The following is a 144,179-nucleotide window of genomic DNA, read 5'->3' as shown; positions in this document are numbered from 1 at the left end:
CCACGACATCGTTTCGACGGGGTTTCGAAACGTTAAACCGCGAACTAGAAGGTTCATTATGCAACACGTTCCAATCTTCCCTGAACACTGTTTATTCCACGCAAGCGTGGAACCTCTTTTGAAGCACCTAAACACATCACTCGCCCACCACAAAGTGGAACATAAAAAGTATGCTCATGCTGGGATGGGCTAATCCAAAGAGATCGTAAGCGAGCGTTCTGCAAGGGCATGGTCCGTACAAGCGTACATGACGAAACGTCGGTAAAATGTCTCGCTGTCATTTATCTGTCTTTGAAAAAAAATATGTACATCTCGCGGAAATCTGAATGAAGCGCACAGTGCCACTATTGCTAAAATAAAGGAGGGAAATAGGGAAAAGAGTCAGAGTCAGAGCCTCTGAGCAGCGTTCATTATCTAAAGCACGCTGTTGGTAGAGTGCTGTCAAGCGCAGCAATACAGCTGCAGCTCGAGTCACGACGTCAAGGAGGAAGGGGCGGAGGATCCGTGGTAAGGACGGCAACCTGAGTGGCGCTCCGACGAAAAGATACGGCGTGCGGGCTCAGTGAAGCCAAATTAATGTTCTTGTTAGGCGGTGCTGCTCCAGGCGGAAGCTTCCATCGACGTTTGGCCCTCCTTCCTTCCTCTCTGGACTGAAGGATCCCGAGAGCATGAAGCGGGGCCTGGTTTCTTCGCCGCGTAATGTTCTGCCAAAACAAGAAGTTTGCCTTCAAAAAGAAGCAGCGTAAAAAGTACAGGGAGAGGGGGGAAGGTACAAAAAGCGAAGACACCGTCCCTGTTCAGGCTTGAAAACATGTTTGTTTGAAGGCCTCAAGGGGTGTGACTTCCTCCTTCGGCAGTTTTATTTTTGTCTGTATTGAAGAGTTTCCCTTCTGCAGGGTTCTTTTACCATGCCTAGGACCGACCTTGCGGTTAGCTGGTCTTGAGATTTACCTGAAACTTAAGACAGAAGCAACCAAGACCCATGTTTAATGCGCATGTTATTGTAAGCCAGGCTCCAGATTTATTTAATTACATTATGGCGTTATTTTTGTTTGTTTGTTTGTTTATTTCAGACCGTGTCCCTCAGCAACGCTGCTAAGTTCATCAACTTGCCCAAGCTTCCATGCTAGTCGCGGATCTCTCACTGTTTCTACATGGAGACTTCTATTGTTTCCACAGTCCCGATGGTGCACGCCAGTCTGGCTGCACTGAGCCAATCGGACTGCAGATGTTGTTAAGCGGATTTCTATGGCGTCATTAGCACGCACGAAAACAGAGATAGGCATGCGCGCGAAAACTAAACCCATGAAAATTGAAGAGATCGTCAATTCGTGTGTTAGTAGGGTCGGTTGCGCTAACAGACAAACGGAAGCTCTTCGTGTCCACCGCTTCATCACAACTACGTGTGTAGGAGTTGTATGAACGAACGAGGCGAGGGGTGGGATATAAACTTCAGTCGGTAGTGTCACCCTTGTGTGTCGACCCCGCTCTTTCTGTCCCCTGTGTTGAAGTTGTAAGCTGAAGCGTAAAAAGTTAATTATGCACCAACTAGCTCATATTCTTCCTATTCAACGAAATGTTCATTGCGAGAGAAGGGTAAGGGGGGGGGGGAGTAGGGGGGGGGTAGGACATTAGCCTAATGTAAAGTGCTTGTGATTGTGCAGTTGTTCACTTTAAAAGACCGTTCATAGCGCAAAACGTAAACGAGGGACGACGAGAGGGCACAGGGACACGCGCAGGGACATGCCCTCTCGTCGTCCCTCGTTTACGTTTTGCGCTTTGAACGGTCTTGCAATGGAATACCAACTTGCCCAGAAATCCGCCTTGACTTTAAAACAATGAGCGAATGACTTTGAGATTTTGTACTGACGATATAGCAATACCAAATAAGCTTTACTTATCAAAAGAGATCAAGAAGTTTGCGGGGATAAATTGGTCACAGTTGGCACAGGACCGAGGCAATTGGAGAATAATGGGAGAGGCCTTTGCCCTGCAGTGGGCGTAGATAGGCTGGTGATGATGATGATGATGATCATTCAAAATAAAAAAACTGATGCGCCGTCCCTACCATGCTAGAGTAAGTGCCCAGCGAAGCAGATGCAAAACCGCTAGACCGGCTCATAAGGGTATGCCACCCTTTATTGCTCTAGAGTCTAGAGTAATGGTTGGGGACAGTCGCTTTGTGGCCGAGAGACCGAATCGAAACATGGTCTGTACCACGTGGGTGGTTGATTGGGCTCTTGAAAAATGCGAGTCCAAAGTTCTATGGCAACAGCCAGAGAACATTCGTTGCTGTCGTTCTTCGCAACGTCTACATTAAAGTCACCCATGATGACCATTGGCGTGTCTTGTCCTTGTATCAGCCATGTAAAGTGGCTATACATTAACGCGTCGATATCTGTTTGGGATATCTCAGGGGCGGTGTAGGCTGTGCAGATTAGCATTCCCTCACTGGCTGTTAAACGGACATCCACACAGTCGGTGTGATTAGTCTCTGGCTTCAGCATCGGCGAGAGTACATGCGCTAAGTGCTGTGTTGGCCGCAATCCCAGGCAAAGTGTTGGGCAATATACTTCTGCTAGAGTGTTCTCATCTGCTGGGGTTATGCACGAAGTTAGGGGAAAATACTGGCGTAAGAGCTGGCCAATGGCCCTCTGTGTTTGTGCTATGGCCCTTGTAAGGCTTAACGTTAGGTAGCCCCAACCTTGAGTTTGACAATGTGCCAAGACCTCTGAGCGGAGCTGTAACGTCAGGAGAATTCCGGGTGAGGGCGCTTGCCAGTGCACCTGAACCGGTATGGACTCCGACCATAGTTAGCTTAATGTTAAGTAGCCCTAATTCAAATCGTACCGGCGTACCAATCTAAAACTCATTCTCCGCCAAACTGCGGGGACCTGCTAACGTCGTTAGACCCCAAAGAGTAACGTTCGGCGTAACGTCATGAAGATTTTGGGGGAAAACGTCGGCCAATAACCGTCTGCAGGCATGTGTTGTTCTGTGGGTATGTGGCACTGCAGTTTTTGCGCCGACACGGGCAAAAAACAACGACAACAACAACAGCAAAAAACCTCACCCGACTAAAGGCCCACATCTTCGCTGTAAAGTCTATCAAAATATATTTTTTTTACTTTCCACCTTTAAGTAGTGCCACCAACGCCGCACACGAAAACAAAGAGTCCAATACGAGAAACCTTTGATTCTGAAGGATTGTTCTGGTCGACTACGACGACTCATCATTTCTGGGAAACCACCGCTCGTAGTTATGATCGGGGTCCCGGGCCGCGCCGCCAGTTCTGCGTAGTCGCGCATATCACGCTGCACCCACCCAGTGAAAATGTGGTTAAGTGGTGGCGACCGGGCGGCTGACATCGGCATTTGAGGCGGCAATGCGGTCGATATGCGCGGCTGTGCCTGGCGGCGCCCCTGCTGGGACGTCTCATTAAGTTCCCTTTCATGCAGCCTTTCCCCCGCACACAACGACGTCTGGCAGCTAAGATGCCTGGCACCCTCTTTTTGTATTGTGGTTTCCCCTGTAGATCGGTAGCTGCCGCTTCCATCCTCAGAGTAAGAGCGTACGTGAGGATGGTTCGACCGACATGAAACCTGAATTCAGATAAGGCAGTGGAACGGACTTTGAACACGAGTAGGTACGACACGGTTTTGCAGTCATTTTGGTGGGCTAAAAGTTCGAAAAGTTTCATGGGGAGTCTGAAAAACAATGAAATATGTAATGTGGTCGACGCCGCAAACGAAAATGGCGCGTGGTTTAAGTTGTTTTATTTAGAGGGATGGTGTTGTCTGTTATATATAAAGAGTCCATGGGCGCACTCTATTACGCCACAAAATTACCAATGCCAATCTATAAGAATGGTGCTATACCAAAGATGCGCTGTGAGGAATTGTCCACATATATGAGTCCTGTGTCAATATGACGACGGGCGAAAAGCGAAAACGCCCGTGTGTGCGAGATTTCGGCGCACGTTAAAGATCCCCATGTGGTCAAAATTAATCCGGAGCCCACCACTACGGTGCGCCTCATCGCCTGCATTGCGTCGGCGCGTTAAACCCTACAACCATCACCATCGCCATCATCAATATGACGACTGCATTGACCTTTTCCCGGAGTGTAGGTTCATTTGTCTTTATTTTACGTGCTACCATAAGTGTTCCAATCGCTAAATCGAATCGGTGTGAGCATGTCTGAAGCCTCCCGTATTTTCCAGTTTATAACTCGCTTGTGCACAGGTTGGTACGCAGTAGAGGGAGGGGCGACGCAGCTGTGCAACGGGTGGAAGTTAGGCCTAACGTCACGCTTCGGGGTCAATTTTAGTGAACGTTATTTCACTAAGTCATCACAGTCAACACAGTGATTAAGGGTGATAATTTTCGCACACATTGTGGATAAATAAGTGAAGGCTGTCACGTTAAAGTATGCAGAGCATTTAGACGTTCGAATTCAGAATGTTCGTATCACTTGCATTATCTTTCTGACAACGAATAACAAGAATTTTTTGACTGCCACAATCAACGAACGGTATTCTCAAGTTTGTTGCCACTGCCTTCGTGCTCTGCCCTGCAATCAGCTGAAAAACGTAATGTTCCGATCCGTTAAAACAAAGAAAGCAGGTCTAGACAATTAGCGGAACACAGTGACACGAATGCATCACTCGTACGGTGGCATCGAAAGAAAGTGGCATGTTGGGTGGTTTTCATTTCGCCTCTACCCTAATGGGGATCTAAACAGGATTCTAAAGGTTGCGAGTTTACGTGCGCGATCGCCGGACTTTTATCCAAGGAATGTCCTGCCGCAAAAAATGGCTTGAAAGCGTTGACTATTAGCCGAGTTATCATTCGTTAAAAAGGGCCAGCAATAAAGCCTGGAGCTTTTACCCTTTCATCGCTCCTCCAAAGCACTGTGGAAGCTGTGACGCCACCGGCCAGGTGCAAGACCACCTATAGAGAAACAGAGCAAGGCCCTTGCTGGTTCGAAATGCGCGCAGCCATTGGCTCCGCTCGACGGTACGTTATGCTTTTTTTTAGCAGTCGACGGCCATGCTCCGCCAACTTCTGGTGCTACTGCTGAGCGGGGCCGGTCAGCGGTCGGCCCGCATCGAACTTCCGTGCGGCCATGCTCCTGGCGTCGGCCGTGCGCGCGTCGCGGAAACGAACGCTTGAAGGCAAGGTATGGTGGTCCCATGCTCGCTCACGACAGTAATTGAAGATTTCCACCGTCGACCAGCGGACCGTTATAGCGCTTCTGCATGCGCGCCGTCGCGGCGCACAGGTCTTTACGAGGTCGGCATAAAAGGCTCAGCATCGTTATTCAGCCACCGCTTTACGAAGCCGCGCCGACGACGATCGCCAGCGAAATCTTTTACTGCACTATCACCCCCTCTGACGCATTGATAAATTGATAAACTGAAAACAGGGCGGTGGCAAGTTCTAGCTGCTATGGTGTATGACGTATCGTGCATACACCCCAGAGTGGGCTCCTTGACGGCCACATGGAGGCAGGTTCTTGCCACGATCGCGCGTGTGGCGGCATTTCCGTCTGCAGAGACTCTCCCTGTTTTTCAGCGTTAATCATACCTTGTACATGACGCGCTATGTCAACAAACTCAGCTAAGCTCGTGTGATGGATGGTGACGATCGACATCCGTCCCTACTAAAATATGCCGAGCTCCCGGTGCCGGAGCGCCGCTCGCCGGAACCGTACTCGCGTTTCCCCCAAAGCCGGCAACGCTGACTGGCTACAGCATTTAAAGGGAACCACCGATAGCGGCACCGTACTGTTCAGTACTTCGTGCGTCATACAGGCTGCGTCAGAGCATTCTGCCAAACGTCAAAGCGCGGCAATATGGCGACGACTATCGGCAGGTAAACACGGGAAGAGAAGAAGATCTTTTTTTGTGTGTGATTGGGCGGCCCCTGATTTATGCGGAGGTGTAATATTTGGTATTGAATGTCGTGAAGGGGTACTCTAGTGATTGCGCGATTAAAATGGCGGCCTTCGGAAGCCTATTTAGGGGCCCTTTACGAGTGGTATAATAAGGCTGTAGCAACCTCCGAGGTCTAAACCCTGCTTTCGCTGGCTCCCAGGTCTCCAGTTCTTTTCCTTTTCCTCCCTCCAAATTTCTCATTTCTCTAACTGTCTCTCACAGAATAACAGCACAAAAACAATCCTTTCGTGTTATTCACCGCAATACGCTTGATGAGAACACTTGAAAAAGATGACGCGCTTCGCGGAAACAACGAGGAAGAAGTGAACCGGGCAAAAAAAAAAAAAAAAAGAACTGCATGGTGTGATACGTTATATTGATGCAAGATGTTTGGTCCAGTCGGCGAGTACAGGCTTACTCGAAATGCGGGCGCGCCTGCTGTTGACCGCTTTGCGGGGCTCGCCGTTCAGTTTTCATCCATGTCCGCTTCAAACTTGAAGTGGACATTAGGGAGGCACTCGGCATGAAGACCAGACAAGACATGACAGTTGCAATGACACGGAGAGAATCAAGTCACGTGAGCCCGCCTTTCACGCAACCTGGCGTTCCCATCAGGACACGAGACAACGATGACTGCGGAAGGGCAAGGACCAATAGTACTCTTCGCACGCTTGTCTGGTCGCCTTCCTAGAAGGGCGAAGAGTCGGAGCCAGTTGATGCGGGGAAAGGGGGGGGGGGGGAAGAAAGGCACCAGTTTTTCTCGAGTGGCTCCTCTTCAGCGCAGGTCGTGCTGTCCGAATCTGAAAAGCTATTTCCGAGACTATCTCCACTCGAAGACGTTTTGCGTTGCTCCATAAGCTTTTCCGGTGTGGCTAACATGGTGACGTACTCTCGAACCTTTTTGTCGTACTCTCGTGACCAGCTTGAACTCGGGAGTGCTGCATTGGAATTCAGTGGGCCGATGGGGACAGGATGGCAAGCAGCTGGGACAACAGCCGATCGAAGAGGTCGCGCAGGTCGGAAGAAACCTTCCACGCTTGCTTGACGGCGCTTTCGCAGACAGCTCCAGGCTCCAGGCCGATGTTCGGGTGGTAAATCTTGTTTATAAAACATACTGTGGGGGCTCGCAGGTGTACTGTTCGAATAACTCGACGCTGACGTCTGAGACACCCTTCCTGTATGGCGTTCCGTTCGAGCCGTAGAACGTGACGCGGAGCTCATTTAATTGTTCGAGTATGGTGACGTCGTGGTCGCTCACCATGGGATTCCTGACGTCATCATGTATGGGCCACTTCCATTTGCTCGGAGAAAGCATCATTTGTCTCGGCTTACGCCAAAACCCACGTTAAAGAACTGCGGTACCAAAAACGATGATGATTGTTGTTGATGATGCCCTCGATGAGTTTTGCGCAATGATGGCTTATCCTGCGACAACCATGTGTCTTCTTTTTCGTTTTCTGGCATTTTCTGAAATTTTATGACATACTTCTTCGTTTTATGGCATCACTAACTATATTGTGTAAAGACATGAGCAAACATTTATGCATAGCGCGGGGGGGGGGGGGGGGGGGTGTAAAAGATCTCTTTGCTGTAGCAGCCCACAAACCACCTAGTGTAGGTTAATAGTTGTTTAACTACTAAATTATCCTACCAACACCCGCATTATCTTTCCGGCTGCCACGTGACAGAAACGTTATCCTAAAATTGCTCTTTTTTTGCCCCTAAACTTTTGCTTGAGTCATTACTGCCCCTTCCCGGTGGTTAGGGTTCGCTTAACGGCCGACTGCACTCAAAATTTCAACGTCCCGAAGAGGCTATTTACGTATAGTCTGCCTAAAAATACGGCGAGATACAAAATGTGACAGCTGAAATACGCGTATTCGCGGCGTAAACGTCCATACAAAAATTGGTTCCAATCCACGCTGTGAAGGTGGTTGGAAAGCAAAGCTGTGAACGACACCCACAACAATTCCACATGCGACGTCACTTGAATTCACACACGTGGCCCTAGAAAGAGTGAAACCATAGATTCTGCCAGCCGTTACCTGGGATTCGCGGGGGCGCCGTCCCGAACGCAGCAGCGTCGGCCACGGCCGGGCTCGAGCGGCGGACGCCGCTGATGTGGCCCGGCCGTGTGTCGGAAGAAAACGGAGAAGAGCGTGTTTTAAAGGGTGAGACAGCGGAACCTAGCCATCCTGATGTGCTAGCTCGGGGCTACACCACCGCGCTACACAAGAGCAAACACCGAAACAATCCGGCATGTGAGCTTAGGGATTCCCATTTATACAGATTTAAAGGGACCCTGCAACACTTTCTTCAGCTTTTTTTTTTTGAAATCTTAAATGCTTGCGGAACGTAGTCACCCAACACAGCCAGTACTTCGATTAGGGGATCGCAAAGTACCTCAGCCAAAAATTACTGCTCTATGTTCATCAGATAACTTGGAAACTCGCTCAAGAGATTTTTCTCTTTCACGGTCTTGACGTTCTTCGACAGCCCGAATTACGTCACTGAGGCCGTGTAGCGGCTGTTGGCCGGTTTTCCTTTAGTCCGATTTCGCACGTCGATCAGCGCTATGCTTCTAAATAATAGCAGATAATGCGCAAAGTTCGAATTCCCAGGTTACCTTCTACAGCCCAGGTTAACTATCACGTAGCGGAGAAGGCATGCAATGTCGCGCACTGTCGGACACTGGGAGGAACCACATGAATTCATTGACGCACAGCTTGTCGCTAGAAATGCCGCGCGGTTCTGTAATTGACTTGTCGAGGAAGGAAATAAGGTTCACTAATGAAGCACGCTTCGGTTCTACAGGTAGCGTCGTGCCTTCTACCCGCGTCGCGTGGACTTCTGTGGTTGCCATTATGTTTCGATGATGATGATGATGGTTTAGGTTTAATGGTGCAAGGCCGACATGGGCAAAGAGTGCCATGCCATTATGTTTCGGGCGTTCCATTATAAGTGTATGTGCGGTGTATCTCGCCCGATCAGGTTGGAACGGTACATTACACTTGCCCTTGCTTAAAACTGCAAAGAAAGGCGGATTTAATTATCATAAATCCCTGAAACCTTTCGGCTCTAATTATTCATGAATTAGGCATACGGTGGACATTCGCAGATCGAAGTTTTGCGTGCGCGACCGAAGTTAGTCGGTCGAAGTTAAAACTTCAAGGAGTGGCGTAGCCGTCTTGCGGCCGCTGCCACGATTTGGCTGAGTTATACTCAGGGCGAGCCCTTTCATGCCCACGCAGTGCGACCGCATTGAAAAAGCGCTTTATGGCACCTTTCGTCGGTCTCGGCTACTCCTTACACGTCTCAGTTAACGCCTTGTTTCGAGGATAAGCAGCACTTTTCCATCTAGAAGGCTGGTGACAGGGATAACAAAAAATTGAGAGACACTTCAGATTACTTACGTGTATAAATGCGAAAGCACTGCGCTATACAGGGTGATCAAGGTTAAGTCGACAGGCTTTTTGAAATTAGGCGCTTAGATGTACGTGAAGACCTACCCGACAATGAAGTTACACGCCCAGGAGAACACAGAATGAGGTAGTAACTGTTGATGTCGGTGGCTTAATTAACTGATATTGAATAATTTACTTTTTGATGGCTGCTGTGAGCAGGCATATTTGTATTGAAAAGTTCGACGCCATCGTGTTTACACGTAGTTTCATTTGGCAGAATTCTCCTAGCGAATCCGCACTCCGTGATATCGAACTGCGGAGTCTAATTGCCGTTCGCATTATTACGCGTGCAAGGCAGCGAGAACCGGCGCGAAGCTCCTCCCTTTTGTGACGTGCCTGTTTAGTTTCAAACGGGGTGGAGGCATAGGCGGAAGTGATGAGTGGCACCCTTTCAGTCTTGGCTGTCGTTATCGCGTACTGCAGTACTCGGGACCGCGATCGAAACACAGAACGAAAGGGAGGAACTTTGCGCCGGTTCTCGCTGGCTTGCATGCGTAATCGTGCGAACGGTAAATAAACTTCGCAGTTCGATATCTCGGAGTGAAGATGCGCTAGGAGAATTCTGCCAAACGGAACTGCGTAGAAACACGAGTGCGTCTAACTTTTCAATAAAAACATGCCTGCTAATGCAGACACAAAAAAGGTAATTATGCAATTTTAGTTAATTAGGCCACCGACATCAATATTTACTACCTTATTCTGTGTCCTCCTGAGCACACAACTTCACTGTAGACGCGGTCTTCACGTATATCAAAGCTCCTAATTAAAAAAATCCTGTCGACTTAATTTTGGTCACCAAGATCAAGATTTGCAATCCTCCATGTTTAGTATATTTGTCGCGATTACGTTATCTTCAGTTGCGATGATGTATTTGTCATCAGATATTCATATGTCTGGAGTTTGATCTTCGCGTCATAACGTGGTGGTGGTATCGGCAGGCAGTAGTCTTAGCATCAGCGAGCAGTATCTTTGTGTTTTGTTGCATCTCCTTCAGAGGCTTACTTCCGTGGACCGCTAGATTTCCCAACTGCCGCCGAGGTATACATAGACGCCCCAGAGTCCGGTGCAGTAACGACACCGCCAACAGCATAAACGCGTCCAATGGCTCGATTTTTTCCTCTCATTACGATTGTCCTAATCATTTTCCCATTTCGTCGTTTTTGTTATTCGCTTTGGTACTATGACTAAGCAATCCTTCTTGTTAATCCGACATATACGCTATTAGCGCAAACGTGATTTGGTACCGTTTTAATTAACGCGCTGAAATTACTCCTTTAGCCTCCGTGCACGTCTTTACGTCGAAGGACGCAACACATTCATTAGGTTCAACTTTAGTCTGCTAAGGTCCAGGACGGGCCGTGGTGCAAGGAATGCGTAGTGGACCCTCATTTCCCACGCCCCGTTGTCGAATCTCACACACACATTGACCTTTTTTTGTCTGTGCTGTTATTCCCTTCCCGCCGTCGGGAATTTTTGTGACCGACGGTTGGTCCCGCCGAGGCCGGATGCCAGATTTTGGCTTGTTGCGGCATTTAATGCTTTGCTTTGCCTCGCTGAGTTTCGAAGGTGATGGGAGACCTTTTGTACACAGCACATTTCTTGTAGGAAATACAGTGCCTGAAAATAGAGCGACGGTGTACATACTCGCAAAAAAATAGCAATAAATTAGCAAGTAAATTATAACTTTAAATTCTCAAAATCCTCTTTCCTATAAAAAACCGTCCCCCAGCTAAATTTTAAAGACAATAGTCTTTCTTGGGCTACTTTTTTTTTATTGCGGAAGTTTGCTATTCAGCATAAGGGGAAATTAAATGTATAGATACACCCCGGATTCCCGAAGGAATCGGAGCAGGGGGCCATGATGTGGTCCTTGTATCCACGCCATGAAGTCTGGCGGACGTCCGGGGCGCGGGACGCAGGTGGTGATGTGGACAGCGCGGAGGCTTCGCAGAGCAGGGCAACTCCCCACCAGGTGCTCTGCTGTAGCCTGGTCAACTGGAGCGGGGCAAAAGAGGCAGGTGGAGTTGAACGGGGCATGGTATTGAGGAGGCCAGGCTACTTGAACGCAGAAATTTTGGTCTGTCTGTATGCCTGTCTGTCTGTATGTCTGTGACTCGATTCAGCCACCCGGCCAAAGTGAAACAGAAGCTGCGCAATAGTCTTATATACCCACAGCCAAATCTAAACGTCTAAGGTCGGTGTGAATGTCCACACTTGTCAACATTGTTCAAGAAGAACATGGCATTACGCAAATATGAGGCAGAAAATCAATACATAAGTTATATTTGCAGTGCACCTTTATTAAAAAAATTATGGATACTTGGTTTTTGCGATAGGAAATAAATGCTACGTCAACTGTAGAAAACTGTCGCCTGCTGTTGTCCGCGCTACTATAGCTCCTGGCGGCATTTAAGAAATCAAACGGCAAAAGCAACGAAAGGTTCCACTAAATAGGTTCCACGTTCCGCTTGAAACTTTGATGGAGTAGGGCAACGTGGTTCTATAAACGTTGTAGTAGGGTGCCTCGATTCACGCGCATCTCCGCCATACGGCAGAGCTGGCATCGAGGCACGCGGCGTGGAGCAGTGGAACGCGGTAAATTTAAATTGACTTGAGCAGACCTCTAACGTGTTATCTTGAGAGGAGCGAGACGGGAGAGGAACAGCATGAGAGGTGAGCGGGAAAGAGAAGGGAGGCATTTACTTGGCAGGGGCGCCACCCGACTATCGTCTTTTGTCGACATTTGCAACGAAAGGAGCAGATACGCGGTCATTTTTCCCCTATGCATGCATTGAAGTGCGCGTGGGTGTGGGTGTAAAAAAAGAAGCGACAGGAGCAGAAAAAAATTCCCCGCATTTCCCCGAGGGGAAGAATGTGAAAGTGCGAATGCAGGAGTTGAATTTGCGCGGTTCGGTAATGTTCGCGAAAGAGAGATCACACACACACACACAACTACAAAGAAAGAAAGATGCATTTATTCACAGACACCTATTTGTGTTGTCGTTGTACTTGATTGCTAGAGCGGATCTCAGCTTTGAAATTTCGTGTCAGTACTCCTTTAAGCGGGTGCATTAGCCCTTCTCACGCCCGATTCCTGGCCAATCCCCCACGTGGGTATGTGCCATGCACAGACACCTATTTGTGTTGTCGTTGTACTTGATTGCTAGAGCGGATCTCAGCATTGAAATTTCGTGTCAGTACTCCTTTAAGCGGGTGCATTAGCCCTTCTCACGCCCGATTCCTGGCCAATCCCCCACGTGGGTATGTGCTATGTCAGCGGCCAGGCAGCGCGCGCCCATCTCCCCCCGTTGCCAAGGAAGACGAGGAGATTCCTGGCCAATCCCCCACGTGGGTATGTGCCATGTCAGCGGCCAGGCAGCGCGCGCCCATCTCCCCCCGTTGCCAAGGAAGACGAGGAGCGCGCGCACCCGCAGCTGTTGCTATGTGGACGGACGGCGGTCACCGGAATTCAGGGTCACTTATAAAGTGCATTCGCACTTAAAAAAAGAGCAGCATGTATTAATGGCAGGACGTGCTAAACAGACATATAGACCCGCCGCGGTGGCTCAGGGGCTAAGGCGTTGCGCTGCTGAGCACGAGGTCGCGGGTTCGATTCCCCGCCGCGGCGGCCGCTTTTCTGATGGAGGCGAAAAGCAAAAACGCCCGTGTGTACGAGATTTCGGCGCACGTAAAGATACCCAGGTGGTCAAAATTAATCCGGAGCCCTCCACTACGGCGCGCCTCATCGCCTGTGTTGCGTCGGCGCGTTAAACCCCACAATCAATGAAATCAATTGAACAGACATATACAATGAATGTGAATGTGTAGGTAATGTTTACTAGGAAAGACGTTGTGCCTACTCTACTTTAAGCTATAGCCATGCCACTGGAGGCCTTGTTTTCGGCGAAGCTGCCGCTTAGAATGCTGATAGGCGATGCCTGTCTCCGGAAAAACGGGGCAGCCACCCTAAACTTGCCTGATAAATGCGGATTAAGGGTCTAAACTAACGCCGCCTACGATTACCACTGGTTCGTTCCTTGCTGACGACCGCTGGAGCTTTGTTCAGAAAGTTGTTTCCGTGGGGCGTAGCACGAGCGAAAAATATGTGACAGGCGTCTTGAGAGGCAAGAGCTCGAAGAAAACGCTGCGCAGGCTCCGACGAATGCTGTTGGCAAAGCTCACCCAGGAGACGCATACGGCCCTAACAAGACTTTTAATATCTCTTGCGGCGAGCACTTGGCGTATACCAGCGGCGTAATGGCCCGAAAGGGAGTCCACGGGTTGTATAATACGAGGGGGGAAGAAAACGTGTTTTCGTGGGACGCCAGTCCTTATATTGCACCAGCCGTCCAAGGACGGCTTGAAACCCAAGGACGACGCAAGCGTCCTTTTGAAAAGCCCGCGGCTAAAGCTTCAGCCGCCACGGGAGATGTAATTTTGCGGCTTGCCCTTAAACGTCGTTTCTTTTTCTTCTTTTTCTCCCTCTTTGATAGTCTACAATAGTGGAGAATACATTCACACCACCTTGAATGCTAGTTTCGACTTGGGTTGGGATATGTTACGAAGCCGCGAGTGCAGCCATGGACAAGTGAAATGCGAACACGAAAATATGAACCATAAAACAAAACATTGAAAAATACTGTTCGTTGAGGTCCGATTGGTACATTTATTGGTACATTTATTTATTGGCTATTGGTACATTTACATTGGTACATTGGCACATTGGATCACGTGCATAAATACATGCATGTATATATATAAATAAGGGTAGGCAGTCATGAAAGCCAAGGAAAATAAAGGGGGAATGTGGTAGGTCATTTATTATCGTTAAAACAGGTACAGATTTTTTGAACGAAAGAAAGAGAGTTGAGAAAAACATGCCCGCCTGATGGGATATTTTTCTCCACTTTCTGTCTTTCAAAAATCTGTAGTTGTTGCGACGATATTAAATGACCTACCACATTCTCCCTTTGCTTTCCTCGGCTTTCATGACTGCCTACCCTTATTTCCATATATACATACATGTATTTATGCACGTGAACGCATATATACGTAGTATATGTACCTCTTGCTGGTATAAACTGCTTGCTGGGGCAATACCCGTGAGTTAGAATAGCCTCCAGGAAAGTAACGCAAAAAAGCTACACTAAAAATGACTAGCACGGATTCGCCAAGGCATACTTTTCCTATATATCTGTGTATCAAAAAAAGGAGCTGGCCGAGGGTTGAACGGAGAAATTCCGGCCTATTTTCGTCAACTTACAAGGACACTTGTCCGTCGTTGTCAAACAAATGTCGCAGCGCTCAGGTGTCACGTCCATGTGTTTATTCAAAATCTCATTCAGCCTCTAAAGTGCATGCAAAACCTACGCTCAAAGTGCGGTGAGATTACAAGGCCGCTGTCAAGATGTCAAGACGGCGTGTAAGCCCACGACACTTCCTATCAATAGCGGCTGACACGGCCAGAGCCGCGGCACAGCGTTCTCCCGTAATTCCAGGTCCTTCAGAGCGGAATTCGGTGTGGTCGCCGTGCGAACGCCGGGATTAGGTGCCGCGCGTTTCCCGGGCGGCGCATATGAGATTCCACGTGTCGTGTATACCTGAATTGGGGGGACCCGAGGTGAGCGCCAAATGCCAAAGTTCTTTCACGGAGCCTACTTGAAACGCCATCTGCGGGCTAAAGGTAGAAATGAGCTGGCGAAATACAACTGAAAGGATCTTGTCGGTCTATCGGCACATTTTTTTTTTTCGGGCGCACAGACGTGTAGGATTTAGGAGCATTCATTTTGTCCATCTTCTGTTCCACTCCAGCGGCAGCTTTCCCTCCTTTAGTCAATACATCTTTGAGACGTATGAAAGAGACTGCGTGCCTGTGTATACTTAATTTCGGTGCCTTTGTTCTCCTCCTCTCGCGGCACTCCGTGCATTGTGCCGAGAGCGGAATCTGAATTTCTATCTCGTGGAATCACTTTCCAATTGAATATTCGGAGAAGAGTAGCTCCACTTGGTAACTCAATACGTCAAAAAAACTGTGGTTGATTCCTCTGTCATATGAATCGGTAAAACACGAAAGTGAAATGTGCAGCGAAATCTGCGGGTCGGCAGCTGTCTTGTGGGTGTGCTTGGCGAGCGACACCCTGCTGGCTGGTCGCTTCGGCAAAGGTGTACTGGTGTCATTTCCGTGACGGATATGACATCAGTGAAATCTTGGGGTATCACGGCATAAAACACTGTCTTAAAATATAAAACCTGAAAACGAACAACCCGAAGTATAACATACTTTATAGTACTAAAGGTTGCTTCTCCGCAAGAATACCCTGTGTGGAGGGGTGCACCCTTTACAGGCCACTTGCTTCGTTATACTGGCGTCACTTCCGTGACGGATATGACGTCACTCAAATGTTTGTGTATCCGGGAATAAAACACTTTCGTGTTAAAATATATGGGCCGAGAGTTGGCCTCGAACATCACCTTTGGCTGGAAGAATGAATTTCCTCGGGCACTTAAGTCCGTTTATGTTTCTTGAAGGCAAAGGTTTAGCGATTGTCAATATTTTTTACCGCTACATCGTGTCTGCGTCTCTTTCTTTTTCCTTGTTTTTCGACGGGAATTACTCCGAACGGCAGACTAGCCGCACTTCCCGCTGCAGCTTCCCCACAGTCGCGGTTCTCCTTCACGCGCACCCGTTATACGCCCGCACCGTCACGTGCACCGGTCACGGCGCGAACATCAGGCTAATCCTTGTCCCATTCTGGCCGGGTGCCGGTTACCGTTGTTGTTAGAGCTCTTGGATACTGCTTGCTTTGGCGACCGGGTTCAAATCCCGCACGAACACAATTTACTTTTGCAGCGACGACCAAGTTGGTACCAATCATGTCGCCGGCGATGACTACGGCCACTTTTCGCATGTGATGTTACATCCAAGGCTTTCGCCTTAACAACTGTCTTCGCTATCGCCAGGAACAGATGGCCCTGCAGAGTGTGTGGGTATCACGACGTTGAGGCGAACCCCTTTTGGTTAGTTTTACCACGAAGCAGTAGACCTCCAACCAGCCAAGGAAATGTTCGTGTCCGTGTCTGCAGAAAACTCCGAGGCTATTACTGGCCACACAAAGAAACATCCCAGGCTACTACTGGTTGCACCCAGGCTGCACAAACAAACTAATGGCACCGCCAGCAATCGTACCTGGGCCCGAACAGAACCGGAGCGAGAGCCCGTCGTCTTGCCGACTACGCTACGCCCACACGTGGAGACGGGGAGACAGACGGTGGTTTAAATTGAGCGTCTGAAGTTGGGTGCTCTTTGGAGGTGACACATGAATCAACAGTGAGGCTGAGGCAGTGAGAGAGACGACGCCATAGTCACGCGTGACGCCCTCCTCTCCCCCTTCGAAAGATCTTCCTCTCCGTTTTATTTCTGCCGACGCTTCTGCGTTCGGGACTCCGCCCTGGCGAATCCCATGTGACGGCTGGTAGATTATCTCGTTTCAGCCTTCATGGAGCCAGGTGTGTGAATTGAAGTGACGCCGCATGGGTAATCGCTGTGGGTGTCATTTAAAGCTTCGGAGTCCAATGTGAGCCAATTTTTCCCTCACGGCCGCTGTTACGCAACGCGCCTCGCTCGCGCAACGGGAGCGCGCCAGCACCAAGCGGGTTCGCTCCCGTGAAGGTGGTGGCTTTGCCGCTGTTTTCTCCCTGGCTTACCCGGCTTAACCGGTGCTGGCACTGCGACTATAGTGCCAGCAATTAGCGAAGGGTCGCGGGACGTCGCACGACAAGGAGACAGGCTCTGGACTTCAAGGACGCATAGTGCGCGGACCTCGCCGCGAGCTTGTCTCTTGACTGCTCTCGGGACATGGGGAACGCGTGAGGTATGGACGCTACCCGGCGAGCTCGAGGCGTGATCTCGCTGCCACGCACGCGGTGCCTCGCTGCTGCGGTATTCCATCGGAGAGTCGAACTGCAGAGTGTTGTTTAATGACTCGCTCCCAGTGCTATAATTATGGCCTACAATTCGTCTGTATGCACTATATTAGATTTGCACGTTGCAATAAATGCTGTCCGTGATGTTTTGCCATGTCGCCTCCTGGCTTTGTCTGTCTTCGCAAATACCGAGCAGGCCGCAAGCCAGCGCTCGCATTTCATGTTTGTTGAGTGCGGATGGCTGCGGGATGGGAAATAACTGTGTGAATATTAAAACCCACAAGTGAGGCATGGGCTCCCGTTCGCGGGGATCCGTGCTTCACTGCTCGTTATTGGGGCATTGTGTGTGGGCCTCTTCCAGGAAAATGTGTCATTTGCAGTGAGGCCAGCAGATACGCAGCCATTTTTTTTTCATTCTTATTCGGGAAAAAAATCGCTGTTGGCCAGACCGTTATACCGCAGCATAAAAACGAACACTTCAATTGCCTTAGACTTCATTTTTTATGCAGTGGCCGCCGTCCGATTAATCAAGAAAAAGAAATGGATAGTGCTTAGCATAGCTGCCTTCCGGGATATAGAAGGCGCGAAATACCGCCAGAAGCTATTATCTGGGTTGATATCGTCCGAGAGCCTAAAACGTGCGATTTTGATTCAGCCTACGTGTCGCGCTTGCGTGAACACGCTATGAAGTTGGCGGAAGTCTCAATTTAAGTTACACAGCATGGTCTGGCGTGCTCCGCTCTGCCGCTTCCACTCTGATATCAAAGTCGGCGGCTCTCGAAATATATCCGACGTTGCCATTACATTAAGGCGCATTGAAGAACCGTTTTACAGTACGAGCACCGCTTCCATCGTGAAATACAAACAGGCCGGAACAATTTTTCCGACCCGTCTAGAAAATTTTCGCGTCTTGTGGGGTTTGGACAGAAATTTAAACAGACGACCAATGATCTGACACAGTTATGGTTTTTATGCCTATTGCTGAATAAAAGGCGCCCCCGCACCGCAACATCATCAACAGTTGACTATCCTTTCTCACTCAATACCGCGAAAGAGCTCGCACAGAAAAAAATGTCCGCCTCGCCAAAACAGAGAAGTCTATAGAAGTGCAGCCAACAAAATACTGCATCCAATTACTCCTCTCGTTTTTTATCAGCGTTTTTTACTCCTGTCACCCACCGAGACACTGTGACATCGCTAGCTCGGGTACTTAGCCCAACCAATCGGTCATATTTTATTGGTCTTCCCTCGGAAGATACCGTCGTGGCCTCCTCGCTGTCTTTCTTTTCGTTAACGTTGAGTGGAAGGTAAGAAAGTATGCCTTCCCTACAGCGTTTTCCGGAAGGCTCCAACGCCTGAATATGCTGATGGCCTGCTTCGCTCCTTGCGTCATGCCGACGAATAGCAAGCAAGAAACCCCGCGGCCATTACTTCGATTGTGTCGTCTGGACAACGCTCCCTCTCTTCCGTTTCACCCAAAGTTGGTCCGTGCAGCATACTGAAAATACTTCGAAACAACGTACAGTCGAGCCTCGTCATAACGACGTAGTATCGGGACAGTAAATTAGTTCGTTATATCCGGTATTCATTGTGGCCGTAACGGTAAAACTCGGCTCTAATAAATCGGCAATTTGGCTCGCTCAACACTCCTACATAAAAAAACCGCATGGTTCTAGGCTTTGAACCCACTATAAACGAGGCGATCCTTATCAGTCTCCTTGTGGCACTTCAAACTAAACAGACCGGAGCGGGAGGACGTGAAATTACAACAGAACAAAGTTCGTTCGGCAAAACAGGCCTACGTTCTTATTTACTTGAAGGAGGATGTGGCGTTCAGGACGTGGGTTCGATTCCCGGCCGCGGCGGCCGCTTTTCTGATGGAGGCGAAAAGCAAAAACGCCCGTGCGTACGAGATTTCGGCGCCCATTAAAGATCCCCAGGTGGTCAAAGTTAATCCGGAGCCCTTTACCACGGCGCGCCTCATCACCTGCGTTGCGTCGGCGCGTTAAACCCTACAATAACTCAATCAATCGAGGATGTGGCCTTCGCCTGGTGGTTTTCACAGTCTGAGCGGAATGAAGTTCTTCACGGTGCCCGCGCACTAAAGGGCCTTTTTTACTTCTCAGTTTTTCAAGCTACTAAATATAGTCGTTTTGTCTCACTTTCTTTTTAAGTTTTGCTTTTATTATGCTTGAGCATCGCTTGAGTTTTGGGCATCGCGGGAGCCAAATATTTCTTCCTTATAGCCGATATCGCGCGTCTCTTGAGGTTTCGGTTTCAGTATAAAAATAGTAGGTGTCATTGAAATGAAGCGTGATCAAACAAACTTCCTATTTAGCTCGCTATGTCCGATAATTCGTTATATCAGTTTTCGCTATAGCGAGGTTCGTCTGTATTGAGGACATGCCAAAGTTCCTTAAATATAACGCAAGAAAAAAGGCCGGCTCTGGCGTAACGCCAAGATGAAAAAAAAAATCCGGATGAGACATTTATATTTATTGAAGAAATAAAGGCAGCTGATACGTAATTATATTGAATTTGTGCGGCAGTCTAGGGGATTTCCAAACAAAGTATTACGTTGTGACAAGTGGTATTGAATAAACGAATAAAACAAGACGGGGTTTTATAACGGCTTTTGAAGCATATTGAGAAACAAGGTACCGAAACCGTCCTTCCTTCTTTTCCCCTTTTCTCCCTTTCCCTAGTAAAATTGAGGAAGCTATGTCTTGCTGTTGCAACGAATGTCCCTGTTATATCAATCATTAGTAATTCTATCCGTCCAACAACGAACTGGAACACACTCTTTTGGTTTATCCTTTCCAGGTCAGCAAAGTTCAGTATAACCGTGGTTCCGTCCTTCCATTACGTTATGTAATTTCCATAACAGCACGTGGAAAAAAAAATGGCTGCGAGGGAAATTGTCTTCAGCAATTTTATCTCCTGGCTCTTTTTATTTATTTTTGTTTCCGGTGCGAAATATGATATCGCGCCGCCCTATGAAACCAGCTTTTTTTTACGACCACGCTTTATCGCCTCAGACTTTCTCGCAAACCTTCTTAAAACCTTGTTTTTTTATCGACGTCCCTCTCAACCTCCACAATTTTCGTCGAACACAGACTTTTTAAATGTTGTTGGCGGCAAGTAATGTGCTTTGTTTGATGCTGGCCTTTGCGTGAACCTTTTCTTTTCTGCTTTTCCAATTAGGCTAACACCGTGTGTGCACTTGCTGCAAGTCATTTTGGCAGCTGTCGTCGAGCTGTGTGTCCCACTTCGCACTGACATAGAAATCCTCGGTACTTCCAATTTATTCAGGACTCTGTTCTTAATAATGCCTGCACTGTAACCTAGCCTTTCATTGAAAGACTTGACTTTACCATCATGCGAATATATTTATCCTGGGGCCACATCTGGCGGCGACATCTACGGGAACAGAATAGGCAGGCCATAACGAATGTAGCAATTTAAAGCCCTGAAATTCAATCTTCTCTTCGCCTCACCATTCCTGAGACTCCGGTATAAGGTGCCTTTTTTAAGAGACAATACAGACAAAGTACGAGTACGGTTCAGAGACTTGTTTGTGCGATTTATGGGCGCTGACCAACAAACATCCCCATGCGACTGTAGTGGTGCGTCTAGTTTCGTTCAATAGCACAGCGTGTACGCTTGTGGCATGGCGTTAAAACACTGATAACTCTGGTTTCAGTATTTTCCCTTTGATTCAGCACTGATGTTGTATGACGTGGGCTTGCCCACCCATGTTTTCTCTCACCACTATCCTCAACCCGTCTCCCTCGGAGCAGTGCGAGGGCCTGCTGACCAGACTTCCCTGGTAATCCGTGATGCGGCTGCACCCCGAGGTCACCGGGGTACCTGGACTGAGGCCAACTCATCTCACAGTGGGCAGGCTCAACCCCCGCTATTTGCTCCATTAAAAACTTATTTTGTTTATTTCTTCTCTACTGCTGTCGTAATCAGGCCAACTCCTCCAGTGGGTATGTTTGAATTGTAGGCGGGTACGTTTGCGTCAGAGTGAGTGAGTGAGTGAGTGAGTGAGTGAGTGAGTGAGTGAGTGAGTGAGTGAGTGAGTGAGTGAGTGAGTGAGTGAGTGAGTGAGTGAGTGAGTGAGTGAGTGAGTGAGTGAGTGAGTGAGTGAGTGAGTGAGTGAAAAACGTTTTATTGAGCCGGTGAAGTGGGAGTGTCCCTATTCCGGGAAGCCATGTGATGAGCGGGCAGCCTTCGCTCTGGAGGCCAAAAGTGTCTGGCCATCCAGATCGCTGCTAGTCACCAGGTTCTCCCACAGCTCAGGGGTGGGAAGTGGTGATGGAAGAGGGGGGAGGTTGGGGTTGTGCTTGCACTCTAATATGATGTGAGGAATAGTTCCAGGTTCTAAATAAAGCTTGTATTCGGGCGGAAATTGCGTTGGGAACATGCTATGGAGGCGTACTGGGAGAGGTAATAATGTGCAGTCGGCGAAGTAGGGATTCTTCTTCTTTTGAGAGTTGAGGATGTGGAGTAGGGAAATGCTGTTGTTCGAACCGGTAATATTGTGTAATATCTTGAAAAGACAGTAGAGGGACGGACGGTGCGGTATCCTCGGTAGCCTGGAGGGACAGGGTGCAGGCTTGCTGGTGAGCAAAGTTATTGCAAGTCAAATGGAAATGGTGAATCTGCCTTTAGCGTCTGACAGCTGCTGTTAATCTCACTGACCAATCCACATGGGTAGGTATGTTAGGCGTATATTCAGCCTTAACGCTAGGTAACGTTAACGTTGAGCGCAACGACGTGCCAAGCATCGTCAAACTATATGTACGGCCAGCTGCCGGCCCTAGAGGATAACAAATTCGCGCACGTGGCGACCTACGCACTCGCCAGTCAGGCAACGGGAGGATGGCCTGATTCCATCCCATATTGTACTAACGAAACCTTATCCCGCAGTACAGGCTAGACCATAGGATCTAGGCTCTATACTCCGTTTAATGAAAACCAAGACGTTCCCTCACCCGTTCTGGCTCCGTATGCACTTCTTTAATCAGTATTCACCACAGTGCAAGCTCTGATGACATTCGGGCTTCCTGTAGCACATAGTGTGAGAATGTAGTTAAAACCTGGACTTGTTGCTGCCTTCGCCTGCCGCCACAACCGAGAAATGAGAGATCGGGCTGTCCAGCGCTCGCATCGCCGACCAAATCATGCTAGCTTTCGGTGAGGGCAGGACGTACGAAACGGCGTTTGGACTTCTGGACTATGAAGATACTCCTACAAATAAATATGGCGAATAAAAGTTTTCCTCCCTCCCTCCCTCCCTCCCTCCCTCCATCCCTCCCCTCCTCTCTCTCTCTCTCTCTCTCTCTCTCTCTCTCTCTCTCTCTCTCTCTCTCTCTCTCTCTCTCTCTCCGTATGACGACGTTCGACCTGAAAACGTAACGATAGAGGGCTAACGTTGTTGAATCGGCGGTGTCCTTCCGACAGCTGGTGCTGTTGCCACTGGCCAATCCACCGACACGGGTATAGGTGGTTAGGCTGTCGCACCTTATGTTGGTTTTGACGAGGGTTGCAGGCTGTAATGCAGCCCATGGGAATTTTATGACCCGCACTGGTGGCGATTTTTAGAGAGCTGGATTTAAGCCGCCGCTTTGCTCGCTGAATGAGCGGTGTGGCGCTCACGCATAAAAAAAAATAATTAAATGCTTCAAAGCGTTATGCTCATGCCTTCAATTATCCTGGAAGAGCCAACGGTTGCTTACAGCTTGAATTCGGCTCGACTAGAGGAAATGTCGGTGGCGATGTGTGGTTAAAGTCCCTAACTTGTGGGCTGATAAGGTGATTTATGGACGACCCGAAAGGCGCTTTGTCGCCCCGTTAAGAGGTGTCATACACGAAGCGCGTGCCACGGTTTCCCACTACCCTGGGAGAACTAACGATGGCCCAAAGTTCATATTAGCAAGGAATTTACGGCTTATCATACGGCTTATCATCCAATTATCAGACAGGGTTTTAAATGCGTGATTATTTACTAATTTTAGAAAAGAGGTACTCATACACGCAGTCGAAAGCCTCATACGCACGTTCTTGGGAGCTCGCACGCTGTTCGTGCGGTTTCATGAATGAGCTCGGAGGCAGTACGTTTCAATTTGGAGAAAACGGTGCTTCCTTTTGGTTGAGTCAGGAGTTGCGACTGTTTTCTAGAGATTAAAAGACGCCAGTCGCAGTAGCAGCTTTGTTGGAAATTAATTAGGGATTCAGCAAAGTCGAAAAAGTCTGCTGCGATGTTTTCTCTTTTTCTTTCCTTCTTCTTTTGTTTGCAGAAGAGACATGACAGCAGCCAGCTTATAGGTAATATCCCGCACGCGGAGGGCCGGTGCCTCCCTCGAAATTTTAATGATGAAGTTAGCTGGCTCATAAAGTTGCGTGGTTACCTGGTTGTTAACGCATTCGCGACAGGTCGAAGGAATGCCTTACTTATGAAAAATAGGGTGTTACCGTGGATTTAAACGTGTTAGAGTAATATTACATCGGCTTTGGTGCATTAGGCAAGTTAATCGCTGAGCGTCAGCAGTATACTGTTTCGGGATTATTCAGCCCGACGGGGACGCAATGCGCAACTTTAGGAAATGAAACATGTCCATGGCAACCACCGCTAAGGTGATGGAAACCGCACCCTTTTACTGATAGGCCGCAGCTTGGCAATTACTTGTGTGGACATGAGAGAACACTGTCAGGTAATTACGACTGCACGCTGACCACGCGTACAGTCCTCGCCACGGTTGCAGGCATTGTGTTGGTGATAGCACGGTTGGGGCCGTGACCCTCGGACACACAACGTAGGCGAATGTTAAAAAAATTACGAGCAGCTCAGTCAAGGCGGACAAACGGCGAAGCTGTATAGAATATACATTACCACATGCGTAGCGAATGTTTACACAATTATGTCTCCCATCTAATGGTAGTGCCTACGTCTTTGTGATAAATAATAACCTTAGAATTACTAGAGTTTTATTTTAGCTGGCAAACGTATGGAGCTGGCCGTTTTCCTGACGTATTCCCAGCCGACGGGAATTCTACAGCATTTGCATCTTCACTGTGAATTATCTAATGAAGACAAGTCACAATGGCGCAATTGGTCGTCTTAGCGGTCAATTTTCATAAAATTTTCGTTGAAGGACAGTTTCGACGTAACACTTTTTGAACGCCTTCTCTATTGAGAACAGAGGTGTACAACCCTGTGAGATAGTAAACCACTCCCTTGGGAACTCCCTGTCAAATTAAATGCCTTTTTTGCCGACCCCATTTAGCAGCCCACCGTTGTCGTTTCTCCTGGCTTTCCAATTGCCGAAGCTCGCGATTAGCTCGCGAGCACGCACACGTTCGACGGGCCCATTCCCGCTGTCGTTCTTTCAGGGCTTCCTGCTCTTCAGCCGAGCGGACCAAGTGCGGCCTACCCATGGCGCTGTAGGACCTGAACTAGCGAGAAAGAGCGCTCACAGAGCGAGCTAGCTCCGTTTTCCCTTCTCTAGGAGGAGGGGGGGGGGGGGGTAGAGCGCCTCTGATTGGTTGGGATTACAGCGTGATCCGGCGCGCCACTTGTGGGAGGAGGGGGGGGGGGCGGAAGATGGCGCCAGGAGGGAGCTATTGAGTGCGACACCAAGAGCAACACCGACGGCGACAGGAGTCATCCAATACAAGCTTCACTTGAAAAAATGGCAGCATCTCCACTCCGTGGATGATGGTGAGGTTGCGGAGTACGGGGACTCGAAATGACATCCAAGTTGCGCCCCGAGTGACATCCGATTTGCGCCCCGACCGTCATTTGATTTGAGCCGTGAGTTGCACCTTGATTATTCCCTAAATGAAACTACAACTCACGGCTCAAATCGAATTTCGCTTGGGTTTTGCTTGATTGTGGTGCGCGCACGGATGGACGCGGACGGACATTGGGAGGTCCTAAGGTACTCCGCACCGTTACAGGCGAGGGAGTAAGCCGTTTGACTCTCGGGTACTAACTCACGGCCGTAGCCCAATGGGTAAGACGACTGACACTAACTCTGTCTGGTCTACCAGACACAGGCTCTTATCCTGTCGGTGCCTGTGTGGTGTTTTGCGATTGTAAATGCTATGCGGACGGACGCCGACGGACATTGTGCGGTCCTAAGGTACTCCGCACCTAAAAGCTACAGCCGTTTTCGTAACCATACTCCTTTCGCAGATATACATGTATTGACAACATACGGGAATAATGTAACGTTTACGACTTCACTGTGAACTAATTCGGGCATAGTGGTAGAGTCGTCTTGCAACCCTGTGTCATATAACTGCTTTTGTGAAATTTCTTTGTAAAACAAGAGTCAGCGTCGTTTTCGGCTTAGCACTCGCGATGAAGTTGTCTGTGTTGCACGCAAGGCACTTTAGTGCACAAGCACTTTGGCGGCCACTAGTGGGGTTCGGCGGCGGCGATGGCGTCGGCCATGGCGATGGCGTCGGCCATGGCGATGGCGTCGTAACCGACAGAGCTAAGTCAGGACGGAAACAGCGGAGGAAAATGTGGCGAAAGTGGGCGGGGGAGGGCGGGGAGGCCATCAGGTGGAGGTCATCTCTCTCACTGCCTCCCCCTCACACTTTTGACAGACGCTACTATTCCATGCGTGGCCCATCCGAACCACGTGACATTTTCGCGGGAGCATGAAACCGCGCGCGGAAAGTTCAAACACGATTTGCAACAACATGGTCGCTGGTGGCGGCGATGCGCTGCGAGACAACAACACATTAGCGCACGCCGCCATGCGTTCGCTGATCACGTGATACATCCCTGAGACGCAGCAGATATGCGCCGTGACCGAGAAGACGGCACGCGCAGCGCACGGATTTCGCATTAGGGAGTATAGTAACCGTCAGTGCATTTTTTACACACTTACAGGAAAAGTGCATAGAACCCTAGCCACATAAACACATACAGCTTCGTTTTAAACTGTGTGTGCGAGATTTCGGCTCACGTTAAAGATCCTGGGGTTGTAAAAATGGATATATTTCCTAGCCTTCCACAACGGCCCGCCGTGTAGCCCCGGTGTTCTTACAGGCTAAGTTAATCCAACACTTTTTCATTTAACAGAGCGAAAGGTAACTAAAGGAGAAGCAGTGACAGTTAGTCGTGAGATTAAAACAACCTTGGCTGCCGCGAATAAATGAACAACATGAAATAAAGAAAGTACGCGGACAGTGACCGTTTTTGGCGAGCACAATCTGTCTGCCTATCTAAGACCAAGAGCTATTTTCTGACCGCGGACTTTATGGCAGCCCAGTTATGGCAGGATCAACATGCCCATGCAAACTGAAAGGGCTTTATTTTGGTTCCAAAAATACTTAGCATGCATGTACTGAAATTATTAGGAAATTTAGAAAAGTTTTTTGTTTTCTTCCTGTGTTACCTTTATAACACAACCATAATAACCCAATTATGTTAAGATGAAGGAAGCTCTCACTGACGCGAGAGACTCTAAGGTAACCTTCACGACCGTCATGACGATTTAAGTCCACAATTGCAGCTACTTTACGACGTGTCTTTCTCGTTCTGAACAAGTGTTGCCATGGTTACGGTGAACGCTAGATTTTTTTTTCCAATCTTTGCCAATCTCCGTAAGTGCGTACGCTTGGCTTGACAAACGTGCGCCGGGGACGCTGGGAGGTCGCCGCGAGGCACGCACACACGGGCGTTCGGCATTTTTTTTGGGTTTTTTTTTTACTTCCCGCTGGTCGCACGAGGCAGACGCTCACGTGCGCCGAGAATTTTCTTGGTATTTGTAACTGCGGACACTAAACCCTAACGATTTGCTAAACAGCTTCGTTGTTAATATCTATAACAAAACCGCGCAAACTTTATAAACCAACTCCCTAACTATTATTCTGATCAAAACTGAGGGAAGCCCGCGCTTCCGGATACTGTTTCTACGCGCCATAACCAACCATCCAACGCTGTCGCGCTTTCCGATAGCAGCATCGGAGCTACGTCTTCTCTGAGAGAAGCGATACGCAAGATAGTCAGCTCTCATCCTCTTCTTTTCCTGCTCGCGCTTTCTGCATGCCGTGCTGTCGCGTCTCCCCTAATGAGACACTCAGCGACGAGTGACCCCCATGCCTGCACCATTAGCAGCCTTCCGGGGGCGCCGCAATCGATCGATTGCCGGCACTCTCCGGTGGTCGTTGTGGGTTCGAACCGCGTCAAAGTTGCTCCGCGCATACGAAGTGACAAGAAAACTTACAACTTGCAGGAACATGCTTGCGATTCCGTGTCCATGCGTATGTGACCCGCAGGGTGCCTATATATTGCAGACAGTGCACCACGAAGAGGAAGAGCCACTGTTTGATTCACCTCACGTGCACGGTCTCCTTAACACGAAAAATATTGACGGATCATTTTTCTAGAAATAGCTGTGGTACCCCTCTTTATGTTTTCATGGCATCATTCATTCCAGCTAAATGTTGCGGAGAGCCAGACACAGCCCAACTTGGGCACTCTACAACGCCATGGCAGCTACATTCTTACACCTAGTGAATGCTGACACACCTTTACCTACTCCGACACTGTTGAAAAGCGCAACTTGTTTTTTCACTCGTAAAAGGAGCAATATTCTTGTTTTTTGATACATGCTTGAAGAGAGACAAGTAACTGTCACAAAATTTGTTTGAAATGTTTTTCGCAAACAGCGTAGAAATATTTGCGACATAATCCCGCTACATTTCTAGCTAGGTGAGTAATGTGGGCCGAGGTGCCCAGGAGAAGACGGAAGAAATGCATTCCTACCCTCCTTCTCAACAGAGGATATAAGTACCCATAAGGTAAACACTTTTTTTAGCGAGTTCGCGATGTGATCCCTACTATCGTTCAGCCCTTGAATAAACATTGATATAACGTACATAGCTTACCAACATCGTGCAAAGACGTCCAACAAGGGAAAGAAGTCGACAGGACAAACGCTCGTCCAGACTCCTTCGCCTTGGTTTATTGTCACCCGCCGCAGTAGCTCAGGGGCTACGGCTTTGTGCTTCTGAGCCCAAGTATGCGGGTTCGATTCTCGGCCGCGGCGGCCGCTTCTCTGATAGAGGCGAAAGGCAAAAACTCCTGTTTCTACGAGATTTCGGCGCACGTTAAAGATCCTCAGGAGGTCAAAATTAATCCGGAGCCCTCCACTACGGCGTGCCTCATCGCCTGCGTTACGTCGGCGCGTTAAACCCTACAATAAATCAATTGGGTTATTATCTTTGCACGCTGTTATGAATCATTACCAACTCGCCCATTTGTCCGCTCTCTTGTGATCGATACAACGTGGGTCATCTCTATACCATACTCCACCAATACAGACCCTATTGTCTTACCATATTACTATCTAGACAGACAGACTATCCAGACAGGCTATCCAGACAGACAGACAGACAGATCCAGACAGACCGACTATCCAGACAGACACAGACAGACAGACAGACAGACAGACAGACAGACAGACAGACAGACCAAAATTTCTGAGTTTAAGTAGCCCAAGAAAGACTATCGTTTTTAAAACAGAAATCTACAACCTTGATAATCCCCACGAGAATATTTTGCGCGCAACGGGCAACGTTGGTCCGCTGGTAGATCATGCATACTCCTCAAGTTTGAGAGGAGATGAGCTAGGAGGCGAACATGATCATAATCCGACGTTTCAGTACCGCAATAACTCATGCTGCTCACACCACAGCTCACTAACAAGAGTTATGCAACATATCGAGTTGGGAAACTCCCCGTAAGACCTGTGTATTGAAAAGTTACCCCTTATTTTCTCCACTGGTAGTGGCGTACTCAAGGGGGAGGAAGAGACGAGGAAACCACGCCTCCCACGATATTGTCTGCTTCAAATGGGTTGCATCTCAAGTTCCAGGGGATTCTGCGCACCTCAATATTATCTCGTTCGATATACCCTTCCTTTAATAACACTTATGTAGCTTGTTATGTAATTCGTTAAATGCGAGGACTCGTGGCCGAGCGCTTTTATTTGCCCCTCAGAAGGAAAGGTATACCGGGGCTCGGACCGCATGCATAAGAGCAATATCATTTTGTGCTGCGGATCTGTGCTCGGCAGCGCAAGCGACGGGCACAGGGCGATGGACGCTCGGCCACGCGCACATAGCGACAGGCACGCGCCAAAAAAAAAGTATCTTTTAATAATGCGCCCCGGATAACAATATATCGACAGCCGTCGCTGTGAAACGATTGCAGCCTTTACAAAAAAAAAAAAGGCAGCAGATGAATGCGCTACGGGGACAAAAAATTACACCCATCTCCCCGAAGGGAACCATGAGTAGGATGCGGAGCGTCATGGGGATTTCGTTTGCGTTTCCGTTATGTTGGTTAGCCAAATTTGGTGGAAATGTAGTGAACCCCGTAATGCTCATATATCCAACTCATGGTTCCCTTCGGGGAGATGGGTCTACTTTTCCTTATTACATGCGTATATACGCGAGGGAGACGAGATTGAAGTGGTATCTAAAGGTCTTTATTTAGGTTTGCACGTCTTCTTACTTTGAGTAAGACGGCCTTATGGTCGCTGAAGTGCACAGTCAGTGGATCTAGTAGCAGCGGTTGTATGTAGTCGTCGCCGTTGCAGTTGGTAAAGACTAGATCGATACACGTTCCGTGGATTGTAGTTGGCTCTCTCGATACGCACTGCAGCGAGTGACGCGATGCCATGTCTCCCACGAGAACGAACGGATGCACCGTGTCTGTACATTTCTTCTTGTAGTCACCCATTGCCTCGTCGATGTACCTTTTCCGCGTTTGTACACGAGAGGTTGGGTGTGAGGTACGTTGTCATTGCGCTGATGCTCTCACTTAATTGCGTTAGCACACTCACTGACGGGGCTGTTGCTTCCATCCTACTTCATCTGAAGAATCACGGAGTCAAGCGCAAGCACAACCGGAGTTGTTCTTGTTGTTGTTGTTGTTGTTGTTGTTGTTCCTCTTCTATGGCACGTACCCACGTGGGGGATTGGCCAAGAAACGGTGGTGTGCGGACGCCAGAACACCGCCGACGCCACGGGACATACCCCCGAGTATAAGACGCTCCGCATCTAAAAATCTAGGGATGCTTGGTTTTTGCGATAGCAAATGAAATACTACATCGACGGCAGAAAACCGTCGCCTGCTGTTGCCAGCGCTACAATAGCTCTGGCGGTATTTAATAAATAAAGCGGAAAACGCAACGAAAGGTTCCACTAGATAGACTCCACGTTCCGCTTGGCACGCTCGTAGAGTCGGTCAACGTGGTTCTATAAACTTTGTAGTAGGGTGACTCGATTCACGCGTGTCTCCGTCGTACGGCAGCGCTGGCATCGAGGCTCCAGACTTAGAGCAGTGGAACTCAGTAAATTAAAATTGACTTGCGCGTACCTCTAGCGTGTTATCCTGGAAGTTATGGTGGAACAGCATGACAGGTGAGTGGGAAAGAGAAGGGTGGAATTTACTTGCTAGGGGCGCCAGTCGACTATCGTCTTTCGTCGACATTTGCAACGAGAGGAGCAAATACGCAGTTATTTTTTCGCCTGTTGGAGTTTAGACGACCTTTTTCGGGTGAGAATTAGCCTAAGTTTATTTGTGTGTGTGCTTTTATGAGTGCGTGTGTATGAATACCATGTTGTAGCATTGCGAAAAGTGGGCTGGTAAAATATCTTTCATTTTACGAGGTCAGGGTACAGGGAAGGGTCACCGGGGGAGTAGAAGTTTGTTTTTGGCAATAAAAGTTTGAACACGCTTACAGCTTCCCATGGGATCGTAATGGCTAATTGCATACCACGCGCCACCCAAGTATTTAGATGAGGATGTGGTCAACTGTCAAAGCACACAAACAGGTGGTCGGGAAGTTTAAATCTTTGTATTATCTATTTAAATTTATGACAAATCACCACCTCATTCAGTTTAGACGCCATAAGAGACGTGTTCGACAAAAGAAAGCAACGAAGGGCAAAGCAGTAGTTCCAACGCAAAAAAAGGCAACAATAAAAGCACGGAGACGTATGAAATCGTCTTCGTACAGAAAGGGACCAATGAGGCGACCGTGGATGTACAGGAAAGCAGTTATTCCAGAACATTATTACGTGGTGTAAGGCATGAAAACAGCACGCCGAGGACTAAAAGAGGGTGAAACAAATTTAAGCTACTTCAAGTGCACCGCACAGTATTGGCGTTCAGTGAGCGTCAGAGACAGCCAATAGGCGATCAGGAACTAAACACGAACCTTTTGCACGCCTACTCTACCCGCAAGAAGCCTATTCGAATAGCCATTACGGCGGAGAGGGGCCAATAAAAAACCGTGGTAGATTCCTCTGTCATAGGAATCAGTAAAACACGAAAGTGAAATGCCCAGTGAAATCTGCAGCTGAGCATGAATTGCGGGTCGGCGGCTGTCTTGTGGGTGTGCTTGGCGAGCGACGTCCTGCTGGCGGGTCGCTTCGGCAAAGGTATACTTACGTGACGGATACAACGTCAGTGAAATCTTGGTGTATCCCGGCATAAAATACTTTCTTGTTTAAATATAAACCCTAAAACGAACAACCTTAAGTATAACGTGCTCTTTAGTACTAAAGGTTGCTTCCCCGCAAGAGAACCATGCGAGAAGGGCTGAATCCTTTACATACGGCTTGCTTCGTTGTACTGGCGTCACCTCCGCGACGGATATGACGCAGGTAAAATCTTTGTGAGTCCCGGAATAAAACACTTGCGTGTTACTATAACGATAGACTTGAGAGAGCACCTGCATACAGTCTAAAAGAACCCGACTCCGTTCATCTATGCTCAAATACTCTTACGCGGTTCCTGAACGTTTAACATAATTTCCTCCCTTGTGCTTAACGAAGCCAATCGTGTTTGCAGAGGTCCTGCAGAGGTCCTGCAACCACGTTCTACACAGTTCTTTTGCTCCACCGCCATTCGTTCCTGATCCATTCGTTACCATAAATTGAACAAAAAATTGTATTCGGAATTTCCGTTCTCTTTCATTCGTGAGAACCTCGCCATATGTTGTTTAGACGAACAAAATATTTATCCTGACGTGGTAGACTACATCCAGAAGTAAGTCCTTCAGTCGGAGCACGGACCACAACGCTCGGATTCGCTGACAACGCTCGAATTCGCAAAACTCGCCGACATCGCCGTTACATCCCCTTATACATTTTCTTTATACATAAGAAAAAGTTTGTTCTCTCTCTCTCTCTACAAGCCCGCACGTGCTCCCGCGCGCATACAGACACAAATTTGCGCTCATACACAAACTCACACGCACGCAATGACATACACAAACGCGCATGCACGAATACCCACACGAACAGGTGCCGTCATAAATAATCGGAACAAGGATTTGTGAATGTCACAAAATATTTATCCTACTGGCTTCATGACAGCCATTACCGGTTTGCAGGAAGCTTTTTTCTATTAGGGAGGGTTTCTTTAAACGCACACCAATGCAGCCAGGCAGTTTCCTGAAGAAGAAATTCTTTCAAATTCACGAGACCATGTTCCAATTACTTTTGACGACACCTGTACATACGCAGTTCCCGTATACAGAGACGAGCCCTCCCGTACGCCAGGACCCCGTATACAGAAACACGCACGAATTCCCACGCCCACTCTACTTCCCGCACACATGCACGAGCTCACTAATGAAACAATCTTGAGCAAACAGCGGGGTACAAAATAAAAAGAGAGAGGAGGGGCTTTCTCGGGATCTCAGGCTAACGTGTGTGAGTACAAGGAGCGGCTGCGGGAGGGCCGCCTGCGCGCCGCCGTCGGTGAGCCGCTGCTCGCCTCCTCGCAGCCAGCGCGAGGCGCTCGGAGAGGAGGGGGACCCGGGGTCCAGAGCCGCGCTCGAGCCCCGGCGAGTCGGTCGGTTGGCGGCTGCCGAACGCCGCCCCCGCCGCTTGTTCGCCGACCGTCGCGCGTGCATCGGAGGCGCGCGCGCGCCATGCGCCCCTCCCGCCGCTGCCCTGGAAGACCATGGTCCTTCTTCGGTCCTGCTGCTGCTGGCTGTCGCTGCGCAAGGGGAGCTTCGCCAGCGGAATCTACACGCTTGTGAGTTCCCGATCCCTCGTTGATCTGCGCGCGGCTCGAGTTGGTGTTGCGAACCTGTGGAGGCGACCGTAACGTGAAAAATAAAGGGAAATTCGTCAGCTAACTAAGGAGTAAAGTTTCTATTGCTAGCCTGTAGTGTGCAGATGTGAGAAATAAAGTTACTGCACTGACTTTAAATTAGCCCACATGTGATAAGGAATCAGGCGTTGAATTTGTTGTCGAGAAGAACAAACCGCACATGGTTCGAATGGAATTTTCATTGCTAACAGTGCTCCCTTCCATTTCTGAAAAGCAATAATGTTTGTGTAGTCTTGTTTCACATCATTAAGACAACGAGAAAATTCTGCAGTAGAAAGATTAGCCAAGTAACAGTTGTCTCGGCATTGTAAGACCCTAACTATACTGATTGAGTAACATGTTTAAAACTGAAGACTAAGCTCGCGTAATCTGAACGCTGAGCCTATGACCAAAAATAAAAAGGAAGAACATAATTGTTTTAATGGGACGTGTCGGAATGTTGCCCGGACTTTGAACAAATCTATTTTAATGACATTGTAAGGGTAGTTGTTCTTTTTTTAATCACACGACCACGAAGTAGAGGTTGGCGTCATGTACGACAGCCAGCAACTCTTTCTTACGTAAGTTGTAAATAGCGTTAAGAAGTATAACTACACCAATTACACACTAAACACTCAACAGAAACAATTTGCCCGTGTAGTCTTTCCTCCTCACTTATGCTGTCGAAGAAGTCATCCTGCCCGCATCAACGGCGATTTTATAACTAGTGTTAGAATGCAGGCATTCGTGCGGTTCTTTTAAAGCGAAGCTTTCGTGTCCTCACTGACGCCATTGTACGCCAATACGCCCTGCAGGAAAGCCAACTTTCTCTGCCGATGATGATGAATTATCGTGGTTGAAGTGACAGAAAAAAAAAAAACGCTTCCTGAGGCCGGAATCAAACCTGGGTCCTTCGTGTTACGCAGCCAGCGCCTATCCGATTGCTCGCAGTGTGCGATTAGCCAACCAAAGAATCCATCGCGAGAAAGCTTCGAGTTCAACAATCATCGTCGTTAGACGGAGGGACGCATGATTTTCTTCCTTTGGGTGTTATGTCTGCCACATTTATTTTCGGCCAGTTCAAACGACCTGTCGTCCCTTATGGGTTGATTCGTGTGGCGCTATAATTAATTTTGTTTAGGCGGGTATTGGTATTACGTAGTCATTTCATTCTTTCTTTGTGAAAGGTTGAAACACCGAAGCTTCACTTAATTCGTCTCAGTATAAGCTCCATACTAAATCTAGAGTTGCTTTGACTTCTTACCGTCAACCATACAACCGTCTTCATTTCCTTCGGGTACGTCATTAACCCATCCTGTGACATTTCAGCTAGTTTAAACCACCTTCGTTTTCTGAATGTTTAGCTTATGGGCTGGCTCTAAGCTTCGCACTAGGTTCTTGCTCATTTATTCAAAAAAATTTCTCCCCGGTCAGTTAATATTAAACTACAATCTCAAGTTGCTCAAGTATATCCGTACGTATTCACAACCGTGCGTACTTACATTCAATTTCTCTCCACGTAGCGCAGTTAAGCCTTCATTCAGCCAACGCACAGAGGCTCGTTTCTCTATCTAATCCCCGTCCCGATTGGAAAATTTTAACCCTTCCCCCGCCCTTATGAACGGTTGAGCAGCCCGCACATTTCTGAATATTAAGTCTGGATCCTTAAAATTCTCCTCAGTTTTCTAAGCTTTCAACCAGAGAAGGGGTTTCCATGGTACTAAGCGGAGTGTGTGCCGTAATCTTATATATTAAGTCCGCGGTCTTCAACGCCAAGGGAGTCATTGGGGAATGGTTAGGCTTTGTTTTTTACTACGGTTAGCGAAGTTTCCATTTTTAAATATACGTAAGAAACAAGGAAAGGGAGAAAAAAACGCGTCGAGAACGGGGACCAAACCCTTTCTTTTTTTTCTTACGTAAATTTTAACTCGGAAATTTCACTAACCGTAGTATAAAGAAACCCTAACCATTCCCCTATGCCTCCCTTGGCGTTGAAGACACTGCCGGCCTTTCTGTATTTTCTGAACGAGCTCAGCATGCATAACCACACACGCACACACACACACACGCACGCACACACATTTATATATATATATATATATATATATATATATATATATATATATATATATATATATATATATATATATATATATATATATATATATATATATATATATATATATATATATATGGGCATTGCGTCTCTGTTTGTTGAAGTGCAGGAATTCCAGCACAACATCTTCTTAGATGACGTAAATGTCATCTAGCGTTGAAGAATTCGGCCTAACTTCAGCGTGTTCACTAGTGTGACGGAAATATGGGGTTGTGCTGATGCTACTTGCGGTTATTCTGGTTAATACCTAATATATAAGGTGGGGTGTACACTTCTAGCCTTTAGTCAAGAAATGTCGATGAGGAGTTTTGGGTGACAATATCCCAAAATTAGTTAAAACCGCAGAGCGTGGTTTTCGGAATACCTCTCTTCTATTCTCAGTGTCGCCAACTGTGCACATGCCTTTAGAAACTTCGAAATGCATTCGGGCTTTGTGACAGTAAGAAGAATAGATAATTGGGTAGGCTTATCTCCCAGATGCATACAACGTAAACGCGGAGGCGTGAAAAAGGTGCCATTGTATCCCCTCTTTGCACTGGCGGACGCTACTGCGCACGCTACTCTCCCTGACTGAAATCAGCCACAGCTTTCGCAATTCTGCGGGCGGTAGATTAAAGAGATACCATCACCAATATCGCCATCATCAGCCTATGAATGTCTGCTGCATGACGAATGTCTGTCCTATATACCCCCAATCGTTCCTGCCCCGCGCTTTTCGAGTTTGTTCTTTATCCATTATTTTTTAACACGAAAGTGTTTTATTCCCAGTTAGACGAAGATTTCGCCAACGTCATACCCGTCACGGAAGTGACGCCTGTACAACGAAGCAAGCGGCCTGTAAAGGGTGCAACCCTGCACACAGGGTCTTCTTGCGGGGAAGCTACCTTTAGTGCTAAAGAGTACGTTATACTTAGGGTTGCTCCTTTTCGGGTTTTATATTTTAACACGAAAGTGTTTTATGCCGTGTTACCCCAATATTTCACTGACGTTATATCTGTCACGGAAATGACGCCAGTGCACCTTTGACGAAGCGACCCGCCAGCAGGACGTCGCTCACCAAGCACACCCACAAGACCGCCGCCGACCCGCAAATCATGCTCAGATTCAGATTTCGCTGCACATTTCACTTTCGTGTCTTACCGAATCCTATGTCAGAGGAGTCAACCACAGTTTTTTTATTCTCGTTCCTCCATCGGTGGACGATAAGGACAAAAGACGTTTGCTTCATTCACCAGCCACCACAGCCATCTTTTCGTGCTGACCCTGGGCCGTCACAGAGACTAGTTGGTGTAATTGACCGCGTCCCACATAAGCTAGCAGCAATAAACATGGCTGCGGTATTGTAGCGGTGCTTTTTTATGGTACTGCTGGAGTGCGAATATGAATCAACACACGGATTATTCAGTTCTTGTTACCGCATTTACGACTACACTGCTGATGTCGTGTGGCATTGAATGTGAAAATTTTTCATTGTTGGAATTTCTGGAATTCTTTTTTTGTTTGTTTGTGGAATAACGGCGTCCTTCGCTGCAGGAATGCAGTTTATCGAGTTATTCGCGGCTAGTTTCTTCGAATAAAACAATAATCTGTGTTGTCCTCAAGGTCTTTTGATGCTGGCGCTAAGCAATGTGATGTTGCCTAAACAGTTTCTATTATACAGTACCGTATCATATATTATCAAATTATACGTTCCAATAAATAGTTAAAATCGCTGCGTAGATTTTATGTTTGAAACAACCCTGCTACAATAACACCGTGCTCGCGCTAGTGTAGTTAGGATAAATATTTTGAGACCCAACTTGCAGATACTACATGGTACCGTACACTTTTCGCCGATTTCGTCCGCGTTGAGCAAGTCACTCCTTTTTCAGTTGCCCAACGATCAAGCCCAGTTTGATATCGGCATTACCCTTAACTCGCCGTCTACGGCCTGGACCTTTATGATTTCAAGGTCGTTGCTACGGGCAACAGTTCTGTTCAATGCGCCGCAACGGCGTAAGTGCATGCAAGAAGATATCAGCTTACGAAAACAATTTCCGTTAACTTGTTTCAGAAGCATCAGCGCCTTTAACAACGCTCTCCCACCCAGTTGCGCGCCTAGCCCTTGCGTGTCTCAGGTAACGAGCGAAGTTGTTCATTATATAGGAGCGCCTGCACGGCCCAGGGAGGCAGGGCGTCCCTTCGCTAACAAGTCAATTTCCAGGAAGCTATCTCGTAAAGTGCCACCCTAAGGGACTTTGCACTGTAAACTAGTCACAATGAGGAAACGTGGGAGCGTGTGCAGCTGCGGGATTTTGCCGTCGTGCGTTCATTGGGCGGAGGTTGCGTCTTTTTCGCGACACCGGGTTTACTTGACACCCCACTGGCGTCCATGCCCCGCTGACGCTATTTCCGGCCTTGCTGAACTTCAGGAGATCACGCAAGCGGCGATAAGGCACTGGGCGCGAATTGAGATACCTAATTACGTTCCGGGAACTCCCGTGTGTTCGCTATTTTAATATATTCGGACAACACCGTTAAAGCTTGCAAGAAATATCTACAATCGGGATGTATTTGTACCGCTAAGTTACGTAATTTTTAAGGCTGTCAGCGCCACTAGTTTTAAAATAAAAAAAATACAAAGTCGTGGGGCTCATTTTCATAGATCCTATCCCTATAAAATTGGTCAATGCCAATGAATTCTATCCTGCGATATTTCGAACGTCACTTCAAAGTAAGCTTTTAGTTTAACGTTTGGCCAGTGTTAAATTGTAAGGAAATGTGCTTGCACCTAGTCTTTAAAATAACGAACCTTCCCACAAAAATATGGTTTCTTAACAAAAAGTAATTATTTATATTATTACATTAATTTGCTAAATTTAATTTAAATTTGCTTCAATATAACATTTAAAGCCTTGTTTGTGTGTTCTACTGTTTATAAAAAAACAAATAAAAGGCGAGAGAATCATTAGCTTAAGATCTATTATACTTCTTTTTTTTTCGTGTGTAATCCGTGAAGACGGCATATATTACTGCTTTTTATTCCCGGCAGTTCTAAGAATAGGGCTCACCGCAATTTCGTTTGGCGCAAAACGACGTTTTCGTTACAGAAAAAAATTGTACGTAAAACAAAATATTTCAAACTTCCAGCTTCCTAAATAGTCTCATCTCGCACCACAAGTTCTTATGAGGTACTTTGCGGGCATGCAGTCCGTTTGAAAGATGAAATTGCACGAATACCTGCTAAGCCTATTATAGCGTTCCTTCTGTACCTGGCTGCATCTACGCACATAGGTCCTGTGTGGATGGGATATCTCTGGGCCAGGGCCAACACCCGTTGTTATTAACATGATTAACAAGCTAGGTCCGCCCCTCCCCCCCCCCCCTCCCCCCGTCAATTCGCTAACGATACGCACTTACCGGCCGGAAGTCGATGGCGGAAATGGCGGCAATAGACCTATCCCTCTCCCGTAGGCCGACCCGCACAATCATAATGTCGGATTCAAAAACGGCCGTGTGAAATTTCACCGGAGGCGTGATTACGCAGGCTCTCAAAATTCTCAATAAAAATACACCCGACGCCTCAGAAGAACTGACATGGACTCTAGCCCACACGGGCTTGGCAGGAAACGAGGCAGCAAATAGGGCAGCTCGAGAGCTCATCGTGCGAGTTGGACCTGGCCCCGACCTCTTTCACGGAGCTCTATCAGCTCGAGACAGTCTCCTGACATACCAGGAGATCATGGCGCCCTACTGAATCTTCTGCCGCCAGCTACCACCAGCCAACCCGGCGTTTTCCGATGCCAAGTAAAGGTCACGACGACTCGGGAAAACGAACACACTGTCATGCAGATATTGAATGCACGTGACCTGCCCCACAGTGTAACCCTCCCTGAACTGCCCCGCGAGCGGGCAAGTAGAAACACCAGAACACGCCAAGGGGAAATGCCCCATAGTCTGTTTCTCCAAGACACCAGATCACGAGCTCTGGGCTAAGGTGTTATAGGAAGCTCAGACCTGACGATCCAACAGAGCGTCACGACAAGAGAAGCCATGGTCACCAGCCAGCTGACGCTACCGGTCACCACGCTACCCTAAGTAACAATTTATCTGGTTAATAGAGTTTATTTCCCCCTTTCTCTTACAGCGTTTCTCCTGCCTTACTCCGTCACTAAGGTCCCCGTGTCCTTCAAACGATGATACTCAAGCTCAGATTTATATCTGGCCTGAATGGCTCAACTTGATCCAGACTGAAGTCCAACTGTGCCAAAGGGATACGGGCGCCCTGAATCCTGAGTTCCTGATATTTCTTCTTATTCTGAGCGTGTGGCCTGACTAGACTGAGCCGCGCTTTCAGCTCTGTTACAAATTCCACTCAAAGAAGGTGCTGCGTCCTTGTCTCGACTTCTCAAATTTGCGCTGTTGTTAACCGCATAAGCCAATTACCGCAGGACGGTCGATTCTGTCGGCAGGTGACATAAATAAGACTGTACAAGAGATGTCTTGAGGGAGGGCCGCCTCATTTTTCTACCTGACATATTTGTTATTATGGAATGGCTATTTTTTTTTTTACTTAGCAAAGTTGTCTTGTCTTCGTGGTCTGTTCAAACTTTGAGTGGGTAACGAACTCTCAAACGTCACGTCATAATTTACATCTTTCCGGTCTCCATTTGAAAACGTTGTCTAGTTACATTGCCAGGTTAAGCTCAACACTTCGTGCGCCCTGGTCTGAGTTCCTGCGACCGATTTAGGCGCATTTGTAATCGAGAAAAGTCACTTTGAAGGAGCCGATTCTCTCTGAGCGTTTCCCCTGCCCATTTGTCGACGTTAACGTTGACAAAGTTAAATTTAGCGGCTTTAAGTATGTTTAACCTGTAAAAACTATGCGTAAATAAACAAAAAGTCAATTTTCACCACGAAATGGGAGGAAATGAAAATGTTGAAGGCTGAGATAGCACGAAAACGTATCTCAACCCATTCCTACATCATTGCGCTACGTGGTGTGGGGCAGAGGAGTTTTAGGGCGAAAGCCTTAAATACTTGTTTCAAGAACGCGCGTTGTGAGGTTCAGAAAATACGTGGTCCAAAAAAGTTGAGGTTGCGCTGTTCGGAGAGTGGAAGTCGTTGATCGTCCGTCAGGAAAGCAAAACAATAGCGTAGATGGAAACGCGACGGAGGGCTTTGCAAAATTTGGGTGACGCCGCGTGCGCCGGGAAATGGCGGTGGTTCGCGAACGAGACGAGCTTAGGAGGGTGCAGTCCAAGGGGCTTGTGAACGGCCTCAGCGAAGACCACAACATGGCTATTCAAGGTGGGCCTCATGCGATCGCATCTGTGTTCGTCATGTGCAGTGATACGGGATGTACAGGCGGGGACTTAATATTCCGGACCACGTGAGTGCGGGGCAAAAGCCACCGATGCGCACAGAGGCCTGGCGCCTGTTGTCGAGACCAGCGCGGCGCGCATGCGCGTCCTTTTTTACTCGCTGGCACGCTGATTTTCTCGCTTCCTGCAGCGGTGCAGCGATGGCCACCGAAGCCTCGCAAAGTGACGCCTTTGTAGCATTCCTTTCATCCCGATGGAACATTTGCGGCGTAATATGACGATTGCGCCGGCTTTGGCGCAATTGCTTCTTGCGTCCTGATATATGTTTACGGGGATTATTTTGCTTGGTATTTTCCTATTTTGTGCTTCCGGATTGTGCTTAATATTTGTGCTTAATATTTTGCGGAATATTAAGTCCCCGTCTGTACACCACTATGTAATGTGTTGGCCAGAGTATGATGTCGAGCAGACTGCAATGCTCTCAGCGATTCGAAAGTTTGCAGCCCCACACAACACTCTGGACCCCGTCATCTTCCCAAGGGGTCATTGGATGCTGCGCAGAGACGTGTCGCGCCTTCTACTAACCTCCCTTCGGGAGACGGAACTTGCAAACTCGTGGTGAAAGGACCGTAATATTGACTAATTAGGAGGAGCTTTGGCGGAACAATCGCCGGCATATCCAGCCAGGCTACTGGCTGGATATCCAGCCCACACAACAACAAACCACCACCACATGAATGGGTGACGTCCGCAGCCGCAAGATTCAACAGAAAGTCCAGCAGCAGATCAGGAGATGGTTCAACAAGGCTTACGCCTTCATATTCTTAGAAAGCTTTAAGCATCGCCCGTAATTTTTTCATTTGCTGCAGAAATCTTAGAAATAACGATATCTGGTTTTCGAGGTCCCCGTTTGTGAATTTTACTTGCTTATTTAGCAACCGGTCCGTAAAGTTTGACTTGGGCTGGTTTGCTACCAAATCGTGTTCCCGAAAAAAACGTCTGCGCTCACTTTAAGTTTCACCTTTATGGTACCCTTTTGGTTCAACTAAAATCACCCCAAAAAACCTTATTTGTAACTCCGACAGGCCTTAAGGTTTCTTTCCGTGTTAGTTTAGCGCACTTGCGCTTTGCAAAAGTTGTTTCAATGCTAATTAACATCACCAGAAACCAGAGTTTCAAGAAGACAGGGAAAAGAAGAGGTCAAGCATCTGTTGGGCCGACAAAATAACGGTATTTCTGGAGTAAATCCTTCATCAACTCTGTATACATAAATTATAAAATTTGTGTAAATCACAAATAATGGTGTAATTCCTGTTTGTAACAAGGACTGAACGGTACTTAGGTGGCCGGAATCAGCAGTGCTTTAGTTTTCTGAAAAGGCCCCTGCGCCTGCAACGCTTGAAGCCTCTCTTAAAAGAGGCTACCCTGCTGGGACGGGACGTGTCAGCGGCTGTCCAAATGGGGCTGTAATGCTTGACTGTAGGTACTTGCTTTATATTTCTTTCCGTCCATTATATATATATATATATACATATCTGTTGTAATGTCATCCCCTCCAAAATTCTATTTGCAGCGGTCACCTACTCTCGAGCCCGTGCTTTTCGGCATGTTATTATTGATTTCCTGTTTTAAATGACCAGCGAGAAGCTGCCAGCTCTTGTGACGGGGAAGACGCATGTGCATTGCAGGTAAACAAAACTGTCAACTCCTATTACCATCGCTAACCGTTGTTGATGAAGAATGCCGTTGTGCCAGGGATACCGGCAGACTGGACGTTTTCGCACCAAAAACATCGAACCCTATTCATAAACGGTACCGAATCTTCTTTCTCTTTTTATTGCTTGCGGATCACTGGGCTACATAGGAATAATTTTAGAGCTGTGCCCTTTTGTGTCGGTAAGAAAAGGAAAAGAGGGCAAGAATCCCACAAAAACATCACGAAACAGTTCTTGGTACAGCTTAGCCAACGACTACGCGGGATTATTAAAAAAAAAAAAAACTAAAGTTTGTTGCAGCGAACTTGTGCTCCGCAATGAACTTAAACAATGCACAAACATGAGAAAGCAGTAAACAGCGAAGAGGGTCGCTGGCGAATTAAATGTCGCGGAGTTTGCTTTCCACGCATTTATCGGTTGTGCTCTCGTTTCTAGGTACATGGGATTCGATCGAGAACACTTCCGATCAGACAAGAACAACCTGCGATCGGGACTGTAACGCTTCCCCCTTTTCCCATCAAGCAAGCTTGCCGATGTGGCATGCGAAAAATTCGCATGAAATTAAAGTAAAGATAGCCGAGCACAAATAATCAAACTAAGCAAACAAATCAGAGACCATGGCTCACGGCATTACCCCCTTTGAGAACGCATCGACCCGATGCTAAAATAAAACGGTTGTTTAAACAACACAACGTTCGCCGTCTGGAATATTAAAAGGCTCAAGGCGAAGCAGGTGAAGCGTCCCGTAGTGACCATCGGAGACAAGTTGCCCAACACGCCTTGAAATCTATGGGACCCGGAACACCGTCGCCGGAGCTTCTCTCTGTGTCGTCGGCGTTTGATATGGGCCCAAACCACCGCAAAGTCACCCGGGTGGCATTCGCCGTCTCGGCGTCGGAAGTTGTAGCGTCAGGCGCCCACGAGCGCTGGTTTGTCGTGCGAACTATAGGGCAAACTGCGGGCCTCCTCCTCGCATAGCAGGTGTCCTCGGACGTGGGCCCATACGGAAATACCTTAAGGTGTTCTTCACAAAAACAGAGGCTTCTATCATGGCGCATCGCTTTGCCGTGACTGAAAGAAACCGGCTATGGTTTAACCAAGCGAACAACGAGGTCTTTTTGTACGCAATTGACCCGGAGTTGAAATCAAGACTTTTAAGACAGCTCCCTCGTAGCCTAGAGACATTATATCATCGACTACGACTGAACTCGGCTAACACCAACAGTTACCTTTTTCGCGTCGAACTGACGACCAACCCGTACTGCGACAAAGTTGTTCTTCTGTAGAAACCGTGGAGCATATTTTATTAGAATGTGTGGCCTACTTGGCACCAAGATTCCGTTTTTTAAAGATATTGAACCCCTAGATCAAGGACCAGTAACTTTGAAGACTATATCCTAGGACCATGGAATTGCCCCTCAAAGCAGCGTCAGGCTATAAAAAATTTGTTTTCTTATTTCGAGGAGATTGGTCACATTTAAATTGTAAATTTTGTGACACAATCTAAAAAAAAGTCCGTCAAGCACGTCAAGCCACGCCAATGTTCTTTTTTTTTTCTGCCCACCTCTTTGTAGAGCCTGTTTTCCTTACATCCCCGACCACTAGAGAAGCAGCAGCAGCAGGACGTCGAACATCGTAGTCTTCTGACTTGCGTAGACAAGCTCAAACGGATTTATATGCGCACCCTGGATAGCTGTGCATATTGTAGGCAAAGTGTCGGGGGCTGCAGGCGCGTCGTAGGTAGTGTTCTTCTGGTTTTCGTTGCGTCGTTGGAGGATTTGCGGTATTTCGCCGTAAAGCAACTCTCCCACCAGAAGCTGCTACTTTTGGTATCCGCTTGGTGTGCTGGGGGTCATTCCGCGCGTGAACTCAGCGTTGCTGCGGCGGCTCGGTGAACTGCAGTGTATGGGTACGGTCACGGCGAACGGTTGAAACGCGCCAGACCTCGGCTGGTGTGAGGCAGGTATTCGTAGATCTCAGTTGTGCGCTGCCTGCCCAGGTAAGGGGCGTGATTCGTCTACTGAGAATCCTCGCAGACCGAGTCGTGTGTAAAGACAACGACGGTAGATGTGGCGGGCTTTTCCGTAGTGGTAGCATAGCGGACGGTGATCGGAAATTCATTACACGTTGGTGTTCCTCGGGGTCCGCTGTAGCATTAGAGGTTGTCGACCAGCCGACAACGGAAGGCGGACGGCAGATGGTCCAAAACGACGAACGGCATTGTCGTAAACCGTAGCCCGAAGCTTGCGGCTTGTGAGGTGCTTTTGGCGGCGCAGAAGTTGTCGGTGTTTGCTGCCCTTCTTCCCGGATTACGTCGGTAAGGGAAGCGACTTTCGTCTTCGGCGTCGTTTCCGCTGTTCTTCGCAGTCGACTGACGGGAAGCGCTCTTACGACACATTTGGCACCAAAGCTGCCAGGACCGAAGCCTATGCATGTAGCTTGATATATTTTTTGGCGTTACACAAATAAGGGAAGGAAAGCCAGCAGTTCAGAAGCCCGCGAAAGCATTAGGAAGTGGTTTTATTTTTACAGCGAAGCTGTCTTGCCCTAGGTTTAGACCACAATACCGTGCGTCTATCGGGCCGTGTCGACAAATTATCGCCCGCGCTGGCTCCAGAGCCAGTATAGAATACTCTGTAGCTCTCAATCTAATATAAATATACTATTCGATCGATAAAACTACACTGAAATTGGGCGCTAACACGAATCTATCATTCCTCCGAATTTAGTTCACTTCACTGTTAACAGTGAAGTGGTAAACGTTAGAGAATTCTCGCCTGTTGTCGATGCAGAGGTTACGGCAAACCACTGCAACCCTTGTTTTATCTAAACCACCCGGAAACAAATCACGTGACAAATAATTAAGAATTTATTCTAACGACGTTATGTGCGTGTGTCTTTATTCGATCAGTATAGTAAGTCAACATACCTTAATGTAGCAATTTACCAATACAGCTTCGCTAGTCTTCCATATTCACTGCAGTGGACGGGCTCTAAGTTTTTATAATGACGTTTTTAATTTTAATGCTAGAAAAAAAAAACCGGAAGAACACGCGCCCAAGGAAGAGACCGAACGGAATATTTTTTATTGTACAAATGTTTTTTTTTAATTATTTATGCGTTGTTATCGTAACTAAATGTGATGTGGTATCTTTTAGGTCGGTTTATAAGCTGGAAGATCATTACCACGTTTAATTACGCCCTGAATTGCGCCGGAACTGCAGGGCTCGTTCCTACCGGGGAATGGATTGTCGCATCGAAAGGAGGTGGAGTGGGAGGGGGGGAGGGCATCTTCAGTTGAATACTCCATTCGAGACCCCTGCTGCAACGGCATTTTCAACGAGCCGAAGGTTGGAGTCAGGACCGGAGCTGGACAGCTCCTTCTCCCACTGCTCACGGGGAGGGTGCGGAATTGTACCACTCTAAGAAAAAGGGTAGAAAAAAGGAGGAAATCGAGGGTTTCCTCCCCCGGACCAGCGAGATTCTCCCTTTAGCTAATTACACGTAGCGCCCTCTGTACGGCCTCTACGAAACACCGAAACGGGGAGGAAATATTCTCCCCTGTCGTCTGCAATCTGCTGTCGGCGCCGACGCCAAAAACGAAACCGTTCATCGTTGCACTGTGGATACGGCGACTATGAGCAACACCTCCCCTGTGGTGTGCTGCTTGCTTGTTTTCTCGCTGTCTTTCTTTTTATTATTACCATGTGCCCGTCACGCTAACGCACGGCTCGCCAGCCGTGTGTTTGAAGCACATTCTGTGGGCACCGCTGCATGCTTGCTGTGTGCGACTCGCCTGCGCCCTGTTCAACGTTACCACTGCATTTGTGGACGTTTTATACTGACGCCCAAGGGTAAAAGAGGTCAGCGATGATAGCAAACTGCCCCTTTTTTCGTCAACGAGCACGGACCGCAGCATATTGAAGCATCAGTTACCAACAACAAGAGGCCCCCATTCAGCAACATCTTGGCTGAATGGTTGCCAGACCAGCGGTGCGCTCTACGGTAAAATAGCGAAGGCGAGGCAATAAGTATCATTACCTAAACATACCTGCCGCACTGTTTCGTGAAACGTTTTTTCTTCTTTGAGCTATTTTACTGCTTCTTACAAAACCTCAAATAAATAAAACTTTGAAATTGCACGGGTTACATTTGATGAAATAACAAAACCCACTTAAGGCTTACGCACTGCCGTGGGGTATCGAAACAAGCAACGATCTCACTGTTCCTGCGCGCCTGCTCGGCGATCAGGGTTATAAATACTTTACCGCCGTTGCAATGTTTAGTTGTGGCTTGTGATCATGCGGACATGTGTAAAGTGTACTATATGTTGTGGTGTATTATATAATAGCTTGCGATGTTGTGTGTTGCGTGTATTGTGCGTTGGCAGTGCGTTTAATGAAGTGTATGTCGCTGTGTTGTGCTATGTTTCTTCCCAATATGTGCCCGCCCACATGCGGCCTCTGTGATGTTGGCTATAATAATATACGTTATCCATAAAGGAAACCAAGGAAACGCCTTGATGTTAAGTGCCCACTGATGGTGATGCTTAGTAGCTGCCCTTCCCCACCCCTACTTTTTTTTTTTTTTTGCGTCATCTATCGGTCATTTTAAAACGTTTACGGTTGCTTTACTTCGAGCACGCCAGGGGGCGAGCATTGTCTTCTCGCTCCGACGGTTGCGATGGTAGCGACAGCGACGGATACGTTTTTCCTGTTGCCTACATTGCCTTTGCGCTGAGATTGCAGACGATCCGCGTTTTGATGCATCAGTTGTAGCAAGGAATGACGACTAACAACTGGTTGTTCTCAAACGGCCGCACTGGATGCTTGTGATCTCGAGTGCGGTGAACGGCGGGGTTACGAGCCTTTCGGAAATAAAGGCGGCATTTTGGAAGCAAACGGTATGACTTCTACTTTGTTTACGGCGGCGCGTTCGCTCTGAACGCGTAGGCGGGGCGCGCAGCGAGACGAATGCAAGAACTAACTAACTAACTAAGTGGTTCGAGTGAAAAGGAAAGGAGATGCACTGGGGATATTATTGAGCCCAGCTGGGGGCTCACCTGCATACAACCCAGTGCGGGGGAGAGGGGGAGGAGGGGTATATTAAGATTAGAGAGGCGAAAGGGAGTGATAAAAGGATAGGTAGGAGAAAGCGAGTGATAAAAGGATAGGTAGGAGAAAGGGAGTGATAAAAGGATAGGTAGGCGAGCAACAAGAGCGAGGAGCCTCGACGTGAATATCCGTGAAGCAGCAGCAATGGCGCGTCCAGCAGACTATTGTCTATAGGCGCTGAGCAAGTCCTAGAAGTCGCGCATATACGATTGGCGACATCGCTTGCTAACCGCAGTTCTGGTGCTCGGTAGGTAATTTATTTGTTATTTTAGCGCATTTTAAGCGCACACAACCAAGGTAACCTACGTATTTGTACTTCCTTGATCCTCAAACCGATCAGCTCGCTAGGCCTTTCTCGCATGACAAGCCTTGCTTGGGTGACGCTGCCAGGAGAGCAACACTCCTCCGTTAGCTCACGAAAGGGGGAAATCTTCCTCCACTCCTAGGGGTAGAAACGCGCTCCTCCCTCTTAAAGGGAGAATCTTTCTACCTCTTAGGGAGAAATATATGATACATTCCTGTTCCACCCTTAAGGGAGAAACTACCACACCCTTTTTTCTTAGAGTGACCAATCTCATGTTTCGCCGAACACTCCCACAGGCCGGGTGTAGCATATGCGCGGGAGTATCGCGGGAGAGGGAAGAGCTAGTGCAGAAGAATAAGTGCCGAAAAGTGCACCACGTTAAACCTGAGGGAGTCTCATGTTCAGATGACATCATAAAGCAGTAGCAAATACGTGGAGTATAAATTAGGCGCAGGAGCTGCCTTCAACAACAACAAGAAACTGGTTGATTCCTCTGTCATAGGAATCGGTCAAACAAGAAAGTGAAATGTGCAGCGAAATCTGCAGCTGAGCATAATCTGCGGGTCGGCGGCTGTCTTGTGGGTGTGCTTGGCGAGCGACGTCCTTCCGGCGGGTCGCTTCGGCAAAGGTGTACTGGCGTCATTTCCGTAACGGATATGCCGTCAGTGAAATCTTGGTGTATCCCGGCATAAGACACGTTCGTGTTAAAATGTAAAACCCGAAAACCAACACCCTGAAGTATAACGTACTCTTTAGCACTAAAGTTGCTTCCCCGCAAGAATACCCTGTGTGCAGGGGTTCACCCTTTATAGGCCGCTTGCTTCGTTGTACTGGCGTCAAATCCTTGATGGATGTGACGTCAGTGTCTTTGTTTATCCCGGAATAAAACACTTTCGTGTTAAAAAAATGGGGTTGAAGTAGCTTAATGCGGACACAAAACGGCTTGGATACAAGGCGAAGCATGATTTGGATCGCGAGCGCATGCTGATCTGTTTCGATGCGCTGTGATGGATGATTTTAAACGTGAATGCACTTTAACTTGTGAAGACAAAATGAAGCAACGTGTCGGCGGTTAGGTGTAAGAGGCACTGTACTGCTGTTTGCGGGCCTACGCACGTACAAACCAGCGTCACAGCCGAGGCAATTTCCCTGAACATAAAAGAAAGCTTCGTTTTAACGTCGATTTACATGGAGGGGAAACCGCGGGATTTTCCAAAATCAGAATAAGAAAGGCATTTTATGCCGTCCTGTAGGGAAGTCAGTACTGAGATTTTCCCTTAGATTCACGCGTAAAAGGGAGGCGCGAAGTCTTTTATATTTTGTTTCACCTCAGAGATGCGAGCGCATAAGATAAGCTCCCAAATCCCCTTTATGTGAGGCGCCAGGTAATCACATTTACGGCTCACGCCCACGCTGCAGGCCCAACGGCTTATTATTCCATTGTCTTTTTGTATTATAGCAGAAGAAGGTTCTAAAAATGGGGAAAATAAGGGACAACGAGCAATTATCTTTAAGTGGTGATTCCTTCATACCTCAGTGTCATAAAACATTAACTGCGACGTCGTTCCGCTCAAGTATTCCTTTTTCCTCGTGCATGTTGGTACAAATTCAGTACATGGAAGCAAAACGACACAATAAAATACTAATGATTGATTTTTCGGTATACCTAAGTTAGGCATGTGCGAAAATTAGTCGTTAATATTAGATCAGATTATGCGTTATTTGATATTCGCTTCGATAAGAGTTCCAGCCTACGGAAGTTGCGAAGTATAGGGAAGTTATGGAAAGTGAACGCTCGGATGTTTTCTTTAAAAATGACTCTCATTATCTAGGAAAACCTTACTACGTTTTATTTTTCTCTTGCCTGATATCAACTTTGCCTGTCTTTTGCGCACTGGAGCTCGGCCGCCGTCTAACGGAATCATAAATAATCGGAAACAGTGTACGAGCAAACGAGGACGGAGGAGGGTAGACGGGACAAGAGCAGAAAAACGAATATTTTTGCAGACTATGTCTTCCTTTGCTCGGCCAGTCGCTGTTTCTGGAAGATATTGGACCAACAGGCCAACCACAAGGTTTTATAACGAAGTTAAGCTCTCATGCTCTGACCAAGACTCGGATAATATCGACCAAGGTACAAATTCAATTAAGCAACCGTACCGGAGACAGACGAATCACCACATCTTTTCCTTTATTGCGGCTGGAGATTTCTCTGCCCGGCTCTGTTATCTCGGATCAGTCTCCGGATACGTCTCGGTTTTGGAACGTCCAGTTTCCTTGCGCCGGAAAGAAGAACGTACAAGGCGATAACGGGCGCAGGCAGGGGGCTAGCTGGCACATGTGGAAGCGCTCTCAATGGCGAAAGGAATTCTTAGGATCAAAAGGCGGCGCTTGAGGCCTTTATTTCTGTACCTGTTCCTTGAACGAAGATTGGTGCTCGCTCGGCGAACGAAGAGAAGAAAAAGCGCCAATCCGGCTTCTTCGCTGCGCCCACATGCTCTTAACATTTGATTGCGGGAGCAGCGGAAAGCACGGCTGCAACGGAGGCGGCGCAGGCGGTGTGCTGTTGAAACACCCGCTTAAAGGGGCCCTGCAACCCTTTTTTAGGCTCTTCTTGGAATCTTAAATGCTTGCAGAACGTAGCCACCCAACACACCCAGTACTTAGATTAGGGGGTCGCAAAGTACCTCAGCCAACCATTACTGCTCTATGCCCATCAGATAACTTGGACACTCGCTCAAAAGATTTTTCTCTCTTTCCCGGTCTTGAGTTGACGTTCTTCGACGGTTGTAATTACGTCACTAAGACCATGTACCGTCTGTTGGCCGGTTTTTCTTCAGTTGCAGCAATAAACGCTTTTCGATGGCAACTTTTAAAAAAATCCACAAAAACAAAGCAGAAATTTAGGCGTATCTGGTACGACGAGCAAATCACTCAGTGCCGCTCCGTGCTGGTGACAACTATAGCTTTCACAGTGGTTCCAGACGCGAAGGAAAGAGGAAAGCGCTTATCGAAAGTGTTGCAGGGTCCCTTTAACTCATTTGTTACCACGCCTACTCGCTCGGAAAGTGCTCTGGTAACCGACGCGTCGTCGTTTGTAAATCAGGGGCGCTATTTCAGAAGGCCCGAGATAGCTCGCTTTCGAGTTTCCAGCTGCTCGAGTTAACAAAGTAGTGATAGCCGAGCCATGCTCAGCATCCGATAAAACTCGAGCGACACCAGCGCTATCGCGCGGAGCACGCTTGGCATTATCCGCGCGCCCAGTCGAGGGCGCTCACATTGAAAAAGCACGGCTTGTGTGAACATCCGCGTGCAGCGCCGTCTAGAATTCAGTTGCAATATGCACTCTGTTTGGTAAAGTACACAACCCCGCAGTTTCCTTTAAAACTACGGCTTGGCTCCAGCCTTCTTTCAAAGCTCCGCCCTCTAACAGCGGCGCGGGGCGGCTCTGGTCTTCTCGGTGTTCTGTTCTTCCACTGAAATATGTTTGCTACGTGGTTTGAGGGTGGCTCCAGTGCATCTCAGCGCAAGCCCAAACCAAGTAAGCGAAGGAGTTCTGTAGCGAAATCAACGCGCCCTTCTCCCGGCTCTGTCGAACGTGACCGGCTTTGTTTACGTGCGGAAGGCGGACGTAGTATCACACATCTCTCCAATTTAGCGTGTCATAAGCATGTTTTAACATTGACGAGTGCGTTTTAGACGTTGAATTTCTGTCATCTGTCGTCGATTGTGTTTCAGATGCGAAGCATCTCATGCTCGGGGCTGTGTCCCTCCCTCCCTTGTCGTTGTTGTCCGCCGTCCACACACCCACTGCGCATGCCTGGCCAGGTACCGCTGATGATGATTGTGGCACGATGCCCCTAGGGATTGTATTAGATGCGAAGCATCTCATGCTCGGGGCTGTGTCCCTCCCTCCCTTGTCGTTGTCGTTGGCCGCCGTCCGCACACCCACTGCGCATGCCTGGCCAGGCACCGCTGATGATGATTGTGGCAGGATGCGCCCAGGGATTGGCCAACCAAAGAATCCATCACGAGATAGTTTCGCGTTCAAACACCGGTCGTCATCTTTCCGTAGGGGAACCCTGAGTACCACACCCCCACTGCGCATGCCTGGCCAGGCACCGCTGATGATGATTGTGGCAGGATGCCCCTAGGGATTGTATTAGATGCGAAGCATCTCATGCTCGGGGCTGTGTCCCTCCCTCCCTTGTCGTTGTCGTTGGCCGCCGTCCGCACACCCACTGCGCATGCCTGGCCAGGCACCGCTGATGATGATTGTGGCAGGATGCGCCCAGGGATTGGCCAACCAAAGAATCCATCACGAGATAGCTTCGCGTTCAACCACCGTCGTCATCTTCCCCTAGGGGAACCCTGAGTAGTATGCCAGGCATTCCTCCTCTCCTCTCCGACACTCCTCTCCTCTCCGGCATTCCTCTTCTCCTCTCCGAAGCTCCTCTCCTCCCCGGGATTGCGCAGCGAATGGCAACACCTGCGGCTCCGCACGCGATAATGCGAAGCAGCTTAGGGTTAGAGACGCGACGGTAGCCGCTGCATACTCCGCTGGGGGCGCCAGTCTAGCTCCGCGGTATAAATGACGCGCGCGCACGCTGCTCTCCCCTCATTCTCCTCCCGCAACGCCGCGATCGAACTGAAAACTAATGGAAACTTGAGTCGACCCCATGGCTGCTTCGCATACTACTCAGGGTTCCCCTACGGGAAGATGGTGAAATTTTTTACTGAGTATAAATACGGCTGCGTGGGAAAATGTTGTCGCCTTGGCCGCTCCTATCGTTGGGACTAGAGCGAACTCTTCGTTCGGACCGGACCCCCCCGTGACTGGGGCACCGCGACTGCGACCCCGGACTGACTGTGGCCTGGCGACTTTGTTCGTTCATTGTTTCCCGCTAAGCTTTGTTACCGGAGCACCAACTGCAAGTGACTTCATGGCTGCGACGCTACCCACAGGCGAAGTGTACACCATGGTAGCCATGGTTGGGTGGGGTTTCGGTGGCTACGCCGCGCACACGAGTGGGCTGGGTGTCTTTGATCGACACAAGAACTCGGAGGAAGCTCGGGATGGACATTGCACGGCCTAATTGAACTCTTGACACGCGTGGTGGCGGCTGCTGCGGCGTGCTTCATTGTTCCCGGTCGCCGTAGCAGGCATATATCTATCCCGACAGAGTTTTTTTCTTTAGCGGACGAGGAATTTCAATCACTTTTTCGTCTCGAGAAAGTACTATACATTGTCTGTGCAGTCATATGGTTCCCGACCCCCTCTGTGACATCTTTGGAGGGCTTACGCTCCATGACTTCCGAGGAGCAAGTGTTGTGTGCACTGTGGTTTTACGCGACGGACACCTTCCACAGAAGCGTTGGTAGCGAACGCACCAGCGAGCGCCACCAGTTGATAGCCTGCTGGTATGTGCGCAATAGGATTACTGCAGGCATGTTTTCGCCTTTTCTAGGCGGTTCTAAACGCAAACAGACACAGGGGCGAGAAAGGGAAACGACACCAGCGCTTACTATCAGCTGAATCATTTATTAAAATCGAAAACACATATATACCATGCCAAGACCCCACAATCAGGCACGTGTGACCGTCGCACATGCTCACGGCGGTACATGAGGACAACCGCCCCCTTTCCTTCTCTTCTTTTTTCTTCCCTCATCCTCTACCCCATCTTCTTAAGAAGTTGCACTTCTTTGTCCTCGTGTACCGCCGTATGTTTAAATGTATGTTCTCAGAATGTTTAAAGCCTGGGAAAGCGCTAAGAGTGTTTTAATTCACAAGTGGGGAGATAACAAAGATGTTAAGAACTACAGACCCATCAGCGTTCTGTAGGTTGTATACAATAGTAGTTAGCCGCATAACCACCAGCCTATACTTCCAACAATCCAGTGAACAGGCTGGGTTCAGAAAAGGACACTCTACAATGTATCACATCCATGTCATCAACCAGGTAATAAAAAAAAAGGCACAGAGTACAATAAATCACTTTGCATGATTTTATAGACTATGAAAAAGCGTTCGATTCAGTAAGCACCGCTGCAGTGTTGGAAGCCCTAAAGAACCAAGGAATAGAGAAGACCTACCGACGACTCCTAGACGGCATATATGAGGAATGCACTGGCAGAATTACCCTTCACAAGAGAAGTGATAATGTCCCGTTCCGAAGGGGACTGCCACAAGGAGATACCATTTCGCAAAAATTGTTCGCAGCATGTCTGGAGAGCGTATTCAGAAGGCTTGACTGGGAAAACTTAGGCTTACGGATAAACGGCGAATACGTGAGCCAATTAAGGTTTGCAGATGACATAGCCTTGCTCAGTGAATCTGTAGAGCAACTCCAAAACATGATTGAGGAACTAAAATCACAGAGCTTCGCTCTGGGTCTAAAAATATACTTGAATAAAACTAGTGACGATAAATAAACATGCTGAACGAGCCTTTTTTTATACTGGGAGACGAAACACTGGAATAAGTACAAGAATATAACTACCTTGGCCAGATGGTCAGTGCGGACCCAAACCACGAGAAAGAAATCAGGCGCAGAATAGCACTGGGATGGGGTGCATTCGGCAAGCACTCGCAAATAATGAAAAGATGCCTCTATCCCTAAAAATAAAGGCATTCAACCAATGCGTCCTGCCGGTGATGACATGCGGAGCGAGAACTTGTCGACTTACTAAACAATTAGAAAGCAAGCGTAGGTCCGCTGAACGTGCCGTGGAGAGAATAATGTTAGGAGTAACACTTATGGACAGAAAACGAGCTACCTGGATTCGGGAGCAAACTCGGATAGATGATATCATAGTCCAGGTTAAGAAAAAGAAATGGACTTGGGCTGGCCATGTGGTACGACGAACGGACAACAGGTGGACCACAAGGACAACAGAATGGACACCGCGAGACGGGACTGGAAGAAGAGGAAGGAGATTGACTCGATGGAGAGATGAAATAAGGAAATTCGGAGGCACAGAAGGGACTCGGGCAGCCCATGACAGAAGCGGGTGGAGGTCAATGGGGGAGGCCTTCGTCCTGCAGTGGACCCAAGTAGGTTCTTGATGATGATGATGATGATGATGGTGATGAAAACTCTCGGCGTATGCGGAGATTTCGGCGCTCAGTAAATATCCACATGTGATATAAATTATTTCATTGTTTTCTTCTTCGTCACTCCATATTGCCTAGGTGTACATTTGGCGGGTAAAGCCCAAATTTGAAAGACCCTTTGGAAGGTTCATGCAAACAGCTTTTAATATCTTGCAACTTACCGAACAGCTCCCATGTGTCACCATGTCAGGCACGTTTTTCAGTTTTCTATAAGCTCTTTGCTTCTGTTTGCCATTAAACTCTCTGAAAGTCGCGCCATCAGCGCAAAAACTCCCACCGATGTATCAAGAAGCAAGGACAAGTTATCCACTTCCCCTGACAGGCCGTCTGTTTACTCTCGTCCACTCGGAAAGCGGCGGTCATGTTTCCTCCTTCGAGGTGCCTTCGCGGGCCGCATAGTCCTGGAATCACATTCGCCGGACGGGTCCAGCGGGCTATATAGAGAAGAGAACAAACAAGCTCCCGGTGCATATTTGTTGACTGCGCGGTCACTCACGCCAAGCCGCTCGGGGGTCCCCCTTTCTCGGTGACACATGGGACGTGAAGCGTGTCCATAAAGTCTATTTAGGCCCCTCGTTCCGCCATCTCCTGGTCGTCCTGCTGTGTTGGAGCGACGACGCGGGCCGTACCATAAACGGCCCCCGGACACCGGGGCCACAATTTCGTTTTCATAGCTCTCGACTCGCCTGCGGAAGGAACCAGTCTTTATGCCGCGTATGAAGGCGGGCGTCTGCGTTGTGGTCTTCTTATTTACCAGCCTCCCTATTCTCCTGTTTTTTTATGTAGAGGGCCGAGACCTGGTCTATCGACGTCTAACATAATTCCAATCCCTACAAGGACACGCATTGGACAAGAAAGGAATGTATTCCCCGAGGCTGACGTTGTATGGTGACCGCCGAATCAATTCTGCTTCATGTCATCGACTACACGTGGACGAATTGCTTTTAGGGGGCCTCCGGGAAAGCTCTCTGAATGGTACGGTCATCTGGCCTGAGGTGCGGTATTTCTTTGTTCGGAACTATTTGCACTGGGATGAAACGATTCGACGTCAGCTTTCTGTTGGGCTCCAAGTGAGATGTGAATTATATTAGGGAGCCCGCCTTGGACAGTGCTCTATAGAGAACTAAAACGATTGGGCAAATAGGAAAGTTATATCTACGATGCCATGCGCACAGAAAGGTAGGAGAGCCTATTGTGCCACTGTGCAAGCAGTCATTTGTTTGCGCATCAAACCTTTCGTCTTGGGATTAGACTGACCCACAGGGCATGGTCACCATAGGATGCCATTGCAAAATGTTCCAGTTTGCTCAAATTACCGGAGCTTTGGCAGCCCTCGGCAACCTCCACTTGGCCTAAAAAAGCAGCTCGCAATTCTGCGTAGTTCACACATTCATTCCATCGTGTTGACTGGACATCGGGGAAGCACGCGTGTTAGAGACATGTGATAAGGCGCGCATGAGTATTTTGAGCACGCCAGTTATAGAGGTAGCAACAAGGTGAGTTAAAGAAAGCTCAGGCTAATTCCCTCTTTGCTCAGTGAAGGGAGCGCGGGCATGTGCCGAACCTTAGTAACGGAGAGAACACAAAAAAAAAATAACGGAAAGGTAAAATGATGATGGTAAGAGTGATGGGACACGTTCAGCAACTCAACACTGATGCATTCGCAAACCCTACATCTTTAGGACAGCTTAAGTGTCCTTACGCCTCACTACGTGCAATATTACAAATCTTTCTCTCCCCGTATATTTGGCAGAGCTTCCCGGGAACTATTAGCGAGAAAAAAATCCTGGTGGTTATTTACTGCCATAATCTAAATTCATGACTATCTTTTCACATGAAGTGAGTCCAGTTGAGGCCATCAGCGACTACATTAAATTGTTAATTTCTGGATGAAAGGTTAGCGCATTGTTACATAAGTAGCGCATTTGCACAGTGTGGTCCACTGTTAAAGGGAAACGGCGAGCGCGTGGCCGCTGCGCTCCGCGAAGCGCCGTCGCCACAGGTGGCGAGAATCGGATACAGCCGGCGCATGCGCGCACTGACCGTATGAGGCGGGAGAAATCGCTGTGTTGTCTGCTACGGCGCTCCGCTGCGCCGCTCAGCTTGCGATAGCGGAGGAATTTCGTACTCGCAGGAGCTGAGCGGCCGGGCGAAGCGCCAGAGCGGCTTCTCCCGCCTCATGCGGTCAGTGCGCGCATGCGCCGGCTGTATCCGATTCTCGCCACCTGTGGCGACGGAGCTTCGCGGAGCGCAGTGGCCACGCGCTCGCCGTTTCCCTTTAACAGTGGACCACACTGTACATAAGCACGCCGCGTTTGTGTAAATACATTTAAAGAATTTACCAATAGTAAAAGCAAAGTCAAGGTCGTGAAAACTATGCATTAAAAAATGTTGAACTAGTGATCGCTGTGATTACCACTGGAGTACCAACCACGGGACCTAATTTAAAAAAAATTGAAGCCACAGGAATGTATTAGCGGTGCTCGCTAGTTTGCCGCTGTACCATGTTTAGTCACTCTATATTGCGTTGCCAAGATTATATTACCACCCCGCTTTTTTCTAGCTGAATGTGTACATAAGTAAGACTGGAGCTTTGTGACGGATTTTTTGTACTTTCTATTGTTAACCTCTAGCATGAAGCTGTCTGGTATGAGCGTTTGCTTCTTTGATACAGTGTTTTCAACCAACACTAAACAAATCCAGCCAGACGACGCGTTTACTTTCAAAAATCTCTTCCCTACTTCCTGCTTATTTCCAAATTGCTCTGTGGAAAAAGCAAAGCTTATTGGAGTTTTCTTTTTAGAATCGTGTTCAGGAACAAGAAACATTGAAGATCAGTGGCTTTCTGCCAGGGAAGAGTTTCTGCAAAACTTTTTTTTTTTTGGATTGGAAAACGTTTATTGAGCAATATTTTTTTTTTGTATCGAACGCGATGGAAGAATATCCCAGGGATCACTTGAAAGATTTCTCCAACTAATTAAAAATGAGCGTGAAATAACCTATATGTAGTGTACCTTCTTTATAGTTTGGACAAAAGAAAACCTGAAACTCAGTGTATAACCCAATACGGTCGCAATCTGAGACGTTTCTCAAGGGGCGAGTAAACGACCATTTTTTTACAGACGGATCACTCGGTTTTGGAGGGCGGGCAGACTACAGTGATACCTCAGCTAGAAAAGACCCTACATAAAATGAAATAAAAGTTTATTATTCATCTTTTTTTAAAGATGGGGGTTGTGTGTTAAACAACGTCCACGGAACGACTTTCCTAAAAGCAGCCACAAAAGCGGACAGTACGGTTTACACAACTAAGCGTGCACTACAAAAGATCGAAATGTTCCTTTCCCAAAATAGCTGGCTTTGACAGTTCATTGTATATCACCTATATTTTTTGTCACAATTAAGAAAATAGACAGAAAAATTCTCGCTGGCATTAAGTAGAAGCATTTGGTTGAGTCATCTGCTGGTTCTACGTTGTGCCGTGGCCTCGTCGTCAAGAGGATCCATAGGAATGGTGCAAAATAACAAATATTTAAATAATTCGGCAATTAATTACTAATGAGTAAATAACTGACTGTCTTCGTAATTTGTCAAAACCGATGCGTCCAAAAATCACTAGAAATTGTTCCTTCCTCTTTTGAAAAAATCACGTGTTGAACCAGGATTGTTGCACTCGACGCACAAGTTCGTACTAGAAACCATTTTAAGTTATTTACAGTACATGTAAACATACACAGAATGAACCGGAGCAGCACCTTTCGGCAACAGAAAGCAGCATGAACGGAACTATAAGCTGATGTGGAATGATGACTATTAACTGTGCAGTTTATTTCAGGGCTTCTTGTTCAGTCCCTTTTTTGCTGTATATTTCTGTTCCCAAGAGAAACTCGTTTTATTGCGTTTGAAACTAGCATCGTAAAAAATTGTGCTGATTGGAATAATGTTCACCCGTGGTCGGGTTTAAGTGAAGGGAGTAAAGTAATGAGATTCGCTTCTTTAACGGTGATAAAAAGCGACAGGAAATTCTCCCCTCAGGGGCGTGCGCCTATCTCCACCGCCGCCTACCGTCATAGAATTCAATCAGGTCAAAAAGTCTTTTCCGTGCGGACACACAGTGGCTACTAGTTGTTTCGCGTATATCAGCGTATTTACAGAGCATAATTTCACCTACCCAAAGCGAGTGCACTGCCACTGAGGCAGCGCTGCGGAAGCTGATATCCTTTGAAGCGCACATGAAGGAACCGCCAGTTAGGCGTTTTGGTACATGCACAGTCTTCGACAAATGAAACGCGAACACGAACATATAATCTAGAACACACAAATAGCCCTACTTCTTTCCGTGTAAGTTAAATTGTCGCTTGGCTATTTTACAATAACAATGAATGGACATTTGTCTTTCCAAATATACCACTAGCGAGCCATTATTTTGTCTTCACTCTCCATATTCTTTCATTTTGCGTGTTCTGGTTCATATTTTAGTGTTCTTATTTTATATGTCCATGACTTGGATGGCCGAAAGGCGCGATTGAACACAGGACGAAGCGCTCCCCGTGTTCGTCTTGTGTTCTTCGTTACTAGCGCTTCGTCGAGTGTTCTTGCTAAATATGTGTGCTAAATCGCTCCTTTCCATTCACGAATTTGAAGCGTCACTCGTCGCAACAATCAGGAGTTCAAATTTGGCTGTTGCAGCGAAGTACACCTGCCGAAAAAACATGCCAATGATCTCTTCCTTTCCTCAAGCCCCTCCCCCATTACGGCTCCACAGTGAAAACCCGCCGCACGCAGTAGTGCGTGGGACGTTCTATCCTCTACAAGGATACACAGTTAGAGCACTGTGCGACCAACAAGTACTGAAACGGATGGTACACAAGTAATTTAACCAGCTGTGGCATCTGCCGCATCAGCCTGCTGTGATGATGGGTCCAAGAAGAGACGAAGCCTAGCAGCTCCGCCGCGTAAAGCTAGCCACAGCTCGTACGACGGCTTTTAGATGCGGAGCGTCTTGTGCTTGGGGGTATGTCCCGCGGCGTCGGCGGTGGTCCGGCGTCCGCACACCACCTGCGCATGCGCCACCGTCGTCATCTTCCCATAGGGGAACCGCTGAAGACGAAGAAGGAGAAGAAGACAAAGCTGCGAAGAGGAGGGCGTGTACGTTGCTGTCGCCCAGTCCGCAGCACTTCTGATGATGCTTTTGGCAGCATGCCCCTAGGGAATGGCCAAGGGATTGGCCGCATGCATCGCTTGACTCCGGTTGTACTTGCGCTTGACTCCGTGATTCTTCAGATGAAGTAGGATGGAAGCAACAGCCCCGTCAGTGAGTGTGCTGACGCAATTAAGTGAGAGCATCAGCGCAAACACTAACCGACCTTTAGATACCACTTCAATCTCGTCTCACTCGCGTATATACACATGCAATAAGGAAAATTACACCCATCTCCCCGAAGGGAACCATGAGTAGGATATATGAGCATTACGGGGTTCACTACATTTCCACCAAATTTGGCTAACCAACATCACGGAAACGCAAACGGAACCCCCATGACGCTCCGCATCCTACTCATGGTTCCCTTCGGGGAGATGGGTGTAATTTTTTTGTTCAAGGTCAATCTTTCCTGATCCCTTTGCACCCCCGTGAAGTGTGCTTGGCGACGTTAGTCACTTTACTATAACCTGCTCCAAGCGCAACGTGGAGCGGATGAATTTCTTGTGACCTTTGGAGACTAGAACTGGCATTCCGATTCCCCCCTCCACCCGAGCCTCCGGTCGAAGAGATCCTTGAAATCGATTTCCTCATGCATACGCATTGCGGAATCCACCCATCAGCCGAGTGGAGGGAGGAAATGGAGCGGAGGAGGGACTTAAAATACGTCCTATGAGTGCCACATGCTGCAATCGAGGTCATTAGTTATTTTTCTTAGGGGTCACTGGATAGTGCGAGGAGGCGTTTCTTGTCTTCTGCTGGAGTTTTTGCGGGCCACAGGACTAAGTGATAAGTGATTTCCCGAGCCATATGCAGTCGGTTTCTGGAAATTGCCGGAAATTTCAGGGTAGGCATCGCAAGACAGTAATAGTTGGAGGAACGTGGGCAAGGCCATCCTGCAGTCGACAAAAACGGGACGACGATGACGACGACGATGATGATGATGGCTGTGGTGGTGGTAGTGGGGGTTGATGACCCTATCGCACAGCTGCCCCGGAGTTTTGGTGTATCGCTTCCATTCGTCACTTGTGGTGCTACTGTCAGCGCCGTGAACACACCCCTTGCAGGAGCCGCGTTTTAGTATGCTGTGACGTTCAAGATCCCTTGCGGTAATGTCGAATCTGCGGGGCGTCTGCTTTTGGGCGCGCTGTTTTAGTTTGATGATTTCAAATCCATCGAATTTGTGCGCTTGGCGCGGGCGGTTACGGATACATTGGGGTGTTTGCTGTGGAGTTGGTGATCAGCGGTTTGGATGACTAATACTGCGGTCGCGTAATGACTGTCATGGTGCGAAGCAGTGCATGACTGAGGACGTGTTAGGACACTGGGCCATCATTAACGGGGGATGAAGTAGGACGGAGGCGTGACTCCATCATGAACACGAAGGAAGGGGAACAGGGGGCGTCGTGAAAGTGCCTGCCCTGGTCCTCGCGAAGTGCGGCCGCCCGTATCGGCACGCCGAGGAGCGAAGGCCGCGACCGCTGCACTCACTACACCAACGTCGCTTTTCTCGCCGAAACCCCCCTTAGCTGGCAGAGCTGGGAGAGACCGATCTTCCGAAGCCAAAAGTTGCCGAAAGCTGTAGGACTGAAGATTGATGAAAATTGCCCCAGTGTTCCCAGCGATGTTATTAATCCTGGTGATGCCTGTTGGGCACTCGGTAAGAGAAAAAAAAATGGCACGAAATTCAACGGACTGACATGAAGGCATGCCCATCCACTTAGGAGTGGCGGCTGTCTATGTGAAGAAAAAATAATGGCAAAGTCCCATAATCACTGCATCGGGAGTGTTCCGACCAGCGTTTCGAAAATACTTGCAAGCAATTACCGAGCGTCCTGGGCTCATAACGAGCACCAGGAAGTTCCGCATTGAATGTTGCTGAAACATAAAACTAAAACTTTATTAAAATCATGTTATTATGCCTTGTTTCCCATTTCTGGTTGAGGGATCAAATTCTTTTTCTTTGCAGCTAGCGACGGGACAGATGAACGAAATAACTTTAAACTACACCCATTTCGTGCATTAGCGTTAATCATTATCTTATACTCTCATGATTTTGCCATGCACAGCGGTTTTAGGAAGCTCTCGCTAGTTGAAAGTCTAGGTCCAACAAACCCGTTAGCAACAGACTATACCCACTAACGACGGATGCATCGGACGTAATGAGGGTCTTCTTCTGAGGGATTTCTCTTTCCATCGTACTCATTTCATACATAAAAATTGATATTACTACGCGAAAGACTGAAGTGCCCTTTATGTGAAAAACTGGCTTTGTCGTTTTTTTATGGTGCAGAAACTGGCCGCCGGCGTAAAAAGCCAGTAAAAACACATTTGAGTTCGTATGGCAATGGAACCTGGGTTTACAGACTAGGAGCCAAGTCCTTTTCTTTCGTGCTGCCTTAGCCCGCTGCCAGCGGGAAACAAGGATTAGCCTATTGCGTGGGGCACTCACGTCATATCGCAAGACGAGTGCACTTGACCGCAGCCACGGGCGATTTCGATTTTAGAGAAGCTGTGGCGTAAAGTGTCGCCGGTCTGGCTGCCCAAGTAATTCGCGCGAAAGACGAAGCAACGAAAGCGAGGAAATAGACACAAACAGGGTGTAACAGTGAAGAAGTCTTTGACAAGGGTCACCAGGAAAAGCGTTGCTTTCGCATTCAAAGCAAGCAAGAGTCTCGTGTACGCCGAGGACTTTTCGTCATACTGAGTACGTAAACGTACTAGGGACTATAAATAAAGACTAGATAGCAAAACGTAGACGCACTCATTAAATTACTAACTCTTGCATCCTGATACCAATGACCACTTACGCTGCACGCAGCGTACAGCATGCGAACCAGGCTTGCACCGAGAACGAGAACCAAAAGTCGATAGAGCAATGCACCAGTGCGAGCACTGAAGCAAGACGTAAAAATATGTGCGGTTGATGACCATTTAGCGGGGCATGTAATCTTCCACGAGGTCATAAACTTTTCTACAGTATTCCTGCCAGTCACGCAGTGTCGCCACCATTACTCACCATTCTATGAAGTATCTGGGGCCGCGGGTTTCACCGTCTAAAGCAATCATCGAGGGGCCAAATTTAAACCCATCTTCTGCATCTGCTAAAAAACACCTGCCTGGTTTGACATCGGGCTGTCAAGAAGAGGTGTTGCGTATAATTCACTCCGACGGTCTGTTGTTGCAGACGCCAAACAGTCGACTAGAACTCGGGTCGCTCTTAATGTTATCCGCCTGTGTGAGCTCTCGAGGCAGATGCTCAGAAAACTGGAATTACTCTGAGATACCAGGGCGCCGACTCTAAATCTGTCACAAAAACCAGTTAGAATACACGCCACGTTTAGCTGATTGGTTCGTGTGGGTGATCTATGTCCCAAGATCTTGCAAAAGGGAAGTCATGTGCATTACCGACGGCACTGTGTCTTTCACTTTCGGTGCACATGGCTGTCGCGACAAGTGTGAGTCGACAAACCCAAAGTACAAGAACTTGCCTCTGGCATCGAGCGACCGGCACTCTTTTCTCGCACGCGCGTCACTGCATAATCTGTATATAATCGGACGCTGAACAGCGGAAGCCGCTCCACACATCGTTTTTCTCTTTCTTCGGGGACGAAATAACGTTTTCCGCTTGAAGTTCTGCGTTGCCACGAATGATCGATAACTTTATGCGGGAACAGCGCCTCCGGGGGTCACCTGCGAACGACGCTTCCATAAAAACTTCACGTTCCGCAATACCCTGACCTAAACCCGCTAGCTGGGTTTACCCGTTTTTTCTTCTTTAATGTTCGTCTAACACAACTTTTCTGTTTCGGGGATGTAATCGATGTAGTTATATCTTGTGTTTACGCTGCTAGCTATGCCGGGGGATTTAAAAGCTGAACCCGACAAAGTAACAATGGTTTATCGTCTAAGGATACGCATGAACTTATGGAAGCGGGCTATCCTACAACGAGATTAGAAATGCATTACTTTAAATTAATAAGTCGTACATGTACTCTCCATTTACAAGTTCTTTTCTTGTCGTTAAGTACGGGCCCTTGAAGTGGCAATGATTTAGAACACAGAGAAAAACGACTTGATCCGACAATTTATTAAAAATACCCGTATCATAAATTAAAGGGACCCTGCAACAGTTTCGATACGCGCTTTCACTCTTTCCTTCGCGTGTGGAACCACTGCGAAAGTTATAGTTATCGCGAGCACGGAGCGGCACTGCGTGATTTGCTCGTCGCACCAGATACGCCTTCCATTTATGCTTTGTTTTTGTGGCTTTATTTTTAACGTTGCTATCGAAAAGCGTTCATTGCTGCAACTAAAGGAAAACCGGCCCATAGCCGCTACATGGCCTTACTGACGTAATTAGGGCCGTCGAAGAACGTCAAGACCGGGAAAAGGGAAAAATCTTTTGAACGATTTTTCAAGTTATCTGATGGGCATAGAGCAGTAATTTTTGGCTGAGGTGCTTTGCGACACCATAATCTAAGTACTGGGTGAGTTGGATGACTACGTTCTACAAGCATTTAAGATTTAAAAAATGTTTAAGGAAGTTTTGCAGGGTCCCTTTAAACCAAGTTCTGTTGTTAACGCCGAAAACACCTTTAATTACAAATATTTGGTTTGACTCGTACATAGATAGAACTGAATATTTTATGTGGGCATACCACAAACTGAACGCCCTAAGGTTTTACCTTTGCAGATTCCTGAAGTTTCAAATGACAAACATTAACTGTTGAGCGAGTACCACAGTACTAGACATATCACTGTACCATATCTTGAGATATCTGTCATGTAGGAATTTGCCTAATACGGTGGGTAGAATTTTATTTCGTGATTTTCGAATGGCAATGGTTTTTTCTGCTGCAAAAGACTATTAACACCATACTGCGTGGCTTCTATAAAACTAACCCAAAGATGAAGCATATATAGGCGAAACCTATCCAAACTACTATCACTGGTGGCCCATTCCATGCACTCCAACACTGCTTCGCCCATGGTAGCCTACCTGGAAAATTTGAGGCAAAACACGCGTACATAAACGGATTACAGCGCCATTTTAAACGGACACTGAAGTGAATTTGTCAAGCTCCTATTTTTCCTAGCACTGCGCAGACTGGCTCAAATGAACACGCTCTTCATCGTTTACCCGGGTGATAAGGTGGTATTTATTTTATAAAGCCTAAAAGAAGAAAAACTGCCATGCGCGGTATCCGGCGGTCGCACCAACTAACAGCAGTGACGTCAATAGAAGGTGCTACTCGATTGTACAGTGTCGAAGGTTAGAATTCGAACCAATTTCGGTTTTGGTTCTGTGAAACATGCTTGTCGTCCGACGTTATCGTTGGATGGGCATTCTTGATATCTCAGTAATGGGTATACCACTCTTCTGCCATGTTGTCGGCTTTACAATGCCTCAGGTAACACTACCAGCACGGCTCGGAATCGTAACAATCACTAGCCGAGGCGTACGCAATGAATGAACGCCCTCCGTGTCACCGCAGTCGCTCAAATACGATGCGCTTTTCTCCCACCTTCGGAGCTTGCCTGGCTCGCGCCTGTATCGTAAGAGGGGTGTTCGCACCAGGCCAAGGGTCGGCTGATTCGGGACTGCGCCTGCAAGCAGTTGATGCTTATAGCCAGAGTTGTTCAATATATAGTAGACTCTAGATGAACGGAACTTCAAGGGACCGAAAAAATTAGTTCGATTTAGTAAAAGGAGTTCCGTTTACTCAGATAGATGTGTGAAAGTGCAAATTTATGTGCGTACACACTCTTAATACCATTTCATGGATTGTAAGCTCTAGAAGCTGAAGGTAGGTGATAGTTTTTCAGAAAGCAAGAAAACTACAACAGGTTTAGGCACAGCATTCCCAAAGTTGATTTGACAACAATGAGTCGCTGAGCACTACAAAATGCATCAATTATTTTTGTTTGAGTCCTTGCAACTGCATCTTCATGAAGGCTAGAGGCCTCAACTTCGCGAGTGCTTACGAGCCACCAAATTTAGAAGACGGCAACGCGGTAATGATGTTCGAATAGCACCACGATGGCACGAACGTGGCAGCAGGAGCTGAGCCCTGTAATCTCGGCGTCTTGAATCGAGACCGAACGACTGGAACAAGAACTACGATGTTGCATTCGTTGCGCTATCACGGCTGACCACTAAGGTGACGAGGCTTACGAGGACAACGAGGGAAAAAAAAGACGCGGATAAAAAAAAACGAGACAGCCGGAACCGTAAAAGGCTGATTCTCATGCCAATGGGTTTCTCAAGAAGTTTCATTTCTGGTTCCGTTTACATGGTGACGCAGAAATTTTAGATCCGATTACCGAGAGTATTTTTACGTTATCTGAATACAAAACCAACCAACTTACAGGCTACTGTGCCATTTAAGCGGCAATTCATTTTAAGCGATTTCTGTTTATCGAGATTATAGTGTACACCACTTGCGAAACTCCACTTCAGAATCTGGGCGGCGCGCGACCCCTGCCTTCGTTGAAGCTGAGGGGCAAGTGTTCGCGCGCGGCACCTGGGGGACAAAAAATGGACTTTGCTGAACACCAACGTATTAACGAAACTTAATAAAATAAAGCTTGTTTTTATAATTAGAACACGTTACTCAGGTAATATTTATTTACATTTCTTTGGTTTTTCTCATTATGACTTACAGCAGCTGCCGCAAGGACTTGAGTACTACTTCAACTTACTGCCGACAGGCGACAGGCTCGTCTTCTTGCCCCGTGCTTGCCCCTGTTTGCCTCAGCGCAGGGTGGCCAACCGCGGACCGGCTTTTGGTACATGGGGCCTATGGAGTTTCGCAACTGGTATATATCGAGTAACTCTGCCGCCAACGAGAACTCGCCAGCGCGTCAGTGTCAGTTTGCATGCGTTCTGGGAACTCGCTCGTGGAACAATTAACGTTAAAGCGCAAAAGTGGTGAATTTAGTATAGAAAACATTGCCCAAAAACAAATGAATCAATTTTAAAAATGCACTACCAGGGATTCACACTAGTGACTTGCAGAACAATATATCTTGTGCTCCAGAACACTCGGCCATAACCAGAGATGCCAGGTGCAGAAATACGAATTATGTAATTTATAGCCAGTTTAATATTTTTTACTTAGTTTTAGCATTCTAAGCAGCTTAGATGACTATCGGGAAGTGAGTCCTCCAAATTCCCACAATACCTCATGTCTAGTGACTGCATTCCTTAGACGGAAAGGCGTTCACAGATGTGTGGTCGTGCTGCTGACCGCTGTACTAGTTCACACAGCGCAAAAGGTGCTTCCCGTACCATGGTTTTACGCTGTACGATAAAAGTTTCATTTGATTTTAATTTCTTAGTACCTATATTAACTTCGCTGACTGTTCTCCCGCCATCAACTGGCCTTAGATTTTTCAACTAGAGTACCAGTCAGCGAAGCGTCGCATGTGCGCTTGTGTGGAGCGACTTGGACTTATTGTTTGATACAGTCGACAAACTAACCTAAAGGCAAAGTGTGGTATTGGGCTAGTTGGTGATTCATCTTAACAATACAGCGCGACAGCGCGGCAGTCCTGTGTGCCTCGCTTAAGTCTTTGTTTCTGTCGCGCTGTATTGTTAAGATGAACCTAAAGGCACATTCTTACCGGCACAAACGTGCCGTGGCTTAGTTTCAACTGAGCGAACGAATTGCGACGACTCGTCGGCGGCCGGCGGACTTAACGCTGGGTCGACTATAACTCTGTCGGAAGGTCGGTGAGCCGGGCAGCAGCGCAGTCATACCAAGCCATCTTGTTTTGCGTCATACAAAACGTCATAGCAAATCGGCAAGAAGGATACAGAGAGGCGTACACCATTTTCAAATTGATTTTTGTACTGAATAGAGTCGCGTAAACGCAACGAGAGTGGTCGAAACATGGCCTAGAGACTCCCGATTACAATTTGCACTAGTAATCCCGCAATGTTTACAAATCACTTCAGAGCCCCTTAATTGAAAAGTTCACGCCGAAAAATGAATAAAAAAACTATTGAAAAATGGCGCCGAAGAGGGACGCGGTAAAAGCATAACAAAAAAATCCCGGGCTATCTCCACTAACGTGAAACCTGAGGAGGGCGTTCAAATCATCTCGGTGGAACGAGCTGCCATCGTCGCCGCCGACCTCCACCGGAGGCCACCAAGCTTTACTAACTCCAGTCGCTCAATAAAAGCCTCTTTCTCTTTCTCTCTCTCTGTCTGTCTTTGAGGAGAGGTGAAGCATAATACAATTGAAAGTTGAGTTGGTGATACATTTTGGGAATAAGCGCGAAAAATGACTACACCTACTATACGTAGCGCGCCGCCCTGTGTTCATTTCTACGTGTAGTCGTTTTACGCGCTTATTCCCAAAAAAAAGGTGAAGCCTGTCGTGTATAAGTGTATTATTAGGGCCTTGGCGTTTTTGCCCACGGTGATGAAACCGTAACGTGAAGCCAGAGGAAGGGCTAAGCATCCAGTGTGGAAGTGTATTCTTGGGGCCTTGGCGTTTTTGCCCATGGAGATGAAACAGTATAACGTAAAGCCTGAGGAGGAGCGAAGCATGCAGTGTATAAGTGTATTCTTGTCATTTCTTGGCACTTTGGCGTTTTTTTTCCCACGGAGATAAAACCATTGGGGGTATAGGTATTCAGCTTTGCTGTAAGTCTCGTGTCTCTGAAGCATGAAACGTTCCAGCGCGAGGCGTTGGAAAACGAGTGTCCTACTACATGAGACGACGCCGAAATGAGACGCCGACAACCAAAGCCCCTAAGGGGCTTCGCCCATAAAACACTCTCTGACGCTGTCGACTGTCGCGGCTGTTTTAAACCACGCAGATCCGGTCAACTCCGCCCTGTCATTTTCAACAGGAACACTGCCACGCAGTCGGAGAGAACGGCCTCGAAAGAAAGGCCAACTAAAACGATTCAGCTATTAGTGCTGTGGACATTATTTGGCAATTCCGCAGTATAAATTTTCGGTCCTGATTCTATCTCTCTACTGGTGATTTCTAGTAGTAAATCACTAGTAGTTAATTACATTCATTTCCGCTGGCATCATATAAATATTCAGGAGACAGAGCAACTGGGCTAGTTGATAATGCACCATTCTTCAAGCGGTGAACTTTACACAGGACCACGAACAGGATTTAGAAATCAGTATGACCGGGAAAGTTTACTCACTTTGTTCATTTTGTCGTGTTCGTTGCTTTTAGCGAAATTTCGCCCATCACAAACAATACAAATACAGATTTCACAATAGAGAATACTAGTTCTTGTATTAAAAGCTTTTTTTTTGTTAAAACCTTTGTCAATCAGCACCGAAAGACCCACCCGGGTATAAGTTTTTCAGAGTGATAGAACTGTTCGTATTAAACGCGCTTCCTAATCCCCGGCGAAGCATAATACCCATAGTACATGGCGGAGCCCGTGGACGTCTGAAAATAATCCTGGATTTAAAGTCTCCCAGTCATTCCAATTTTCAAGGTTTTGCTTAAAACAGACAAAAAAGATCACCAAATTACTGTACGCGGATTTAACGTCAGCATTTCAATGACGGAAACACGGGAGCTCATTATTTTGTACAAAGTGCACCCAATTGTTTCTTATTCGTCTCCACTTCGCAGTCAAAGATCCTGCGGAAGCCGACTTCGGGTTGACAAAGCAAGTCAACTGATCAAAAATAGAGCGCGACTCAGACAACGACACATTTAAAAACGACGGGACAAGCGCTTGTCCCGTCGTTCTTACGTGTGTAGTTGTGTCAGTCGTGCCAGAGTCCCTCTTTTTATCACAATGCACCAACTTGCCCAACAGCTCGTTTCATCAAATCAGCGGAGTTTCCGCTACTTTACAAATTTGTACACACTCCACCGCGGCCATACGTGATTTACGTCGAGTAAATAACAACTCGGTTATCTCGAGGGACATTCTTGATATACTGGATACGTACCCCTCCCTCTGCGGCTCTCGTGGGTCGGCCGAAATACGCTCCCCGCTCACATTACGGGGGATGGTGCCTGCCACCCTGCATCTGTTGCACGACAATTGCCTTTACTGACAGTAGATGCTCCAGGACAGTTTCTCCAAAGGAAAGAAGATCTTCGTCGCACTACGCGAGCTCTAATTCCACCACGTGGAACGGACCTCCCTAGTAGACTCGCTCGCTGGGAGGAGGTCTTGCTGCAAAGTCTTTGTGTTGTTGTATATAGCCCTCTCTCCCGCTGTTACCCGGGAGTGGCCACCACGCTACCACGTCCCGTTCTCACAGAACTGCCACTTTTTCACGGCTCATGCCGAAGATGCGGACACAGAACATTTGCTGTGGACGTGCCCTTCATTAAAAGCGGCCAGAAGACGATACCTTCGAGGCACAGGCCTACACCCTAGCAGACCACCTCAACTTCATCGGTGGATATGGGAACCCCACCACCGCTCATTCCTTGCGTTTCTTCGCGAAGCGGGAGTTCACCTATACTTGTAACATAATGTTTATGCCATCGGGTACCCTATCACAATGAAAAAATATTGGCCACGTATCTGCTCCTTTCGTCGCAAATGTCGACGCAAGACGATAGTCGACTGGCGCCCCTGGCAAAATAAACGCATACCTTCTCTTTCCCGCTCACCACTGTTGCAGTTCTTCTCCCGTCTCGTTCTTTCCAAGGTAGCAGGCTAGAGGTTTTCTCAGTCAATTTAAATTTACCGCGTTCCACTGCTCCCAGTCTGGTGCCTCGATGCCAGCACTGCCGTAAGGCGAGGGCGCGCGTGAATCGAGGCACCCGACTACAACGTTTATAGAACCACGTTGCCCAATTCCACGAGCTTTCCAAGTCGAACGCGGGACCTATCTATCTTTCGTTGCTATTGCCGTTTGATTTTTTATGATTCCGCCAGGTAGCGCGGGCAACAGCAGGAGGCCGTTTTCTGCAGTTGATGTAGTATTTTATTTGCTATCGCAAAAAGCAAGCATCCGTAATTTTTTTAATAAAGGAACACTGCAAATATCACTCATGTACTGATTTTTGGCCTTATATTTGCGTAATGTCTTGTTCTTGTTCAACAATGTTGACAAGTATGAACATTAACACCGGACTTTGACGTTAAGATTTGGCTGTGAAAATATGAGACTATTGCGCAGATAATGTTTCACTTCGGCCGGCTGGCTGAATCAAAGGACAGACGGACAGACATACAGACACACAGACCAAAATTTTCCTGTTCCAGTAGCCGAAAAAAGACTATCGTATTTAAAGACTGAGTTTCCGCATAATGTAATGTGCCCCTGCATCCGACTGCGCTGTGCAAGCTGTCCATCCAGCCACACGTGGACAGTTGCTGATGCAACTTCGTGGAGGAGTTGATCTAAAATTGAGCACGCTGAACCCGTGCGTCTGCGTCGCGTCCAACGTCCGCGCGCTCTATGTGGGGCGCATGCCGTCGAGGACGCCTGAAACATTAATGTGCTCCCGAGGTGTCGGCGCGCTCTTGTCACCTTGATGGACGTCGCCATCAGACAAAGCGAAAAGGATTCCCTGCGAGGGCCGAAACATGTGCGGGTAGTGTGAAACTGGGACACCCGGCTACATACTAAATATGTGAACGGACAGAAAACATTTCTCAATAACGAACTTACGTGTGGTAAACGTGAGTTGACACATCACTTGGAGCTACCAAGTAGGGAAAAAAAAAACAATCCTGATTCCCCTTAGAGGAACCGCGAAGAGAACCTACATCCATGTTTGATTTTTAAGAACTAGCCTAAGTCGCTCAGCCCAGTTCCGGCTCGGAGAATGCTCTGTTCGGCAATAAACATGGCTCATATTGAGAAACGTTTAATTTTACTTCTCCAGAACTGCAGCTCCGTTTTGGGGATCAAGCTTTGTTAACACCTACAAATATTTCCCGAGCTGGCCCATAAGGCTGCAGGTGGGAGCATTTTTTTGTATTTTTTCATTACAATTTGTTTGGTAGCAAAGACGACATGAATATTTTTGTGTACGTCCGTAGTTCTTATGTTTACTCATGCATTTGTGCATTAATTTTTGTCAGATTTTTCTGCCCCGAGTTTTTGTGACCTAATGACTTGACTGCGATAACCATGTATGCCGCCGATTGGAACCCTACATAGGATTTAATCACAGAGAGTTGAAGTGGCGAAACTGTATTTTGTACAGCCTCAGTTGGGGAGTGAAAATGTGAATACGCTGAACAGATACCGTTATAATATTCTACTTCAACGACTTGCGCAGCAAAATGTATCGCTGAAGATTTCAGATACTGGTCTCCTCGAGAACGCCCTTCGCAAAGTACGTGATGCTGGCTGAGGGCGCCGACTGAGCATACGTTACTGGCCGCAGTTGTAATCGAAAACGTTTTTAAATGCAGAGCATTTCAATAACTCACGATGTCACCCGCGTTGACGTCCGTAGTCTGCACCCTCCCTACTATATAAAAAAAAACTATCCGGCGCCCGGTTTCGATCCCTCGACCCTGCGGGCGGAACGCAATGTACATGGTGCTCTACCCACTGCGCCACAAAGCCGACACAGAATGGGACGCTACGAACGCGCCTTATATCGTTGACTCATTCAAATTACTGCTGACGAGCGCTCTCTCGTTAGCAGAAGCCACAAGTGCAACAACATTAACGTAACGCAAACTACTTAACGTCGTGCGCCCCCGGAAATGCTCTGGATTTGATCGTGCCCCTCGCGAGGGGGATGTTTCACTGCGTCTTTTCTCGGTCGTGGGACCCGTGGCGCCATCTGGCGGAGGCGCGGCACAACTCGTAGCACTTTGAAAAGATGCGGCGCCAGCCAGCTGTGTGTGTACGTGCCGCACTTGTACAAATGGCGAGTGCATTGGCTGTCCACAGAGCAAAGCACTCTTCTTTCCCGCTCGAAAGTGAGCACATTCATTCAGGTTCATTCGTCCTAAATATTAATGTTTGATTTACACGTGAGGCCGTACATTTGCTGTGTGCCCGCTTCATCTTAGTAGTCAACGGTGCAGCGTATCCCGCCATTGAGATGTCTACCAAAACACACGGGGCAAATATTTTTTTTCTGCGCTTTTCGACACTTCGTCTGATCTACCTGTCGTAATAAGCGCGACACATAGAGCCTATGGAGGGAACCTGAACTGTTGGGAACGAATGACTGAATCACGCTTGGTGGTGCCGCGCCGGAGACTTCATATGCTTCTGCACATTAGAGCGCTTCCGCGAACATCCTGTTACATTTAGCGACGACCAAAATGAGCTCCGACTGCATCCACAATATTAAATTACGACATTTTTTCTGGCCTAATCAATTTTGTTAACGACAGACTTCGAGCGGATAATGGGAGTCTACTTGGAAGCCGAAACTCTAAAAGGCCAGCAGAGGCGAGAGCGGCGCTGGCGCCATCTGGCTAAGGCGGGCCTAACTGCTCGCTGTAAACGGTCTATCGGAATGTTTTCGCGTGATCAAGAAATGTTTATCAGGGTTGCCCGTATCATGACTGAATCGCACATACTTCTTTGCGAAGCGTAATGCTATCAGGTTCCTGCTCGGACACTCAGTGCGTTTAGTACATCTTTTCTTCGAGTACGCTTGACGACACTAATTGTGCGTGTGTAAGCTCATTTTTACTTTCCCTGCCGTACACTTTCAGCGGTGAGATTTGGCCTTGTAGCTAGTTGCTTTTTCTGCTTCCCATGACCGTTTCTGCTACTCCAGCTTAACTCTTAGAGTAGACAGCTCTCCGTTAGCTTGGGGCCAGCATCTCCACTGAGCAAATATTCTGTCTCTGGCGCTCTGCCGCCTGTGGGCCTACTTGAACCCATCCGAGTCCTTCCAGCTATTTGAAACTGAGCCATGTGTAATTAATTTAGCGAGCTTCATTCCTTTAGGAGCCTCGTACGCATTGAACCAACGAGCCCTGGACATCTGAACAACAGGCATAAGAGGAAAGAAGCGACAACGTTGCTCGCACTGCGCAGTTCTTCGGCCTTATCCTTGCTTGGGACTAGGGTGGAGCGAGGCTTCGTCTCCGTTGACGTCAACTACCCGGAACTGAGCAACTGCTTTTCTCCTTCACACAATGGGTCGCGCTGCCTGCATTGTACTCTACACGCACAGCAAGGGTTTCACGTTGCGCTGCCGTGGTGACCTGCTTCTTTTGCATACGTGATTGTTCCTTCTTGCATCCTGAACCGAAACAAAAAACAACTACGCGACGCCCACGCTTTCTCTCTTGGTGCGGGAATGCGTAAACATCCGTCTTGGGCGAGATATTTCCCCTAACTTGTCACCGAGGCTAGTGCAGTCCAGTTCTGAGTAGTGTGGCCGAGTATAGTGTGGCCGAGTGTATAACGCCGTGAAACACGCAAGACGAAAAAAAAATTATCAGTGACTTAGCTCGGCTATGCCATGATATACGTAGCGTGAGCTAAGGTTCAGCTGGTTATTCTTAAGTTTCCTGGTTGTCTAGGATTAGCTGATTATCATGCTTACTGGTGCTAAAACAATTTCCGATTCAATCCAATTTAATCCAATCCAATCCAGTCGCAGCGGCAGCGGCTCCGGCGCGCCAGCTGTGCGCCGTATGACGTCACTGCTCCTCGCGAATGCTCAGCACGGCTCTCCAGGAGCCACGTGAAACTGCTCAACCTCGGCCAGTGGAGCTCACGCTACAAAACCAGCAACATTTCGAGCACGTCTTTATCCGCAGTATTTCTAGTTAAAGTAGTGGCCTAGCAAGGGTTCATAGCACGTGGTATAGCAAATACACCACTTTTCCGAGCATTGACACCACCTTCCTGAACGAAGACAGCGCTCTTCGTGTGCCCACAAGACAATTTGGACACAGACAATGATGTTGGTGCCTGCTCTATTCCTGACGCTGCGTTTCTATACCGAAGGTGCAACCTACACAGCAGAGCTCAATTTCGCTTTGCTCCAGCCATAATGAAGGGTTTTTCAATCTTCCTAATCATTCGCCCCTGTCTCTTGGTGTTTTTCCTGTGCGCTTTTCTTTTTATCTTGTTTTTTTTTTTAAGTCTTGAATTTTCTAAGATGTGTGTTGCGCAAGCAAGGAAAAGAAGATTATGCGTTAGAACTGTGCGCTTATGTTTTCGTGCTCCCAATTTCGTTTGCAGATTTTCTATACGATGCTGGTTGCCACAGGCATATGCCATGTCCACACAGTGCTGCACTCGGCAGGTGAGTAATCGTATCTGGTTTCAGTCAAGTGTGTCTTTCAGGCCTTTTTTTTTCGTTCGGTTTTTTTTTTGCTTGACAATCCTCCTGTTCTCATGCAAACCGTACAAAAAATTCGCTTTCGCAATCCAAAACTTTCTATGCCATCCTAGTGTTCTCTTAATACATGGACTGCACGGTAGTTGTGAAGTAAATGTTCTACGCAAGAGTAGCAGTTGCGCGCAGTCTATCTTTTTTTTATTGTTGCGATAGTATACCTGATGGCATAAAGACTACGTTGCAAGTATAGTTTAACTCCCGTTTCGTGAAGAAACGCAAGGAGGGAGTGTTGGTGGGGTCCTGATATCCACCTATCGAGATCAGGGTGTTCTGCCACGGTGCACGAGGCTCCTCTAAGGTGTCGTGTTTTGGGCGCTTTCAATGAAGGGCACGTCCACAGCAAGCGTTCTGTGTCCGCATCTTCAGCAGGAGCCGTGCAAAAGGGGCAGTTCTGTATGATCAGTGTTAAGCAGTACTCGCCTTTTTATTGCGGTTTCTTCCCTATGGTAATAGGAGCTTTCTTCAGTTGGTGTTGCCTTTACTTATTCGTATATCATGATTCAGACGAGGTAACGATTAAGCATAACTGGTTCAATATTGCGTTGGCTTGCGTATCAAACGATCGCTACCCAGAAATCGTCCGAGGAAACATACACACCCAGCGCGAAGGCCTGTGTGTTGTATATCTATGTTAGAATCGGCAACTTGCGATTTGATTTCAACCCATAAAAATCGCATTTCGTCCACATCCACAGCTGTGCCCAAGTGCCGTAAAAATTGTCCGTGGCATTTAGCTGCCGCATCTGTAAAAAATCAAGCAACTATGTCCATAAACCTCTCTAAAATTACGTCTCTTCCACTGCATTTTTTGTCATGCGTTTGCGATACTTGGAGTCTCTGCTGAATTTTCTTTTCTCCATGATAAACGAGACCAAGCCGGATGAAATCTGACTTCTATGGAATGTTTTTGTTTTTATTTAGGACACTATGTGTAAAAAAACTCCGCAAAATAATTTCTCAAGCACGCAATATTTGAGCAAAGAAAGCGGTCCGTGGAAGCCAATGTTATTAAGTGAGCCATTGGAAGCCATTGTTACTGACCGGGTTATTAGATGAGATTGTAGGCGTGGTAAACCTAAACAGTAGAATATTTGGGAATCATCATCATGGTGGCACCGACTGCATAGTCGTCATAATTGGTAGCGGTCATCAAGAAAGGCAGGACTCACTCAGCTGCTTCATTTACTTCTAAATCTCTGACCTGCCCGGTCGCTAGCTCAGCGTGGAGGTCCGTTCGTGTGGCCAAGAGTCCAACACAAACAAATGCTAAATAAACAGTAATTACAGCGAAGACACCTCGAAGGAGGTTAATACTGACTAAAGAGACAGCTTTCGGGTCGCGTCTCCTTTGCGTTTTCCTAAGAGCATGTCTGACTAGGCTAACAGTCTTATAGTTACGTCTCTCTAACTTCTTTTGAAGGGTCATGAGCCCCTTAGTCGTCCTTAATTAGTTCAGCTTAATCCTCCCGACAGCCCAGGCTTATTCTATCGTGCGCTGCGGAACTAGGCCTGAGGGCGACATCTTCGATCGGCAGAGGTGCGCATTGTTAACTCTGTATTCGTATTTGCACTTCCAGTTGGCTTCACTCTAATCCTGCTCCTCCTGACATTCTCCGGCCTTTGTGTCATCTTCTCCGTGGTGCTCCTCCTCGGATTGTTTTTTGTAAGTCATGCGTTACGGTCGCCACCTTTGCTCTTCTTATCTCGTATTCAATTCAGGATTTTTTATTTTTTGGTTCCCGTCGGCTGTTACAAGACTGGGAGTACTCTGATAAATCCAGTCACTTTCAATGTCCGTTTTGTTTTCTTTCTTTTTTTGTCGCCTTAACGAAAAATTCCAGGCTGAAACGTGAAACCTGGGGAAGGGCGAACCATGCAGTGTATAAGTGTATTCTTGGCGCCTTGGTGTTTTTCCAAGGAAGATGAAACCGTTGGGGGGTACAGGTATACAGCTTTGCTACAAAAGTCTCTTGTCTTTGAAGCACGAAGCTCTCTAGCTCGAGGCGTAAACGAGTGTACTTGTGTTCTTTTAGTACGCGTTACGAAGCGCTCCAGCACGAGGCCTCAACGAGTGTCCTGGTGTTTTCGTAGCGTGAATACATGATCAGAACCATGATTACGACGACGACTACAGAAGACGCCAACAACCCCAGCCCCTAAGGGGCTTCGCCCCTAATACTACAGTACAATAGGTTCCCTTAGGAAGAAGTCCTTTCTGGCGGCCGTATTTTTTTTAGTATAGTGAAAATAATCGAAATATATAAAACAATGGCAGATAAGGAACGAGGTTATTCAACGAATGACGATAGGCAAGTGAATCAATTTAAAGTTGACGTAATAGCAGAAAGATTTACCGGCAAGCTAGGCCAATTAAAGGCTGCTTCGCAAGAGCATCGCTGAGAGCTGTAACCACGCCCACTGAGTGCCAAAGTACCAGCATGGTTCCTTTGGAGCGGGATTACATGGTTTCGAGGATGCAAACAAATCTAAAATCCCGAAATGGAGAGCGTACTACCTAACATACATCGTTGCCCCCTCATGAAGTTTCCAAGCGTACGTGCAGATAGCTATGTTTTCCCGCTCTCGTTTAAAAATGGTATCAAAACAGCGCGAGATGAACAAGAAGCAAGAAAGGACGACAGGACAGCTTCTTTGTGTCTTCTCGCGCTGTTGCAACTATGAACGAGTGCCAACTCGCTCACTCATGTTTCGGGCGAATCCTATTTAGACCTGCGATCGTGAGATCGTTGCAGCAATACTGTGTCTCTGAGGTGACACAGCACCTACGAGATACGAACAAGCTGATGAAACGACGGGTATGTCTATAGGGACGCGCAGGGAAGCCCCCCTCGCGGGTGCTGCGCACCACGTTGTGCCTCTGCGCGTGCCCATCGATCTTTGCAGCGCCTTTGCCTTCAGCGGACGAGAGTAATTGCGGAGTCAGGAACGCCACTGATTGCTTTCCCCCGTGCAACTCCGTCGCCTCGCACTGAGCTGCACGTCGTTATCACCCTCGGTTCGTCCCCCTTGCCAATCCGTTCTCCTCCGCAGGACAACCGGCTCCTACTCATCCCCTGGCTAACTATCGTGTCCATGACGACTCTGCTCGACATCGCGCTCTCACTCTACTTCATCAAGGACTTCGTAAGTCGTCATCTTTCCCTCCCTCGCGTGGCATGCACGCGTGTGGTGAAACTGTTCCCCGTACTCGGATCTTCTCTAAGTGGCCTTCTCGCACTGTGCACCCCCGGCGCTCGTCATCAGAGCGCCAAATGCCATCGCTACACGGCGCCCCCCCGACAAGCGCGCGCGTGCGAGACTCTTAATTTACCGACAGTCTCTATATCTCTTCTAAGCAGTCTCGTTTGCTTGAGCGCTTTGCGAGACACTGGTGCTCCTAGTAGTTGCCCGACTGTGGAGTGTCATCCTCGTTTTCCGGCGTCCCGTCTCTTCCCGGGTAACGCGCAGCCCCGCAATGCCTATGATCGCTGGCGGCAGTTACACGGGCCTTCTCTCGAGAGCGCCGGCGCGGTTAAAACGCGCGCTGCATAGCGGTTTTGATTTATACGCCGCTCGACCGCGTTTCTAGAAACCCCCCGGGAAGGGCAGAAATCGTAGCAATAAAATTTCGCTCGGGCGTTGTTTACCCCATGTTTTCGGGTTACAGTTCCGTTCATGCAAAAGAGGGGTACTAGGAGGTCTCCCTATAGCGTGATGTCTCTTTTTCCGCGTGTGCGTGCCGGCGGGATATTGCAATCACTTACTCTCTTTGTGTAATAAGGTATGACGGGTTGACTGTGTATTTTTTGAGCAAGATAAACAAATTCGGAGGACCTTTCGCATCTTCTCCATATTTATTTTTTTTTATTGCGAACACTGTGAAAATGGGTTTTGTCCCTCTCATTTAGACCAAGTGCACATGGTAAAGCGGTGGTTCCGAACTGCATGCTAAAGGGCAACCGGACACGTGTCCGATGTTTTTGAGCGCTCATCATACAATGTTTAATGGCCGTACAAATGATTTACAAGAGAAGATAAGGACACCTTTATCGACAGCGTTTGCTACAAATTGTTCAGTAACATAGGTCTAAGGAAACAGCCGCAAAACAAATGCAGTTTAATAGCGATAGAGCAGCCCAAGTCCCCCACCCCTCCCCACCCACATAAACAAACAAGTGCACCGGGAAACTCTCCTACTAAATAAAAAGTGAACCAGAGGAAAGGGACGGAGAAGGTGCAATTCAGGACTGAACGCTTTCCCGCCCAGCAAATCCCCCACGTTTAGCAAAAAGTACAGACACACAAAAATTAAAAAGGGTCCGTTTTAACACTGATACTTTATTTAACCTTGCGAAAAATCAGTCCTTCTCAAGATGAAAAATTCCCAATATCACCATCATCATCACCACTACCACCACCACCACTACCATCATCATCCTCAGATGTGCACATAAAATATCTCGTACAAATTATTGTTTTGACAGTTACGAAATCCGAGGAATTGTTATTTCGAAAAGGAGAGGGAGCTGAGTATACATGGCTCCCTTAAGCTCTCATGATCGGTGTTTGGTAGAGTAGCAAGAAAGGTAGAACACTGTGCTAGCCTTATTTTGGTCCGAAAGAACGAAGAGGAGCTGCACCTATGGGGGACAGAGTGTCGGGGGCATATGGAGCGGTCTGGTACGCACACGTTACACAAAAAAAGACAGATATCATTTTGCTCCGCTATCTGGCGCTAATGAACCAAATGGGGCATGCTTGTTCCCCTAGAACGAATCTGCATCATGTCGCCCCGTATATTTTTCTTAACCCGGATTTCGTACAAAGCTGTGAAGATGGGCTATAGTTGGTTCCCAGTCATGGTGAAAAAGCAGCGCACAGATATTGAAGTTAACGGCAGACAAGAAAGAGACAAACACGGACACTGTATGCGCTGTTTTTTGCCATGATTGTGAATTTCGTGCGTCCTTCTTGCATAGCACCAGTGTTCAGCTGTAACCTTACCGCCATATCTAAGGGCCTGATAGTTATTTCTACTTTTTTCCAGCGGGTTGATGGTTTCGTTATCGCCATGTACGTCGTTGACTACACCCTGTGTTCCGTGAACGTAAGTATTTATGCCGTTATTTCAACAGACATGCGAGGTCTCCAGGCGTTGCTGGTGCACTATGTTAGGTGGCGATACCAACATTAGCGGGAGCTCATATGATGTGGCATTGCTGGGCTGAAAAACAGGTTTTCTCGAACTTATTTGGTCGCAATTTAATCATACAGAAACGTCCTACGTTTCCTGTCACGGAAGGCGCACTGGTGAACAGACGCCAGTGTTCATTTCCGTATTGCGTGCTGTACAAACTATCGTCAGGTTCTACACAGAAGGCAGCTTGATGCCGTAGATTAGGTGTTTCTTCTTAAATAAGATATGTTCTAAAACGCATTCGACGTATTCAAATTAACAAAGAGGCTTGCAAAGAGATGGTTACTTTATTTGACCAACTTTATGAAGTTCCTCCTGAAAAAATTGATCAATGAGCGAACTCATAATTTTAAAATACAAGTTAAAAGGGCAGAATTTTTCTTCTTGCGAATTCAGACACATTCGCGTACCGACACCGACGAACGTACTAGGTACGATCTAACCAGGAATAGCTGAATTGACGCACCGTAGTGATGAAAAAATGCTTGCGGGCGTCCGCGGAATTATACGAAATTCTCATGTTTTGATTTGAGTGTTACATGCGCACACATACATACATACATACATACATACATACATGCATGCATGCATATATACATACATACATACATACAGAAATAAGGGTTGGCAGTCGAGAAAACCTCGGAAAGCAAAGGGGAGGATGTGGTAGATCATTGAAACAGATTAAGAATTTGGAAAGAAAGAAAGAAAGTGAAGAAAAAATGCCCGCCAGGTGGGATCCGAACCCACGACCTCCAGAATACCGGTCTGGTGCGATAACCACTACGCTACCGGCGGGGCGATTTTCCCATTCACTTTCTGGGGTATTTATGTTAGGTATGTTTGTTTCCTGTGCTTGGGGGTGGTAGCCAGCGCCATTCGGACTAATCGGGGTGAAGGGGACCTTCTTTTTAAGCCCCGGGTCGTGACTCGAGTGTCTACGACATGTCCAGAGTGGTTGACCAGCTTTGAACCCTCTTAAGCTCCCTTTGGCAACAAGACTGCCAGAACAGAGGCCCTCGCTATGCATGTAGCGAATCAGAATAGGAAATGAGGGGCTCGTTGAAAATAACACAGAAATAAGGGTTGGCAGTCGAGAAAACCTCGGAAAGCAAAGGGGAGGATGTGGTAGATCATTGAAACAGATTAAGAATTTGGAAAGAAAGAAAGAAAGTGAAGAAAAAAATGCCCGCCAGGTGGGATCCGAACCCACGACCTCCAGAATACCGGTCTGGTGCGATAACCACTACGCTACCGGCGGGGCGATTTTCCCATTCACTTTCTGGGGTATTTATGTTAGGTATGTTTGTTTCCTGTGCTTGGGGGTGGTAGCCAGCGCCATTCGGACTAATCGGGGTGAAGGGGACCTTCTTTTTAAGCCCCGGGTCGTGACTCGAGTGTCTACGACATGTCCAGAGTGGTTGACCAGCTTTGAACCCTCTTAAGCTCCCTTTGGCAACAAGACTGCCAGAACAGAGGCCCTCGCTATGCATGTAGCGAATCAGAATAGGAAATGAGGGGCTCGTTGAAAATAACACAGAAATAAGGGTTGGCAGTCGAGAAAACCTCGGAAAGCAAAGGGGAGGATGTGGTAGATCATTGAAACAGATTAAGAATTTGGAAAGAAAGAAAGAAAGTGAAGAAAAAATGCCCGCCAGGTGGGATCCCAAGCACAGGAAACAAACATACCTAACATAAATACCCCAGAAAGTGAATGGGAAAATCGCCCCGCCGGTAGCGTAGTGGTTATCGCACCAGACCGGTATTCTGGAGGTCGTGGGTTCGGATTGTCGTAGACACTCGAGTCACGACCCGGGGCTTAAAAAGAAGGTCCCCTTCACCCCGATTAGTCCGAATGGCGCTGGCTACCACCCCCAAGCACAGGAAACAAACATACCTAACATAAATACCCCAGAAAGTGAATGGGAAAATCGCCCCGCCGGTAGCGTAGTGGTTATCGCACCAGACCGGTATTCTGGAGGTCGTGGGTTCGGATCCCACCTGGCGGGCATTTTTTCTTCACTTTCTTTCTTTCTTTCCAAATTCTTAATCTGTTTCAATGATCTACCACATCCTCCCCTTTGCTTTCCGAGGTTTTCTCGACTGCCAACCCTTATTTCTGTGTTATTTTCAACGAGCCCCTCATTTCCTATTCTGATTCGCTACATGCATAGCGAGGGCCTCTGTTCTGGCAGTCTTGTTGCCAAAGGGAGCTTAAGAGGGTTCAAAGCTGGTCAACCACTCTGGACATGTCGTAGACACTCGAGTCACGACCCGGGGCTTAAAAAGAAGGTCCCCTTCACCCCGATTAGTCCGAATGGCGCTGGCTACCACCCCCAAGCACAGGAAACAAACATACCTAACATAAATACCCCAGAAAGTGAATGGGAAAATCGCCCCGCCGGTAGCGTAGTGGTTATCGCACCAGACCGGTATTCTGGAGGTCGTGGGTTCGGATCCCACCTGGCGGGCATTTTTTCTTCACTTTCTTTCTTTCTTTCCAAATTCTTAATCTGTTTCAATGATCTACCACATCCTCCCCTTTGCTTTCCGAGGTTTTCTCGACTGCCAACCCTTATTTCTGTGTTATTTTCAACGAGCCCCTCATTTCCTATTCTGATTCGCTACATGCATAGCGAGGGCCTCTGTTCTGGCAGTCTTGTTGCCAAAGGGAGCTTAAGAGGGTTCAAAGCTGGTCAACCACTCTGGACATGTCGTAGACACTCGAGTCACGACCCGGGGCTTAAAAAGAAGGTCCCCTTCACCCCGATTAGTCCGAATGGCGCTGGCTACCACCCCCAAGCACAGGAAACAAACATACCTAACATAAATACCCCAGAAAGTGAATGGGAAAATCGCCCCGCCGGTAGCGTAGTGGTTATCGCACCAGACCGGTATTCTGGAGGTCGTGGGTTCGGATCCCACCTGGCGGGCATTTTTTCTTCACTTTCTTTCTTTCTTTCCAAATTCTTAATCTGTTTCAATGATCTACCACATCCTCCCCTACATACATACATACATACATACATACATACATACATACATACATACATACATGCATACATACATACATACATACATACATACATACATACATACATACATGCATGCATGCATGCATGCATGCATACATGCATACATGCATACATACATACATACATACATCTCGTTTGACAGGGAAAATGTGCAACTCGTTCACGGCCCACGTCCCGTTCTTGTTTAATCGACAAATTTCTCCATCTGGTTCGATGTTCTTGATCAGATCGAAGTAAACGCCAGCAGAACAAACTCCGCGGCATTCGATTTGCCGTCGTTCGACACCGAACGTCACTTTTCCGGCTGATTCTTCAACAATTGTGTTCCTTTTTATAGTTTGCCGAGCCCAAGTTCGCTCTAACAAAATTCTATTACTACAAGAGCCTTGTGACGTTCTTGACTACCTGACAGTATAATTGCGGGGAAACTACGCCTTGAACGGCAGCAAAGAACAGCTAAGGATATGAACAAAAGGAAAGACACGTCGAAAAATGAATGCTTTTGATGTTTCGGCTGATGGACAGACTCTTGGAAGATTAAAGGCAGTGAAATCTCATACAAAAAAAGACGTTTTTGCCGCTTACTTGTCGAAATATTCGGGTCCAAGCCCAGCGGCCTAAGAAGCGTAGCCAGCCGGATCCGGGGTCGTCGACCACGTTCCGCCGCCCGGAATGTTCGCCAGAGGGAGGGATTAGACGTTTTCGTTTAAACAGGTCACACCAATCGCGCCACTGGGACGTGACAGGTCCCGTTAAAATCGGCATACCTTTCCTGTCAGAAATTGTAGGAGGGCATTTGCTCTTGTTATATGGCGTGCCGCCTCTTCGGAGTGCTCTGCCTTGTCCGATATTCCTGACAGCACATATAGACAAGTCTTTATTGCTGCTGACGTCAAATTTATTGGACGGCTTTCACCATGGCAGAATTGCTTGCAGGAATAGACTTTGTTAAAAGAGAGACTGTGCCTTGTTCGCGCACCAGTTACTGCGAGCTTTTTATGAATTTGAGCAATAGTGCCCTCATTCCACGCGTCGATATCATCAACGAGGCATGATTAAGTGGCATCGCTTCTCCCAACTAAAAAGCAGTGCATCTCGTTCTTATTTTAAAACTTGGTTATCCGGCGACTGTTCTGCAAAACCTTCAGCCAATCTCGCTTACGTAGACGCTTTGAAAGCTTGCGGAGAAAGTGCTGGCCGCTCGTCTGGCGTGGTGGCTTGAGCAGCGTGTATATTACCACACCGCACAAATTGGCTTTCGCCCATCACCAGGCACAGAAGACCATGCCCTTAGGGTTGTAGCAGCATGATCCTCGTCATTAGTCCATAATCATGGTGTACGCACCATCCCAGCAATGAACATACAACAAGGCTATGCGAGCTGCAGCCACATTGCCATCCTCGACTCGACTGACCTGCACCATTTCTCGCGTGGGAGCAGGTCAGTATAGTTTCTTTAGGACAGGAAATTTAAGCGCTTGGTGCGTGCGTGCATGCGTGCGATGTGTCCGCGTGTGTGCGTGCGGCGCGCGTGTGTGTGTGCGTGCGTGTGCGCGCGTGTGTGAAGAGAGTGAAAGAGGGAGGGAGGGTCTCTTATTATCCCAAAATCGTTTTGTTCAACGCCATATTTTAGACGTTTTCGGGAAAGGCCACACACTCAATTTTCTGAATACTGTGTATAGCAGGTCACGATGAAGGCCTTAAAAATACAGAACTCCACTTCATCTTACAATGACTGATGTGACAGGGCCTCCTTTAATTTCACGTACTCAGCTACTGAACCTCCCTCTATCTCGTTATAACTGTTCGAGCTTGAGTGGAAATAAATTATGCCCTACGTAATGCCTCGTTAAACGAGGCCCCGCTATAGAACGCTCTTTGTCTGGCGGCTGAAAACTTTCGCGGCAGTTGTTGTTGTTTTTTAATCTGGACGAAGCAGTGTGGTTGGATGGTGGATGTGGCGCCCCAGAGTAACGCAAGCAAATTATTCACTGCTCCGTACACTGCAATCTCGTCCGGTTTAATTTTCTCCCATCGAGCCCAAAGTTAGTGTTTCTCTGAGCGACCACCTGCCCAGATTTCTTTTACTTTTTTTTCTTGTAGATATCCCTACAATTTACTTTAGTCTTCTCAATCATTAAAAAAACACAAGACACGTTACCTCCAACAACGAAAGCCCGAGCGCAGTCTTACAACCATAATAATGCTTTGCTTTCTTTTGCCAATAAAGCACTAGCGTACTGCTTAATTCACAAGCCTCCTCGAGTGCTCTGCAGGCCTGTAAATGAAAGTCCCTGCCGCAAAAAGAAGAAAAGCTACACATTTCAAGGAGGCAATAAGTGAACGTGCACGTGCATTGACCCGAACAATTCTGCTTTGCTTTGGGGCTTCCCAAAGTTGCTTCGCCTGAACTGCATTTATTTTCTTTGTTACGCAGCGGGCGAAAATGTACGGATACGCATAAAAGTACGCTATCTACTTCAGATATCTTGAGCTTGTTGCTGGAAGACGCTACAGGGAGCAGCATTAAAGCACTCTCCTCGTCCTATTCTTCTAGCGCACTTTTACGAGCCCCACGAAACTGTTCCGGTTCAATTCGTTCGGTTCAAAAAACATGGAGCTGTTCAGTGGGAATCCGGGGCTCACACCCCGATGGGTATCGGGGTCTTTTTATAAGACTCAGAGATTTTCTGACTGCAGGCACTCAAAAAGAGATAGATATTCAGCGACCCCCCCCCCCCCCCCTACGGGGTTTGTGCGTGTATCTGTGAGAAGAAAGTTTTTTTTTTCATTTCCCTCCCGAAATAAAAAAAATACAATCGCTAAAATACATCATTTATAATCAGAATAATGCAGGACTTGGCAACTGTTTTTGGAGCATTAGTGTAAAAGACACTTTCTCCAAGATTGAAAGGAGGGGGCACGCTTAGACCGTTCGAATGCGGGGTGGATAGCTGACCTGAAATGGGGATTACACAGCATGAAAAATCCGCATACAAACAGCATTTCGCCCTTTGATGCTTCCGGTTTCGATGTTAAAGATTGTTTTGGGCTCCTGTACAGTTGCTGAAAGATTGAAGTATCTGATTCACATTAAAGGTACGTGCCAAGACGAGCTATATTAGAAAAAAACAGTGGTTGATTTCTGTGTCATAGGAATCGGTAAAACACGAAAGTGAAATGTGCTGCGAAATCTGCAGCTGAGCGTGATTTGCGGGTCAGCGGCTGTCTTGTGGGTGTGCTTGGCTAGCGACGTCCTGCTGGCGGGTCGCTTCGGCAAAGGTGTACTGGCGTCATTTCCATGACGGATATGACGTCAGTGAAATCTTGGTGCATCACGACATAATGAACTTTCGTGTTAAAGCACAAAACCCGAAAACGAACAACCCTACATATAACGTACTCTCTAGTACTAAAGGTTGCTTCCCCGCAAGAAGACCTTGCGTGCAGGGGTGCACCCTTTACAGGCCACCTGCTCCGTTGTACTGGCGTCATTTCCGTGACGGATATGACGTCAGTGAAATCTTTGTGTTTCCGGGAATAAAACACTTTCGTGTGAAAAAAAGAAATATCTTTCGCGCGAAGCGAAAGCATAACGGCATGTAGAAAAATAGTCACCATACACAAGCTCTCCCCACAAGTTATCTGCCTTTCTTTTTTTTCTGTCGTGCGTTCTCTTCTGCCCTTCCTTATGCTCTAAGTTGGCTGGCCCGCTGCTTCCCCAATTGGCCTGCCTGCTTAGTGTGTGTTCCTTCGGTCCAGTCGCCCAGTTGTCCATGCCAAATGAAGTGCACTCCCTTATTGGATTAATTCCCCCTTGCAACAAGATCTTCGGCTCCATGTTGCCGCATCCAATGCACGGTATCTCAACTGAAGAGTGGAAGGAACGAGTTTCCCGCATGTACAGTCGCGCTCACTATGACCTACACCGCTCATTAGTATTCAGACGATTATATCGACAAAACAATGACTATGGGCATATACGTTAGGATAAGGCTTGATTCATTAGGACGTTGTTCTCCTAATGCGCACTTGGTCTAACCCCGGGTGCCAGACAAAGGTCACATAAAGCTGTGAATACTAATGAGCGGTGTAGGTCATAGTGAGCGCGACTGTACGTGCGTTCTTATACGACGCCTTGAAGAACGCGAGGCAACCGCGAAACTCTTGCATGTCTGTAAAGCGTGCATCTTAGCGCAAAGAAGAGCACTGCGGCGAAGCATTACTCAAACCCAGTCATGTATGGGTCCCCGTGACGCGGTGATGCGGTGAAGTGATAATACCCAAAGCTATACCCAACGAATAACCCGTCTAAACTAAGTATGCGGTAGCATTAGGTAGATTAACCGCCGACGACCACCGGCGAGGTTACTTGCAAAACAATTACGTGACTGCAGCATTGCTGGCAAACGTATCGCGCGAGTTTGCGATATAAAAGAAATTAAATAATCCGACTTGGAAAATTGATTGTTATCTTTTTAATCATACGATTATAACTTCCACGTAAAAAAATTGAAGATAGCGGAAAAAGAAAGCCACTCAAAATGTGTAGTATTACCATTATTACTAGCTGCTCTGAAGGTCAGGAGGTTAAAGATCCTACAGTTGACACCAATGCCATGCGTGACATGCACATCCAAATGCTTTCGATGTTTTCTGTTGCTGCTATTTTTGTCACCGTATCCCTAGCAGCTTCTTTTCACCGGGAACAAGAGAGTCAACTAAAGTCCATTTCTTGGCTAATTCCTTTGTATATATCGGCTTGGATACAAAGGAACACAGCAGATTTGACGATACTCTAACGCACCCACCTGAATGCCAACTATTTATTTTTCATTCATTCATTCATTCATTCATATCCGTAAAGGCCTTCACTGGGAGGGTATTACATAGGGGGCGAAAAACATTGAAAAAAAAAACAATGCAAACAAAGCTTACAAACAAGTTATACGCAAAAGAAGCTAATACAAGTTGGTTCATGGCAAAAAATAAATGTAGAGCAAAAATAACAAAAACTGAGAAAACACTTATACACACCTATGAAAACATTTAGTGAAGTAAAATGCCATGGCAGTGCTTATTAGTTCTTGAAATTTGATTACATCGGTGACAGTTGCAATACGAGATAGGAGGGCATTCCAATCAACAATTGTGCGAGGTATTACGAATAGCTATACAAGTGTGGCACTTTACACGCATCATCTTTAAGGCATGGCCACGTCGGGGGAAATTGACTGGTGGCAAAGAAAAGAAATCGCCGTGAAGTGAAGGGTGATGCTACAGTTAATTAAACAATGATAACCGTGATATTTTACGCCGATGTGAAAGGATCCGTAAGGATGCACGAAGTTTTAGAGCCGTGACGCAGGTATGACGTGAATAAGCTAGGAGTCGAACCTCTCCATTTAAGACAAGTGCGCCTCTTAGGACAGCACTTGAACTGCAGGTGTTGTCCCTCAAGGTAACGCCAAAAATGAGCAGTGGCTTAGCTCGGCTATGCCAGGATATACGTAGCGTGAGCTAAGGTTCAGCAATCCAGTCCAGTCCAGTCTAGTCCAGTCACCAATCCTCGTGCATGCACAGCACGGCTCTCCAGGAGCCACGCGAAACTGCTATCAAGCGGCCCCGGCGCAGCGTCAGACTTGGCTACTGCGCAACGGAGGCGCACAGCTGGGATCGCGCCGGTGCCATTGCATCTGCCGCGGCTATGACGTCACTCCTCTGGAATGCGCAGACCGGCGAATGTGCAGACCCAATTCTCTCCACACGCGTACCCCAATTGGATTGGATTCCCAATACAATACAATACAATACAATACAATACAATACAATACAATACAATACAATACAATACAATACAATACAATACAATGCAATACAATTCAATTTAATCTAATCCAATTTAATCCAATACAATACAATCCAAATACAATCCAATGCTCCTCGTGCTTGCGCAGCACGGCCCTTCAAGGTCCAGCCGAAACTGCTCAACCTCGGCCAGTGTAGCTTGCTTACGCTACAAAAATATTCTGAGATTAACAGAAGAAACCTACAGCGTCGTCGGTTATTTTGAAATGATTCTCACGCACTGCACGGAATCACCCAGCTTCGCTTGGAACAAAACTTCTCTTTGACTCCACTGACACCATTTCCGAATACTTTATCCGTGAGAGTAAGACAAAAGACGCCAGAAGCAAACGCAATGGTTAATCTACCGGCTTCCTCTTTTTAAAAAAAATAGGGCTCACTTCGTTCCGAAGAAGTTTAAAAACACTAAATTCGGAACAGTGGTGTCCGTCTTACTTCTCACTTACTCCAAAAAAGCGTACTGCGAAGAGCAGTGGAGATATAGGTAGAGAATCGTGGGTATCTCGAGTAAAAAATTCGCAACCGGAACGACTCTCAGATCCCACGAGAACTGGTCGGCCTAGCAGGGATGTCTAGCTTAAGTAGACAGTGACATTTTGTAAGTAGAAATACAGTGCGTGGGAGGTAGCTGCTGCGAAGCAGACAGGTGCACAGACCAGGGTCGCTTGTTTGAAGCTTCCAAAGCCGGCTCTGGTTACCGGCTAGCGGAATAATACAGTGCTTTCTACTATGGGCTCAGGAGAGCGCGGGATAAGGACTGGGAAACGTGGAAAAGAAGAGTCGCTGACGTTCCTGATTGCTTCCGCCTTAGCCGATAAGAAGTGGACCAGTCAGCGCCACTACCCCGTCCGTCCTTATTTCAGGAAGTTTTTCGTTCGTTTTTCGCGCTTTGGTTCTGCTCCAATCACTCGAACGGCCTCCACAGCCGTCTTTTGAAGCCGGCTTCTCCTGGCAGCAACCAAGCGCGCAGGCAGAGCGATCTTTCGTGTTTTCGCCGATACGTAATCCTTCGAAGTCGCGACTTAAACGACGGGTCCATCAGAGCGCTCCAATTTGTTTTCTTGCCATCTTCACTCCCTCTTCAGCTATCTTTATTGCTTTACATACCCTGGTTTCGCACCTCTTTTTTTCTTCTTCTACTCTATGTTGTGCGCACAGATGGTTTCCGACGGCCTTGTTCAGAGTGCTCTAGAAGATGCATTTCTCAGAGGCCTTCATTCTGCTTTAACTTGTTCGTAGTTGATTTTTACGCTTTTATTTTTCAGAAAACGAAAAGGAAAGGGCTCAACTGCCAACTAGAAAGTTATGCCGACACACAGCCTTGGCAGCTGTTTTTTTTTTTTACTTCTGGTTAGTGCTAGTGTCACTAGATAAGGTTACAGAGTGCCGGCACTCTTTTCTCCTAATGTTCCCTGCCGCCGCCATGATCATTGGTCTGTTCACATCACGTGACACCCGTTTACACTGCGACGGTTCATGGGCGCTGCCATTTTGTCGCTTGTGCATTTTCAGTCGGTAAACTGTGGTAGACTTAGCTTGTCCTCCCTGCTCTGCGGCTGCGCGCGACTGACATTGTTCCGAACACAAATCAAAGATAACGCGTGTAGCAGCATTTCAGCAGCAGAAGTGCGTACAAAGATGCCGTTTTGCTGTATCTTCGGCAGCGTTGTTAACAAGCACCCCGATAGAAGTTAACGGCGAGGCCGTAGAAGCGGCAATCTCGCAACACTGATAAGCACCAAAATGACCGCCGTTGCTTACTTGCGTGCCTGAGTGCCGCTACTCTTATACCGTATCTAGTGACACTAGTTAGTGCACGGCACGCTCAGAGCTTGTTATAACTAATGCGTGCTAACCAAATCGCTCTCTGTTTGTTCATCTTGTGCTGTCAAAGCTTTTCTTTTTTGTGTGATCTGTAACGGAGTAACAACAGGCGAGGCTTGTACCATAGTTTTACGTCGACGCATGACTGGCGCGCCTTTTTACGACGTAACGTGCAATAAAAAAACATTCCTCCTGCATCGTGGCCTATGAACTCATGGAGCTCGTAGTCGACTCGCGTTTTCTTGTGGGCCGAGCTTTTACTGCTGAACTATGCGTGGTAGCGCATTGCCTAATGGTGCGGTGGAGGCGCCCTGCGCTCATCATCTCAGGACACTCACGGGAATAACGTCCACCCGTTTCGCCCTTACAACGCATTCTCTTCACAGCCACTAAGCCCGGCTGAGGCCAAAATAGCAGGCATGTTTTCTCGACGTAGCGAAAGTAGCCTGCACGTGCGCTATCTTCCCCGTCACTCTCGTCTCGCTTCCCACTGCTAAGCAATAGCGCGTGTTTCCGCCTCCAACTACAAACTTTCGTGCAGTTAAGCGAAGAAAATCTATTACCTTTTACAGTCACTCGCTCCCATCATCACTGCTTTTCTTTGCTCCCTCCCTCCTCTCTTTTTTATTTGCACAGGCTTCGCTCTTGCTTCCGGATGAATCGTAAAAACGTACTCGCACGTATTTTTTTTTTTCTGCTAGCAGCATTCTCAAAAAAGCAATTAACTACACGAGGTGTTACAGGAAAGACTTTATGTAATTTTTAAAAATGGGCTTTCGGAGGTAAAATTGTTGTTTTGGCGCGAAGTGGTCAGAGGCCGTGGCGGACTCAGTAAAACGGGTTCCAAGTGCTGTTTAGCGAGACAATTACAATTAATTACCTTTTAAAATGTAATAGTTAGGTGTCTGAATGTAACGATAGAATTGTGAAGGATCATCGAGCAAACCGATAACCACCATTAGATTTGCGAATTGGTAATTCAGTGCAGACATGCAGCGCTCAAGATCCTCAGCTCTCCAGATAAGCGCAACGGGCTCCGTGTGGCAGCTGAGCGCCGCATAGCCACACCCACACGCTCATGTTACTCGGAGCTGTACACGTCACACGCCCACCACGTTGTAGCTTCAACATTATGTAGGCATGCAAACGGCGGCCACGGCGCAACACTTTCCGCTCGAGCCGAAGATGAAGTGTGTTTTGCGTGTGACGTGTACAGCTCCGAGTAGGATGAGCGTGTGGGTGTGGCTTTGCGGCGCTCAGCTGCCACACGGAGCCCCTTGAGCTCATCTGGAGCGCTGAGGTTCTTGAGCGCTGCATGTCTGCACTGAATTACAATTTCGCAAATCTAATGGTGGTTATCGGTTTGCTCGATGATCCTTTACAATTCTATCATTACATTCAGACACCTAACTATTATATTTTAAAAGGTAATTAATTGTAATATTCTCGCTAAACAGCACTTGGAACCAGTTTTATTGCGTCCGTCAGGGCCTCTGACCACTTCGCGCAAAAAAAAAAAAAACAATTTTAGTTTTGAAAGTCTTTTTTTAATTGTTTAATTAATACCCTGATTTTGCCGCATTACTTGCTCAGCGCGAACTTCAATAGAAATCTGCACAGAGCGGAAAAAACATGGCTGTTCTTTGAGCGTTTTATCCTTATTTTCGTGTTTTTCATGTGAGTGCAGAGGGCCCGAGAACTGTTTTCGGGGTACTATTCAAACATTTTCTCTCCGCGAGCGGACACTGAAGCTCGCTGTATAAGCCTTCAAAGTTTACCCACTATACAACCCTCGCGCGTTTTCTTGCATTGTGCGGGTCGGGAGCGTAGCGCAACGCTCATCTTTATCGCTGCACGCAAAACGAGGAGTGCGCATGCAATCTGAAACTTTCCGGAGTATAACAGCAGGTGCACACGAAGCACAGCACCGCAAATATTTTCCCTCCGTATCAAGCCGACACGGTGATTATCGCTGTGATAGAAACTTAGTTCCTTCTTAAAGGCTTAAAACTCAAGCAAAGAAAAGAAAACACCGACAAACTGGACGGTTTTTATTTACTCACGAAAATGTGAAAATAACATTCCTAGTTTCCCCTTCGTTCTATTACAAAAAAAGAACACGATCATGCAGAACTCCGGGGCGGGAAGGGGGGGGGGGGGGGGGGGGGGCACTCCGACACGTTGTGCATTTGCAGTAAATAGTGGCTGAGTGCAGTAAATATTGGCTGAGATGTACGGAGTGGCTGAGATGTACTGTGAGATGTACTACTGAGATGTACTTCAGCTGCTCTCCCTAAGTAAACCCCCTTCATAATACATATGAATTTATAAAGCTGCTGCTGGTATGATTGAAAAACAAGTAATTTTTATTTCGTTGTATATAGTTTAACGTAAAATTCTTCTGCGACCAATCGAACATTTTCGGAAAGGTGACGGGTATAACACTCACGAATGTAACGGCTGCTGAGCAAGAGCAGAGTTGTCCTGAGGTGTACATGGGATATACAGTCGAACCTCGTTATAGCAAACACTGATATAGCGAATTATTGGATATAGCGAACTAAACGCGAAGTTTGTTTGGTCACGCTTAATTTCAATGAAACCTATTCTTTTTATAACGAAACCAAAACCTCGAGAGCCGCGCGATATTGGCTATAACGAAGAAATATTTGGTTCCCGCGAGGCTCAAAACTCTGCTGCTAGAATAATAAAAGCAAAATTTAAAAAAAAAGTTAGACAGAACAATCGTTTTTTATTAGCTTACGGCCCTTTATTGCATATACATTGTGAAGAACTTCATTCCGTTCACACTGTGAAAAGTCACCCGGCGAAGGCCACATCCTCCTTCAAGTACATAAGAAGGCCGGCCTATTTTGCCGAACAAACTTTGTTCTTCTGTGTAATTTCACGATCTCACGTTCCAGTCTGTTTAGTTACAAATGCCACAAGAAAAAAGATAAGGACTACCTCGTTTATAGTGGGTTCGAAGCGTAGAACAATGCGTTTTTTAGGTAAGGTTGTTGCGCGAGCCACATCGCCGATTTATTAGAGCCGATTGTTTACCTCTGCGGTTATAAGGAATATCGGATATAACGAAATAATTTACTGCCCCGATACTACTCCGTTATAGCGAGGTTCGACTGTCAATATAAACGATGTGATTTGTCTGCATTGACAGAACGGCCTCCATACGTGTTCCGTGTCTAACGGGTGCGGCGTCTGTATTTCAACAGATCTACTGCATAATGTGCGTACTATCCCAGTACCAGGAATACGCTGTCGGCAGGCGAGCTGGGGGTCACACGAACCGAGCAGTGGTGAGTATTGGACATTTTGTCGCCTGCTATGTAACCTGAAACTGAGAGGATTATCTGCGGAGCCCTCCAAGCAATAATAATAATAATAATAATAATAATAAATAAATATATAAAACTAAACCCAGTTCCACCCAGTGTGAAATCTGCTGAAACAGAGGATCTGGGGCGTGTCTTTACAAACATTTCGTATAGCTTCGGCTTCTTTCTTGTGCGAAATATTAGAGTGGTCTCATCCGCTAATTGACGTGTATTGTTTTCGGATAGTTCCGGTACTATAGGGATGCCTTCCACGGGGCGAGGCCCACACATCAGCCTCTGCTCGATAAATAAAAATATTCATTCATTCTCTCTCTCTCTCTCTCTCTCTCTCTCTCTCTCTCTCTCTCTCTCTCTCTCTCTCTCTCTCTCTCTCTCTCTCTCTCTCTCTCTCTCTCTCTCTCCATCAAGACAGCCGTTAGAGCCGTTTTCTGTAACCATACTCCATCCGTAGATGGCCAAGAATTGATAGCAGACAGAAATCCTGTAACGTTTACAAATTTGCTAGGAACTAATTAAGGAAAGCAAATGGAACTCGGAGTGATGGTATAGTCGTTTTAGCAGCTAATTTTAATATAATTTGTTTCGGGATAATTTAAATAGCACAAGAGTTGGAGATGTTTTCTGTAATCAACTCCGTCCGTAGATGGCCATGCTGCGCTGTGCAACAAACAGTGTGAAAAAGCCAGTTTACGAAAACGAAGCTTTTGTAAACTGGCTTTCGTAAACGAGTTTACTTTACTTTAATCAAAAATGCATTGCTCGGAACCCACTTTCGGGGGCAATATAAGCCATCCTATAAAAAATACGAAGGCCCTAGGACCTTGTTTTGTTTTTCATGATTTTTTTTCTTCACTGGGAACCGGTTCTTGCGGAGCAGAGAAACATGCTCCAGGCAGAGCGTGGCACGATACCAGCAGAGGCTGTCGTCAGGGCCAACCCTAGAACAGGTCCGCTGTCAATCAAAGAGAAGACAAAAACATCACACATATATTTGTTTCGGCGTTTCTAGACTAAAGCGTCTGCAGTGATCTCTAAATTCAATTTTGGTACATTAGAAGCAGAATGGAGCACCTTGTCAGATTCAATTACTATCGTTTTTTGCCTTACAAAACCTCTACAGCAACATTTGAAGAAACAATCCGAGCAACGAAGGGGATACAGCAGTACGTCCTGTACTCAGTCCGGTAATATCTATGCGAATAAGGCAATTATTTATTTCGTTAATTCCTGTTCGCTTAATTATATCGCTTATTTCTTTATATCTCCAAGCTTCCGCAGCTGCACTGTGCCGAGGACTGCCCTGCACTAGATAACTTAACAAGCTGAAGCAAGAGAACATTGACGGGTTGATCTAGGAAATGAGTTTAGGTGGTTAACTTCGCAGGCGATTGCTAAGGAAGCTTTTTTTTTTAAGCGAAGCTTGCTGTTCCTGACTGATGCCGTCCGTCGTTACGCGGGAACGCACTATGAGAAAGCCAACTTACACAACGAACCCCTCAAGAAAAATTCGCTTCCCGTGTTCGGAATTGAATCTGGTTCCCTCGCGTTATGAAGCCGACGTGTACCCGATTGCGCCATCCTGACACGACCGAAGTAGTTTGCATTTTGGGCTCTGACTCTGACTCAGGTTGTATGAGAAAAAACTGTTTTTTAACCAACTTTCTCTTAAAAAGGGGACTTAAAAAGGGGAAGCAAGGAGGCTCTAATGCTCTAACTTCGGCACACGTGACATCAACGCCCAAGTTTAAAAGTTCAGACCTGCCCCGTGACACGTTTTGCTGTCTTACTGCTTGGATGTCGCTATCGGAGGGACTTTAAATCTCACCTGTCGTTGTGTGACTCGAGCATTGACATTGTCATCGATAGCTTGAGTCGCATTGAACGGATCGCTTTCTAATGCACTCAGGCTTCTGTGTAGCCTTTACATAATGCTATATATTTTTTCACGAGCCATAGTTTGAGAAAGCAGTGTTTAGTGCTGAGCCGAACATGACTTCGTTTATAGCCGCAGTTGAATGTACTTCTTATTTCTGTTTGTGTGCACATGCAGCTGGTGTAGTTTGGCTTCGTTTTGTTTACTGTGTTTGCTTTTATTTCATTGCCTCGATGCATAGCGCCGGATAAGAAGCGAGTTCGAGCTGTATCGAGGAAGCTAGTTATTTTATTTCTTTCTTTTTTAGGTACCCTTGCTAAGTCCGCCTCAATATCCTGTCGACTATGACAGTGATTCAATTTCCCTGAACACTGAAAATTGTCGATTAGTCCGTTTCTCGATAAAATTAGCTTCAAGAAAGACCGCTGTCCCCAAATAAGAAGCTGGCAGTCACGTAAAATTTGACTAAAAAAGGATCTCAACCTTCTCATTACGTAAAGCAAACGTCACGCTGCTCTCATTTAGTCATGGCTCGCTGTCTTCCCATTCACAACATGTTTTATGTCAAACCTTATACTGGATTGGTGTACCACTAACCATGTTGTATCAGTCAGAGGTGTTTTCGCAAGCCCCTGAATATCGCTTAGTGCCGAATTGGTTTTATCTCCAAAAGAATACAAATAAGAATGTACCAAAAAAAAAATTCAAAGTCCACCTTAACGAAGTCACGGAGTGAAGCGCGTTTTAGAAATTGATAGCATCTCTTAGCTATGCGTAAGAGTGCACCTTGTCGGTTAAATCTCGCAACGCGTAAATAGTGTTCCAGCTTTGTATTCAACAGTACGAAGGCATTTTACAGTTCGCAGCTGATCCAAATCACGACGGCTAATGTTTAATTTTCCTAGGGTGAAATTGTTATTCTCGAACAGTTTTACGACCACGTTCAGCGGAGATCACCGGGAAAGCATATATGAGTATTTCGCACCTCAGGGTGCTTAACTTAAGCATCGCACTCATTCCAAGTAACGCAGGGACAAAACTAAGCACGTTCAGAACTGTTCGTAACGGTATGCACAAGCCCAGCAAAATCAGCTTTCATTGCCCGCCCTGCAATACTAGGGCTTCTGTCTGCCCCTCTACGTTTCATGAAACGTTGTTTTCTTGATGACACCAAACGAGCTCTGGTCCCGCTATGACTGTCCTAACGCGCGTATGCGCCCTCTCTCGCAGTTGCCGGTCGTCTCCGCGTACAACAACAGCAGCAGCCGTGGAGGTGCTGGCGACCGGTCCACGTTCAGCCGGCTCGCTTCCTGGCCCAGCCGCCGGTTCTCCCGCAAGGCGGCTTTCTCGCAAAGCGGGCCGCGCGTGCCGCACTGCAGCATCATAGTCCCGCCAGACATGGGCAGCGGGGAAGCGGCAGTAACGTCTGCCACCGCAGGTAATAGCCTTTCTCGGCCTCATTCATCACAGTGCTTCCGCCCTGCCGCTGGCTGATGGGCCCTTGTTGCAGGCCCAACGCTCTCGAGAGTGCGCCAGACCAGAACCGCTTTCAGGTTTTTTTTTTTTTTTTCGGAGGCCGCATGGCCCGCTGGCTCTAAGCCGTTAAAGGTGCCTACTGGTAATTTCACGTCTGGCTTGTAGTGCAGTTGGGTCAAGATGAACTTCACCGCGGTTGGTGTGGACCTTTCTTTTAAAAAAATGTGGTTGATCCTTCTTTCATCCGAATCGGTAAAACACGAAAGTGAAATGTGCCTGCACAGGAGCATTTGAATGTTCATTGTGCATCGACATGAACTTACACATCGCTATTTATATTTAGTCGGTATGCCACAGACGCACGTACTACGCCCGTTCCTTAAATCCTTCATGGCTTTATTCTCTCTCTCTCTCATGGCTCAGTCGGTAGAGCGTTTCTCACTTCCCGTTGCGGCCAGAGTGATCGTGGTCTCGAAACCTAGCGCCGCCGCGCCAATGGAACTTTTTCTGGTGATGTCTTTCCGGGACGGATATGACGTCGGTGAGGTATGTGTACCCAGGCATAAAACATTTTTCTGTTAAAATAACACTGCGCTACTGAGCACGGGGTCGCGGATTCGAATCCCGGTAGCAGCGGCTAATATTCTGATGGGTGCGGAGAAAAAAAAAAAAAAAAAGCCCGTGTGTCGAGACTTCGGGGCATGTTAAAGATCTCCAGATTGTTCGAGTCAATCCGCACTCGTACCCCGCACTAAGATTGTAAGCTTCGCAAGTCAGTAAATTAAAATTGTTAGATGACAGAGTACATACAGTGCAGTTAAACGTGGACACAATGAAGTTGACGAAAATTCGCGATTTTTCGTTACTTGCAGGTTTTCGTTACGTGCAGGTTTCTAGTTAAGGCTCGCGTGAATGAAACAGAAATGAAACCGAAATTATAGGCATCACTGATGGTGAACTCACCTTTAAAGGATTTATCTCACACAGAAAAACTGCGTGATATCCGCCTTCTGCTTTCCCACGAACTTAGTCACTACGCAGCACTTCAAAGAAGCAAGGTCACTTACCCGCGTATTAACAAACGTAACTTCATTACCACGTTTGCCTTAACCCGTTTCAAGGATCAAACGTATGCTGAAAGGGTGCCTTTTGGTGAACTTGACGCTCTTTGCCGCACTAAAACTTGTTGAGAGGGTGCTTGCTAGTATACTGCCCCGGGCGGCTTCGTTCTTCTGTCTCGCCGGCGGAGACGGCATTCAAAATTGCGAGCTTGTCCTGAAAAAAAAAAAAAAAAAAAAAACTTAGAACTCATGATCGATGAACTGACCCCTCAGATGGCAGCGGAGACGCGCGACTACACGCCGACAGGCAGGCCTATAGAACCTAACCGACACTACGCTCACGCTAGAAACGCACGGTAGTTTGCGTTGCGGGAAAAGTTGGGTAAATTGGTGAATTTCTCCAGCCAATTTTTCAGAAAAAGTGCAAAAAAAAAAATGGCTCATCAGCGTAGATAATTCGTTACATCAAGGCTAATCGTCGCAACGCCTTCGTTACATGGAGGCCGCAAACACATGTGTTTCAATAGGGCTGGCAACGGGGAACTGAAAAAAGTTCCTTAAATCCAGGAATTCGCTACACCCAGGTTTAACTGTAATGTCAAATAATATGGCCACGGTAAATTGAAATGAAGCTGAACACGAGCTCTTCTCTTGCCGTCGTCGACGGACCAGCTGTTCTTTCCGCGGGAGAGTCTCTTCTTCGGCAGCGAAATCTGCCAAGCCTAAGCACGTGATGGCTAAGCGCGTGAAACTAAGCACGTGATGGCGTGCGGGGAAACTCATTGATATTTGGTTTCGTTTTATGGACAACTATTGCCCCACATAGTGATACTTCTGCTTTTGGCATCGCCCAAGAAATCCGCAATGATTAGAGTGCAAATGTAAGGATAGTTTTATAGACCCTGTGAATCACGTCGGGGTTCGTGCATAAGGAATGCTGCTTTAGAGAATTCCACAACAGTAATTTTCAGAAAAAGGATATAGGGATGTCTTCGCGGAAATCGACTTGCTAGGTGGGAACTACAACTAAGCTGAGGAACAGACGCAGAGACGCAAAGAGAGCCTTGTTTACCGCAGCCTCACAGTTATGCTTGTAGCCCTGAAACAGTAGACGAGAGTTTTACGATCATCCAGGAACACCAAGACCACTAGAAACGTGACTGGCAGCCGGGACGAATGCCGGTGGCAAAGTAACGGCTGAAAACCCACACACAATTAACAAACAGCAAGTAATGTCGGTCCCTGCAAAAAAAAAAAAAAGCAAGCATCCATATTTCCAGCGGAATTTTTTAACGTAGTTGCGACACACCATTTTCAATGCGCGGGCATAGTTTCGCTTTCCCTCGCTGCTACTGTGCGCTCCGGCACTCTGTCGCATTCTCAAAACTTTTCCCCAGTAAGAAACGTCGCTGCATTCTGCTGGTTTTGGTATCCACTACATGACCATGACACCATGAACCAGTCAGCCTAAATAAAAGTATGCATCGATATGATTTAACTCCTGCCGTGACACTATCGATCCAAGAATCTGCACTTGCGGAATACAAATGGCTCGCGTCTGCCATTCCCTGGCGAACTTTAGCTGTTTCATTCGACATTTTTGCGTGCCAAATGCTGAATGTTTTTTTTTGTTTGTTTGTTTTCCAGATTCACCATTGACATTGAGCTTTCAGTTGACGCTGTCGTTGTCGACGTTTGACTTTTGGTTTCTCGGACACGCTTTTTTTCGTTCGCTTATTTTTGTTTGTTCTCCGGCAGAAAATTGTATTGTTTTGCATCTTGTCATTTCTGCTTACCGGTATAATGCCGGCAAACATGGAACCTCAGGTTGATTTATTGTGGGGTTTAACGTGCCGACGCTTCACAGGAGATGAGGCGCGTTGTAGGGGAGGGCTCCGGATTCATTTTGGCTCTTTAACCTGCTCCAAAATCTCGAACACACGGGCGTTTTTGCTTTTCGCCTCCGTCAAAATAGCGGCCGTCGCGGTCGGGAATCGAACCCGCTTCCTTGTGCTCAGCAGCACCATGGAACCTCAGGTATCAGGCCATGTGTTTCAACGGCATCGTAGAACATCATGAAAGCGTGAAGAAAAACTGTTGATAACTAATCTCATACGCCTGTATATCGCCAGAAAGCACAGTGTTTTTTTATGGTTATGTCATGCCAAAGTAGGGAGAGGTTTGAGTGCAGGGCGTGTGTGCAGAAAGGGGGAAGCGGAGGGCGTGGACGCACCCATAACAAAACAACAATAGTGCGGGGCCTCCCCCTTGTGATGTCAGAATACGGGAGCACCACTTCTCGGAAAGTTGGGAAAGCATAAGTATGGGTGGATATGTTGTCGTTGCTGCCAGTGGGTACAGAGGGAAAGGATAAATCGGAAAGGATAAGTCGGCTGATCTGATCACCACTGGCCAATATACCTTGACGTTGGCGTCGCAGCCTACTTCAAATGCACTGGTATATACGGTTGTTTGTTTTCGGGTTTTATACTTTTTTTAAAAATCGGGGGGGGGGGGGGGGGGTAAAAATGGGGTGCTATGTTTCGAACTGATAATAGGGAATAAATCGGGTTTTTTTTTCGCAAAATCAGTATGAAATTCGGGTTTATTCTGGTTAAATCTACAGATACACTAAGTAATACGCACAGTCTAATTTAGACGGCATTACGATCTTCTCAACTCGAACACGTCAAAATTGGTGTTATTTCCATCTGGTGATCTGGAGGAGGGGGCATCAGGTTTTTCTAGAAAAAGCTCTTTGAAATTTGGCATTTGTTTGTAAATGAATCAGTAATGAGGACAATAAAGAAAATTGATAACTTCTAAGAAATGAACCATTCTATTCACGAACAGCTGGTCACCGATTTTTCGCTCATCTTTGTTTACAAACATTACGATCTGCTTGCGCAACATGTGGTTCTTCATTCGAGACCTGTCTGATCGCTCAACGTATCTCAACCGGGAGGAAATTCCCTAGCCAACACAACTTCCATTAGCGAGGCACAACAATGTCAGTGCCACATTCGCCAGCCTGAGGTAGCGAGCGGCAGAGTCGTGCCAATACTCAATGAGTTCGGAGGCTGTGTTTTGGGGGCTTGCTTCCAGCAAGTGCTGGTTGAGAACGGCGGACCGTCAGAGCACGTTTGTGCAGATCGCTACTTCTAAAAGGTCCATTCGGGAGAAACCGGGTTTAACCTGACTCTCCTGAAACGTGTTCGAGGTGTAAGAATCGGGTAAAATCGGGTTTCACCCGAAAACGATTGACCCTTTATATTGGTCACTTGCTGGAGCTCTATTTTTCATTAATCACCAACTGCAGCTCTGTCGCATTGTCATTTGTCCTCACTAGTATGGTGCTGTCGGGATACAATGTACTGGCGCGAAAACCAGAGACCACTCAGGTCTCAGGGCGTCTCACGTAGGCCGTGATGGCTGCACCTGGAAGGTGGGGGAAGTTTCGAGCAATACGACCTATTTTAAGTCGCTTCGAACAGCACTCCGCAGTGATGTCATCCATAGTCGAGCCGTTCTTGAACACGAATAAACTGAAGGCGTCGTCCTCAGGGTCTCTTAAGGCGTGTGCACCTTTCTCATTCTGGCATTGCATGGTCAGTTGTGACTCCTAAAGAAAGCCCGTCCAAAATTCACGCAATGTGCGATTCGGTGGAAGTTTGAACTCGATAAGCGATGTCTTTATCGGTGGTAAGTTGGCGCTCAAGGAACTTACCGAAGAAGACCCCGAGCTTCTCCTTGTATACTTGTGTATTTCGTACCAGACCTGCGCACTCCCTCTTGAATACAAAATAATACCGGCCAACACAAGTGTAGGGTCTCATCTATTGTGGCCGCTTACTCGCTCGCACATAACATTAGTCCATCCTACGGCGCCGACTTCATTGATGCTGGAAAATGTTCGGGGGTCACGAGGGCGGGGCGCAGTGTCTGGCCGTAGGCACTGTGTGGATCAGGATCTGCGCATTGCGGCAATCTTGAAAGTGGTATTGCTTGAAAGTGGCATTTGACGGCCGCTGCGGATTAACGTATTTGATACTTCAGTAAAATGGGCTGTTGGGCTAGTTGGTTCATTGCAAAAAACGAGCGCTACGAACGAGGACAGAAAAAACGGAGAACGACGAGACAGGTGCGCATCTGTCTCGTCGTTCTTCGTTTTTCCTGTCCTCGTTTGTAGCGCTCGTTTTTCCTTAACGTATTTGATTTTAGAAGCCCGCAAGCTTCACCAAGATGATATATTTACATTATTAACAATGCGTAACGACGCTGAGAGGAGAAGAGCGTAGTGAACGATGGCCGAAAGGTTAGTTGTCTTCCCCCAAGAACAGCCCACGCTAAACATACCCATAGCCATCTCTTGTCGTCTTCGATTCTCCGAACCATCCCGCAACCAAACTGATTGCCGAGATGAGCTATCAAAACAATCACATTACAGTTACCAATAAAAATGACTATAGGCACGATTAAGTATGTGCGTGCGTGCGAGCTAGCCTGCAGCGTGCACCTGAAGTCGCATTTACGCACGCAGCCCTTTTTTTTTTTTTTTTCAATTTCCTTTCGTTCTTTCGTGAGGTAGAAAAATGACAGAACTGCGGCTCTGCCAGGCCAATCTAAAAAGCGGGATCTTGCATACGGCTCTTATCTTCCGCACTGTACGAGCGTGCCGTTACATCATTATTAATGATTGGTTCTAAGAAAGTGCTCTAAGTGAAGAACAAAAAAAAAGCAGCACAATAAAGGTGGATACAAATGGGGAAAGAGACAAGGAACACAAAAGCGAATAGAAAGAAGACTAATTTACGCATAATGAAAAACATGACGATAGAAATATGCACCCTTCCCGTCGAAACTTGTTTACACTTGAAAACCACGTTCTTGATAAGGGGGTAAGTACAGAACTCGATGCCCATGTTAGCTCACCCCGCTCCGAGGATTCCCTCGTCACGCAGAGCTGGGCTGTCCCGCAAGAAGATGGTAATCAACTTGTGCTGAACTCCAAAGCACGAGGAATAGACGGAGACCACGATGCGTGGCAGAAGAAGAAAAAGAAGATGGATCATATGGCTCCGAAATTACGGGGCAACGAGAATAAGTTTCCCTCCTGTGGGGGCAAGGCTACCATTCGTTGGGGAAACACAAAAGAAGAAGGAACCGGGGTGCTCGGGAACGGCTCTCAGATGGTCGTAGCCTCCTCTCGTATGGAAGATCGATACTGAAAGTGACGGGCCTAGGAGTGCTAAAGCCACGTTTTATCATGTTGCTTTTGGAGGTGTGACAGCGCGGCTTCCGTTTCATTTTTGTTTCTACATTTCTCCTTCCCTGCCCTTAATGCCTTGTCCACTGGTGGGGCCACGGTCGATATAACTGGCCATCTCAGTGCCAGTCACGAAGAACTTCTGGGTCCTAAGGCCTGAAATGTCATTTTGTTGTAGTCGTGATCGTGAACTATTGTGTATGTGTGTGTGTGTGTGTTTAAAGGGGCCCTAAATAGGCTTCTGAAGGTCGCGATTTCAATGGTGCAATCGCTAGAGTACCCCTTCACGACAATGTATACCAAACATTACACCTCTGCGTAAAGCAGGGGCCGCACAAACACGCAACAAAGATCCTTTCTTTCTTTCCTTGCTCACCTACCACTTCCTTGCCGCCACACTGCCGCGCTCTGACGTGCGACAGATTGCTTGTGACGCACCCTGTGACGCACGAAGCTCTGAACAGTGCGGCTGCGCTATTGGCGGGCCCCGTTCCCGATCAGCGTTCCCGGCTCAGAGGTAAACGCGGTTGCGCGCGGCGCTCATCTCTTCCCAGACACTATGATAGGTTTCAGACCACACCTATCAGCACAAAATATCATGCTCAGAATATCGGGAGAGGGGGTAAATCCATTACATAATAAACACACCCGTGCAATACTCGCTTTGGAATGAACCAAAGAATTTGATAATATCGAGCATGAGGCGATTACGGCAGCATTCTCAGCCCTACAGGTTCGATAGCTACATCAAGGCTTTCCTGTCCAACAGGACAGCTGAGATTCATTTCTGGCCGCTCAAGTCCGACCCTTTCACCCGAGGCAGCAAGGGGACACCGCAGGGCTCAGTGCTCTCCCCCTGGCTATTTAACATCACACTCATACCCATGACCAAGCTGCTAGCGACAGTACCGTAAAATCCCGAGAGATAGCCCACCTAAGATTGAGAGCAAATCAAGTGAAAATATGACGTGGGCTAACTTTCGGTGTGCAGTAAAAAAAAGGTGAGAAATGTCTCGCAGCCAAAGAACGAACACGCATTTATGAGCACTATATTCATTCGTCGTCAAAACCGTCGAAGGAGCAGTCACTCTCACTGCCAAACAAAAGGTCGACCAGCTCCTCACGCACAGAGTTCGACGTGGTTGGCAGGGCAGCAGGAGGAGGGGTCGCCGAAGCGAGCCGCTCATGAAGCTCTCCGTCTTCTGATCCATCGAGGGCTGTTGGTATACCGCACCGTTTGAAGGAGCGGGGGACAACTTCCTCGCTCACGGCCGCCTTACTCACGTTGCTGCCGGCCTTTCGGTGCCATCCGACAACCTCCACTTTCTTCGCCACGGTGAAGCTTTGCCGCATCCTTCCGTTCTTGCTTCGCGACGAAAGACGAATGACCAGAATGTTCAAGGATGCGTGGCGGTCGCGTTTCGGGTTCGGGATTTCGCTACGGTTCTGCATGTGTGCGGGCTGCATTCCCAACCTAAACGTGCACATGTTATTTTTAGATCCTGCGACCTGTTATCGCAGCCGGGTTTCAGGTTCCTGTGACCTGTTATCGCACCCTACCTACGCTAGCTAACCTCGTTTCCGCGGTGAGCGCGAACACAGGCGGCGCTGCGAAGCGCGCCTCCGTGACGTCAGCTTAGGGATTCTCGCATTTGTCGTCTGCTTCACTCAGGATCGCTCTCCCTGCTGTTTCTTTGCGCTCGGTCAACGTCTGATGCTTGTCCGCACCAGAATTGGCGTGTGGGTAAGTTTTTATCATAATAATAGGCTTAAAATCACATACACTAATTCATGGTGTCAATTAAAGTACAGTTTTGGATACCACTACGGGAGAAACATTGCCGGGCCACCCCATTCCTTGCGAAGCTGGTCCTGTGCGGAGAACGAAGAGTCGGAGCTAGGCGTCAGCTTCTCATGTAAGCATTCGAACAAAAGGATCAGTCAGCTGCTAATAACCGACAACAGCGAAAATGGAAGACCAAAACAAATTCTAGGCCTTCAGGGCTGTCGGCTTTGGCAGAAGGCATCACGATTCCCGGTAATCATATGTAAGGTAAAACAATTTTTGCAACCTTGCCGAACGCTCGAACGCGTTTTGTCGCATCACTTTATGTTGTCAAGGCATGAAAGTTTGCCGGCATGCACTATAGACTGCAAAAACTGTAGGTTGAGTTACAAATAACCCAGTGTGTATATACGCGCGCACGTGCTGATTCTATACCAGGCATCTAACCAGTATGGAGGTTTATTGAGCAAAACGAGTCACGTCTTCGTTAAATTTATAGTAACACATATATGTTTGTTAAGACCTGGAGGGATATTTCGGAACATTTTGCACAGCCATATCTTCCCGATATTCGGATATGCGTTATAGAAAAACTGCACTCAAGAGGAGGAGGAGGAGTAAGGGGAGGAGGGGAAAACTTTGTTTAACAATTAAATCGATCTGGTTAGTGGGCCGGGTCCTCAGTCCAGGACAAGAGAGTAAAAGTAATTTTCTTCAAATCATAGAACGCCATCCCGAGTAGAATAGGATTTGTTCTTCGCGCCTGGAAGGGTTGAAAAGCAATAAAGAGCTATTTGGAATTCTTCGGTTTCGAGTCTCGTAATATATGCAGGTATACTATTTATTACGTTAGTTAGCGAGTATATCATGCCTTCAACACCGTAATCATGTCATCATTGTTCGAGTTGAGAGTCAGTTCGTTATGATAACGATATAATTACAATAGAAATTCGGAGCACAAAAGGCGCCTTTGAGTACTGAGGACCCCGTTGTTTAGGGCGCGATCGCGGTGGCGTAGCACAAACCTTCTCATTGTATTTGCATGTGAATACACAAAGCACACTGCCGATATGCACCTACTTGCACGCAGCCGTAATGAAAGCCAATTTGTGAAGAAGGGAATGTATGCCATACAAAATGAAGGAAATATCCACACGACCTTTGTGAGGCTCCCAAACATCCCGAAACCTCCTAATAAGAAGTTGGTGACGGCGCAGAAAAATTATTGCGTTGGGCAGAAAAAAAAAGCAAGAAACATTAATCCGATACAAGACAACAACGAAAGAAACAGAAGAAAGCCGCTTTATTTCCTCCTATGCGATGAGCGTGTAGAGGCCGCTGCTTGGTACGTAGTATTAGACTGTTGAGTCTTCATAGGAGCATCTCAAAAATACTGCAGGGAAGCCTACGCATTTTGAATACTTATCGAGAAGCTCTGATCGCTGATCCTCGCAAATAAGCAAGAAAGGACGAGTTACACAAAATCTTCTGACCGATACTCTGAAGAAAGTTGTTCTCTATCTCTTCGTGTGTTGCCAACTTGTGGGGGATACAGCTTCAAATTATTCAGATGCGTCAGAAGCTGTCAAAATAACTGAGTCGCTAGAAATACGCTTTTTAACGCACTACAGCAACGAAGCGGGCGATTTCTAGCCCAGGCACTGTTGCCCCTCACAAGCGGAGTGTAGCAGACGACAGCGGCGCGAATCCCTAAGCTGACGTCAGAGCCAGGGGGCGCCACTCAAAGATCTCACCGCCAATTGTCAGGGGTGGATTATCTCTCGGTGTTTTTGAAAAAAACGGAAAATCCTGCCAAAAACAGGGGTGGGTTATCTTTCGGGGCTGGGGCATCTCTCGGGATTTTACGGTACCTAATTTGACCCACTCCCTGTACGCTGACGATATCACGTTGTGGAGAACGAAGGGCAGCGACGGAGAAATAGAGAACACGTTGCAAACCGGAGCTGACATTGTCTCGGAACAGGCTAGGGCTATAGGTTTATCTTGCTCTCCTAAAAAGTCAGAGCTCCTGGTTATGCGTTACGCGCCTGGGAGACAAGCCAAGGATACACCAGTCCCAATAGAAATCCGCATGAATAACGCACTAGTACCCGAAGTTCAAACGATCAGAATACTAGGGATGTACTTACAAAGCAATGGCAAAAATGCCACCACGCTCAGTAAACTGACAGCTTGCGTGCATCAGACGAACCGTCTAATTCGCCGCATAGCGAACAAACATAGGGGGATGACAGAAATAGACCTCACGAGGCTAGTTCAAGCCATTGTTCTGAGTCGCTTTGTCTACTCCCTACCATACCTCAGTTTACACAAGGCGGAGAATGAGAAAGTAAACTGTTTGATTAGGAAATCGTACAAAGCAGCTTTGCACCTACCGAGGTGTACTCCGACTGATGAACTTCTGAAAACGGGCCTACACAATACTCTTGAAGAATTAATAGAGGCCCATAGAATCGCTCAATATGAAAGATTATCGAAGACTCCGACAGGACAGCACATCCTAAAGGATCTAAGTATACCGTATGAAGGAACACAAACAAAGGAGAACCCGGTCCATAGAGATATATTTCAGACCTCACTATTAACACCTTTCCTAAAAATATGCACCCTATTCATCACAAGGAAAGGAGAAACGCTGGAGCCAAAGCACTCGAAAAACTGTTTAAACATTGCGAGGAGGTAGTCTACGTGGATGCAGCCGAATACAAAGTGCAGGATGCCTTTGCAGTTGCAGTCGTCGATAACAAACTCAAGCACATCACCGCAGCCACTGTTTATGGCAGGCGGCCGGAAGAAACGGAAGAGGCTGCAATTTCTGTTGCAATTATTCTAACCAAAGCAAAATTTATCTTCAGCGATTCCAAAACGGCTGTGCGTAATTTTACGAAAAACAAAATTCATGAAGCGGCATCTCAAATTATATTAAGAAATCAGTTCGAACCCCGCCAGATCCAGATTATCTGGATTCCTGCGCGCTCGTCCCATCCAGGGAACGAAGCGGCCCACAGTTTTGCCCGCGAACTCGTCAACCGGGCGGTGGACCAATCGTGCCTGCGAGGGTCTAAGGAGCGTATGGTTACTTTTCAAGAGATTACATCTCACTACAGAAATGAAATACTAGTTTATCCTGCCCCTCATTATTCACTAACGAAAATCCAGCAGGCGACATGGAGGCAACTCCAATCTCATACCTTTCTGGACCCTTATAAATTGGCCCTAATGTACCCAAGTCTGTACACACCAAAGTGCAGAATGTGTGAGGCCGAAAAAGCCGACATAGCCCACATCCTATATGAATGCCCTGAGCTCCAACCTAAAGCCGAATGGCATCTGTCTAACCAAATAGAGTGGGAGACTGCGGTGACCAGCTCCGAGCCTGAGACCCAAATTCAGGCCGTGGACTGGGCTTTGGAAGTCGCCACGAAGCAAGGTCTTCTGGCCACTACACGGAGTCAAGAAGAAGCCCATCAATAATCAAACTTAATGATTGTTGACTAAATAAAGTTGTTCCTCCTCCTCCTCCTCCTGCACCGGCGGCACGGCGTGTGCACCGGCGGCACGGCGTAGCTTATTTAGTGGCTCTAGTCCTGCACCGGTGGCACGGACAAACTAGATCATCGCCATCCGTTACACGTGCTTAGCTGAGTTTGTAGATATAGCGCGTCGTTTACAAGGTATGAATAACGCTGAAAAACACGGAGCGTCTCTGCGGGCACAAACGTCCGCTACACGCGCGACCGGGGCAAGCATCTGCCTGCACGGTCGACAAGCAACCCACTGTGCGGTGTATGCACGACACGGCATACACAGCAGCAGCTAAAACTTGTCACCGCCCGCCAGAGCGGGACTATTGCTGATAATCAGTTTGCAAATACGTGAGAGGGGGTGATAATGCAGTGAAAGTTTCCGCGGGAGATCGTCGTCGTCGCGGACTCGCAAAGCAGTGTCCGGATAACTGTGGTATTGCTAAGCCTTTTCCCAGACCTCAGTGCATGGGACCAGTTCAACGCGACAGCGCGGCATGCCGAAACGCTAGCGAGCCGCTATAGTCGTCGGTGGCAATCTTCAATTATTGTCGTTTGCGTGCGTGTTGTGTTTGGAAGCCCCCTATCTGGCCTTCAAACGCTCGTTTCCGCTATTATAAAACTGACGTGCCGGCGCGATCACGGCCGGCGCGAGGAGCCGTTCGATGCGGGCCGGCCACCGACCGACCCCGCTGAGTGGTAGCGGATGTAGTAGGCGGAGTTTGGCCGTCGTCTGCTTAAAAAAAAAAAAAAAAAGAAGCGTGACGTACCGCCGAGCGGAGCCAATGGCTGCGCGCATCTTGAACATACCCTGTTTCTCTAGGTGGCCTTGCGCCTGGTCGGTGACGTCACCGCTTCCACAGTGCTTTGGAGGCGCGGTGAAAGAGGAAATGCGCCAGGCCTTGTTGCGGGCCCTTTTTAATGAACGATAACTCGGCTAATACTGAATGCTTTTAAACCATTTTTGCGGCAGGACGTTCTTTGAATAGTACTCCAACGATTGCGCACGTAAAATCGCAACCTTTGGAACCGCCGCGGTGGCTCAGTGGCTAAGGCATTGTGCTGCTGAGCGCGAGGTCGCGGGTTCGATCCCGGCCGCTGTTGTCGCTTTTCTGATGGAGGCGAAAAGCAAAAACGCCCGTGTGTACGAGATTTCGGCGCACGTGAAAGATCCCCAGGTCGTCAAAATTAATCCGGAGCCCTCCACTACGGCGCGCCTCATCGCCTGCGTTGCGTCGGTGCGTTAAAACCCTACAATCAATCAAATCAATCAACCTTTAGAACCCTGTTTAGGGCCCCTTTGAACAATTGCACAGAGGGAGGTTTGGGTGTTTTGGGGGTCATCGGCTACTGTTTTTCCGTGAACATACCAAAAAGTGGGTTGGAAGAGCTTGGAGTGACAAAAAAATAATAGGGGGTGCAGGCGGGAGGTGCAAATACAGGTGACAAACTACAACCAATGCCTCCCCTAAAGGACTAAATCCTTAAAACGGGAAAGGTAGAAATGAAAATGCCGTAAAAAGATAAATAATTCATGTTCCGTCACACAAGTCCTTTAAAGGAAGCTTCGCTGCGTTCTGCGGCGTTGTACATCCCATTCTGCTTCTACACGCATACTTATTAACTGTGCTGACCGAAATAATCGCGACAATGGTATCCCGAAGCTCACAACATGTGGCATCAGGCCCGCATATGACATTTGCTCTACAGTACTCACCCAGAAAATACCACACGAAGTGCTTATTAGTATTACGGAAACATATTAAGCCTCTGCGTTTAAAGGTTTTCCCCAAGTTTCGTTTTCTTTTCTTTTTCGCACAATTTTCGTACAATTTTGTCTGACAGCAGCCGCCAAAAACTCACTGCTAATTTACCAATTCACGTATCCACCCAAGGGGATTGGCCAATGACGATGCAAACTGCCGTGAGGAGCTCCCTACAATGTCTGGCCCGCAGAATAGCCGCTACCGGTGCCATATTCTCAGGCGGCTAGGCATAGGTCACATCAACTGCTCTGAGGTCTTCTGGACTTCCTCGGGGAAACGGGTGCCAACTTGTACTATCGCAATTAAAAAAAACTGCTCCGAGGCTAAAATTCCCATCCCTTTTAAAACCCGTGCAAAGCTTTTCATTAATGAATCCAATACCACATGAATCCAATATACCACACGTGCCGCAGGGAGCAGAGAGCACGTGTTCTCCAAAAAGCCCTCTCCGCTCTATCTGACGTGGTCTATGTGGATTCTTCAGAATAGACACGTGCCGCATTCGCCATCGCAGTTATTAAGGTCCCTGAAAATCCCCCTCTCGAATTCCTAACGTGAAATACTCCCCACCACAGCGCCGAGCCCCTCGATAAAAATCTCCGATTCCAAAGCGGCCGTTAAAAATTTCGCCAAGTGCAATGTTTCGCCACAGGCATCCAAAATTATCCCACGTTACTCACCCGACTCCCTGGTAGAACGTATATACACTCCGACGCACGCTGGCGTCGCGGGTAGTGAGGCTGCCCACAATACGGCTCGAGGGCTCACAATCTGAGCCGGAGCAAACCTCGAACCCTATCACGGGGCGAGACCCGCCAGGGGCAGAATTAAAACGTACACATACGAACTCGCAAGAACACACGTGGCGCCTCCTTCAGAGGAACACATTCCCTAATCCCGCCATGCTCCTTTGAATCCACCCTTCATTATACTCTTCCTCAGAATGCCCGGCATGTGGCGCCCTCGCCACCCTTCCCCACATCTTCTGGGGATACCCTAAAGATCCTTTTCCCCTACTTATCTGTGATAAGCTGTGGGAGGAGGCACTGGGGAGCTCAAACGTAGAGGTACAAACTTTCTTGGTCACCAGAGCTGCCGATATCGCCACCCGGCACAAGCCAGGGACCACAACCTCCCACTGAGCCCAATAAAGCTCAACGAAATTTTTTTTTTCACTCCCTCTCCATTCCCGTGGACATTTCAGTAGCACTGTGACGCTTGTGTTGACATAACGATCTACCTTCGCCCATATGCTTGCAGGAAAGCCCGCCGATCGGCCGACTCTCATCAACCGGGAGAACTCATTAATGCCCGACGCATTTGGCTACGGCATCGACGAGATCTCAAGCGGCCTTCACCTTTCCACGGCGGAGACCTCTCTGCAGCCGTCCGCCGAAGAGGCCGAAACACCAGGAAGCTTTTGCGAACTGGTAAGAGCTTTCTACATTCTCTTCTCCACTGTAGTGCTGCGTGAGTGTGACTTTCAGCACTAAGTATGTCTGCTGTCCAGCGGTCTTCCCTTTCCATGTTACAAAGGGTTTTTTGCCTGCCCTATCCGCTCATTGCAAGAGCCTTGTACCACTTCATTCTATGCGTTATTTTTTTTTTTGCTGTCTACTTTAGTAAGGTGGAAACCTGACGTGCTCTTTCAAGCGCGAAAAGTGACCGTCGTCATCCGTCAACACTAATGGTGCCGATGGCCACCGCTGTAGAGAGAAAATCAATTATTAAACATGGGTCGATTCAGCGGGCCATGGACAGCAGAATGATAGGAGAGACGTTTAAGGGGCGATGAAGACAAAACATGTTTGGATCATTCGAAAGATTGCCTCGTTAGAATCATACTGACACCACTTTCAACGTAAACTTCGCTAATATAAGCTAAATAAGTAGAAAAAAAAAAGAAAATGGCCTTACGACTGTGTCAAGACGCACAAACCCGATAGACCACTCCGAGTTATAGTTTCCGAAACGGCCACGTGGCAGAAATCAATAGCATCATTTTTACAAGAGAAGTTGAGCATTGTAACCTTTGACGATCACTTTCTTGTAAAGAACTCGGAAGAAATTTTAGACTTCCTGCATTCTTGTTCCACTCATGCGCTCTATGCCGTTTCTCTAGACATTAGAGACCTTTATTACTCTTCGCCACATGACAAATTGCTTAATTTTATGGAAGGCTACATTGACGAGTTCAGTAGTGTCCCTTTTCAAAATGCCACAGGGGTGTCTGTTAGTGGTTTTTTAGAACTTTTATCGTTTTATCTTCGTTCCACTTTTATCGTTATGATGGTAAGCCATGCCTACAACGCGAAGGAATATGCATTGGCTCATGCATTACCCCGATTCTTAGTGACTTGTTTTTATCCGAGCTAGATACCATTCTGGCAGGCCGCCTTGACAGCATGAATGTTGTTCGTGTGTTTCGCTCTTTGGACGATTATTTATTCTTCTTGGATTGTAATTTTGATGTCCTAGAATGTCGCGTCCATGATGTGTTATTCATTGTTAAAGAAAATTTTAGGCCCATCGAGTGTACTTTCGAACTTCCGATTAATAACTCAATCCAGTTTCTCGACATAAACTTGACATTTCAACCAAATCCCACTTGTTGGGCATACCAACCAAGGAGCAGCAAACCACTCCTCCCCTTTCATTCCGCGCACTCAAAATTGGTGAAGAGGCTACAAATGCATCATAATCGGCAGGAATAAAGATAGGTTAACCAGAGAAATTATGGAAGCTGAAAAAAATAGATAGGTTGCAGTCTCAATGCGTGAGCACATCATTTGTATCCCTTTCTCAAAAAGAACTATGTTATCTCAGACGATTATAAGTGTCTCTGCGCATGTGTGGTGGTATGCAAGTGAAAGCGTGACATGTATAAATTGTGGGTTTTTTCCAAATATATTTTGTTGGTAGTTAGCGCTCGTCCTGTTGTCTCCTTTCTTTGTCTGTATCTAATTTGCGCTTTCAGTTCCCATTATGCATCACCAACAGGTCCAAACCTTGACCCTTTTGGACTCACTAACTCATCTCTGGCACTAGAACCCGTGACGTAATATTCACAGCTGCGCGATTGGTTGAGGCAGGCAAAAGCCAACGCAAGTTATGCAGGACTGATAAGCTTGCAGAACGAGCTATTTTCGCTTAAATGTAATGCACATTGATTTTATAGCAGCAAGAATGGTGGGGTAAACACTAGAAGTTACGAAAGTACATGTAAGCATAGAAGTATCAGTGCGCACTGCTGGTTGTACTGGGCGCACTATGCTTGTTATAGCTACCCAGCAATTCGGTGCTTTGGGGTTGTCTCGCACCACACTGGCCGATTAGCTTAAGCGACATTGTTTTACTTAACCCCTTTTAGCGAGAATGCGCAATGTTTCCCGAAACTATTACTTCCAACCATTACAAAAACAAGCCAAGTACAAATACGGTCAGAAACAAAGCGAGCGCGGGCAGCGGTGCTGCGCAGTATGGTTGGCGCCATCTAGGAGGACTGACGGAAAAGCAGACGTTCTGTTCGCTGCAGACTAAACGGCGTACTAACGTTCGCTTGACGACCTCTCCTTGTTAAGTCATCGCAAACGTCACGAACCACACAACTTGATGGGAGAATCAAAGTTTTAACTTGAATTTATTAATTACCAAGTGAATGAAGCATTTTTTGATGCCGGACAAGTGCTGGGGGTGCTATAAAACACCAGATCTTTCGGACAAAACAACCTTTTATTTTGTCAACGAGCTTCCTGGATCAGAGAACAAATCAGAGTAGAAGATATATCATAGTTCGAATGAAGAAAAATAAATGGGCTTGGGCTGGTCTTGTAGTGAGACGAACCGACAACCTGTGGACAATTAGGGCACCAGAGTGGATACCGAGAGATGGGTCTGGAAGAAGGGGAAGGCCAATAATACGATGGAGAGACGAATTAAAGAAATTCGTCTGTCAACACTGAACTCGAGCGGCGCAGGACAGGAGCTGTTGGAAGTCAATGGGAGAGGCCTTAGCCCTGCAGTAGGCTTGAGTAGGTTGTTGTTGTTGTTGATGATGATGATGATGATGGTGGTGGTGGTGGTGATGATGATGGTGATGATGATGGCGACCCTTCGTTTGGTGATGTGGAGTAGCCGGGGCCATATTGGCTTCCAACCTCTTCACTCAATAAACCAGTTAAGCTACCTACTATGAAAGTGAAGAAAGAGTCGTAAAGGATATGTAACAGTAAAGAAGTCGTTGATAATCGCCAGGTTTTCACCATCAAAGCACGTAAAGAAGCCTAAGTTCCTCAAAAAGCTTTTAGAGTGCATAACTTTATTGAGCCCGAGACGTTATGCACTCTAAAAGCTTTTTGAGGAACTTAGGCTTCTTTATGTGCTTTGATGGTGAAAACCTGGCGATTATCAACGACTTCTTTACTGTTACATATCCTTTACGACTCTTTCTTCACTTTCATAGTAGGTCTCTTAACTGTGAAACGAGCTCTGCGAGGTTATAAATAAAAGCACTTGGTCCTCTGTGGGGTTCTCTTTCGGTTCTATGATCTGAAACACCTGTTCCAACCTTAATTTTCGAAGTTTATCTACGATATTTGCTCGACATAGTACGGAGACGAGAGCTTTACGGGGAATAATCAAAAGGTGGGCGTAGGGATTTTTTTTTTTTGTCGATGTAGAAATATATGAATAAACGAAAAAAGCTATCGCTAGCACGTACCTCTGCAGCCTTATCAGCTTGCGCCAGAAGCCGCCGTTTTCTGTTCTCGCTATAGAAGCTACCGGAGCGAAAATTCAGTCCCAGCACATATATAACCTTTTCCCATTCCAACGAATGTCAATGCACTCCTTTTGTCCACGTTCAACCGCCCTTGCTCACCTGTGGCTTTTGTTTCTCCTTCTTTGGCATTCTTTTAGGGAGCGGAGGATTTAGCTGGGATGACGATGTCCCGATTTGAAGCCAGTTACTTTTTCATTACCATTTTCGCTTCGGATCAAGCAGCGGCGCGCTTGTTTCCAGAGCTTGGGCAACGCTAAATTGAATTGGTCCGCCAGCCAGAATAGACAGCTAAACGAAGCGGGTGCCGCACGAGCCACCGCTCAATATCTCCCTAGATCAAACAAATTAAAGACAAAAACACTGTAGTTCGCTGCTGTTACTACAAGGGTGGCGTAGAAAACTGTCCCGGCATAATGTGGGCACCTTTTTTTTTTGTTTGTTTGTTTGTTTTGTTTTACAAAATACGTTGTCATCCCAGGTATAGAATTCGGATAAAGTTTACATGCGTTCCAGTTGAATATTCTGCACTGTTGCGTGTGTTGCTTTATTGAAATAAACAATTGGAAAAAGACCCAGCCTATACCTGCCTATCGGGTTGAGGGCACCTCAGTCTAGACAGAGCCTTTTAGCATATAGCACATAACCATTGCAGATTATTGGACGACACTATCAAATAAAACGACAAACTGAGGAGGAGGAGGGGACAACGATGATGATGATGAAATTTCCTGAAAGATGCATATCAATTTTATTTTGGGGGGTAACTACGGGACACTTGGATTAACATGTCGTTCATTACGGTTTGCTAAAAGACCCTAAGCTGCTGGCGTTTACTTAAGTTATGACAAACCTGAATGCGCTAAAATAGTTGCGTAGAGATGTTTTTCTCAATCATACCTGATCAGAGAACTTTGTGCTGCTTATCTCAAGACAACGGGTTCGATCCCGGCCGTGGTCGTTATTATTTTTTGTGTGTGGGAGCGAAAGACAAAAACACCAATGCGTTGAGATTCCAGCGCACGTTCAAGATCCCTAGGTGGCCAAAATTAAACCGCAGCCCTCCACAACGGTGCGCCTCATATCCCAGGTGGAGCTTCGACGCAATGAAGGCCCAAAATTGGTTTTTTTTATATATATATATATAATTTGAGGACTGGAATGAGGCAGAACAAAAGCGTGTTCTCGCTTCATAGCCGGATTCATGCATTACATTGACAGATTGAAATTTTGGTTTTGAGCCTCTACAAATTAGGCGTGGAACCTGCGGCTCATATTTTTAGTAAAGAGAAGGACAGTGAAGGTGAACTTTATTGGGTTAGTTTTCTGAGAGGGGAAGGTTCCTGAGTGCAGAGTTTCTGTAGCCTTGGCTGCCGAGTGCGAACGAAAGAACAAGAAAAAGCCACGCGAAAAACAAGGGGGAATAACAGAGTTCAGAAACAAAAATCAGGTTGAAAATAGCTACAACAAAATAAAAGCACAATGAAGTTAAAAACAACAACCTGGGGATACAGCGAGCGTGCTCTGATACTCATTGCTTTTCCCTTCATTCTTGGTTTTCTGCAAATATGATTATCGCCAGCCCATATTTGATGATCAGCAGAGCCAGGGGCGTTGTTGACCCACCACCCATCCCCAACTCCAACATTGGCCTGCTTTTTCTTTTTCTTTTTTTCATACCTAAACTATGCAATCTACAGCCAGGCTTCTGCGTAAGCGAACCATTGAAACCACTGTAAACATCAAATAATAAAAAAAAACATACCTGCGTTTGCTCTTCGGCCGGCGAAATTACGTTCGAGCCGTTCATATTAGGGCGCGCGAGTGAGCGGGCCGGAGATTGAACGGAGAAATTGCGTGCTGAAGTGTGGCTAGCAACATGCAGAAAATGAGGTCAAGAATTTTATATTCCTCCGTCCGCACCAACTTTACACTGCATGACGACATTGCGCATGCCGGAATAGAGGAGGCTTGAGTGAAACGTGCGAGCGCACAAACCCGGCGGCTTTTGGGTAGAAAAACGGCGTTATTCGGACGCTTTTCGGAGGTACAGCTGTCCAGGCAGATAGCTATCAGCCTTAAAACCAACGCGTCTAGCTCACGTTGGGTATTCCGATGTTTGGGGCGCCAAGACGTGACGGTTCCTGGGCTACCCAGCCTAATATAAACTTACAAAACTTACGTTATGTAAGTGTATATTAGGCTGGGCTATGCTGGGCCAAACTAAGCCAGATTAAGTTAGAGCAGAAACTGACGCTGTGAAATCCGGGGCGCTAGGCCTGCTATAATCCGAAATACTATATGCAAAGCGCATAGTGCATCCGCGCACTCCAGATCAGCCGAAAACTAACAGAAATAGCTATATGGAATCTTACCTGGCTATCATGTAAGTACTGTACGGTCTGCTAGCTCTCATCCCTGTGTTCACGAAGGTTTCTTCCGTTTCTCGGAAGCACTTTTATGAAATATGTGTCATTGCCACTTCCGCTTCTAGCCGAAAAAAACAGCAGGGGGAGGAGGGAGGAGGGCGCTTCGGATTAATTGTGACCACACCTGGGGATCTCTATCGTACGCGAAAATCTCTACACGCGGGCGTCCTTGTTTTTCGCCTCAATCAGAAAAACCGCATGTGCGGTTTGGAATCGAACCCGCGTTTTTGTGCTCAGCAGCACGACACCTTAGGCACTGAGACACCGCGGCGGGTCATTCGGCTTCTGCCTAACGAAAAGAAGAAGAAAAAATGAAGGAGGCTCACACTAACGCGTAAGACTTGAGGGTAGTGAAGGTGTGCGCAACCATCACGACCCCCACGACGGTTTAACTCCATGATTGCAGCCGATTTGCTACTTCTTCGCTGCCGCAACGACCTTTACTACATCACTGTTGCTCTAACTGTGAGCTCCTTTCATTTTTTGGAAGTGACAATCATTGGGCGTCACCTTGGAGGGGCGTATGCTATGACCTGTCTTTCTCGTTCCGAGCAAGTGTTGCCACGATTACGGCGAACGGAGACTTTTTTTTTTTTTTTTTGAAAATCTTGGCCAATCTCCCTTTGTGGGTATGCTGGCTTGAAAAACGTGCGCCCGGGACCTTAGCGTTTCTTACAATATACACTAGAGAGGAATCTGGTGCTAGCGCCTATGCGGCTCACATCAAGGCCGTCTGTGTCATCATGGGCCGCCATTATACATCACGCTCGCCTTAGTTTCATCATTGGCTTGGATTGAAACGATTTAATGACCGTAAATTTAAACAAAGTGCCACAAAAACGCGAAGAATAGTGTCCAATTATGTAAGTGGAAAAAAAAAAGCAGGCTGTTTTGAAACTAAGGAAAAAGGAAGTAAAGCGTATTTTTGCCAGAACGGTTGTGCCTGCTATTCCGCAGGCCAAAATTTGTAGTTACGAACAAGGTTAATATTTAGGGGGGGGGGGGGGGGAACTCATTAGAGACTCTGATTTTATTAATTTTACCATTATTGCGAATAATAGGTTCCTTGAAGAGTTTGGAAAGTTTTTTGAGCGTGCCTATTAATATGTTGCCTTCGTGGTGAACCGACCGCCAACTAGTTCAACACAGAAAAAAGATAACGTGGCGTTAAACAATCGTGCACGATGACAAGATAGGACGCATACAAGCGCCCGTATCTGCCGTATCCCCGTGGTCGTATCTTGTCTTCGTCGAAGTACGTTTTGTTTCTTCTTTAATCGGCTACAAATTTCGCGGAGGCATATTACCCGCTCAGTAATGCGTCCTTCGACTCCGGCATGAGCAACTTCAGGTGCGATCACGCACTGCCTGCTGTTTCACCGAACCCGGCTACCACAGAACAGGAAGGATTTCGGCTTCCTTGTAGCTCGTAAACGTGTTAATGCATAGTGAAGAAAGCAAATCCCAAAAACCGCTTAAGAATCCAATTGTCATGCCAAGCCCAAGTCAAAAAGGGGGGTCTTCCCATGAACCCCCACGACGACATGGCTTACAAGGCGCAGTTTCCTCTCTAGTACACTTACTAAGAAACTCTATGCCCGGGACACTGGCCGGTCGCCGCGAGCACGCACACACGAGCGCTCGGCATTTTCTTGGTTTTGTTAACTACCGGGCGGTCGCCGCGAGGCACGCGCTCACGCGCGCGCTCCACAATTTATTGATATTTTTAACTGCAGACACGAAAAATCACGATTTGCCAAAGAGCTTCGCTCTTTAAAAAATTACATTGTTTTACCATATTTCTCTAGAGTTGAAATGGAGCAAGCAATGTTATGCCGGGGTGGAGGGGCTGGAGATACACACACGCTCTGGCCTGACAATTACAGGCTGGTTCACTTAAAGTGCCTCGTAAATCTACACTGCAGGTGTTAGACAGAGGGTCGAACAAGGCTCAGCTGGAGAAGCTGGACAGTCAGCTTCGGCTTCAGTGCGAAGCCTTGACGAGGGGAACCACAGGCAGCCGATCCAGCCCGGACTCGATCAGCCCTGCCCCAGAGAGCCGGCCGCTGCTCGACACCCTGAGCAGTCCGGACACCCACGACGGAGCCAGTGGAACTAACGAAGACGGGTGAGCGCTATATGAGTGAAGGTTTCTTCTCCACTGCACTATCGTTCATTCTCTCCCGTTCTGCGTTCGCGCATTACTATCGTTCGCTCTACCCGGCCAGCTTCCGCCTCGTTAGGGCTTCAGCCATGCAGGCCGAGGAAGAAGCCATAACAGAGCGGTGCTCCCACACTGCGCAGGCGCAGCCATGACGTCATCCCCTATACAACATGGCGCCGAAAGCAATACCGACGTATCCGTTCGACAATTTAATAACGCTTTTGCATTCACTACAACATAAGGAGGGCTTATAGCTGTCCTTGAATTTTTTTTTTTTTGCGATTTGAGCCTTCTATGCACACTTACGCATAAAAGCCACGTTTGATGCATGCACTGTTTTACCTGCAACTTACTAAATACATTAAAGGTCGAGAAGGGGCTAGAACACTATTTTTTTGCAAAGGTTGCTCCTGCGAACGGCTAATGCTGACGATCAAGCTTATTTCACTATAGTCTGCGTTACATGTTTTTCGGATACACTAGAGTAGCCTGATTCACACACCGTGCAGCATTTCATCGATGATTTGATCATGTGTTTTAAAACGTAGGCGCTTCACGGCCGATGAGTTGCGCCGAAGTGGAGGGCTCCGGATTAATTTTGACCCCCTGAAGATCTTTAACGTACGCCGAAATCTCGACCACAAAGCGTTTTCCCTTTTCGCCTCCATCAGAAAAGCGGCCGCCGCGGCCGGGTATCGCACCCGCGTCCTGGGGCTCAGCAGCTTTAGCAGCTTTAACCACGCTTTAACAACTGAGCCACTGCGGTGGGAATTTCATCGAATTGAACATTCACAACCAAATTAGACTAAAAGAACAAGAGGGCATGCAGACGCAGCTCGCAAAGCAATAAAGAAACAGGTTGATTTTTATGTCATAGGCATCGGTAAAACAGGAAAGTGAAATGTGCAGCGCAATCTGTCGCTGAGCATGATTTGCGGGTCAGCGGCTGTCTTGTGGGTGTGCTTGGCGAGCGACGTCCTGCTGGCGGGTCGCTTCGGCAAATGTGTACTGGTGTCATTTCCGTGAGGGATATGACGTCAGTGAGATCTTGGTGTATCGCGGCATAAAACACTTTCGTGTTAAAATATAAAACCCGAAAACGAACAACCCTAAGTATAACGTACTCTAGTTCTAAAGGTTCCTTCCCCGCAAGAAGACCCTATGTGCTGGGGTGCACCCTTTACAGGCCGCTTGCTTCGTTGTACTCACGTCATTTCCGTGACGGATATGACGCCAGTGAAATCTGTGTATCCCGGAATAAAACACTTTCGTGTTAAAATAATAAGGGATCGAACGTTTTAAGGCAAAGACTTTTACCTCTACTTCCCAAGGGTTCTTTCGCGACCGTTGGTGTCAACAGAAAACTCCCGCAAAGAAATAAAAGAATTAATTGGCGCCACCAGGAATCGAACCTGGAACTAGTAGAATAACAAAGCGAGAGCCCGTTGTCTTGCCGATTCAACTACGAGCCCATGCGGATACGGGGAAGAAGACAGGTGGTACACTCACCAAGCACATCTACGGGTTTACCCCCCTGCATGCTCACTGGACGCCACGTGATGGCTTCACGCGACCTCTCGCGCCGCTGCGCGCTCCGTCCACGGCACGTCTAGCGTCATTGTGCGCGCCTTGCGCATGTGCTAGGAGTTAACAAAAGTTAAAGGAAGCTCACACCAACGCATGGCGTCTCACTTCTATTACGCCAGTGTGCTAAAGCCTGTGGCCTCCAGTATTCACGTAAAAGATCACAGCTCCTTGTCGTCTCCCCTCACGCCTAACGACACATCAAGGAACACATTCAAATACTCCTTGGTGGGCAGGCCATCACTCCAAGCCCCAGCATCAAGATCCTGGGCCTACATCTCCAGGCCAGCACCAAGAGTGACGTATCCTTGCAGCGCCTCAAACACAGCATCAATCAAATCATACAAATGATCACGCGAGTTGCCACCAAGAAGCGAGGCCTCAAGGAATCCGATACCTTTCAATTAATTCAAGCGTTTGTCGAGAATCACTTACGTCAACCCCCTGTCTTCTTCTCAGCAAGGAGGACATAAAGATGCTTTATATAATGACTAGAAAGGTTGTTGAGCAGGGCATTGGTCTTCCCATGAGTGCGTCCAAAGGGAGGCTGCTTAGAACGGGGCTCCAGAACTCGGTGGAAAAGCTGATAGAGGGGCATCTTTCTTACTAGAAGCTCCGATTGAGCAGAATTGCGGCGGGTCGCCACATCCTTCACCAGATTGGCTGGGCAGCACAGAATGCAGCTCCTCTTGATGTACTCCCATACTCTTGGCGACATGAACTAAAGATGCCGCCTTTGCTTAGAAATATGTACCCCTCACACGACCAGGGTCGCAGACAAGGACGGGCTCAAGCGCTCAACACCACCATCGGAGGGGATCATGCAGTTATCTACACAGACGCCTCGCAACATCGAGGGCAGCAGTACGCCATCATCGTGGCTACCTCCAGAACCAACCTCCTTGCTTGTGCCTCACTCAAAACCCAAGACATGTCGGCAGCAGAAGAGGCAGCCATCGCCTTGGCTCTCATTCAACCAGGGGTTCGGAAAGTAGTCACCGATTACCAACATGCCTACCGGAATTATCAGACAGTTTTGGCGTCCCGACCTGCACTGCGGGAGCTAAAAAACCACTCCCCACACAATTCCATTCAGCTCATCTGAACACCCGCTCACGCGTCTATGGTGGGCAACGAATGCGCCCACCGACAAGCCTGCGCTTTTACCCCCGTGCTATGGAGCTGCACCAATACAGTCCCCCGCTTGTCACGTTCAGGGCAGTGTTGTACGGAACGGCGTTACAAGGAACGGCGTTCCTGGGACTAGTTCCTTTTTGGAGGAATGGAGGAACGCCACCGTTTTAAGGGTCGGTGGAACTGTAACGGTAACTCGTTACGTTTTTGCAGGAACGGCAGGAACGGCGTTCCTGCCGTTACATCGCTAGGATTTGGCTGTTTTAGGGGCGAAGCTCCTTAAGTCATGGGTCTGTCCATCCCTTGTGTCTCGTGGTACGTGACCGCCGCATGCTTTCGGAGATGTCGCAAAGTGGGCCGCGTTGCACGCGCAAGAACCGGCTGCAACCGGCAGCGCAAACTCGGCACCGGGAGCGCGAGCTTGTCTGTGTTCGCCAACGGAGGCGCGAGCGCACGTGCACTGCGAGGGGGAGATCACGCAAGAGATCACGCCACGAACGCAGGCAGTCGTTCTCGGAGATCGAACGATACGCAAGGACCTTTGCTCGTTTCCTCTCGTCTTGTTCGGGCACAAGTTCGCCCTAAATAAAAGTTCTTTCTTTACCGTTGTGTCCCATCCTACGTGACAAATTGTGGTGGTGGTGCGGGGTAGTCCTCGATGGCGCGGGGTCTTTCACCAGGTCTGGGCCTGGGAGCATTGACTCCGAAAATAAAAGTTGATTTGTACAATGTACGCACACAGTCTTACGTCTTTCTTAATGATGTAATGGGCGAACTTTCACGGGAGAGTTACGGTTACCGATGATCTCCCCCTCTCGAGCTTCGCCCCACTTATCATCATTCATTCCGTGGATATGACGTGATTTTTTTTTATGCCAAGGCTCGAGTACAAAAATCCACAAGTCGCTACTGCATTTCTCTTCCTATAAGCTGGTCAATTTGCCCGCCCTTCAGCCGTAAGTGCTTCCTCGAAGGTCAAAGGCAGAAGAATAACCACGCAGCAGGCCGCAGCTTGTGCTTGCTTTCATGCTGGTTGAACTTACGCGGCGTTCGACGGGTGAATAGCGTAGCCGCAAGAATGCTTTTCACATTTCATCGTTTGCCTGGGGAGGCCAGGACGCGCGTTTGGCCGATAGAATTGGTCCGTGGCGGGGAAAGATTGTCTAATACGGGATCCGGAGATTTCGGTGTAGGACAGTTAGGTGCAGGACGTTTCGGTGCGGACATTTCTGTGCACGGACATTTTGGTGCACGAGGTATTGGCCCAGACATTTTGAGTCACGGGATGTCCCAGGCATTCTTTGAACATTTTAGCTTTATTATTGTAATTTCGTGACTTGATATGATTTAACGTTCGAGACTTGTGCTTGCGCCGCCGTGTGTGGAAACGAACGCTAAACCCTGGCGGAGCATTGCCACGTAAAACCCAATTTCTGTAGTAGATGGTAAAAATTAACGTTGTTAATTTGCATCCGTTCAACCTTTTTGTTATTTTAACATTCATGTGAACAACCATACTACATTAAGTGTTACCAAAGCGCTTTGCTTTCACTTCATCCTCCAACGGTCCATCCTCCTCCGCCCCCCCCCCCCCCCCCCAGCGAAACATCCGAAAAAAAAAAACGAGGTAGGTTAAGCGCGTGTGCGTTCCGTTTTAATTATTTTCTCAATCAATCTCGTATTTGTTGCATTCGGTGTCGGTTCTACTTAAAACTAACCAACCAATGATTGCACTTACGGTGGCGTTACTTAGGGGAGAGGAAGGCTGAGCCCCGCCGGCTACCAACCCCCTTGGTGGAAAGAGAGGGGTGTCACTTGTGGTTCACCATTGCGTCAACTCGACTTCGAAAACTTGAAGACGACTGTTCCCGCTCTCGTCACACTAGACTATTCAATTTTTTGCTCCTTATAATGGGAGAAAGCAATGTATGCCTGGGGTGTCTACTATATGCGCGACTTGAAGAGTTAATTCCCAATGGGGAGACTGAAGGCGAAGAAAGAGCGATTCCTGGAGTGGGGGCGCCATCGGTATGACCGCGACGCGCGGAAGGGCGTAGCCAGCAAACGATAGTGGCCATTGTGTTTTCAGCGGCATTTTGTTGCACATTATAGAGGTTTCGTGAGCTCATGGTGAATGTAAAGCTTTTTCCTGTATCACTGCGGTGAGGCTTCGGAGACCGTGAACTCCGCCACGCCTGTAGGATTTTCAGGGGAAACCGAAAATAATATGACTGAAAAAGAAATCTGGTCGAGATTTGAGCATGCAGGCGGGGAGGGGGGGGGGGGGGGGCACTAGGAAAAGTATTAAAATTTGGTGAATGTAGGCATGTAAACATAAAACAAAGGTTGGTTTTCCCGAACAGGATGGGTGGAATTTGTATGCACAACCCGTACGCGCTTAATGAACATTTAGGACATTAGAAGCTGCGGATGTTTTCCCAAAGGCCCGTTTTTCCTCCCCGACAATATTCTAGACCAGTGTTCGCAAATTCATTTTAGCAAGGCAGCCCAGCCTACGTAATACCCTTCATAAGGTTTTCTGCATTCTGGGGGCTAGCTAATGTTTGTTAAGTTTTGGATATTGAGGGTGTGCATGAAAGTTATGTAATTTGAGGTTGTGTAATTAAAAAAACAAAACAAAAAACGTGTCGGACCATCGTAAACACCGGTTAATTGTCTTAGCTAAAAAAGAGCGAACGACCTGTCGTAAATGAGAAAAAAAAAACGTGTGCTAAAGATTTCAATCGGCTGAATAACAGGTGTCCCCAGGAATAAATATTAAACAAAAATATATAAATGTAGAATTTCTAAAAAAAAATCAAAAATTAAGTTCACTGCTCCAGATTGTTGTCCATAACCAGGTTAAGCGGAAATAAAAATATAACGGCTGTCACAAACAGGCAAGCACCGGATAATTTGATCGCCGAAAAGTTTGCGCACCGAAATGTCCGTATACCAAAATGTCCATGCACCGAAACGCCCGTACACCCATATGTCCGTACACCGAAATTTCCGCACCGAAACATCCTGCACCGAAATGTTCTAGAGCCGTCTGGAGTTTGTACGGTGCTTGATTATTTTTATCTCCAGATAATCTGCTGCCGGCGGTGTTAATATTCGGATAATATACGTAGTTCTATGCGAGTTTTAAATTTCTCACTTAATTTTGCCCCAGGATTATCCGACACTATATTTTGATTTAAAAACCTAGTTGTAACGTTAATGTAACGACACGTTCCAATTTTCGAAGTGGAACTGGAACGCGTTCCTTTCCTTTCGCAGTAAAGGAACTTGTAACGGGAACTCGTTTCAAAATTGGGAAGGAACGAGGAACGAGCTTTCGTTCCTATTTTAGAGGAACGTGTACAACACTGGTTCAGGGAGATAAACCAGCATTATCGCCTTCAGAGATTCAGAGAAAGACTCTACCATCGCCTCACCCTGACCTTTCCAGAGAACAACAAACTACCCTATGGCTACAATCCGGCTCCTTCCCACACGCGACGCGTCTGCAATTAATATTCACCAGAATCGCTACGACGCAGAATGTAAATTTTGCTCAGAAGTAGGAACACTCCGCCACATAATCTGGGTGTGCGACTTTAGCCCTGAGCACCCTCCTCTCTTCCCGTCAACTACCCAACAAGAGCAATGGGAGATGCTGCTGCCCTGCCCCTCTCTGCCTATACCCAGTTTCAGCTGGTGGATAGAGCACAGGCGGCGCGGACTGCATATGGGCTTCAATGAAGGAACCACTCCCCTGCGCCGCACTCTGGGGAAATATTTCCTCCTCCTCCTTCTCCTCCTTCTCCTCCTCCTCTGTCTCTGGCACCGATCTCGTCGTCAGTCCAGTGACTGACCTTGTTTTCCGTTTTGCCTCTCCTCTTGTTTAGCGTGTTTTTCACTGTTTTTTTTTTCCTGAACATGATGAACCAACAGGCCCAGAATTCCACTTTACTCGTTGCCTCTGTCCGCGGCGGCAGAGACGGAGAAGTGAGATCATCCAACACCGGATCTGAGCTAAATTCCTTTAATTTTATATAAAAAAGAGCTTCCACTCTTGTGCTACACCAACGCAACTCAACCAACCACCGTTTATACATCATGCATTGATTTAACCTTACGAAGAATCTCTTTGAAGTAATAAAGGGTCTGGTTAAGTGCATTTAACTTCTCTCTGGTTTGACTATTTGTAGAGCGACGTGAGTGAATTTTAGTGACGTCGCACGGGTAATCATTGTGGGTGCCGTTTCCAGCTTTGCTTTCCAACCACATTCACAGGGTGGATTGGGCGAATTTTTTTTTACTGGCCGTTCGGTGTCTTAAAGAAAGAGTCTGCCCCAGATGGCGCACCCTGTATGCGACACTGGGAGTACACGGCAAACATCTACAGGTCAAGGACTGGAGAACGTAGCAGCCTTGCGCTCTACCTCAGGTTCGACGATCGGCGAGGAGTCGAAAACATTCTGCATACAAATCAGTCGACGGTTCTCAAACGCCTTGCCTTGCCTGCAGACCATTTAACTCGTATGAAAAGTAGCACACACAGAGAACAAAAAGCTAATATCTCGCTGGTGCTGGAACGACCATTTTAGAGTTGTTTGTAAGCTTGCAGACATCCTAATTAAATAGGCGCACTTCTTCAAAGAGCTGTCCAGCGGGTATGAAGGGAGAAGGCTCAGCGGGGCCGCTTTCTGAGCCAACCGTAATTACGAGTCTTACGCTGCGGCCAATCGACAGCTTCGATTTGTGGGGTATATTTTTTCCTGTGAGATCAATTACCCAGATGCTCGGTGTCAGTATAGGCGACAAAAACAGTATTTTTTAAGTTGTTTATCAGCGTCGTAGGAGATATAACCTGACGTACCTGCATTACATAAAGTGCAGAAAGAATGAGTCACTTGAAACGAAATAAAAAAACACCTAGGAAACATACCGTGCATACTTGACAAAAATAACCTGCAGAAAGGAACGTTTGCGAAAAGGCAAGATATAAGCGTTTGCATTTTGACGGAGTTGAACGTCAGTTTGGGAGCTCTTCGGCTTATGACACCGAGTTATGGCCGTAGTTCTCGCGACAGACATTTGTCTCACGCAATCTGCTTGACTGCCAGCGTAACACTTTCAGTGCAACGTTCGAGCCCTCTTCTTTTCCCATTTCCCTCGCATTTTCTTCCACCTCGCTGTCTCCTATTCATTTCTGCAGTGCTTCAATGCGCACGGCTGCGCTTCAAACGTCGCGCCACCACACTTCAATGCGCCGAGTGCGCCAAACACGGTTTGGCGTGATCTACTTCGCCACGTCACTCGTGGGCTTGCTTCAAACGGGCTTGCTTCAAACGGCATGAAATCATCCTTTCTTGCCTTGCGCTTCTTGCTTGCGTAGCTTCAAAATTTAAGCGCGCCCGGGTAAATTGATTTTCGCGCCATAAAGCTTCTCCAGAGAAGGACTAGAAGGGCCTACTCGAAGATTTGATTTCAGGTTCCGAGACCTGCCTTTTTTGCTGCTCCACATCGTTGCTAAGCTCGCCGAAATTCTCTCCCCTCTCAATTTCTTTCTATTTTCTGTCTGGCTGTCGGCTAGCTTCTCATGCACGATCTCCCGTCTGCGAAATCGTACACCCAATAAAAAACGCGTTCACTCACTCTTCGCTAACGTTCACCTTGGCTAGTTCTCGATCCCGCCTTTCTTTTTTTCTGTGTTTGCCTTCATTGCCTGCTTTTATCCAGCTTTTGCCCTCTCCTTCAGTGCAGCAATAGCAGTTCGCGCAACTGCACCACGCAATAGCACAGGCCCCCACTATATCACGCGAGCGCCGGCACAAGGAAGGATTTAGTGCCCCACCCTTTCGTCCTCGGTGCTGTGTGACTGGCGATCACGCCGTGCTATAAATGTTTCTGCTAGCAATGAACGTGGTAGAACTGGCTTAAATGAACTTTAGGGTGACTAGAGAAACGGTTTCAACAAGTTCAAGTTTGCCGAACGTGTCCTCTTAAAGAGTCTTCCTTTTAAGAAAGGTAAACATTGTCAAATTTCACTTACTATATGTATACGGTTTTATGCTGAGCGTTCATTAATGCATTTCCCCAAAGACCGATAAGATCTCTGTACACACGGCGCATGCGTGAAATCGGGCTCCCATTGTGTCAGAATGGTTACTTGAATATCGCGAAAAAGTAAAGGTTCTACACAAGAAAATACACGCATCGATCATGAACGAGTACAAGGGTACACCTTTGTCGCATAAACCACGTCTCGGTATACATTTATATCTTTCGTAGATGCGTCTACGTAGCGCACGGAAAATCGTCGCGCGTGGTCATTCTTCGCTTGCGATTTGGGTCTTTGAAGAAGAGAGTATCGAAAGGACACACTTTCAGCGAAGGTTTTGACGCGCTTTTGACGCAGTTTTGATGCAAGAAAGCTTTCTCGCTGCTCTCAACATTCTTGCGGAAGGGATGGTAAAGTTTTACAGCGAAGCTGTTATCGTCTAGTTGGTCCTAAAATTGCGTGTCGTAAACAAAAAAACCCAGGCAGAAAGACGCCGAGCGCATGTGTCAGGCTAATCAGGCATACAGCATAGAGCTCAGTATCTGTTAAACAACCCACAAAATAAGCATCGAAACCGCATTTGTGATGATAAGGTGCCTGTGAACAATGGGACCCCCCCAGCATGTGTTCTGGTAAAGTTATGTTTGCAGATTATCTTTGAAGGCTAGGCAGACCTAGTGTCACTAAATAGAGTAGTTTTTGCCCAAGACGCTGAGCGCATGCATCAGGCTAGGTAGGAGCCAGGATTTGCCGCCAGAGAAGCCGAGCGCAAGCGACAAGCCCGCCGAGACGGCGAGAGACATTTCATGCCCTCCTCCATCACCATCTATAGTGGTTTACAGTAGCTTCGCTGGACATCCACTTTCGCGGGGCGGGATGGCGACCTTTCGTTTTTTCGCTGTTTGGGCGGGGAAGCTGCGCAGGACGAGTGCCCTTTCAAACTCCCGTGCACGCGTGCAGGGGCGGCAGTGATCAGCCAAGTGTCCTTCCCCGCAACTGATTGAAATGTTGCTCGGTGCCCTCTCAGTAGGTCATTTACACACTGGCCTGTCGGCCAACACAGAATTTTGTAAAAGATAGCAATGCCTTGCGTATACAACGTCGATCATGCAGTCGATGAAACTGACCGCGTGGTTTTTGTGGCAACCTGATGTGTTCCGGTCCTTGTTCACGGTGTTACGCATTCGTGACAACCGGCCCTGTGGTGTCGCCACATTTTTCAGACACCGTCTTGAGGCGATGCGACAGAATTTGGCGTACGGGACAGCCACGGGGATCGTTAGGCGTGATTCACCCTGTAATGGCGACGGGACCACAAGGTTTAACTTTATGATATTAGCCGACGTCGAATTACAGAAAATTGAGAGTATGAAGTTGCTGTCATTTAGTCACCTTTTTCTCTGCTTACTTTTTTCAGGACCAGCATTGGAGACGCATAATCATGGATCACGTCGAACGTCGACATCAATAAAAAATGACCACGTGGTGTTTTCCCGAGCTACAGACTGGCAGTCAAGGGCGGTGGTAACCGAGCTCGGTGTTTTGGGAGTTGCCAACGTGAAACGTTCCTGCCAGTGCAACACTTTGAAACCTTGAGAGGAACGTGAAGAAGCCGACCCACAGCGATCTGGGTATAACAATATGGCATACAAAAGGCCCTCGTTGTAAAGACATTGCTTGATTCGAAGGCTCCCTTTGTTCGCAGTTTTTTACGGTCCAAAAAGGAGCTCAGAAGAAGAAAACCATCGCCGATGTTCACTTAGTACCTCTTATAACGAAGTCACTTTTTTAATACCGAAAAATTTGTTATAACGAGGATTTATGGTACAGTTATACCTGGATATAACGAAGTTTACAAAAATTCGCAATTTTTCGTTACATGCAGTTTGCGAGTTATGGCTCGCGTGAATTAAACAGAAACGAAACCAAAATGCTAGACACCAGTGATTTCACAGTGATGCCACGAAGATTTATTTCGCAGTAAAAACCTGCGTGGTTTGAGCCTGCTGATTTTGCACCAACATAGGCACTACAAGGCGCTCCAAGCTCACTTACCCCCGTGTTTACAAACGCAATTTTATTACAACTTTTGCCTTTTGCCGACATTTTCGTTGCGAAACACGTTTCAAGAACCAAACGCACGCTGAAAGCGCGCCTTTTCGCGAACTTGATGCTTTTTCTGTACTAAGAATTTTCGAGAGGGTACTAGCTTGGATACTGTACCTGTCGGCGACGTTCTTCTTCCTCGCCGGTGGAAGCGACATTGAAAATTTTAAAATTGGAGTTTGTCTTGAAAAGACAACACTTTCTATTTTCTTGCATCAGAACTGATCACCGACGGACCAACACCACAGATAGCAGCGTAGACGCGCGACTACACGCCGACAGGCTGGCCTAGCACCTAACTGACTCATCAGCTAGCGAATTCGTTACATCCAGGTTAACCGTCGCAACGCCTTTGTTACGTAGAGATCACAAACACATGGGTTTCAATGGGGCTGGCGATGGGGAATCGAAAAACTTCGTTAAATCCAGTATTTCGCTACATACGGGTTCTTTACATCCAGGTTTAACTGTATGTAGTTTGAGTAGTCAATGAATGTAGTGAAGTGGATCTATGACATCACTTGTAGTCTGAATACTCCATTCCTCATCCTTCTAGATCAGGCGTGCATTGGATGTGGCTACAGGTCAAACGGGTGAGGGTTCGCCGTCACCACCACCACTGTGAGTGGTTCGACCACTAGTCTAAGGACATTTTACATTAAAGGTGAAACAACCAAGTACCTCTATGGGGATCCCATTGACAGCGACGTTAGTTATTGTGCGTGCTAATGTTTGTGCGTTTCATAAACTGTTATGCAGAATGTCTACGATGCCAACTGAGCGTTTAGTCTCAGTGGGAGGAATTCTATTGGATGGCCAAGAAGCGAATAGATGGTACACACTGTCTAGCACGCTGCGTTGACAAAGCGCTTGTGTGGCCGGTCATTCCGACCTCGCTTCCCTCTTGGATCCGCCATTGAGCACGGGAAGGGGCCTAATAAGAGTTGCGTGCATAAAACCACCGTGTCCTCTCACCATCTGCCGTCTGCTGCAATCTGCATACTTACACGTCAGCCGCAGAAGGAACGATGGTCGTAAACCTGGACGATAGCAGACGTAAGTACCCCCCCCCCCCAAAAAAAAAAAAAAAAAAATCCCCAAAGAGCTTAGATAAGTCCAAGTGGATCGCGCTCCATGAATAAGGCACTGAGGAGTGTCTGAGTTTAAAAGGAGAACACACGCCGCTGACTAGTAACTGGTTGTTTTATTACGCGGCTTGCAAAATATACCAGAGGAGAAGAAGGAAGGGACGCGAGACGAAACCTTGATAGGAAAAGTAAATACAACAAACAAAATACAAAAACACCGGAACTATACACATGCAATGAACACGCAGTGAGCACTACAGACACCACGTAACTATCAAACGCGTGGCAAGATACGGGGAGTCGGGCTAGGTCATCACGGACAGTGCAGCTTGGTTTTCAAAAGTTCAGATACCGTATTTCCTTACTTAGTAAATCTATAGACGCCTTGCTAACTCAATCATTTCCTGCCTTGTGAAGGAGGTACGTTTTTTTTTAAATTTGACCCTCACGCTGCCCCTTACAGGTGCCTGCAGCCCGCGTGTCTCGGAATCTGGGCGAGCCAATGGTTGTGACACTGTGTGTCAAGATTGCTGCCCGTGCCGGTTTTAAGTGCGAAGCACTTCTTAGTCGGGCCTACTCCTGCTTCCACCGCCGTCCTCCGTCCGCAGCCTAGCAACGGAGCTAGCTACCGTGCCTAGCAACGGCGCCGGATTTCCGACGCGTGAGGGCGCTCGCATAGCGCCTCCTCTCCCCCCTCGCCTACTCTCCTAAAGCCCCTTTACTACTCTCCAGCCAACACCACCTAGATTTTCAAGGCCTGCGGAGTGCCGCCGTGACGTCACACGGCTGGGGCGGCCGCGCGCCGCCCGCAGAGCACGGAAGCGGAGGCACTGAACAGGTTTAGTGCCGTGTCACGGCGAAAATTGTGGGGTCGTAGCATTTTGTTTCTGTTCCCGTGCTTGGACATGACCCCATAGTCAGCCGACCATGTAACGCCAAGCTGTGTTGTTTGAGTAAACATATCGGTGGCCACAAAAATCGTTTCCGCTGTTGCTCGCGAATACTTTCTTGTCTAACCATTAACCGCACAAACTATCAACCCATCAGACAATAGGAGACTGCTCATTGATTACATTGTAGTGTATACGTGGGATTTAAATGTGCTGCACTTGCAACTAACTCTAACGTTTTTAAGCTACAATCACAAACGAGGAGAAGTTAGATAGGTTTGAAGTGAAGTTATAAGCACAAAACATTAACACACGAAGCACACGATTTCGTTTTGGATAGTTTTTGGGCAGTACAATGCAATACATGCTAAAAGACTCAACGTATAGCTAAATTTGAATTTTACCTGTTCTTATTTTAAATATGTTTTTTTTTGTCATGTACGAACAGCATCATTACGAATATTTTGTTGTAACATGCACACCATATTCAAGGTCACTGCCATGTGCCAAAAAGCGCTGTGAGAGCGTAATGAAAAGCAAGAACGAAAAATAGCATTATTATATGACTAACTGGCTGATCATTCGTGGACGCCATTATAAGGATAATAAAAATGTTCTATTGTGCACGGAGGTGTCTGCAGCCGATGCCTGTAAAAAGAGTGAGTTGATAAAAAGTTTTCACCTCAATAACGACTTTTAATTGTTTTTAATCCATTAGAATTAAGCAGTCCTTCACACACTACGCTGAAACTCGAAGGGGTCAGGACTATTTATCGTATCTCGCAGGAAACTATGCGACCATGTTGAACTATTATGCTTATCTTAAATTTGAAGGCATGTTGCTCCACATTTAGATAAAAGTATCACCACAAGATTACTCGAATTTTTTTTTATGAACCAGTTCACGTCAATCCTGCGCCATTTATTTTTTGCTACCGCGCGTAAAGTATTTATAGGGGAATTAATACGTCTAGATTAATGAAACATGTGTTATTAGGGCTGTCTTTGCGACTTCTCGGCAAGCAACCTTTTTTTTTGCAGCGAAACATCCAAGTGATGCCAGCTATCTTTTAAAAGCATGCAGATCGAACACTACAAATGCATTTATGATGACTTTAAACGGATTTATTGCACTAAAAGAACACCAGTCCTGATGTGAACACAGTGACTCACTTGCTCAGCGTTTGAAGCTTTCTTTCTTTTGTTTTTGCGCTAGCGTCCGCGATCTTGTCATTCAGTCGGCAACAGAAGTTCTTAAGCAGAATGTTTGTACTGCACCACAGCACATGCTTCAGTAGGAGCTCACCCTGGAGATCAGTGTAGGGTGAAAGTCTTATCGGCGTACCGCACGTATCCATTTTCGTCGCAACTCGTCCTCTTGAGGAAACCGAAACACCGGCACTTTACACTCTGGTGTGTAATTTCCGCGACACCGCGGAACTGATCACTTGCTCGGCATCACAATTTTAGGGCGCACCATCCCGGCAGAATGACAAATGACAGGCACGAAAAGAAGCTTCGTCAGGATCATGCGCGCAGTACCATGCACGTGGGTGCAGTGAGAAAAAAAGCTGACTGAGAACACAGCAGTTTCAGTTTACAGGCGCTGTCGAAAATAGTGCGGGGTAGGTATCATTCAACCTCCGTCGAACTTGCTTGCAAATGAAGGCTGTAACTTATAAACATAAGTGTAAGTTATTTTTGTCGACAATTTACCGAACAATCTGTCCTCATTCTACCGCAAAATATACATCGATATTTGCTGTCAGTGCGCGAACTGACACAAACACGGGCATGATGTGTGGCACTACTTGTACCTCTTTACCCTGAAGGAAACTTGTTGTGAGGGGTGGCTATGAAAATTCTGGGAAGTTGTGGTTAGTGAACCCTGCCGCCCAGCCACTACAAAGGATAAGCCGGGAAGTTATGCTGAGTGGGCGCGCCTTTTCTTTTCGCCCCCTTCTCGTTGGGCTTTTGTGGGCCCCATCGGGAGGCAATTAGCGTGTCTCGCGACAATGGCCGTCTTTCTGCTCCTGCACGTACCTACTTGTGCCGGGACAGGGGACAGTGGAAGGGGTGGCAGGGCCCCCGGAAAAGCTTGCAGGCGACGCCAGCAGAAAAGTATTTGGGCTTTGCAGGGAAGACGACCCTGTGCTTTGCCAAGAAGCCGACTTTTTCAATCAGCCCCCGCCCGCCCCAGCCCGATGACGTAGGCCGCGTCGCGCAAAAGAGAATTTCGGCTTTATAGTCTAGGTGGTGTTGCTCCAGCTCGCAACACCCTCTCTCGGCGCGCCAGCCAGGCCACTACACTATATAAAAAAAAACAGCATCCGGCGCCAGGTTTCGATCCGAGGACTTTGCGGCCGCAGCGCGACGCTCTACCGACTAAGCCACGGACGCTTTTTTTTTTTTTATTGCCTGCTTGGCGACAACACAACACGCACTGTTCAGTACACAAATTACTAGCTCCAGCCACCAATCGGCTGAAGGGAGTGGCTTAAAACATCTTAGACGCGACGCTGATATTAGTGTTAGTAACGCGCCTTATATCTTTAACGCATTCAAACGCGCGAGTGCGCGCGTAAGAGACTCGGACCCCGTCGTCTTGGTCGGGGACTTTAACGTGGACGTGCGAAAGGGCGGCGAGTGGTTGGTGGACTACATGCTCGACAATCACTCCATGACGTGCCTACCGTTGGAGTCTCCGACCACCGTCAACGGCGGGTATATAGACCTGGCCTTTGCTAGGAACTGTAATGTAAGGGCTGTCCTGCAACAACCCTTAACGGTCCACTTTAGCGACCACAAGGCGGTCGTAATGACCGTCGCATACAACGACAACACAAACAAGTGCTGAAATAAATACTGTCGTTTCACTTTACTTTGCGTGTGTGTGTGTGCGTGATTACATTCCCTCTCGAACATCTCTCGAACATACACGTTAATTCACCAAGATTTCCGCAGAGGGACAAACGAGGCGTGTTAAGCCGAACGTGATCACGAGGGGGTGTTAATGTAACTAACGGGCAAAATGCCACCAAACTTCAACAAACTCCCCCTCATAGCATCACCCCGTGCTTCGCACTTCCTCATACTCCCCTTCGGGGAAATGCGGGGGAATTTTTTTAGGGTTTCTTTCTCGCCTCCCTTCCTCCTCCTCCTCCTCCGGTACATTTCGCACGCTGCGGAATAAAAGCTTCAGTTGCTAGTCAGCGCCGTGTGCTGTCGTCTTTCCTCCCGTCTATCAGCGCTGTTTTGATTTCAGTATGCCCAAGTAGCCCAGATCACCATCCTAGCGCAATCTGAGGAGTTCGAACGACGGACGTTTTGTTGTCCGCGAACTGCTTTCTGATTTATGTTTCTTTAATTTCACACAAAAACAAAAACCTAGTGGCAACCGCAGATGCCTCCCGGTTAGCGTGCAAACGACAACCGGAAACGTGTAGGGAGTGGAGGGGGCGAGCCAACGTGGATATAGAAAAAAATGAAGGACGCTCACACTAACGCGTAAGACATGAAGGTAGCGAAGCTGTAGGCAACCTTCACGACCATCACAATGCTTTAAGTCCGCGATTGCAGCCGATTTGCTTCTGCTTCGCTGCCGCAACGACCTTTACACCCCCCGAAATTTCATAAGTGGAGAGCTCTGGCTCTGGGGAAGCTTCCGCGTGAATTGCGGCCAGTCTGCACGTCACAGTGATTCGCGTCGAAAGAAGAAGAAACAAAAGCGAAGGATGAGACGCAAATGCTAGGTTTCAGTCTTGGATACTCGCTAGGACTTAGACGTCAAAGCAAGTTCCCGGGGATTTTTTTTTTATCTTTACTTCAAGTTAACAAATGCTTTCCCTTCTTTCTCGGCTTTCTCCCGCACGTACCTAAATTGGCCGACGTGTGCCTGTACCGGGAAACGTATTTCCAAACGCTTCGCTGCACAGAGCACCCACGTGACATGCCTGTTCGCGAGATGCAGAACGGTAATTTAACGTGGTCATTGGCTGCACCCCAAACTAAAGCGTCCTAAAGCGCACCAAATCACCATTATTAACAAAAACAACGCGTAGATTTCAGTTTAGAAAAAAAAATGAAATAGCGACAAAAAAAAAAAAAAACCTAAATAGGACCTGCTGGGGCTCGAACCCAAGCCGTCAGCGCCAATACTCAGTGTTCTACACCGAGGCCTCAGAGCCCGAACGGCGGTCTTGTTTGAGCAGGCACTCAACAGGATAGCGCGCGCAGTGACATCGCACATATCACGTGGGTGCTCTGTGTAGCGAAGCGTTTGGAAACACGCTACCGGGAGGCAGCAGCGGCACAAACATAACGCGCGGAGAGACGTCGACTATCCACCGCACCCGCATAGAAGCCCTCATATTAATTTTTAAAGAAGATGGTCTTTCTTGGGCTACTTGAACTGGAAAATTTTGGTCTGTTTGTCTGTATGTCTGTATGTATGTCTTGCTGTCTTGAAAGGATAAATTTATTATCAAAAAATCCTGGTATCAATGATACAACGTAACAACCAGAAACAATTAAACAAGTGCAGCGCCTGTCGCTACAAAACTAATAGAGCGCGAAAGCTGCCACTTACAGACACTTACAGAAACACATAAACAGTTTCAAGTTGATTGTAGACAAAAGATTAACATACAAACAATTTAGAGTTGCTTACAACCAAAAGATTAACATGCAGGAAAACCATGATACAAAAACATTCGCTTCAAGAATGCAGCAATATACAAAACAGGGTTGGTTTTATGTCACAACGGGTACTGTAGCGCACTAACACTCAATTCTAACACCAAGATCAATTGTTACAACGAAAATCCCTAAGGACACAGGTCTGGAAAACTGGCATGAATAATAACCCTTTTGTTTGAAACCTCAATAAACCGGGTAGACCAATGTCGCAAAAACTCTTCCTCACCCAAAAGGGCCAACTTGCCTTCCAAAAAGGTCACGAGGTGTTGTCTGAAGAAGGAAAGCAAGGGCCACTGCATACGTAGCCTGCGATTCTGTGCTACAGCCCTGCAGCGATTACGCCATAGTATATAATCGCCAATCACTACGAATAGTTTGCCAAGGGGAGTGCCAGGGCACTGTTCTCTCAGCTGATACCGTGCCTGTCATTCGATTCAGCCAGCCGGCCAAAATGAAACGAAAGCTTCGCAATAGTGCTCTATGCTCACAGCCAAATCTAAACGTCTAAGTCCAGTGTCAATGTTTATACTTGTCAAAATTGTTGAACAAGAGCAAGACATTACGCAAACATAAGGCAACAAATCAATACATAAGTGACCATTGCAGTGTTCCTTTATTAAAAAATCCCTGCATGCTTGGTTTTCACATAGCAAATGCAATACTACATCAACGGCACAAAACCGTCGCCTGCTGTTGCCCGCGCCACCTCCTGGCGGCATTTAAGAAATCAAACGGCAATAGCAACGAAATGTTCCACTAGATTAGATCCACGTTCCACTTGGAACGCTCGTGGAGTAGGGCAACGTGGTTCTATAAACGTTGTAGTCGGGTGCCTCGATTCACGCGTGTCTCCGCCGTACGGCAGCGCTGGCGTCGAGGCATCCGACTTGGAGCAGTGGAACGCGGTAAATTTAAATTGACTTGTGCAAACCTGTAGCGTGTTATCTTGGAAGGAATGAGACTGGAGAGGAACACCATGAGAGGTGAGCGGGAAAGAGAAGGGATGCATTTACTTGCGAGAGGCGCTAGTCGACTATCGTTGCGTCGACATTTGCAACGAAATTAGCAGATACACCGCCATTTTTTTATACCTTAGGAAGTAGCACACACATTATTAAGATAACGTTTCCCTGTACTAATCATAGACGCCGAATCAGCGTAGCCAAATTGACAGGCTGGAAAGCTTTACGCGAGGATACCCTCCCACGCGTCACACCTGCGGAAGGCTTGGACCGCTAGCCACATACCCTCCTTGAAACTCAGTCTCGGCACACTAAAAGCATCTACCTCACTCCAGAACTCCCGGCAGTTGACGCCCACTAAAACCACCTCTGGTAAGCGAGACGTAGCCTCCTAAATCACTGGCAACGCCGCAAACATAACTGAAACCTGAAACGTCGCATAGCACAGCTTACTAAAACCGCTCTACAATATACCAAGCAACTACAAAATCAAAACTGGCGCACCTTCTGCCAACAACTCGCCGGGATGCTCACGACCAAACGAGCATGGCACATTCTCCGAAGTCTCACGGGCCCTATGCACCACCTCCAAAACAGCCACCAACCAAGCATTTTTTGACTCATCCATAATAACACCCTACCTCCGACAGCATATACTGCCCCGTCCAACCCCCCCCCCCCCTCTCTCCACCTCTCTCCCCATCTCCTGAGCATTGAGAACGCGTGATGCGCTGCAGCCAGCTCGAAGAGCAGGAAGCCTTGATTATCCGGGCGAAGACTGCAAGGTAAATATAACTGGTAGCGAAGCTTCCATAGAAGCCCATACGTTCAGAAAATGGCGGCTCTTAAGCTGCTCGTGGGGCTTAGCGCCATCTGTGTGAGGAGGGAACACTTCCGGCGGAACAAAAAATAACCCGGATGTGACGCAAGATCCGGTCAAAAAGTGACGTCATTTTGGTGGCATTAGCGCGAAAATTTGACTTCATAATAACTTTAGTAGGCCTGTGATCGCTGAGGGCTCATGTCATTGCCATCTGACGCAAGTTGGCGAGCCCTTAACGTGTGTGCTTCAATTCAACGCTAGCTTAACTATAAGAGACTCGTGACTAGAGAAACGTAATGAAGAATACTGTCGTATGATTCGCCTCGGTTTTGATAAAAACGGCTTGCATTTTCTCTGAAACTTTATTCTGTATTCATTACTTACACTGCTGTATAAAAGAAATCAGTTGTTTACCTTGATTGCAGCGGGTGCCAAACCGGGAACCAGGCACGTAGCCCCGCCCCCCCCCCCCCCCCTCCTCCTAGAATTTTTTTTTTCTGCCATGGGATACAGAGCACAAGATGGCACTCCACCACTCTGCACCCCCCCCCCCCCCCCCTCCTCTTCCTATCAAAAACGTGCCCCCTACTCACCGCAATACAAATTTCTACCAACGCCACTGCGCGTCGCACATATGCAGGTTGCATGCGCGCCTTAAGAATAGATCAAGGTTATATAATGCTTGCTCGGTTTGTGTGCTTCAGTTCTAAGAGAAGAAATAACGCGCAGCCATGCTATAATCAGGACATTTGAATTTTATTTCAGGATAAACATAACACAACTTTACCACACTGTACAAAATCTGCACGTATACAAATAAGTACAAAATGTTCGTGGGCACTACATGCATTATGATTTTCTTTACGCGCCGAAAAGTTGAATTTACCCGTAACACATAGCATTATGAGCAATGAAAGCCTCAACAGCAGAACTACTTCCAAACAAGAGAAAAGAACTAGGCACTGCATCTTGACGCAGAAAACCGGGCCGCAGGAATGCCGATTCACGAAAGTGCAGCGAGCACACCGCAGCTGTCCCAGCGTCTTATCAATTAGAAATGGGTTTCTACAGAACTTCACGAAAGATTCACGCCTGCAATTTCGTGGTTGCATTGTTTAGGCAAGTGTCGCAACAGATAAGTAAAAAGAGAAAAAACTGGATCAATGCAAAAGAAAGCGACGGCAGTAAGGGAAAACACATAGCAGGGAAGATCTCAGCTCGGAGCAGCACAACACAGTACTGCGATGGAAATATTGCTTGCGCATACAAGCGCGGGAAGCAGCGATCACTACAAGCGTTTTAATGCAATAGAGAAGGCACTGAGATAGACAATTAGAGCGAATCGTTTGAATTCGAGTGGCGCACAGTATTTGCGCTATTTGAATACGCTGAGAAGTCCTAGAGTAATTGACACCACTTGCTCCGAGCCAACCTGAGGTGAAATCAAGAGATAACTGTGATATAACAAAGCTTTAGACCCATTTTTTTTCGAATCACCGCCACGTCCCCTTACACAACCCCCGTGCACGTATTAACACTGCTATAGTTTTGCGTTACCTGTGGAAATGAGAGGAAAATGGTGCAGTGAAACGCCAGGCGTACGGGAGTTGCTGTTGCAACCTTGTACAGCACATCGTTTCCGTAGGTACCGAGACAAGCGCTCCGCTCCAACCGTTGGCAGCATCATCCCGTAAGACACCGTGCCCGCCGGGCACGGTATTAAACGTGTCCACCCACGATACAACGCACCTCGCAACTCCACGCACAGCAAGAATTAATTGCGCACCAAATTAACAAGAAAAAAAATTCCCCCGCATTTCCCCGAGGGGGAGAATGTGAAAGTGCGAATGCACGGTTGTCGGCCCGCTTGCGGCGCTTGCGCTCGGCCCCCGCAGCCCACCGCCTCGCCGCCTTCTCTTCCATCTCTTCCATCGGGTTTGTAGTATCACGTGTACACCACGCAGTTATCAAGCCGCTATAACGCCGCTGAGTCGCCAACGCACGCCGCTGACGACGTAGTTTGAATGCGTTAAAGATATAAGGCGCGTCTAACACTGATATCACCGTCGCGTCCGTGGCTTGGTCGGTAGAGCGTCGCGCTGCGGCCGCAAAGTCCTCGGATCGAAACCTGGCGCCGGATGCTGTTTCTTTTTCAAATATAGAGGAGCACTGCGGACGCCAACGCCGCCGGCGGTGGATGGTTTGGGGTCGCTTATAAAGTGCATTTAAAACTCCCACCTCCCCTCGCGGGAACCCCTGTGTAGATGCGACGCATAGGCGGAGCGGCGAAGGGAACGCGTTTTATAGCGCTCATAACGTTGAGGGGACTGCGTAAGCTGGTCCCAGTCGATGACGACGTTGGCGTACTTGTAAAGCGGCGTGGACTCTAGGTGTTTGAGCCAAGCGTGGATGTTGCTTCGCCGGAGAACGGCACACCGGTTATATGCGCAGAGCGCCCGAAGGAGAGGAAACCGCGGAAGAGAGAGTACTGCACATGCGCCGGCCCCAGCGCGTCTGCCGCGGCTATGACGCAACGCAATCCAACACAATCCACTTTAATCCAATCCAATCCAAATCCAATCCAACCGAATCCAAGCCAAGCCAAGCCAATCCAATCCAATCCAATCCAATGTCCCTCGCGAGAGAGTGTTCGTTATCGGAGAGGAGAGGGGGTGAGCGGCGGAGAGTGGCGGAGAGCGCAGCTCGCGCGGCGAGGAGAATGGCAGAGGGGTGGACAACGCCGACGACAACAACGACGACGACGCCGGAGGGACAAGGCGAGTGAATCAGATGCTCTGCATCTAAAAAACGAATGCGAATGCGCACCACCAAAACATGTGAGGGGCGTTTCCTAGCAGACGAACTTAAAGGGGGCCTGATATGGATTTCAAAGTGTTTTTGTTTGTGTCAGAAATCTACTCTATAGTTCTTGTAGAAACAAGTCCAAAAATAGTAAGCATATTCGCTCACGCTAACAAAAGTTATTACCCCGACGAGACAGAACTATTTGTTGGCTCGGCGGCTTGCGATGACGACATAGTCCGACCTCGTCCGAGGCGAAGCACTCATTTCATGGTTGGCCGCCGGAATGTCCGCGATTTTTGACGGCGGCGGTTTGGTTTAGAGCGTCGTCGTTACCATGGTTACTTCAGCGAGTGGGTCGCACATGAGACGACGACGCCCTTTTTTTTTTTTTTTTTTTTGAAGCTACGTTTTCAGTCTTTACGGACTTTGAGCAGGGGATACTGGTGATTGCGGAAGTCGACCTTGCATGCGCGAGAGTTTCCGTGAACGGTAACTTATTTTTACCGTCGCTACATAGCGATACAGAGGCTAGAATTTCTACCGACTGTAGTAGCGAGCCCCCTGCGCCGGCGAAATGTACGCTCGCGTTTTGATTAGATTACCGGAAAGTTCCGAGTGAACGCCCTCCCCCGAAACATCGCCCACCCCCTTTTACGGGTGAAATATTCAATTTACTGAAAGACGCACGCAAACCCCGTAAAATCCATGGCTTTAGCGCCGATGAGTGAACAAAACAAACCCGAATCATCTCTTCATGTGTAGATGCGGTCACTTATTCGTCCTTTCCGCGCTTGACCCGAAATTTCGCCCATCTCGTATTTTTCACTTGATATCACTGTACTTAAATTTGGGTGGGCGTTCTTCCGGAATTCTTTACGGCACAGCAAATGCGCTGTGCTCTGCGCTTCATGCAAGCAATCTTAGTTGATCTTGTTTACTACATTATTGCTAAATGATGATCAGGAGCACGATAAATGACAA

The 144,179-nt window shown here is 47.5% G+C and overlaps 1 protein-coding gene across 2 annotated transcripts; it reads left to right on the top strand.

Moving 5' to 3' along the window:
• Positions 1 to 33,174: 33,174 nt before the first annotated feature.
• Positions 33,175 to 131,899, top strand: LOC144173194 (uncharacterized). 2 transcript variants are annotated; one of them, XM_077701706.1, is made up of 10 exons: positions 33,178 to 33,410; positions 75,474 to 75,537; positions 77,211 to 77,296; positions 78,685 to 78,777; positions 80,681 to 80,740; positions 94,791 to 94,874; positions 98,017 to 98,224; positions 112,947 to 113,116; positions 120,818 to 121,020; positions 131,244 to 131,891. In XM_077701706.1, the coding sequence occupies exons 1-10, from the start codon at positions 33,336 to 33,338 to the stop codon at positions 131,263 to 131,265; spliced, it is 1,065 nt and encodes a 354-aa protein (XP_077557832.1). In that variant the 5' UTR covers positions 33,178 to 33,335; the 3' UTR covers positions 131,266 to 131,891. The 2 variants fall into 2 exon arrangements, with proteins under 2 accessions (XP_077557833.1, XP_077557832.1); XM_077701707.1 differs by lacking the exon at positions 94,791 to 94,874 and having other exon boundaries at positions 33,175 to 33,410; positions 131,244 to 131,899.
• Positions 131,900 to 144,179: the final 12,280 nt, after the last annotated feature.

This window comes from Haemaphysalis longicornis, unplaced genomic scaffold (assembly GCF_048455015.1).
Source record: "Haemaphysalis longicornis isolate Haplotype H1 unplaced genomic scaffold, Haemaphysalis longicornis Haplotype H1 scaffold_3, whole genome shotgun sequence".
Classification (NCBI taxonomy): Eukaryota; Metazoa; Arthropoda; class Arachnida; order Ixodida; family Ixodidae; genus Haemaphysalis; species Haemaphysalis longicornis.
This window is presented reverse-complemented; position numbering and strand designations above follow the sequence as displayed.

Excerpts from the sequence above, each read along its gene's own strand:
- LOC144173194 (XM_077701706.1), top strand. The coding sequence starts at position 33,336 with ATGGTCCTTCTTCGGTCCTGCTGCTGCTGGCTGTCGCTGCGCAAGGGG. Across the intron at positions 33,411-75,473 it reads CCAGCGGAATCTACACGCTT|ATTTTCTATACGATGCTGGT; the intron begins GTGAGTTCCCGA and ends TTTCGTTTGCAG. Across the intron at positions 113,117-120,817 it reads CAGGAAGCTTTTGCGAACTG|GTGTTAGACAGAGGGTCGAA; the intron begins GTAAGAGCTTTC and ends TCTACACTGCAG.